Raw genomic sequence first — 119,215 nt, 5'->3', positions numbered from 1 at the left:
TTTCTGCCAGAAAGTGATTACTCACTCGGTGTCGAGGCTATAACCTGGCAACTACTCCCCAATTGATCCATTTGTTGCCAGTACAGGACCGAATTTGATTTTGAAGAGTTTGGCCATAGTGGAACAGCTCATAGTAGATGATGGTCAATCCAAACACATAACAAACCTTTCTGAACGTCAATTTCGGTTTTTCCACCGTTTCCACGGCACACTTTTCAGCACCAGTAACCATCCGCATATGAAATAGATTGATTTTATTGCAATTCGGCAGCAGTTCGCAGATGAAAATTGGTGTAGTTCTAAAATTTATAAAAACCGATTGTAAAAAGCTGATTTTACAGAGCTTTGTTTACATCCAAACATGTACAAGTGACCTATAAAGCAGATTCACTGAGCGAGGTGCTCACTTAAATTGGCTAATTTTAAATAAATAATACTCTTCTAAAGTAATTGATTTCGTTCTTATCAGTCCAAATAGAGTCATTGACCATGTGAAATTAATTACATAATACTAAATAGTTGTTGGAAGATATTGTTTTAAACATTTTCCAATTTCTTGAATCTGCTTGTTTAAAGCCTAACGATAAGTAATAAAATCTTAAATCTATTTAAAACTAAATAAGCTTAAGGTTGTGGTTGAGCCTTTTTGCTAATACGTGGTTTTTTAGTAGGCTGAACCAGTCTTTGCTCTAAGAATTTTTGGGGCATCTGTATTATGTCAATGTTAGTTGCACAGATCGTACGCCATAGTTGAATACTATACATCCAAATCGGCCTTCGTACTGCATTGTATAACAGAACTTTGTTGTCAACTAAGTTTTGAGTTTTTGTTTAAAAGCCAGTTTAAATTTGCTGCTCTTATTTTGTTTTTTCCATTTTAGCTTCCTATCCAATATATCATATGTTACATCAATTGCTTTAAGATACTATACATTTTAATCGGCTGATACATTTTTGGTCTTAGTGAAAATGTGACATGGTTAAATTTTTGTTGATTTAGGTTTATTTGCCAGTTGGTTAGCCATTCTTCGATTAAAGCTAAGTGCTCTTCTAGCACTCTTGACGCTCTGATACCAAATTTTTCGGTTATATCGTCCACAAAAGTGGATGCCAATATTGTTTATATAAGATACATAGAGTTGGGTCGAGCACACTTCCCTGAGGATACCAGCCTTTATCGATCGTTGATCAAATATGAAATTAGCTACAGTAGTACAGTAAATTTCCTTTTTTTAAATAAGATTCCAATATTTTATGAAACTCAAAAGGTAATAAAGTTTCAATTGTATATAAAAGGCCGTTGTGCCATACCTGAACTAATGCCTGGGCTATTATTTTATTTACTTACCCTACAGTGCCATGTTTAGCACGAATACTGAATTGGTGAAATTTTTGAGAGCAACACTTTTTCGAATATTTTGAAGATATAAAGGACTGATAAGCCAATAAGTTGCAGCTTTAACTTAAAAGAAAACAATAGATATATGAACAACACTTAAATATAATTACTTATATATGTCAATAGTATTATATAAAACTTTTGTTTGGTTAAAGGTTTGAAAAATATGTAGACTGAAATGATTAAATATAATTTAGCTTGTCTATATATTATTATACCGAAAGCAGACTTAAATATTATAATTCAAGCGCCTAAAAGTAGACAATAGGCAAATGTGAGTCCTACTCGCATGATTTAACATAAAATTAGGAGCTCATTAGCGCAGACATTCTATTAGAATACGTTTGACTTTCGTTTTCTTCAGCATAATTTTCAATATATGTAACAGATATGCCTTAAAGTAAAGTAGTAATGCAATAATATGTATTGAAGTCAGATAGTATGAGCTAGCGATCGATGCAATTACCAATGGAACAAAAAGGGAAACAGAGATAAGAGCATGGTTCTTCTGTGAAAATGCTTACGCATATTGAAGTTTCAAATCCAATGACTAATCTTTATATTTCCGCTCGAAAGTTTGGATCTAATAACTATTTTAGCCGGAGGGTCTATCAGCTTTTTAAATTGATAGTCAAGAATTAATAAAAGTGATATATTGCACAATTCCATACTTAGTCGCACTCCATACGAATGTGGAAATATGTTATAGAAAGACTTTTGATAAGGAACATCTCAAAGCTAGTTCGGATGTCCAATTTGGGAAATTTTCTAAAATTTCACGGTCGGGAACTAGGTAGGGTTTAAGAAATATGGCGAAAGGTTTAGAACCTTATCTCTGCGACTGCCCAGTTGGACGTGTAACAAGCTCTGGTCGCCGTCGAACGTTTTCGTTACAGAAATAGACTTTAAAAGATAAAAGTCTAATATGGAAAAAGGCTTTTTAATGGTGGAATAGTGAAACAGATTGCCGTTATTCGAAGATGAAAAAGTGTTCAAAAATTATACTTTAGAAATGAAAATCTGATAAAATATTTTTCTATATATACTTTGAGATTTTGGACAATACTGTACCACCGCTCCAAGCTAGTTGAATGTATGAAAGACACTCAACACGAGTCTTACTTCGATGATATCGAAATCCTGCTCTATCCTGACTAATCGAATAGTAACAAGCCGAACTTTGGTTCGTGGTCTAACTTTTTAAATATCCTTCGAATATGTCCCTTAACTGAAGACATTTATCATGCAACTAATTGAGAAATTGCGAGTTTAATCACTGCCAAACTGTTATACTGCTCGCTGGGTGTGTCAGGAAAATATGATAATCGAAATTATGGGTCAGTCTTGGCAATCTGCGAAGTAATTAAAGGTCCGAAGCAGCAATTAGCAACAGCAATACACAACACAACGCGAAACTTCAACACCATTGCATTATCCGTTTCCAATATAATAACAAAACAATCACCGATTACAAGGATATCAAGCAATCAATAAATTAGAAGCAGCAACAGCTGGTAGAATAGCAATTTAACAGTACAACAAACAAATTGAGAAAAAGCTTTCAAGAACTTAAAAGGCAGCAGACGCTTTGGGTAAGGACTGCTTTTCAATTTGCCAAATTGAAATATTGTGCAATTGGATATGGAGAATTATGAATAAGGTCTTTCTGTTAATTGAAACTATTAAATGAATAAATATCTCTAGTAACGTCTGCAGAATTAATTGTTTTCTCAGGCTCTTGGAAGGCTCTTGAGTTACGAAAACAAAGGAAATTTACACCGATTCGAGTTTTGCCAAACTGTGGTTGGAAATGCTCATGGCTTGTGTTTGATAGAAAACTCATGAACTGATTTACCAAATTTGATATCTACCAATGAACCGCCGTAGACCATAATGTGAGCTCTCACACATCAACTGCAAAAACTGCATTTTTGAGCACTCAAAACGTCTTGACTTTGCGCCGAATTACTTCTTTTTATCACCGTATGTAAAAAATAAACTAAGAGTTCAACGTTTTTCGACACCTAAATAGGCGGTTGATGGGTTCAGAACGAAAAGTTTTGGAAATACCTCAATCAAAGTGGCAAAGTACTTCTAAAATTGGTTTAAACGTATGCATAAGGGTATAGATCTTAATGGAGAATATTTTGAAAAACAATGAACCGATTTTTGCTGTAAAATATTTTTTTTTGTTCTTCAATCGCGAAATGTAAAAGGCAACCATCGTATAATGAATTTAACTCCAACCAAAAGCGAATATCTTTGCATAAATATTTTCAGATCATAATCCGTTGTATGTTGGAAAATATAAATAATTTTCGAGTCCATTTGCCACCAAGGGTCTCGCCCAACCCACTAAGCCAATATACCAACCAATTTAATGCCTTTGACACAAAAAATTGATAAATGTCGATTGTGAGCGGTTATGTGCAAATTTCTTCCTTTTTATCAATGCATCTGTCAGTCATTTCCTTGTTTTCCTTTTTTTTCATCAAAATTAATTGCTTCCGCTATGTTTTATTTGCGATGGTTACTAAATTGAATTTAGGACACTTGCTAGTCGCACATAAGTGCAGAAGAGCTAGTAAGGCTTCTATAAAATAGGTAAACGATTTCGATTAACTTTGCTATAAATGGTTTTGAAGCCTGACAATATGCAAGTGCGTACTTTCTGCTTTATTTACAGAGATTCTTTGATTACTTTGATCATGACTAGCGAATGACTTTCTATCACTGTTGATGGCAAAATCGTTCAGATCAGGTATATTATTTGGAGCAGTTGGCCAGTTTGGAATGTGCCTTGAAGAAACCAAGTCAAGATGGTTTGGACTACATGCACCTAATTGTGTTATATAATTGTCGACCTTTTGGGTTAATAAGACAGGAACCTCAGTAAGTATGTTTAGCAGTGTAATCGCCTGCTGAAATAAATCTTGCCTAGAGTACTAAAAAAATCAATAAATTGCTTGTCTGTTATAGAGAAGTGTGGTGTGCAATAAAAGGCATATTGTTTTCTCGATTTTTGAGACAAACTGAAGTTGCTTGCGTATAAGGTCTTTTATCTATCTATTAATTAAAACATAATTTCGATCGTTTAATTTTCGACGTCGGAATTGAAATTTTTGGTGCCAAAATATATTCGAAATAGTAAATTATTGTGGTATGTGTGAAGTATGCTGTAACAAAGAAGGAGCACCTGATAAGTGGGTAAAAAAAAACCTATAGGTGCTCAGTGCAATAAGTACGGTACATCTACTAGGAAGTATTTCGCTTGTCAGAGCTTTGAACCTGAACGAAATAGAGAATTAGGCTTATTTCTTCACAAGCCCAGGCACATGGTTGCTCGTGCCTAATTGTAATTATTACCTTCAACGAAACAGTTATTCCCGACTATAAGTAATATTCTGGTAGCTACATAAAAGCTGATATGATTAATTTTTTGCTTTTTATCGATACTTTTTTTTTGATGGTGGAATCAGTTATTTTATTATAAAATTTATGAAAAAAAATTAGCACAGTAGTAGTTTTTAGAGCTTGCTGCGTGAACATCGATTACCTTATCAAAGAATAATTTTTAACTGTCAACGATTGCTCCTTTTATTGTTGAAACTTCCGTGCAATATTGTTGCTGTTGTTTGTTACTTCTATTGTATTCCCATAGCTTAACTGCCACTAGGCAAACTCAGTGCTGTCTTTTCCCCATTGCCGCAAACAAATAAGAGCGTCGAGTCTACAACAATCTGGACATTCAGCGGTTTAGCTTGGCACTTTTGCCCGGCGGAGATGCTAAGACAGCCATTGTTGTGCGCCATTGTCACCATGCTGCCGTTGTATGACCGCCAGTACTAGTGGTACACAGCGTCGTCGTCGTCGATGTTGTCGCTTGCCACTTGAGCAATATCTCATTTTAATACGCATATTTTCTAGGCAACATTATACAACAAAAACGATGACAGTAATTCGCTTTATCTTTGAAGCTGTTTCGAGGCATTAAATGTTTAACTGCAGCTCCGTTGCCGTCGGCCATAAGCAGTTCGGGCTTTCAGTGCAGCGTTATTTCGCAATCGCGCAACCAGTAAAGTTATGATGATCCATGAGTGCGGCGATATTCCAATGGGCTTATACGAAAACATTAGAGTGGGTGTGTGTCGACGAATTATGAGCGCAAGTAAACTTCTGAACACTTGTATATATCGAAATATATTTCTCTGTACAAATCGACTTATAGTAGCGTCCGTCGACGTTGAAAGCAAAAATATACATACACATATATTCCATATATTCCTTTCTTCTTTTGTGTTATTAACTACAAAGCGTGGTGTTATAGTTACAAAGATACATATCCGTTTCCGTGCCTCACAATATCATTCATGTTTGTCACAAAAATATTAAAAAAACAGGTTTTTTCAATTCTTGAACTTCAGCTTTCCCTACGGACGTTCAAGGTTTAAGTCTTCAACTTTGTACGAACAACTTCCTTCAAGTCACACTTGCTATTTCATAAAAATTAGTTGGTTTCGTTATGTTTTATTTTCGTTGTCAATTAGTAAGCTTGTTGAAAATCGGTGGTATATTTTATCATAATATAGCCAATTGAATCTGAGTATCCTTTTCTGCTGCGACGATGCTACTGTTCTTGTGACATGCCAGAGATAGAGCAGTTCTAATTAGAGACAATTTTCGTTAAGGTTTTAGAGGCAGTTAGAGGTGCGATAGGTGAAAGAGGTACCTAAACGAAAAGTTCAAAGATAGTATTAAACGGTGTATGCTTATCGATGGCTCCTCTGTTGAATAATAACACAGAATCCTTTGATAAAAATATGTTTTCTTTAAAAAATAAATTGAATTTACTTTGTGTCCAAATGAAATAGTGATACAAAATGGTGAAAAAGCTGAGAAAATTTTATTATGACTTGTGATTAATAATTTCACCTATGTAATAATTTTAGTGAAGTTCTTAAAGGTTGTTTGAATTTTAAAAGCTTTAAATTTTTTTATAGGCTTGTGTCATTCCCTTAAAATATTTCCTATGAAACATTGTTTTTAGGAAACTAATTAAATCAACATTCGGTAAAAATTTTAAAGTATAATATAAAGTGTGTTCCATCAAAAATGCAAAAAGTTACAAACATTATTTCATTTCACAATTTTCAAATAATCATAGATATACATACATAAACGTGTATGCTTATTTGAATGCAGCGTTGTTACTAATTTTACCGAAATATTTGTTGCCAATTTAATTCGTTACCGCTCATAAACAAATTGAAATTATAACTTTTAAAAGTAGCGGTTAGCTGAATTGCGGTCAGAATTACAACAAAATAGTTAGCTTGTGAACGACAGCATTTAATGTAGAAATCAGACAGTTGTATGCTTATTAAATGCATAATTATGAAAAAAAAGTTCAACAACTGCACTTACAGTCTGCGTGAAAAGTATCTGGACTTTGACTGCAATAATTTGTCATATAGCAAAGTAGCTTAATTAGATTTAAAACTTTCAAAAGAAATATATATTTTTCTCATGTAGGGGAGTTTTTCAATAGCCAGAACAAAAAACTGAAATTTGATTCTCGAATGTCATGCTAAAATTGGTCATATTTCATATTTGAGTAATACTCCTTTTCCAAAATCGCTTTAAAATCCATTTTAAGAAAAAGGTAAGAATAAGCTGTAGTTAGTTCGTCGATACAACTGAAACAAAGAAGGATTTACATAAATCCAGTTAAGGAATGGACTCAACATATCTCAATACTTTTTAATGTCGGTACAACAATACTACACTAAGAGTACGAGATCTCATGAAACTAGAATTTTCATTATGCCATGTTAGTTTTATATAATGGCCATACCACGGAACTTACCATGTATTTATGCGCCATGTCCCAGGCCTTTTAAAAAAATGCATATGTACAGGGGGGATGCGATACCTACTAGGCTTAGCCGTTCGACGGCGCCGCAATCGCAAATGATTCCCATAAACTGCTGCAATCAATCAGATTCGCAGGTTTGTAGAGGACATGCCCGTGAATTTTAAGCAGAAATCAAAGAGCGTTTGGAGCCCAAGCTCTGGTGAATTGCTGGCGTTCTAACGTTTACCAAAGAAACAGTACTGATTTTTTCAGGAAAATAAGGGAACAGGTTTACATTGCAGTAGGTATGAATATGTGAGAGGTTCGAGCAAACGCTCCGACTGCTATTTTTTCATATTCCTTTTTCATTGAGGCAAAAGATTAAAATTGAATGAAGCAAACATTCGTGCATATACAATACAATACATACATACGCGTTGTTAAACGATACATTACCGCCACTTTAAGACACCTCGACTTTGTGTGTTTAGGTGAACAAACTATTATAGTCTGTAGCAACATGTTGCAAAAGTATAATGATTCATTTAAAAATGGAATTAAAATTAAAATTGAGTGATACTTTTACAGCAGCGTATGTGGTAAGCTAACCAATTCTTTAAAAGTCAAATTTGTTGTTGTTAGTTCAGAATTTGCTCTACATAAAAATACCACATAAATATGAATATAATTAGTGCATCAGTTTGGTATAGTATATTTTTGAATTTTATAGTTGTTTACATTGTAAAACTATGCACAAAATAAATATCTAGAACTAAATTTTGACTATTTATTGCACTCAAACTACTAATTGTTAAGGCATATTCGGACATCATATTTACCCCTGTAAACCGATTTCTATGTCAGTGATACTACGAAGTACATAAATCAATATTGGTCAAGTAATTTCAAAGAAGTGAAATTTCGTATTTTTGAATCTATACGGGTGAGAAATGGTTCCATTTCACTTAGAAACAAAGATTTAAAGATGAAATATAATAAAAAAAGTTATAGGAACAATAAGAGACTTTCAATGTTGAATAGTTTTTTCTGTACTTTTATTTAGTACGTTATAGGTACGACTGCTACATCCGCCGAATAAAATAAATCTGAGCAATAAAAAATTGTCTGTTATAATTTTAAGCCACTAGATTGCTTTAATCATCCTCCGTATAAAAGTGATTTTAAAATTCTCTTCGACTTATAGCTTATTTGAGTTGGAGTGTTAAGTGGAATCTTAATGAATTAATCAACTGACGTCACTTAGCGAAGCATTTTATATTAGTGTAGTTCTTTTACTAATATTATATATGGTTAGCATTTGTGCCTAACTGGATCATAAATAGGAGTTTTGGTAACAATTCAATCCTTGTAATATCTACAGATATTTGTTATCCCTAAAAGTGCATCTTCTTTGAATCAACATAATTCCAGTTTAAAACAACTGCAAGGCCAATGTTTACAACAATTTTAAAGTCGCTTCTATATTCGTACGGCTTTAAGCAATTAACTCAGTTGTAAATATGTAGCATGAAAAATCGTTTTCATCACCCTGCTTGAGTAGTTGAAACAACTCTCATACTCAATATGCCTTTTAATCAAAATTTAAAAAGTGAAAACACTTATATACATACAAACAGGCACACATAGCTATACTTTTACTTGCTTTCCCATTTAAAAATATCTCCAGCTTTTCACAGACGGAACACAAATACTACTTAAGCGCCATCGAAGCGAGTTTATTTCAGTTAATTAAATAATTATACGCTTCATTTGTGGTTTTCTCCTGCTTTACTTATTGTCTTCCGCAGTATCCTTGTCCTACTTATACTGCTCTGTTGCAGCCGGCACAGCCATTTGAAATTGAACTTGTATAAATGAAAACGAAAATAAGCTAACCAATTACGAATTTCTAAGCCAAAACGAGAATCTGCCTTTTCAATTTAATTTTGAAGCGAAGCTCTGTAATCTCGTGGGCGAGTAATATGCTTTAATTCATTCACAGCAGTGTACTCGTATAGTAGCAAGTTGTTGAATATATTTGCAATATCAATGCTTATTATATTGAAAGTAATGGTAATAAAAAGCTGCAACACCGATAATTATTTATTCGAATTAAAAAAATACTGAGATCTACAAAATTTATAAAATAAACGGTGTGGTTGCAAGGGGACTTCTGTAAAGTCCAAGTGTTCTTCTATACTCCGAAAACCTCAGCCTACTATAAATGACAAAAATGTTGGCAACAGACTGGGGCAGAGTGACATCGGTATGGTTTTTTATGAGTCTTTACAGATGGAAGGCATGCGAATACAACTACGTCTCAGATAAGTGTATTCTCACAGTCTTTGTGTAATTCTGAATGGAAAGGATGCCAATCGGATTAGTATCAAAATCCTTAATGAAAGTCGTGGAATAACTATCCTCTTTTCACACATATTCTTCAACAGCGGTGATAAGTAAATCGATATACAATAAATAAGTATTAGATCACTTTTTTCGCATTTAACCAGTCCAGAAGAACCACAGCGGAAAAGGGATGAGGTTTCACATAATGGTCGAGTTTTTTTGGGAAATAGGGAAAACAACTGCACGGATACACGATTGAAACAAGTAAGGCAGCACTACGTTTGGGCGTAACTGAACATTCCATACTCTTGCAACTTGCAAAGATCAAAGCCGGGGAAATTTAGTCAGGTGTGGTTTAACCGAAGAGGCTAAATAATGAACGATGAATTTGATACAATGTGTTGATGTGAAAACGTCAACCAGAACATCGGCATTCCTTATGTTAGGGATATAAGATTTAGACTAAAGTTTAGACCAATTACATTCTTGTTCAACGATAAACCACATAATTTTTAAGAAAACTTGTCAATTTAATTTTACTAAAGTATTACAAATTTCGCAGAACATGACCGACTTAAAGTCAGGTGTAAGGTCGGAAATCATTAAATATGTATATATATAATTTTGACATTGTTGTGGTATACTTGAGAACATATTTTCAAGAAATTTTTTATATATAAATATAACTCACACACTGAACGATATATTCGTCATAGGACTTGTTAGAAAGGCGAAAATCATTATATGTACCATATAAGAATAAAGACCAACCGGAAATTTTAAAATTATATATTAGGTATATGGGGTGCAAGAGACGTATTGTTCCATTTTAAATACTCTTACTCTTACCATTATCCATAAATGGTATATGAAGTAAAGTCAGTTGGATGTTCGAAAATCGTGATACTCGTTCTATGGGGGCCAGGAAAAGTTTTCACCCGATTTTAACATTTTTAGGCACAAATATTTAGTAAACCCGAAGTACGATGTTTGTCTGTAGGTATGTGTGTGTGTACAACGATGTTCAACACAATCCGCACGCGCTTCACACCTATTTGTGGACAAGTAAACGCGTGTACACACGCTTAACGGGCTATGTAATGGGATTAAAATTGCTTATGTACACAAGCTCATTTGTAATATATAATATATACTTGTATGTGTGTATGTGAGACTACAAGTACTTATGAATTTGTTACGCAACACAATATCACCAGTACGTGGCGCTGAATTAAATCATCACGCTATTCCACCGTAAGCAAAAGGAAAACAATATCTAACTGTAGCAAAGTGAGCACGTTCGCATCAATATGTGGGGCTTGCAGAGTAAAGCACTCCTACAAGTTGCAACTTTTTATGTTTTTCAAAGTTAACATTCAAATAGATTGCACGCACTTACGCACCAATTTTTACACATTTATATTTATATACGTGTGTACATTCTCACATATGCACATGCAGCTACTCGATGGATTTCGCAGACTCACTTGCTGTGAACTCCAATGAACCACACGGTGCTAAATGTTTGCCTTCGTTGTCTAGCGGTATTGTTGCGAATGCCTTTGTTCAACTACTTTTACACAAGCTACTGCTTGTATTGCTGTTGAACCATGAAAAACAATTGTGAATGCGCTAGCTGGAGAATGAGCACACATACAGTAATAAACACTTACTCACAGACACACACGCACACGTCTATATTTTGCATCGAAACAAAAGCGAAATATTCTTGGGATGATAAGGACAGCTGCAACGTAGAATATGTTGAAGAAACTGTATTCGAGTATTATGAGTAAAAAATATGGGGCGCTCTCAGTTTGCCACGCAGATGATTTAAAATAAAAATTCTTGTAATGAAATGCACGCAGTGTCACTTAAATTTAAAACCAACATTTCATGAGCAGATTTCTTTATAACTTGAAGCGAACTGAAACTTATGATTTACATAAATTTAAAGTATACCCCAAGGGGCAGAACGTCCCAAGGCTATACAAATAATAGGTTGCTATAAGTATATGAATCTTCAGATTGTACTCCGACTCGATTTTTATGTATGTATATAAAATACCTACAACAGTAATACTCGCTCTTTCAACGAGCTCATAACACACAATCGTGCCAAAATCTTGAATATACCGCCCAAAGTGCTCAAAAAAAAAGTATAATGCTTGATCTCCTTTAAAAAATAAATCCAGGCAAGTTCTAAAGAGTCAAACTATGTTGTTCAGAGAGTCACACATTTATTACATTGCTACAAAACAGTTCCACGATTTTAAGCCACAAATTTATTTCTCTTCACAATTGCATAATTTCTAAGACTAGTTCTATTTCATAGCACAGTTTATTGTGCATTCGAGTAAATGAACATCTCAATTGCGGTTCAATCGGTTTTATAATGCTGCAGCCGCCGTAGAAGTCGGTCATATGGCAAACGAGACTAATGACACGTTGCAGACAATTTTTGTCACGAAATGGCATAAATGAATAATACTTGTATGAACAGAAAATAAAATGAAAATTACATCAAACAGGAAAATAAATAAAGTAAGAACGTAAAAGGTAAAAAAATGTGTTTTTTATTAATATTGATTTGAGACTGTTTGCCATGTATTTATGCGCCATGTCCCAGGCCTTTTATTCAAATTTTTTGCTTGATCCACTTTTCTGCGTTACTTTTGCTTCTACAAAAGTGCATATGTACAGGAGAGATGTGATACCTACCAGGATTAGCCGTTCGACGGCGCCGCAATCGCAAATGATTTCCATAAACTGCTGCAATCAATCAGACTCGCAGGTTTGTAGAGGACATGCCCGTGAATTTTGGGCAGAAATCAAAGAGAAATTTGATTTAACGAGTATCAACGTGGACGTGCGTTAGTTTTTGAAGAGGCACTCAGGTGTCTCGAAAATGGCACAGACGTTAACGCGATAAAAGTCAACTACGACATCACAATAGTCTGAGCGTGGAAGACTATTTTGGAGACCTCCAACTTTCTGACGGGTTAAAGAATATGGTTTATCGCTGAGTGGATACATAAGTCACTATTTTTCAAAATTTTCATTTGTCTAAATATAAGTCAAAATCTATTTGCTAAGACGACCTTCATTCCAAAAAAACATATTTCGTTTTCTCTGCAAAAAAAAAAGAAAAGCACAAAATGAACTGTGTAAATACAAGAATTTTAAATCTTTATCAAATATTCATTAGATAGCAATTATTATATTGCCATGATATAGGTGTGTGTGATACATATATATAAACAGGACATAAAATGATACCCTGTGCTTGTGTGCATAGCTATCACGCAGTGGTCTTGTGGCAAAGGAAGTGCTTCACCGCATATTTATGGTAGCCCAAGCTCTGGTGAATTGCTGGCGTTTGAACGTTCACCAAAGAAACAGTACCGATTTTTTTAGGAAAATAAGGGAACAGGTTTACATTGCAGTAGGTATGAATATGTGAGAGGTTTGAGGAAACGTTCCGCCTGCTATTTTGTCATATTCCTTTTTCATTGAGGCAGAAGATAAAAATTTAATGAAGCAAACATACGTGCATATACAATACAATACATACATACACGTTGTTAAACGATACATTACCGCCACTTTAAGTCACCTCGACTTTGTGTTTCTTCTTACTGGCTTTTTATCGTCTTCATATTCAGTCAATGCGCTGCACCTGTGACTTTAAAAGATATCCTCTTGTTAAAACTTCAATTGTACCTACGTTGGGGGCGTGCTACGGGGCGTATGAGTACTGCAGCATTATTGGCGCTTGTGTGCATATGTATTTACATAGTATTTTAACAGCGTCTCTATGAATTTTCGATATAAATTGTGATGCACAAAATCCCTTTATTGTTATTTCTTTGAAATATATCGCAGAATTACATTACTGTTAACCGTTTGTATGTATGGTAACTTGTACACGGAGAGCAGCAGAGAGATAAAGACCGAAACCACATTAAATCCTTATTTTAATTCGAAGTCCGCATGTGGGCTCAAAGATGCTTTGTTTAAGATTACAGTAAAATAGTTTTCTTGCATTTGTCTTTTAAATCCCGTTATGCTTACTTTTCAATAGCGGTGTTCCATATTGCAACCTAAATTCGCTAATAGTCGGTCTCGAGGTAAAAAAAATCTATTTGCTTTTTGCTATCGTTGGCACATCTGACACACAGTGCTTATCGATTTGCCAATTGTTGCACATGGCAGTTCGAAAATGGAAGAAATAAATACACCCACATACATACATGCATATCTATGTAAAAGTGCGCTGTACTATGAAGGCAAGCTCATGGAATGCAAAGAAAGTCTGCACACAAGAGGAAGTGTAGTGCGTTTTGCAGACTTCCTTGGTACGAGACATGCAACGCGCAGTTCCAGCACACTTACCGTGGCAACAATTGAATTTACGCAACTAGTACAACCAAGTTGACCACATACATATATATATATATAGATATGTACCGTTAGTCAATTGTGTGTAAACAAATACAGTCAAGCGTTTGCGAAAGCAACAAGCGCAAATCGTTGTGGCGAGAAAAAACACCATCAACAATTTAGTGAGTTGTATTTGCAAACGCTTTGTAACAACAACAACAATAATACAAGGCGCATGACATATGCCACTAACAGGAGAAAAAAGAAGCGAGGCACATTAGAAATAAAAGGGTAACAATTAGCGCTTGCATAAGATATATGAATGTATATGTATGTGTATATGTCTGCCAGCACGACAGGATACGCCGACGCTGAGCAAGTTGCACTTACGTAGAGATACAGATAAACAGGCACACATAGAAAGAAACGCAGAAGCCTGCTTGCTTCCAACAACAAGCGTGTGTTGCATTAACAACAACAGCTACAATGAATATCTTTCAACAGAGCACGTGCGTATACAATCAAAACATAACCCATACCAACACGTTGTTGGGTCTCGATATTGGTGGCAGCGTTTTCGAAATGAACGTCAAGCCTCCAGTAGCACAAAACACACACACGTATGTACAACGACTCGGCTACCGAATGCGCATATTGAGCGCTTGCGCATTGCATTCTCGAAGTTGTGAGTTTACGATATTAGCTGAGACACATACACGCGCAGCGGACAAAGGTAAACAGCAGCAGCAGGCAATAACACACACACAGAGTGAAACTGCGAAAGAAAGCGCTTTGGTCTGCACAGACAGCAGTCTGGCTCTTGACTTGTTGTGTCCACTTTTCGCACAATCCATTCCTTCGAGGCAGCGCGGCAGCTGGTTGGGTGTCTACGCGTTCACAGCAAAAGTGCTCTTTAGGTGCTAGCAGCTAGAACAGTTCACATGCGTCCGTTGAGCTGAACGCACGTGCTCGCGTCTGCAGCGCTTCTGGTGTGATTTAGTTTTGGCAAAAAACACGAACAAAAAATTGAATCGAATCTTAAAATACCAAAGCAAACGCGCGCTCGTGTAACGGCATTGGAGTTAATGGGCCCCTAATAAACGAGGGATTTGAAGTAATCTACGCTTATGGATTTTTAACAAAATAGCTATTCAAAAAAAAAATTTGTATAATACGCAAGCAAAATCATGCGTTGTTTCTTTAATACTAATTAAAAAAATAACGGAAAAAAATGAATTTTCATGAAATTTATTGGTTTACAAGACGTCTATAATGCTGGCTCTATTTCATCAAACATCACTGTACAAGTATATTCTGTTCTCTGTCCTACTTTTGGATTATTCAAATTTGCTTTAATCCTGTATTTATATGCTTGGAAGTTTTGTGCGATAAATATGATGTTAACTCTTGATAAAATTGATTTTGTTTTCATTTTGTCTAATAACCTTAATTTTTATTTGAACTCCAATCAAGTAGGAATTGTTTACTTATTTATTTATTATTACTAATTTTGTTTTTTTAATTCAATACCTTGAAAATAACAACAAACAAACTTTTAGTAACAATCCTAAACAATTTCTATATTATTTTTTAATAGTTAGAATACATTTTAAACTAAAGTGAGTCTCTCATATAAATATTTCGGTTACTAAGACAGTGACTTGTCTTTATTAGCTGAATTTCGTCTGTGTAGACCGTTTGACCGCAATTAGTTTCCAATTTGAATTTCACTCGAATTAAATTGTATTCTTACGCCATTAAGACATCATCGATTGTGTTAGTGTGTTTGCGTGTGTGTGCGCTGTGCTTGCTTCCTGGCTTGGTGCAACGGCTGTGTCGTGGTGGAAATCAGTGCGGCGTGGCGGCAAACGAGTATCTGAAACGAAGCGACTACACACAGCTGCAAAAATAACAACAAATAACAGCAAATTGTTGGAATTTTACGAACTCAGTAGACACTCAATACCCAGCTAGCAGCTGACATAAGTGTTCATGTTTCTTTGGCTTACCTATGTGAGCGTGTCCGTGAATGTGTGTCGGTTGCGCGGAAATTGTATCCGATTTGACAGTAAGCAGCTGCTGTGCGCCGCGCCAACAAATGAGCTAGACAACCAGACCCAATCACACAACGCACAACTACAACAACCGAAGCAACATGTGGAGAAGTAGATGTGGAAATATTTATGGAAATTCATTGCTTGCGAGAAAAACGGATGAAAAAAGCTGAAAAATTAATAGAATAACAATGCTTCAAATTCAAATTATGCCACTAACTTTGGAAGCAACATGTTTCAGTTTGTAATGCGGGTAAGTGAATAAAGTGTATAAAGTAGCTGCATCCGCTGTTGGTAATTTCATTGTAGCGGAAGTAGGCGCTTAGCCCTAATTGATTGCTACTAGCAAATGGAATGTAAACAGAATGAAGATGTAATATGGTTGAGTGGTGGCGTGTGATTCACATCGTTCCCATCTAAGTGTCGCCTCACAGTAGAGCTTAGTATAAGCTCTTGTTCCATTAGAAATTAATAACTAGTTAGTATGACTTGTACGCACAGATGACGTGGAAAAGTCTGTTAAAATATTGTATTTCAAACTGTAAGAGCAATCGTTAGTTTTCCTATTTCTATAATTTTCAGATTTTGCAAATACATTTCATAGAGAATATATGCTTAAAACTATACTTAAATATCTTATAAGATAAATATGAGAAGCACATCTAGAGTTCGTATTAATGAAAAAATTCTTAATGGTACTATATTATTGCTATTAAGTAGCCTAAAGTGTTTGTTTAGCTAAGAAAAAAAACAACTTTGCGATGTTTTGAGTCTCAAGCCAGCGTAGCTACTTAATTACACTATATGTTATCTATGTAAATGGCAACAAACAAAGGCGAAATACAATTTAAAAAATTCAACATATTATATTCCGCGTGATTTCATCATATCTACGAGTATATTGTATGTGGAACATGGCGTATGAGTAACTTTTTTTTATTAATTAAATAAAAGCGGTAGTAATTCGAAAAGAAACTTCTTTAAAAGAACTTTTAAAAACTTAATTGCCTAGTGTATTAAATTTTATTATTTCCTTCCCAAAACCATTTATTATAACGACCTCCCTACCAGGTTTTTGAAACATATAGACGTTTACTTCAAAAAGCCTCGGCCGTTACCGCGCATTATCACAAAATTTTTTGCCAACAAACATACCGTATCATTAGGACTTTATGAACGGGAAAGTTGCTGGAGTAAGAACCATAGGAAATGGTGGCCCCGAAAGCACTTCACCAATAATTCAACTATGATTCTTTAATTTACTGGTGCGGAAATCGTTGAATATGTAGATGTGTTTATTATTTAGCAAAATGGCTGGCAACAACCGAAGCAACATGTGGAAATATTTATGGAAATTCATTGCTTGCGAAAAAACGGATGAAAAAAGCAGGAAAATTAATAGAATAACAATGCTTCAAACTCAAATTATGCCACTAACTTTGGAAGCAACATTTTCCAGTTTGTAATGCGGGTAAGTGTATAAAGTAGCTGCATCCGCTGTTGGTAATTTCATAGTAGCGGAAGTAGGCGCTTAGCGCTAATTGATTGCTAATAGCAAATGGAATGTAAACAGAATGAAGATGTAATATGGTTGAGTGTTGGTGTGTGATTCACATCGTTCCCATCTAAGTGTCGCCTCACAGTAGAGCTTAGTATAAGGTCTTGTTCCATTAAACATTAATAACTAGTTAGTATGACTTGTACGCACAGATGACGTGGGAAAAGTCTGTTAAAATATTTCTATGATAGTTCGAACTGTAAGAGCAAACGTTAGTTTTCTTATTTCTATAATTTTCAGATTTTGTAAATACATTTCATAGAGTATATGTGCTTAAAACTATACTTAAATATCTTATAAGAAAAATATGAAAAGCACATCTGGAGTTCATATTAATAAAAAAATGCTACTATATTATTACTATTAAGTAGCCTAAAGTGTTTGTTTGAAAGTCTCAGGCTAGCGTAGCTACTTAATTACACTATATGTTATCTGTGTAAATGACAGAAAAAAAATAAAGGCAAAATAAAATTAAAAAAATTTGACATATTACATTCCTCGTGATTTCATCATATCTATGAGTGTATTGTATGTGGAACATGGCGTATTAGTAACTTTTTTCATTAATTAAATTTTATTATTTCCTTCCCAAAACCATTTATTATAACGACCTCCCTACCAGTTTTTTGATACATTTAGACTTCAAAGAGCCTCGGCCGTTACCGCGCATTATCACAAAATTGTTTGCCAACAAACATACCGTATCATTAGGACTTTATGAACAGGAAAGTTGCTGGAGTAAGAACCATAGGTAATGGTGGCCTCGAAAGCACTTCACCAATAATTCAAATATGATTCTTTAATTTACTGGTGCGGAAAACGTTGAGTATGTAGATGCGTCTATTATTTAGCAAAATGGCTGGCATCCATATCCCATATCAGGAAAACATTTATATAGCTTTTAAAACTTGGAAATATTTCGATTTTACTTGCTTTCAGTAACAGTTTCTAAGCCGATACGCAGCACGAGTTTATTCAAGAAAAAATTAAGAACATAGCTGTTTTAATTGGTCATTTTGTCTGTATTAGCCGCTAGGGTTAGGCGTGTTTTATGAGCTTGGTGAATTTGGGTGGTTAAATAACACTTCTATATACGCCAGAAATGGCACCGTGTTTCTTCATTTCCGAAACTAGCATGAATCTTAAAGGATCGTTTAATATTTAAAGCGCATCGCTGAAAGAGCTAAAAGCTATCACAAAAATCGACTTTAAGAAGTGTTTCGACGATTGGAAAAAGCCTGGAACAAGTGTATATTATTGAATGGAGACTATTTTAAAGACAACAACACACCTCATATTCATTTCACACAAAAGTGTTTTTAATTTTAGTATTCGGCGGCGATAATCTTCTCCACAGTCAATTCTCTTTGACCATACAGTTTAGTTCACCTGCAATGGTTTGTATTCTAAATATTTTTTGTTTTGTATATTTCATACTTTGAAAGTTTTCAACTTTTCCACCTCCGCTATTATCTGTTGTTGTTAGAGCTTACGTGTATTCTACTGGTGGTTTAATCTTTTCAGTGTCTGCGGACTTGAGTGGAATACTTGAGGCTGCTATGCCTTTTAATCAAAGCTTAATTAACTTCAAATTAGGAACGGAAATTTATGCCTTTCAACAATGAGCCCCATACATAAAGACACAAAAAAGTTCGAAAGAGAATGAGGGAGACCACATCAAGAACGAGTTTTCTTTGACCACAAAGTTTTCATTTGAAGAGATGACCACAAGAAATCCACAAAAATAAATGAAAAGAGAGTAAGGATAAGACATAAACGTGAAAGCCTTCTTAAAAGAAATTATGGTTATTATATTAAATGACGTTGAATGATAAGCAGACTGTTGCTAATGACCTGAATATCCACCGCTTATATGCATTATATATATATATATTATATGAAATCTGCTGACCTTGTACTGTCAGTACAAACTATTATTGCGCCTTATGCATATATACTAGTATATTTATGCATATAAAGTGTAAACCCACCTGCTAGTGGGGTGTATCAAGCTTGTTTTTCTATTGGATTTTATTTTTGTTATTTTGGCAGTGCAAAAGCTAATGTAAAGCTTTTGCTACGTGCACTCGACTCAATGCACCGGAAAATTTTGAACAAAAACTACAGGCATCGATTGTGACATCGTAGCGCACATATGCATAGCTAAATGCAAGTAGCAAAAGTAAATATGGAAATGGAAAAATGAGTTTCAGATATTTGGAGTGAGCAACGCTTGTCTACTTAGCACATACCAGAGTACGCATTATAATATCAATTATGTTATTGTATAAGTTAAATAAAACTACTTTAAAATATACTTTAAAATATTGTTATTAATTATTGTTATTATTAGTCACATATTCATAGAATTATCAAAACAATAATTTTTTATGAAAAATTGAAATTTAATATTTAATATTATATACAAGTATTATTTGAAATTTGTTTTTTTTTAAATAGTTTTACTAAAAAGTTTCAAAAATATATTAAATTCCGTAATTAGTAAATATAATGAACTTTTATACTAATAAATCAGAATTTATTTTTACAAAAATTAGTTTTATTCAAATCAAGAAGAAACGTTAAATTCGGTTGCATCGAAGGTATAGTAGCCTTTACAAATTCAACAGATTCACTTTTAGAGATATCGATCTGAAATTTTGCTCATTTCTCGGGACGACCGATAGCATTAAGCTGCCATACAAACTAGTCGATCAAAATCAAGTCAATTTAGCAATGTGCGTCTGTCAGTCCGTACGTCTGTATATATACGAACTAGTACCTCAGTTTTTGGGATATCTCATGTGAATTTTGCACTCATCATTTTCTCACAAAGGAGCTGCTCGTTTGTCGGAACGGCCGATATCTGCCATACAATCTGAGCGATCAAAATCAAGCTCTTTCAGTATTCTTTTGCATTCGTTTATTGCCACACGTAACGTGTACGTACGTATGCATATTGTACGGCATGTACACAGTTAATTTGAGTCTGGTCCATGAGCGCTCAATTTCGTAAAGGAGATAATCAATAAATGTGAATCGAAATAAAATCGATATCGATGAATATATCATAAAACAAGTAAGGAAGGGCTAAGTTCGGATGTAACCGAACATTTTATACTCTCGCAAAGGTTGTAGTCCGATTTTGCCCATTTTCGCACTATAATATAGAGCCAAAAAGATTCGACATGATCAGCAAGAGTCAAAATGACAGCACTCTATTACACTACCGCCTAGAACTTGCAACAATGCAAGAAATGCAATAAACATGTACATAGGTATATGCATAAAATGCTTTGGTTTTTGGCAACTGGGTTTGCTTCAGTTTGTGTTGGTCGCTATAATAACTACAAATCTGCAGGCTCCGATACCCGAAATTACCAGCAGTACGCAGCAGCAAACGCTGTGGAAAATGCAAATGTGAAAATAAAGCAGTAAATTTGTAATACTGATAAGCAAGCGCTCACTGGCCTTGGAACCTATTAAATTAAAGTCCGTTTGGGATCTTACCACAGGGGAGGCAATATATATGGGAGGAATGGAAAATGAGTGGCCGTAAAGAAAACAAGTTTCAAAGAAAAATATTCCTTTTTTAAAGCGCTGCTACCTTACGCTTACATGAAGTGAGCAGTGAATATATAAGAATCAGAATAACAAGCCATTTCGTCTGCATGCACACTCTTAGACAGGCATGCTCAGGCCCAAAATACATTGCGCCTAAAAGCAGACATCATATCCAAGAAGTAGCAATAAAGCAATTGTGCTTTTGGCTGGATTGTTTGGCAAGCCTACATTTCAATTCGCTCCCTCAATAATCCATTAGTCTAACGAGACCTACGAGCGACTGCAGCTACAAGCCGTCTAATTCAACTGCTTGCCACACGAAGACTTTGCAAGTCGTATGCAGACAGCCGAAAATCTATTCTGCTAAGGTATTTACGTTAAGCGTAATTTTTTGTTCGTTTTTTTCCTTAAATGTTGCGTGTAAATATTTAACAACAAATCGCTAACCGCTCTCTGTACACCACCGAACTATTTTCGAGGACCACATGCAACTCAATGGTGGGTGCAAATGCTTCGCAGCGCACAATCGCTGCCAGATTTTCGCCGCAAACACTTTCGGCATCGGCAGCCACATGGTGCATGCCACTTACTTTGCCTGGCAGCGTTGACTGCGTATCACACCCTTCAGATGGCTGTGGCATGCAGCAAATATAAACCAAGGGCGGTGACGGCATGCCACATACAAATCCAAAATGTATGTGGGCGTATATGTAACCACACTTAACAGCTGGGGCACAAGCTACTAGGACTACCGCTGGGCATTAGTGCGGGTACAGTTAGAGTTGCGTGTGTTTGCCTTAATATTATCATCAATGGCATTGAGCATAACGACGTAATACAAGGGTGCCTATAGAGCAATTTTATCGTGTGGGGTTTTAAAAGTTATATTCATTCTTCTCGAACAAGCTAGCAATATTAACAATAAAATCATAAAATATTTAATATATTATGTTATTCTGAAGCTAGGTTTAAAACTTCGTGGTCTTGGAGTGCCATTAGACACGTAAAGATTTTTTCACCATTTTATCAATTCAAGAACTTGTTAGACCTTAACAACGTTTTTTTTTTAACCAGCTCAACTCCTTTAAAATGTAACCAGAAGGCTTAATTTTTTCTTCACTTTTATTTAGTTTTTACAAGGTGCGTTCCAAAGTAAACAGGACATTTAAAAAAACAGAACAAATTGTTTTATCGTCAAAATCAATTAATTTTATTCAAAATAGTATCCTTCTGCTTTAATACAGCTTTTCGCACGGTACAAAAGCATGTCGAACGAGTGTTTTAGCTCGTTGCCCGGTATGGCCGCCAGTACAAGTATACCCGTGCAAGCCTTTTAAATGGCCTCCACGTCTGCATAACGCTTTCCTTTCATCGGCAAATGCATTTTTCCGAAAAGGTAGACGTCGCACGGTGCCATGTCAGGTGAATACGGGGAGTGGTTGATTGTTAAAATGTGATTTGGTCAAATAATCGGCCACAAGCGTCGATCGATGAGATGGCGCATTATCGTGCAACAAACGCCAACTTCCATCTTCGCGATATTCGGGCCGAACACGTCAAATACGGCGCACCAAACGCTTCAAAACTCCCAGGTAGAATACCGCATTAACGTTTTGGTTGGGTGCAACAAATTCTTTGTAGACAATACCCTTGGAATTATAAAAACAAATCAGCATTGTCTTCACTATTGACTTCTCCAGGCGCGATTTTTTGAGTTTTGGCTCGTCCGGCGCCTTCCATTCAGCACTCAGGAGTTTCGTTTCGGGATCATATTGATTATTATAGTATATTACAAAACACCTTCAACCATCGCATTCATGCATAACCGGTATTTAGAAATATCAAGGAGAACGCAATAACCTATAAATAGTAGACTCTTGATGCCATTCTCAGCGACTACTAACACCGCCAACCATTTAATAATAAAATGTATTTGGATTTAATATCTAATTTACGATATGTTTTATCGTTTGTCAGATCGCCCATGACAGATATTAATTTTTCTATAATGATATATAATATGATAAGAACTAAGTTACTGCTTTTGTTCAATTTTTCGAGTGGATCAGCTTTTCATACAAATTTGCTAAAATTAGACGTTTCCTTCCTTCAACAGATTTTACATTCAGTTTCCTAAAAACAATAAGGGAATGCACTTATATAATTGTTTTGCTTGCTATTGTTTATTTGTATGTTTATGAAATCTCAGTCAGTATAGTAATTATCGGCCTTCGACTAATTCGAACTAACTGGTCGCAATCAAACAATTTCGTATGTAATTTTTCTTGAGCGGTTTTGCTCAACAACTTCTAATCTGCTGATTAATTATTACTATTACTTATTATTCCACAAGAAATATTAATTTTATAACTGTTATATAAAAAGTGGAGAATGAAGTAATCGAGATAGTGATATTGTTAGTTGTAATGGCATTTATTTGGCTACGCATGCATTAAAGTGAATCTTGTCGACAAAGTATTTAACTATGAAAACGATTCTTGAATTACCGTTATAAAGGCTCGAAGTCTCGGTCGTTTTTCTTCATAGCTGACATGTTGTTCTGAATAAAAAAGTAACAAAATGACTCACAGCAGATACTCTTTCTAACTCAGAAGCATCCAAAATTGTATAAATGATTATAAGTTCGCTTGTTATATACTTATGTGATGTTTTATACTTTATTAGATTAGTCTAAACTGGCCTCACACTTCGTAACTTTAATTCAATTTAACTTTTGTATATCGAGGTCTTATATTAAAAGCACATCTTCATTTACTTACACCGATCTCCATTGTTGTTCTCTCGTTGCATATTTATTGTAGCTTAATTTATATTTCTCTCTGATTTTATCGCACAGCTAGTTTACACTTGATATTCGTAGCTTTTCTGTTTGCTTTGGCTTGGTCCTCGTTGCGTCGGATACCTTCGGTTTGGTTAACGTAGTTATTTTCACATGTGATCAATTACACAAATAAAGTTTATGAAGGAAATAGAGGATACTTCTTTAAAGTGGCATAATAACCTAGCACTGTTGCTGCTGTTGGTGCTGTTTCTATTTTTGTTGTCGTTGGCGTTCTTAATGAATTCCTGTAGCGGAAGCATTTAACAATTTTTCAAGTGTCCCAGCTCGATTGCTATAGAGAGCGGTAAGTGAAAAGGAAGAATGACTCAAAAAATGTTGGAAAGTAAGTGCCGAAGCGTTTGCTCCCAAAGCTGCTTTAATGCACCACCAAGCAACAAAGGGATGATTTTTGAAATTTCTCCAACTTTCGCGCCACTTTCTCTTTCGCTTTCACTCTTACTTTTAATTTCATTTCAGCTGGGCTTTCCCGCATTGACTAACTTTTGCAGTTCTCTATCCAAATGGCTTTTTACGCCACAATTGTGTGTCAAAGCAGGGAATATTTCTTGATGAAAAATGCTGGGAAATATTACACTTTTACTCAATCGAATTTGGTAATACGCGTACATCTCTACAGTTAAAGGTGGGTATGTGATGGTTGGCTGATAATAATTTATAATTTTATATTGTAAGTTTTGGGAGCTTACCTTATCAGTTGTGTAACCTTTATCAATTTATTTAAAAATTGTTAAAATTATATCGAAAGTTCCATATTTAAATAATCTTCTCATAAGTTCGAGGAGGCAATTAGCAGAACTAGTCCCTTTTCTAAAGTTTAAGGTTATTTACTGTAGTAGTGATTGTGAACGGATCGAAACAACCAACTTAGTATTATAATTTTCTTTGTTCTTTCATTTCTTTGTTTTCAAAAATAAGCAAGTTATCGAAGATACACAAAAATTTTCTTACCAACAACTCTCTGATTTAGCTATCTAGAGTTAAAACGTTTAAATTGTCTATTCCAAGCCCGATTGTACAATAAAAGATTTTTTGCCATATTTGCCAACAGTGGAGATATCGGCATTGGTCCAGCTTTACTCTTCGCTGAAAAAATTATGAGACTATCACATTTTTACCACAAACTTTGTGATCGTTCGAAAATTTATAGAAAAATCTTTAGAAATTAAGTCTGAAAACTGCTACGCTTAGGTACTCGACAATGATTTTTTCTAAAATGTTAGCTAATGACAGTTTTCAGGATGTTACATAGATAAATGCCTACAATTTGAATACATCAGAGTCATTATATGAACAATCTTGGACTTATATATTAATTTTATCATAACTTCCACTCTAAAACCAGCTTGCAGTTTAATACTTTGGAAATAGAGATTGGAGGTAGATCTATATCTCTGTCTAATATATTTCTAGTATGTATATGACAAATCTGGTCATAAAAGTGACTTTGCGCTTTACAATCGTCTAAAATAATTACCGGTGATAAAAGTTAATATTATATTTTTACATCTCTTGTCTAGTTGAAATATTAATTTGTATGTGAAGTCATCAGAGAAGGCTAAGATTGTCTTTGGCTAAGCCATAAATCACAAAAATTACTCAAGTGCAGAAAGTCGCTTGCCTAAATACACTATTAAAGCAGTTATTTCCAAATAATAATAAAATGCAAATTAATTTCACTCACTGAGCTTTCACATTACAGTTTACGAAATGGACTTAAACGCAATAGCAAAACTATGTCATTAATTATCTCCTTTTCGTGTATTCAACAATATTTTTACTTTACAAAAACACAACCGCATACAAACGCACTTTTGTATATAATGGTTTCAGTTTAACATAAGAAACTATGTAAGTACATATATTAAATAAGTAGCTATACTCTAAAATACATATATTTGTATAATGTAAAATTTAATTGTATATATGTATGTGCAACTCAGACGTGCTTCTTTACTCCATTTTCATTATTAAACTTTATTACTTTCATTATCCTGCCACTTTTTTCTTGCATTTTATATTGCCAATTATTTTCCTCATTATGAACACCCAGCATACAACTAGTTACATGCGGGAGCAGGGGAATATGTAATAGGAAGAAATGGAATATTTTGAAAAAAAAAAGAAAGTATTGCCTTGCCCAAGTGGTGTTGCCGGGCGATAATGTGCTGTTAGCATTTGCAATACATTCGCCTTTCATTTGAGTCCATTGGGAGCTGACTTTGAGTAAGTCGGTGTGGATGTGGCTGAGGAAGCTTGTATGGAACGAAAGTAAGCCCAACTTGAAATCGTCAAGTGAAATCAACGCCGAAAACAAACAAAACACATATATATGGTACACACATACAGTTACGCAGAAGACGTCGACACCAATAGTGGCAAGCAAGCAGTTGAGCAGCAATACAGCCTAACATATCGGCAAATAGAGCCATGCGCAGGAAGGCACTTTCTGACAATTCCTGCCAATAGAACAAGTACACTTACAATAATAGTCCTTTGGTGTCGATAGTAATCACTACAAAAACAAACAACAAAACTTTAATGATAATAATAGTAATTGTAGCAGATAGTGCAAAGAGCTTGACTAACGTGTACGGCTGCTACGCCAGATTGGCAGCAAAAGAATTTAATACTAATATGGATCGTGCCGCCGAGCTGTTCGACGCGTGTCCACTCTTGTTGGGCTCATTTTGCTGCTCAAACAATTGCAATATCTCATTAAAGCTTCGTTGTTGTTGCCTTTGTATTGGATTAGTTCTTTTGCGCAATTGGGGGTTTTAAATTTAAAAATATCAGCGTGGGAAGAGGCACAAACACTCAAAGCTTTAATTTTCTTAATAAAAGAAGCAACTTTGTGCAAGTGTGCTTCTTCTACTGCTGGTAGTAAGGCAGTTTGTAATTAACAGGCTGCGGCATTCGTGCAATCAACTGCACGTAAACGCACTTTTGGGAAGTAGTTTAACATCTATTTGGGGAGGAGTATATCAATACTACTATTGTGACTCACGCCTATATTTTATAAGATCAGAGGAGTGTAGAAAATTTGTTAATTTAGCATGATAAAAATATTTCAATGATATAAACAGCGGGACTAAGAAGACAGTCTTCTTAAAGCAAGACATAGAGCGTTGGAAATTTGAAGAAAAAGAAAAATAGAAGAGAATTATTGACAGCAGATTTTTACTTCGAATGGATTTATATGGTAAGTAGGAAGGAGTTTTCTTACTCTCTGTAAGGGAACTTAGGACCTCACTTCATATCATGCTTGTATTTAAGACAACATGTAGTAGATATAGATGTAAAGCAACAAGTCTGGTATCTGAGAAGAGCACCTCCTCTTAGGCTAGGAAAATGTTGTTATGATAACATGTTGTTAAGAAAACCCAGCATATCTAGGTAGTCAAGAAGAATTTCTTACATATTCTTAAGTAATCACCATTCAATAAAAACGAGAGTCATTCAATTAAAGTGAGAGCAATTTTAGTTCCACTTGTTTCTATTTATGATATTGCATTTACATAACGTAATCCATGCTGCCTTGTATTTAATCACGCTTGCTTTTAAGGCAAAATAATTGTCCTTCCGCCGAGCATTTCACGAAGCACCGCAAATGCATTAAAATCTAAATTGAATAAATCTCGTAAAGCTTAAAAGGAGCATAAGGCAACAACAATCACAACTTATGTGACAACAGCAACGCCTCTCGCAGATAGGACAAAAGCAAAAAAAAAAAAAAAAGAAAGAAACTGACTTGGTAAACCTTACGTTTTAATTAAAAACGCTGAAAAACAAAAGTAATAAAAAGGACCGAGTAGCTAGGAGAGATGGCAATGACATACATTTTTTCGCTGCTTTTTCCCGCACGTAAAAAACATTCTGCCACACGCAGCTAGCGTTCTAGGTTCTTGTATGAGGCGAATGGTAACACGACATGCGACACGAGTGTTGATGGCTTGGTGCTGTTTTTGGTTGCAGCGCCACAAGAGTGACTCACTACACCAGCGACCGTTGATTTTTGCAACTCAAATATACACACATATACAGACGCATATTTGTGTGTGTTTGTTGCTAGTAGCTACATAGATATAACGTTTCAGCAGCATAATGATAATCATGGGTGTTAAAACTGACAATAAACTAATTATAAAACACGTTAGGAAGGGCTAAGTTCGTGTGTAACCGAACATTTAATACTCTCACAATTTGTCAAGCTCAAAGCTGGTGAAATACACTCCGATGTTGCAAAACGTTATATTAAACAAGAAATGCTGTCTTCAAAAAAATATTCTCCCAGAATTTAAATACTAACCCTCACAGATTTATCGATATGTTCGGTAAAAAATCAGCCTTATACACTGGGGTTCACATATTTGGTGTTTGGGTCTTTGCAAAGTTATGATTCAATTTCGACAATTTTTGGGCATAAGAAGAAATATGCAAAAATCCGCAAATGATTAAAAACGTTTATATCATTCAAGCAAGAGCTGTTGGTCTCCGCGCAGTGAAAGAGAAGAGCGCTGGTAACGGAGGGAACATTTTATATTTCCGCGTTAGTAATAGTAATTAATATTACTTAACTCTTCGCGAAGTCAATAATTTATTATTTACCGTTATTCTTAAATTTATTTCTAATAATATATGTTAATGAAATTTTTTTTGATAAACTTCCGTATGTATTAAATATGATATTTTGTCAGATAAAAAGTTATTTTTTATTTTTTAAATTTGTATGGTAACTTATATGCTATAATGGCCCGAGGACAACAGAAACAATCGAATACTCTCTCGTACAGTATACTTTTGCGACAATATTTTAATGCATCCAAGGAGAGAATTATCTTCAGTTTTCTTGTCTTGTTGTCATACATATATTGTTGGTTTCAACTTAATTTGAAATCAATAAAACTAAAGTATAATTATGAATTGCTGATCATTTTAAACTGAAGCAGTAATTTTCCTTAAAACCAAATTTGTAGCACTTAATAACACATCGCCTACGGAGTTCTAATTAAATTATGCAATTTAAACATATGTCATAAAATAATGCCAATACTGAGGTTCAAATGTACAAAAAGCGAATGAATAAGCTGATGATATGAATCTGAAATATGGGCATTTCGAAACGGCCAGTGTTTATGTTGTACTTGTTGCATATTTATAAAAAAACTTAATACTTTGAAGAAAATGTAGGTATTATTTAAAAAAATGTAAAACTTTTAGTTTAACAATGGCTTAACTAATATTTGCCTGTGAAAATGTAAAATATAATACGAATATGCAGCCTCCATCCATCAAACTCATTTGAAATCGTTTTGCTTTCTCACATATGTATTGTATATACCTAAATCCATAAATATATATTTGCATGCGATTGCATATGTTGTAAATGAATGCAATTCTGTGTATTTCATATATGTATGTATATAGCTCTGTGGTTAATTAATATCAAATTTCGCTCGACTGACTGAATGTTGCGATACGCACACATTAACACAAGCAACATTGCAACTGTTTACAATATGAAATATTTACACATTATATACATACGTATAAACTTTTCAACTTTGCATAATTAATATCAATTAAACCGAGCAACAGCTACGACGACCACTGATTTAACGGTTCTCTGTAAAAAGGCAAAAGCTGACAATAAAAACTATCTTGATAGTTGTGTGCCTAAAAAGTCAGAAGAAATTTATACCATACTTTGTATGCACCAATATTTAAATTTTTAACCATACTGTCAGTAAGTTATTTGTCAAAACTAATGTTGTTTCTTTATTGAAGTTTTAAAATGAAAGCAAACAAGTAAGGAAGGGCTAAGTTCGGATGTAACCGAACACTTTATACTCTCGTAAAGTCAAAGGGCATACTCGTTTTAGATTATTGAGTGATCCGCGAGTTCCATATTTACTTATGAGTATATGTACATTAGACTGCTTTTTTTTTTTGAACTATTTTTTTTTTCGATCTCATGGTGAAATTTTGTTGGAAATACCAAAAATAAAATTCCCTAAAAATTTGGGACTTTAATTTTAATATTAAGTACTAGACCTAGGCCTGCAAAGATTTCCCATATAAAATACACGTAAAACTTGATTTTTTTTCTTTTTAATTTTATAACTCAGCGGCAGTTGATGGGATTATCTCACCCGTCATTAGGCATTCCTCAGGATTGAACACTCTACAAAATCTCCATTGCGGTAAAGTTATAACTGGCACCTGCGGGGTAGTACGGGCCCCCAAACCTAATTTTTCCATGAAATTCGCGTTTTTTTGGAATTATCTCGTAAACAACACTAGCTACAGAAAAATTGTAAATAACAAAATTGTTGTTAATTTCCTACAAAAAAGTCTTTGGCACCAAATTGATAATATTAATACTCTTTGAGATACAGAGATTTTAAGTTGAAGTGGTATGGAATTTTGTAATATTGAGTGATCCGCGAGTTCCATATTTACTTATGAATATATGTACATATATTCAGCCTTTAGCCTTTATTTGAGCGCTCTTGCGTTTTGTAAGACTTCACGTCTGCTTGCTCACTTGATAGTAAATAGCGACAAACGTACATTTGGCAGACTGATAAGATAACGAATTGAGTATTTTGTGTGCGCAATGTACATCGTATTGTTTCTCTACAATTTGATTCGACTGTTCATAAGTTGGTGGTATGGATCAGTACAAGGTGTCGCTGTTTTCATATTTTTTTGAATATTTGTCGATGTGGGGTAATTGTGAGCGAACTCTAGTTTTGCGGCCAAGAAATGTTTCGTCCCTGAAATTTGCATTTGATCTTCAGAGAGGGTATAATGACAAATTTCTTCAAATCGATTATGAGCGTGAGATTAAGGGCTCTCTCGACTCAACTCATTCCCAGCTCTTTCGGTTATGCAACCCAAATGAATGTGAATGGCTAAAGTCCAAGTCCTATACTAGTGAAGATGTGTTGATTCCTCACTTAGGAAGGTGACGAAGCAGAAAACGGAATATGTCAGGAAGAAGCCTCGTAAACCATACTCTTTCCACTGGAAATGAACCGGATAGAATTAAAATAGAGCTTTATAAAAAAGCGATGCTTTTAAATGAATGGTAGGCAATAGTCCCCTTGCGTATTTTTGGCCAAAATATGTGCTTTGGGAACTCGCATAACTTCCTTATAACCTCATTTGCTAGTTTACTGTTACATTAATTAGAGTACAGGGAGGTAAGGGAATAAGCAAAGTTTTCGGTTTAAGGTGTAAGTAAGTAAATTCTTTTTAATTTGAATCAAATTTTGAGCCGTCGTTAGAGGTGTAGGCACATCAATCGCCGAAACTTCGGCTTTTCCATAGTTATAATAAATTGTATGCTTATGTGTTCTAGATAAGTGTGTGCCAAATAGTAATATGGTTAGATAATATACCAATCATTGTCAAATAATTTAGTGTCCCCTCATCATATTTGCATATGTAGTCATGTACAGTTATGTGGGCTACTTAATTTTTTATTTTCTAATCTGATATACACAACAAACCATGATAAGAAGTGACGCATTGATGACGCATTTGAAATTCTACAAAAAAAATTATAATATTTTGTTAGATTTAGTAGTTCCAGCAATAGATATGGCGGCTGTTCAACTGGTACTGAAGAAATTGATTTGAAAATGACTAGTTTAATTTGTAATGCTAGAAAAGACATATATATATAGGTACATTATAGATGTAGAGTCCAAACAGGTACGAAATCTCATCGATTTGAGTATTGTATAAATATTGTATTGTTAAATAATGCTGGATAGAAGTATAGGAGGTATAACAGCATCTCTCTCATACGCACCTTCCTACACTCACTTTTTGCATGTATCGTTGGTACTTATGCCTATCCGGCTCGCATGTGATGCCAGTAGTTTGTGCTTTCCTTCGGGGATTGATTTTGGCAATGCTGCATGTCCTTAAGGCGTTCTATATTGTCCTGATCAGTTAGTCAGTCATTTCGGAAATTTCATTGTAACTGTTTGCTGTCCAAAATCACTCCCAGTTACTTGGTATGCTCTTTAGTTGTTAATTCAACCACGCTGAGCCTCGGGGGGTACCTCCTTGTAAAGAGTATAATATCCGTTTACATAGGCTATCAGCTTTCCTTTCAAAATTTTCCAAAAGTTCATTAGCTACAACTTACCATAGGAGAGAGTTTTCCCTCAGGATTTTCTGTTTGCCCTAACCTGAGCAATTTGTGCTGAGCAATCAGTGCTCCTTCTACATTTAGGGCTAGCGAAAGAGGTGCAGTCTCCGTGCATCTACTCTTCGTATAGGCGTGCTGTGCTTTCGACATGTTGGCTAACAAAAGCTTGTCTCCAATATAGGCGTCTAGAATTTTTTCAAATGTCTTCAGAAGGAATGAGGTTAGAGTTATTGGCCTACATATATTTATTCGGAAAAAGGCGGACTCCTTTGCCCGCCTTCGGTATGACTGGAGGGTACGCGATTCCAATCTTCCTGTATGGATCTCAGTTAGTACTCTTAGGATTTCTGAAGATTGTACTTTTATTGAGGACACATACACATGGTTAGAAAACGAGGGTGTACGAAGCACTTCCCAATCTTCGACAGTGTTTATTTTGCTAGTATGCATTGTTACATCATGAACCTTCTTCGCGGTTGGGTCAATATATGTTGGTTCCTCCTCTTGGTTAGCTATAGCTATATTATTTATCATTATAAGTGCGCATTGGCGCCTGCGCCTGTCACTAGAGGTCTCTTAGCTTTATTCGCCAGCCTCCAAAGTTCTAACGGTGGCGTTTCGCCACCAGGAGGCATATAAGATGATGCGAGAGTCCCTACAGTCAAGTCATCTAAAGAGAAGTTTATATCTATGCATATATGTCTGCATACTTTTCTTTACCAGTACGGCTGCTCTTACCTTGTTTGTTGCAGGTTCTATAAGCATGTTAAGTTTTTAGCATATCACTTCAAGGGCTGGAAGAATTGAAAGTAACTAGTAACTAGTCGGCGTTTAATACATAATGATATTATTTTCAACAGCTCATTGCTAGTAGAACAACTTGGTAAAAATATTATTACCGTCATTCTCCACATAGAGTTTAAAAATGCACTATCACATTGATACGATTTTTTTTTATTAGGGAGGGTTAATGTTGAAAATTAAATAATTACGATAAGTAATTTATTTTTATTTTAATTAAATGTGTGCTACGTAAATCTTGCCAGTTTCTCCACTATCGTCCAGCTTTTGCCACTGAGATAGAAATACCTCGGCAGACGCATCTTTTCGAATCTAGCGAAGTAGCTGGGATTGATATTAATCACCTAAATAAGTTTGTGCATTGTGTGCTCAAAACGCCTCGTTGACCTAAGAGAATCTGATGAACCAATTTTAGGAGTTTATAATCCAGGTAGTATTCATCGAATAGGATTAACGCTGATTAGTGATACAAGGAGAATTGGTTTAACTATTCTAAATATTTTTATTTTGATTTTTAAACTCTATTAACTCGTTTATTTGATCAATTTTATCGCATTAACTTTCCAAATTAGGGCGGAATTTCTTAAACACTTTCAATTTGTATTATTTCTCTGTATGTGATTTTTTACTTCAAATTTTGAAAACGGATTACATCAAACATGTTCATATATTCGTAAATAAATAAATCCTTCACTATAATGTTCTGTTTACCTCGAGTGAGACACAATTTTTTTTATAACCTGCAAAACTTTGAATTAAAAAATAAATTGAAACACGCTCATTTTGTTTTTGTTAAAATTGTGTGTTTTTTTGGCAAATGTTTCATCATAATTCCCGTAAATCCCGCAGTCTGACATTGCCGTTGTTTACAATTTATTAGTCAATAAATTCTCGGTTTAACAAAAAACAAAAGAAAAAACAATATCTACTACAATTTATTTTTATTTTGGTGTTTTTGCTTTCTGTTTAATCGCTTCTCTAGACTGAGATTAAGTTGTGCACATATGTACATACATAGATACATTATAAAAAATATATGTGTCTCCATATATGTATTTATGTAGTAAAAAAGCGTAAAATTCTATGTGAAGTTCGAAAAAGTAAGCAAAACATAGTTTTAACTATATGTTTTGTATTAAAACTCTGATTTGTTTGGATTTGAATTGCCAATTGAATAAATAGTTGTTAGTATATAATATAATTTTTAAAGAATATTTTGTGAGGTCTCGTTAAAAAATTTAAATTTTTTCTTTGAATGACTTGTTTGACATCCACCAACGTCAAGCATTACTAACTAATTTTTCGCTCGCTGTCCCCCTGAACAGGGTATATTAAATTTGCCACGAAGTTGTCAACATCAAGGAAGAAGCGTCGGAGACCCTAAAGTATATATGTATATATACCAGCGATTTAGCCATGTCTGTCCCTCTGTCTAGATCCCTCCATACACGAACTAGTTCTCAGTTTTTGAGATATCAATATGAAGTTTTACAAGAAAATGCTCACGAATATGCTCATTTGTTGAAACCGCCAACATACAAACTAACCGATTAAGCTTTAGACTTTTGGTGGCTATTTAAAATTCATTTAATATACTGCTCAGTTTGACGTGATCTGCTTGCAGCTCATGGCAGTGACACACAGATAATATACTAAATAATGCCAATAAACTCGTTACAGAAATGATACTGATTTGGTCCAGAAGTTGCTTATACAAATTGGGTCTATTGAGTAAGCTTTTCATTTACACGTAACCACTTGATATTTTTACTGTAACTGTGTGGTAACATAGCCTACTTACCCTTGCGATGGTTTTGCTATTACAAGTATTGCAACATTTTTATTTATAAACAATTTATTGTTTTTTTGTGGTTAAAAATTAACCTTTTTTTTACAATACCGCCATTTTCCGCAACATTAATGTAAAGCCAAAATCGGTCGTACTTTACGAGAAAGTATTATGTGATCCCGTTTTTTATTTTGGTTTAGCCAGCACAAGTTTGTAGAATCATTGTGGGCCGTCGAGGCTTTATGGACAAAGGTGATCCTGAAAATTAGCCTTATATCCGACAATTTTTTAAAAATGAACATATAAACAATTTTCTATAAACTCAAGCAAATGTTAAAAAAACTTCGATTCCTTTTCAATAACTCTCAGAAAAAATTCTGAACTTGACCAGCTCTCGAATCAATAAGTGGTAGACATATTTTCTTCGTATTTAGCTTCTCCGGCCAAATCTTTCAAGTATACTCCACAGTCAGTTGAAAGTCATGCGGCAACTCTGGTTGCAGTTACAGCTAAGCGCCACGGTAACTTAAGCTGAGCTGCTTACTTGCTGCATCAGTTGAATGCCGGCTTTACAACAGTAAACATGTTTAATATGAGCGATTCAGTGAAGTTTCTTTTCTTTGTTGTTTTGTGTTTGGTGATTTGTGATAACACCTTGGGAGCGCAAAGAAAATGCGCCGAATACAATGAATATGTAAGTAAAAACTCACATTAAGTGAACTTTAAAGAGCATTTACAACAACAATTACTAACAAATGTTATTTTAGTGTCAAGAGCATTGGGAATGCTGTTCGAATACTTGTTTAACTTACTCTTACCGTTGCATTGGCAAGCGGCGCCCCGGTCCACTTTACGAGCGTCCCAGCATGACATTCGACGAGCTGCTAGGAAGTATAGCTGAGGTCAACATGGTGCATGATAATGCTCTCACGCAACCGCAAAATGGCAGTGGCAATGCAGGAAAAGCTAAGCTAGCACTGAAAAGTTTGCTCAACGTTAGGCGCGGGTGGGGCGTTGAAACGGTGGAGCCAGTTTTGCAGGAACGTTTCGCCGCGGTTCAAACGCGCAGCGACATTGCAGACACTTCAAATGGGCCAGATTACATATTCTTTGTTTTGCAACCGCAAAATATGCCGCGAAACCCGAAGCCGAAACAGTTGGAACAGCAAACAGAAATAGCACAAGACGCGCCAACAGAACCTCAGCCAACTGAGGCTTTACCAAATGTGAAAGCAGAAGTTGAGAAAGCTGCTACAGCTGATGGTGAGTCGCCGGCAACAACACCGACTCAGTGCAGAGCAATTGGCGAGAAGGTAATACAAGATCAGCGCACACACAAATACATACTAATTTTGCTTTTTCGTTGATTTTTTTTTACTTTGCCTTTGCTTTCAGTGTTATCGCCATGAAGAGTGCTGCACCCAACGCTGTCATGGCTTCTTACACCAGTGCGTTACATAGGAGCCCCCTTGAAGCGCTGCCAATTATCATATGCACATTTTTATTTATTTTAAGAAACGAATTAATCTTTTTTATGGCGTAAATGTTTTTAGTATGAATAAGCAAAATATCAATTAATTATTATTGCTGTTGAGCAACTGCATAACAAAAGCAGAAATAATAAATTTTGGTTTTTCTCATTTACACTCTCGTAAATATTGCTAGGCCGAAACACGACGATCCAATTAACCAATTATTTTTATACTCTTGCTACATGTAACGGTTGTTTGTAATACTTAAAACTGACTGAGATATATAAAGTTACAGTTTGTCAATTAATTGTGTGCAAAATGGAAATCTACACGCAAATTCAGTTTTAGGCTGATTTTTTTCAAGATTTTGCCCGATTTTGCAACTCATTGTAGATTATTTCCTGCCAATACCACCAAACAGTGTAAAACTTTCCGGACCGTCAACCATTCAACCACGACTGTGTTTACAAGGTATTGTTCTAAGATACTCAATTTTTATCACCAGTAACCATCCGCTCCAGAAATGGATTGATTTTGTTGCTTTTCTGTAGCGATTGGCAAATAGAAATTTGGTTCACGGTTTTGTTTTTTACATTAATTCGTGTAGCCTCTGACATTCAGAATCTTTCTGTATCCAACCTTATTTAAACGGTTTCAAACTTTGTTTGTGCAATTTTCAGCTCCGAGGAAATTAAAAGACTGTTTACATGATTTTCAGAATAGATGATATTTATCGATACTTTCGTCAATCTTGTTTATAAGCGCTTGTAGAGCCTGTACGTATCCTTTGTATCAAAATCATCGTCAAAACGGAATGGATCAACTGGAACGGAATCGATGAAACCAAAATGATGTGTGATAGGCCCACATGAAATGACTGATTAGGTCTAATAATGACTAATTTTTAAAGACTTCTACCCCAGCCATCGTTTTGATTCCCCCATGGAGTTGGTGTCTCTTTTTGATTCTCGGATGTCCGTGGCAGAAGAAATATAAAAAGTAGTTATGACTAGAAATATAATTTTTCTTGGATGAAAGTCATGGAACTAGATGTCTGCGAAAATATTCTCTTCCCAGTACCAGTTTTTCTTGATATTTGGTGTACAAGGTCGGCTTCGTCAAACTTTAGCTCTTGTCTATAAGCTCCGATCAAATTATTTAAAATATATTTTTCAGCAACTACGAAATACTGTTTGCTGTGTCTGTTCAGCTATCGGTTTATTCTACAAATTCTGAAAAGTTGGCGCGACACCCTTCTTTAAAAAATTGAATAAACGTTTCTAATAAATTGTTAGAGCTCTGCTTGGTCGAAACTTTGTAGGTCGCAGTCTTTTTTACGGAGCTGTTAATAACCACAACAATGACTCAAATAATAGTTGTGGTGTAAATCCTAACAAATTACAGTTGTTTATACAATAGAATAACAACAACAATTAAAACCCCCCAACGAAATTGACATATAGAGTGTGCCGTTTGTGGCTTTTAAGACTTGGCTTAAAAATTAATAGAAGTCAAACACACGCTTTGCCGACTTCTCATAGAACGTCGTTCTGATCCCATCAGTCCTTCCTAACTCACTCGCTTTCTTCAATCAATGTATGGTAAACCCTGTAAAAACTTCATTTTAAAGTTAGGCACTTCAGTATGATTCTTGAAGCAAGTCAGATTTATTGACAACGTAGTTCAGTACTTTTTATGATATAGCACATGGAAAGTAAAAAAAAACACAAAATTTCAAGTGGCACCAAAAAAGATACAAGTAAGTAGGTGAACAAGTAAGAAATTTCGCAAGTTTGTTGATAATAAAAAATCTGGAAAATGTGTCATAGCGATAAAATTGTGCGTCGCCTTCTTATATCGACGATATTACTATGGGTATGTGGTATATGGTGATAAAGTATGTTGACATCGTCTGCAGAATTAAACTTTTTTTATTTACATATGTAAAGATTAAGTGAAAGTTTTTGCCAGCGAATATATAATAAGCACTAAATGGGCCATTATCGACACAGTTCAGAAACTGAAAGTGACAAGAGTGTACACATACTTGTGATTGACTTAAAACAAGTTGTAATTACAAAGAAAGTTTATACGAGTAAATTAACTTGAAGTGAAGTGTTGGCCAAGATAATGATCACAATGAAAATAACGTTGTTGCAATTGTTGTTGGTATCGTTGTGTATTATGGTAGGGTCTTAAAGAAATATACGTGATTTCATGCTCATATATTCGTATAGTACTATTAGTAGTTTTAGTTTCGCTCAAACTTGCTGAGTGGCGAATCGAACGCACGGCCGGCATAAATCCAATACGTCACCATAAATAAATAAAAAAGTAGTTAAACTATTATCCAGAATTATTGTGGGACATGTAGCTAGATTATCTTGTCGTTCCGAGAGCAAGTCTCAAACATAGAGAGTAGAGTTCGAAAATATAAAGCTAATCGAAAACGACTAAATTATCGGAGTATAATCTTTTTATTCATAAATAATTATTGAAGTAACGAAGTAAAATATTTTATTTGGTTGGCATATGATAATTGATCTCCACTTAAAAGATTTTCACGTTTTAATAAAGAAATATTATAATTCATAAAAAAGTATCCTATTTAATTATTACAAACTCTTTTCACAAATATTTAAAAGTATTTTCTTTATAGAATCTCCTGTGAAGTGACTATAATTCCAGATATTTCATAAATCATAGGTTATAAGATCTTTGTTGGATTGCTTTGATTACTAAAAATCTGATCAGAATTTTCTAATTTCGTGAACGCAGTACAGGATTGAAACAATCTTTAAGTAAGTAAGTGGAGTAAGAAATCTACCTATAGTAGCAATGCAGCCCACTCTACTGAGGATTTTTTCTCCTGCCTAGAAATCAAACTATTAGAACAGTGAAGTGCTTGCCAAATTATTCATTGAGTTCCAGCAAAGTGATAAAAATAATCAAATTTCAAAGGGAAAATTCAAAATACTCGAAGCAAACAACAAACTTCGGTAAAATGTAACAGGCTGACAACAAATGCTGTAAGCTACTAAGAGTACTTTGGCGAAATAAGAGTTACATAATTATTGTTGCTATTTTGTACTTCCCCAGTGCTTAGCTTAAAATCCTTTAAAACTTATATCAACACCCAATTGTCACTCCACTTATCTAGTCGCTGCTTGTAATTTCCTCTGTGTATGTATGCGTATGTGTGGGTGAGTGTGTGTTTATGTATACTAGTAGTTGCTTCAATATCGCAAATTTACAACAAAAATTTTTAAATTACTGAGCATAAATTATATTAATATGCTCTCTTGTTTTTTCGCCCACATCACCTCCACGGCGCTTGCACTGACATTTAATAAATGTTGTTATTAAATTGCAACAACGGGCGTGTACATGCTACAAAAACAACATCAAACCGCAATGTGCCAATAAAATTACGTTTGTGCAACTTGCAGCATGCAACAAGTTTGCCGAGGGCATCGGTGACAATGCCACAAGCGGTGGAGTCGCCAAGCCAGCCGGCAGCGGTTACGGTGGCGGCGGAGTTGGAGTCGGGCGTGAACGAAGTCAACAAGGCGATGCCGAGTTCTGTTGTGTCGGGCGATGAAGTTTCGGCTGCTGCGGCGCAGTTGATGCAGTTATTGCCAGCGGATGAGGTAAAGTTGATTGCCAATTTGTGTGGATTTTATTTAATTATAGCTAAAAATTACTTTAGTTGAGCTGTCCTGAGTTTGTCTTGCCTTTTTTATTACATTTTGCGCGCTTTCTGTCATATGTTGTTGTTTTTGATTATTGCTGCAGCATTTCAATGTTTATTTTTCGTTTTCGTTCCGAAAGTTTTGTTTAATTTTAACGCTTTATTGAATCGTCCGATTGCTTAATGATATTTTCAACTATTTTTCAGCTTCCGTCGGGCAGCGCAGAATGTGGGAAAGTTGGCGAATTCTGCAATTTGGCCGATGATTGTTGTACTAAGCGTTGCCTTAGTTATGCTAAAAGATGTGTGACCTAGAAAGAAATTTATTTATTTAGTCAACGATTTATCTATGTACTTATAAAAATTAATTTTTATGAAATAAATATATTTTATGAGAAAAAAGTCTGTGTTTGGATGTAGTGGTAGCAAAGAATTATCTGGAATTATCCAATGATTGATTTCATTCCACTTCGAAGTGAACTGATATGCAGCCCGAAGTTCTCGAAATGAATTATAAATTATCTTTTTGTCTTCAGCATAAAACTATCAGGATAGCGATGTTAAATTTTCTGGTATGCTATATTGTTTTTTATTAGAAATACTTTCTGCCAGAAAGTGATTACTCACTCGTTGTCGGGGCTATAAGGTGGATGTATAAGACCCAACCAAGCTTCCGGAGCTTGTAGTGAGTCACCATCGTTATATGTGACCGCCTGGTCTACCTGGCAACTACTCCCCAATTGATCTATTTGTTGCCAGTACAGGACCAAATTTGATTTCGAAGAGTTTGGCCATAGTGGAACAGCTCATGGTAGATGATGGTCAATCCAAACACATAGCAAACCTTTCGGAACGTCAATTTCGGTTTTTCCACCGTTTCCACGGCTCACTATTCAGCACCAGTAACCATCCGCATATGAAATAGATTGATTTTATTGCAATTCGGCAGCAGTTCGCAGATGAAAATTGGTGTAGTTCTGAAATTTATAAAAACCGATTGTAAAAAGCTGACTTTACAGATCTTTGTTTACATCCAAACATGTACAAGTAACCTATAAAGCAGATTCACTGAGCGAGGTGCTCACTTAAATTGGCTAATTTTAAATAAATAATACTCTTGTTAAGTAATTGCTTTCGTTCTTATCAGTCCAAATAGAGTCATCCACCATGTGCAATTAATGACATAATACAATATAATTGTTGGAAGATATTGTTTTAAACATTTCATAATTCATTGAATCTGCTTGTTTAATGCCTAACAATAAGTAATAAAATCTTAAATCTATTTAAAACTAAATGAGCTTAAGGTTGTGGTTGAGCCTTTTTGCTAATACGTGGTTTTTCAGAATTTTGGTAGATCTCTTCTTTTCAAGTGGGTTTGATTACAAGATTGTAGCAAGTCATTAGCTAATGGATTCGGATATTCCCCGGTGCTTAAGCTCGTATTTCTTTCTGCTATCCTCTACTTCTTTCTTTACCATATTTTAGGAATACCAATATCTTTGTGATTCTTTCATTTCTAATGTACCATGGTGAGCCCGTCATTGGTGTAAGAATTTTTGGGACATCTATATTATGTCAATGTTAGTTGCACAGATCGTACGCCATAGTTGAATACTATACATCCAAATCGGCCTTATTACTGCATTATATAGCAGAACTTTGTTGTCAAGGCTTTGAGTTTTTATTTAAAAGCCAGTTTAAATTTGCTGCTCTTATTTTGTTTTGTCCATTTTAGCTTTCTATCCAAGACATCATATGTTACATCAATTGCTTTAAATTAAAATAAATAAATTTTTGTTGATTTAGGTTTATTTGCCAGTTGGTTAGCCATTCTTCGATTGAAGCTAAGTGCTCTTCTAGCACTCTTGACGCTCTGATACCAAATTTTCGGTTGTACTACAAAAGTGGACGCCAATATTGTTTTTTTTTTTTTTGTTTAAATATATGCTGTATATTAGAGACATAGAGTTGTGTCGAGCACACTTCCCTGCGAATACCAGCCTTTATCGATCGTTGATCAAATATGAAATTAGCTACTTGAACAGTAAATTTCCTTTTTTTAAATAAGATTCCAATATTTTATGTAACTCAAAAGGTAATATAGTTTCAATTGTATATAAAAGGCCGTTGTGCCACACCTGAACTAATGCCGGGGCTACATCATGAAATATTGCTGAACAGTACTCTCTGCGCTCGAATGCTTTTCTGATTTCGTTAGTTATTTTATTTACTTACCCTACAGTGCCATGTTTTGCACGAATACTGAATAGGTGAAATTTTTGATAGCAACACTTTTTCAAATATTTTGAAGATATAAAGGACTGATAAGCCAATAAGTTGCAGCTTTAAGTTAAAAGAAAACAATAGATATATGAACAACACTAAAATATAATTACTTATACAAGTATATGTCAATAATATATTATAAAACTCTTGTTTGGTTAAAGGTTTGAAAAAGGTGTAGACTGAAATTAATAAACATAATTTAGCTTCTCTATTATATTTTAAAATAAGTGAGGAAAGTGGACTTAAATATTATAATTCAAGCGCCTAAAAGTAGACAATATGCAAATGTGAGTCCTACTCGCATGATTTAACATAAAATTCTTCAGCATAATTTTCAATATATGTAACAGATATGCCTTAAAGTAAAGTAGTAATGCAATAATATGTATTCAAGTCAGATAGTATGAGCTAGCGATCGATGCAATTATCAATGGAACAAAAAGGGAAACAGAGATAAGAGCATGGTTCTTCCGTGAAAATGCTTACGGATATTGAAGTTTCAAATCCAATGACTAATCTCTATATTTCCACTCGAAAGTTTGGATCTAATAACTATTTTAGCCGGAGGGTCTATCAGCTTTTTAAATTGATAGCATGAATGATGGGCAACCGCATTGTGCTCTCTGGTTGAAGGCATCCAATGGTACAATAAAAAGTGAGATAAAAAATTTTTCATTCTTGTTTGTAAACCAAGAATAGAATAGAATTCGATGATGAAGCTATGTAGCAAAAGTTATCCGATTATCTTTTATCAATTAGCAGCAGACGCTTTGGGCAACTATTGAATGGTTTTTAATAAATATCTCTACTAACGTCTTCAGAATTAATTGTATTCCAAGAGGCTGAAATTGAGTTACGGAAACAGAGGAAATTTACACGGATTCGGGTTTTGCCAACTGTGATTGGTAATGCTCATGGCTTCTGTTTGATAGAAAATTCATGAACTGATTTACTAAATTTTACTAACCAACTGTTTCATGAACGCATTTTTAAATGGACAAGTAAGATTTTTGATGCTGGTTGGGATCTACGGAACGAAGTCGGAGCCAAAGAAATCATGATTATGCGGGAAGACGAAAATAATTACTTTAAATTTCCTCGACTGTATAATTTTTTCCAGATGAGACGAATTCAACAAAATTTGTTCCCGTACGAAGCAGTCAGTACAATGAACCGCCGTAGACCATAATGTGAGCTCTCACACATCGACTGCAAAAACTGCATTTTTGAACACTCAAAACGTCTTGACTTTGCGCCGAGTTACTTCTTTTTATTACCGTACGTAAAAAATAAACTAAGAGTTTTATGGTTTTCGACACCTGAAAAGGCGGTTGATGGGTTCAGAATGAAAGCTTTTGGAAATACCTCAATCAGAGTGGCAAAGTACTTCGAGAATTGGTTTAAACGTATGCATAAGGGTATAGATCTTAATGGGGAATATTTTGAAAAACAATGAAGCGAAAAATATTTTTTTTTGTTCTTCCCGAAATCCCGAAATGTAAAAGGCAGCCCTCGTATAATAAATTTAACACCAACCAAAAGTCTATATCTTTACCTTAATATTTTCAGATCAAAATTATCTGTTGTATGTTTGAAAATATAAATAATTTTCGAATCCATTTGCCACCAAAGGTCTCGCCCAACCCACTAAGCCAATATACCAACCAATTTAATGCCTTTGACACAACAAATTGATAAATGTCGATTGTGAGCGGTTATGTGCAAATTTCTTCCTTTTTATCAATGCATCTGTCAGTCATTTCCTTGTTTTCTTTTTTTTTCATCAAAATTAATTGCTTCCGCTATGTTTTATTTGCGATGGTTACTAAATTGAATTTAGAACACTAGTTAGTCGCACATAAGTACAGAAGAGCAAGTAATGCTTCTTCAAAATAGGTAAACGCAATTTCGATTAACTTTGCTATAAATGGTTTTGAAGCCTGACAATATGCAAGTGCGTACTTTCTGCTTTATTTACAGAGATTGTTTGATTACTTTGATCATGACTAGCGAAAGACTTTCTATCACTGTTGATGGCAAAATCGATCAGATCAGGTATATTATTTGGAGCAGTTGGCCAGTTTGGAATGTGCCTTGAAGAAACCAAGTCAAGATGGTTTGGACTACATGCATCTAATTGTATTATATAATAGTCGACCTTTTGGGTTAATAAGACAGGAACCTCAGTAAGTATGTTTAGCATTGTAATCGCCTGCTAAAATAAATCTTGCCTAGAGTACTAAAACAATCAATAAATTGCTTGTCTATTATAGAGAAGCATGGTGTGCAATAAAAGGCATATCGTTTTCTCGATTTTTGAGACAAACTGAAGTTGCTTGCGTATAAGGTCTTTTATCTATCTATTAATTAAAACATAATTTCGATCGTTTAATTTTCGACGTCGGAATTGAAATTTTTTGTGCCAAAATATATTCGAAATAGTAAATTATTGTGGTATGTGTGAAGTATGCTGAAACAAAGATGGAGCACCTGATAAGTGGGTAAAAAAAACCTATAGGTGCTCAGTGCAATTTTTTGCTTTTTATCGATACTTTTTTTTTGATAGTGGAATCAGTTACTTTGTTATAAAATTTATGTAAAAACAAATTTTATTATTGCATATACATGAAGCGCTTCAATGCACAGTAGTAGTTTTTAGAGCTTGCTGCGTGAACATCGATTACCTTATCAAAGAATAATTTTTAACTGTCAACGATTGCTCCTGTTATTGTTGAAACTTCCGTGCAATATTGTTGCTGTTGTTTGTTACTTCTATTGTATTTGCATAGCTTAACTGCCACTAGGCAATCTCAGTGCTGTATTTTCCCCATTGCCGCAAACAAATAAGAGCGTCGAGTCTACAACAATCTGGACATTCCACGGTTTAGCTTGGCACTTTTGCCCGGCGGAGATGCTGAGACAGCCATTGTTGTGCGCCATTGTCACCATGCTGCCGTTGTATGACCGCCAGTACTAGTGGTACACAGCGTCGTCGTCGTCGATGTTGTCGCTTGCCACTTGAGCAATATCTCATTTTAATACGCATATTTTCTAGGCAACATTATACAACAAAAACGATGACAGTAATTCGCTTTATCTTTGAAGCTGTTTCGAGGCATTAAATGTTTAACTGCAGCTCCGTTGCCGTCGGCCATAAGCAGTTCGGGCTTTCAGTGCAGCGTTATTTCGCAATCGCGCAACCAGTAAAGTTATGATGATCCATGAGTGCGGCGATATTCCAATGGGCTTATACGAAAACATTAGAGTGGGTGTGTGTCGACGAATTATGAGCGCAAGTAAACTTCTGAACACTTGTATATATCGAAATATATTTCTCTGTACAAATCGACTTATAGTAGCGTCCGTCGACGTTGAAAGCAAAAATATACATACACATATATTCCATATATTCCTTTCTTCTTTTGTGTTATTAACTACAAAGCGTGGTGTTATAGTTACAAAGATACATATCCGTTTCCGTGCCTCACAATATCATTCATGTTTGTCACAAAAATATTAAAAAAACAGGTTTTTTCAATTCTTGAACTTCAGCTTTCCCTACGGACGTTCAAGGTTTAAGTCTTCAACTTTGTACGAACAACTTCCTTCAAGTCACACTTGCTATTTCATAAAAATTAGTTGGTTTCGTTATGTTTTATTTTCGTTGTCAATTAGTAAGCTTGTTGAAAATCGGTGGTATATTTTATCATAATATAGCCAATTGAATCTGAGTATCCTTTTCTGCTGCGACGATGCTACTGTTCTTGTGACATGCCAGAGATAGAGCAGTTCTAATTAGAGACAATTTTCGTTAAGGTTTTAGAGGCAGTTAGAGGTGCGATAGGTGAAAGAGGTACCTAAACGAAAAGTTCAAAGATAGTATTAAACGGTGTATGCTTATCGATGGCTCCTCTGTTGAATAATAACACAGAATCCTTTGATAAAAATATGTTTTCTTTAAAAAATAAATTGAATTTACTTTGTGTCCAAATGAAATAGTGATACAAAATGGTGAAAAAGCTGAGAAAATTTTATTATGACTTGTGATTAATAATTTCACCTATGTAATAATTTTAGTGAAGTTCTTAAAGGTTGTTTGAATTTTAAAAGCTTTAAATTTTTTTATAGGCTTGTGTCATTCCCTTAAAATATTTCCTATGAAACATTGTTTTTAGGAAACTAATTAAATCAACATTCGGTAAAAATTTTAAAGTATAATATAAAGTGTGTTCCATCAAAAATGCAAAAAGTTACAAACATTATTTCATTTCACAATTTTCAAATAATCATAGATATACATACATAAACGTGTATGCTTATTTGAATGCAGCGTTGTTACTAATTTTACCGAAATATTTGTTGCCAATTTAATTCGTTACCGCTCATAAACAAATTGAAATTATAACTTTTAAAAGTAGCGGTTAGCTGAATTGCGGTCAGAATTACAACAAAATAGTTAGCTTGTGAACGACAGCATTTAATGTAGAAATCAGACAGTTGTATGCTTATTAAATGCATAATTATGAAAAAAAAGTTCAACAACTGTACTTACAGTCTGCGTGAAAAGTATCTGGACTTTGACTGCAATAATTTGTCATATAGCAAAGTAGCTTAATTAGATTTAAAACTTTCAAAAGAAATATATATTTTTCTCATGTAGGGGAGTTTTTCAATAGCCAGAACAAAAAACTGAAATTTGATTCTCGAATGTCATGCTAAAATTGGTCATATTTCATATTTGAGTAATACTCCTTTTCCAAAATCGCTTTAAAATCCATTTTAAGAAAAAGGTAAGAATAAGCTGTAGTTAGTTCGTCGATACAACTGAAACAAAGAAGGATTTACATAAATCCAGTTAAGGAATGGACTCAACATATCTCAATACTTTTTAATGTCGGTACAACAATACTACACTAAGAGTACGAGATCTCATGAAACTAGAATTTTCATTATGCCATGTTAGTTTTATATAATGGCCATACCACGGAACTTACCATGTATTTATGCGCCATGTCCCAGGCCTTTTAAAAAAATGCATATGTACAGGGGGGATGCGATACCTACTAGGCTTAGCCGTTCGACGGCGCCGCAATCGCAAATGATTCCCATAAACTGCTGCAATCAATCAGATTCGCAGGTTTGTAGAGGACATGCCCGTGAATTTTAAGCAGAAATCAAAGAGCGTTTGGAGCCCAAGCTCTGGTGAATTGCTGGCGTTCTAACGTTTACCAAAGAAACAGTACTGATTTTTTCAGGAAAATAAGGGAACAGGTTTACATTGCAGTAGGTATGAATATGTGAGAGGTTCGAGCAAACGCTCCGACTGCTATTTTGTCATATTCCTTTTTCATTGAGGCAAAAGATTAAAATTGAATGAAGCAAACATTCGTGCATATACAATACAATACATACATACGCGTTGTTAAACGATACATTACCGCCACTTTAAGACACCTCGACTTTGTGTGTTTAGGTGAACAAACTATTATAGTCTGTAGCAACATGTTGCAAAAGTATAATGATTCATTTAAAAATGGAATTAAAATTAAAATTGAGTGATACTTTTACAGCAGCGTATGTGGTAAGCTAACCAATTCTTTAAAAGTCAAATTTGTTGTTGTTAGTTCAGAATTTGCTCTACATAAAAATACCACATAAATATGAATATAATTAGTGCATCAGTTTGGTATAGTATATTTTTGAATTTTATAGTTGTTTACATTGTAAAACTATGCACAAAATAAATATCTAGAACTAAATTTTGACTATTTATTGCACTCAAACTACTAATTGTGAAGGCATATTCGGACATCATATTTACCCCTGTAAACCGATTTCTATGTCAGTGATACTACGAAGTACATAAATCAATATTGGTCAAGTAATTTCAAAGAAGTGAAATTTCGTATTTTTGAATCTATACGGGTGAGAAATGGTTCCATTTCACTTAGAAACAAAGATTTAAAGATGAAATATAATAAAAAAAGTTATAGGAACAATAAGAGACTTTCAATGTTGAATAGTTTTTTCTGTACTTTTATTTAGTACGTTATAGGTACGACTGCTACATCCGCCGAATAAAATAAATCTGAGCAATAAAAAATTGTCTGTTATAATTTTAAGCCACTAGATTGCTTTAATCATCCTCCGTATAAAAGTGATTTTAAAATTCTCTTCGACTTATAGCTTATTTGAGTTGGAGTGTTAAGTGGAATCTTAATGAATTAATCAACTGACGTCACTTAGCGAAGCATTTTATATTAGTGTAGTTCTTTTACTAATATTATATATGGTTAGCATTTGTGCCTAACTGGATCATAAATAGGAGTTTTGGTAACAATTCAATCCTTGTAATATCTACAGATATTTGTTATCCCTAAAAGTGCATCTTCTTTGAATCAACATAATTCCAGTTTAAAACAACTGCAAGGCCAATGTTTACAACAATTTTAAAGTCGCTTCTATATTCGTACGGCTTTAAGCAATTAACTCAGTTGTAAATATGTAGCATGAAAAATCGTTTTCATCACCCTGCTTGAGTAGTTGAAACAACTCTCATACTCAATATGCCTTTTAATCAAAATTTAAAAAGTGAAAACACTTATATACATACAAACAGGCACACATAGCTATACTTTTACTTGCTTTCCCATTTAAAAATATCTCCAGCTTTTCACAGACGGAACACAAATACTACTTAAGCGCCATCGAAGCGAGTTTATTTCAGTTAATTAAATAATTATACGCTTCATTTGTGGTTTTCTCCTGCTTTACTTATTGTCTTCCGCAGTATCCTTGTCCTACTTATACTGCTCTGTTGCAGCCGGCACAGCCATTTGAAATTGAACTTGTATAAATGAAAACGAAAATAAGCTAACCAATTACGAATTTCTAAGCCAAAACGAGAATCTGCCTTTTCAATTTAATTTTGAAGCGAAGCTCTGTAATCTCGTGGGCGAGTAATATGCTTTAATTCATTCACAGCAGTGTACTCGTATAGTAGCAAGTTGTTGAATATATTTGCAATATCAATGCTTATTATATTGAAAGTAATGGTAATAAAAAGCTGCAACACCGATAATTATTTATTCGAATTAAAAAAATACTGAGATCTACAAAATTTATAAAATAAACGGTGTGGTTGCAAGGGGACTTCTGTAAAGTCCAAGTGTTCTTCTATACTCCGAAAACCTCAGCCTACTATAAATGACAAAAATGTTGGCAACAGACTGGGGCAGAGTGACATCGGTATGGTTTTTTATGAGTCTTTACAGATGGAAGGCATGCGAATACAACTACGTCTCAGATAAGTGTATTCTCACAGTCTTTGTGTAATTCTGAATGGAAAGGATGCCAATCGGATTAGTATCAAAATCCTTAATGAAAGTCGTGGAATAACTATCCTCTTTTCACACATATTCTTCAACAGCGGTGATAAGTAAATCGATATACAATAAATAAGTATTAGATCACTTTTTTCGCATTTAACCAGTCCAGAAGAACCACAGCGGAAAAGGGATGAGGTTTCACATAATGGTCGAGTTTTTTTGGGAAATAGGGAAAACAACTGCACGGATACACGATTGAAACAAGTAAGGCAGCACTACGTTTGGGCGTAACTGAACATTCCATACTCTTGCAACTTGCAAAGATCAAAGCCGGGGAAATTTAGTCAGGTGTGGTTTAACCGAAGAGGCTAAATAATGAACGATGAATTTGATACAATGTGTTGATGTGAAAACGTCAACCAGAACATCGGCATTCCTTATGTTAGGGATATAAGATTTAGACTAAAGTTTAGACCAATTACATTCTTGTTCAACGATAAACCACATAATTTTTAAGAAAACTTGTCAATTTAATTTTACTAAAGTATTACAAATTTCGCAGAACATGACCGACTTAAAGTCAGGTGTAAGGTCGGAAATCATTAAATATGTATATATATAATTTTGACATTGTTGTGGTATACTTGAGAACATATTTTCAAGAAATTTTTTATATATAAATATAACTCACACACTGAACGATATATTCGTCATAGGGCTTGTTAGAAAGACGAAAATCATTATATATTGTATAACATATAAGAATAAAGACCAACCGGAAATTTTAAAATTGTATATTAGGTATATGGGGTGCAAGAGACGTATTGTTCCATTTTAAATACTCTTACTCTTACCATTATCCATAAATGGTATATGAAGTAAAGTCAGTTGGATGTTCGAAAATCGTGATACTCGTTCTATGGGGGCCAGGAAAAGTTTTCACCCGATTTTAACATTTTTAGGCACAAATATTTAGTAAACCCGAAGTACGATGTTTGTCTGTAGGTATGTGTGTGTGTACAACGATGTTCAACACAATCCGCACGCGCTTCACACCTATTTGTGGACAAGTAAACGCGTGTACACACGCTTAACGGGCTATGTAATGGGATTAAAATTGCTTATGTACACAAGCTCATTTGTAATATATAATATATACTTGTATGTGTGTATGTGAGACTACAAGTACTTATGAATTTGTTACGCAACACAATATCACCAGTACGTGGCGCTGAATTAAATCATCACGCTATTCCACCGTAAGCAAAAGGAAAACAATATCTAACTGTAGCAAAGTGAGCACGTTCGCATCAATATGTGGGGCTTGCAGAGTAAAGCACTCCTACAAGTTGCAACTTTTTATGTTTTTCAAAGTTAACATTCAAATAGATTGCACGCACTTACGCACCAATTTTTACACATTTATATTTATATACGTGTGTACATTCTCACATATGCACATGCAGCTACTCGATGGATTTCGCAGACTCACTTGCTGTGAACTCCAATGAACCACACGGTGCTAAATGTTTGCCTTCGTTGTCTAGCGGTATTGTTGCGAATGCCTTTGTTCAACTACTTTTACACAAGCTACTGCTTGTATTGCTGTTGAACCATGAAAAACAATTGTGAATGCGCTAGCTGGAGAATGAGCACACATACAGTAATAAACACTTACTCACAGACACACACGCACACGTCTATATTTTGCATCGAAACAAAAGCGAAATATTCTTGGGATGATAAGGACAGCTGCAACGTAGAATATGTTGAAGAAACTGTATTCGAGTATTATGAGTAAAAAATATGGGGCGCTCTCAGTTTGCCACGCAGATGATTTAAAATAAAAATTCTTGTAATGAAATGCACGCAGTGTCACTTAAATTTAAAACCAACATTTCATGAGCAGATTTCTTTATAACTTGAAGCGAACTGAAACTTATGATTTACATAAATTTAAAGTATACCCCAAGGGGCAGCACATCCCAAGGCCATTCAAATAATAGGTTGCTATAAGTATATGCATAATCAGATTTTACTCCGACTCGATTTTTATGTATGTATATAAAATACCTACAACAGTAATACTCGCTCTTTCAACGAGCTCATAACACACAATCGTGCCAAAATCTTGAATATACCGCCCAAAGTGCTCAAAAAAAAAGTATAATGCTTGATCTCCTTTAAAAAATAAATCCAGGCAAGTTCTAAAGAGTCAAACTATGTTGTTCAGAGAGTCACACATTTATTACATTGCTACAAAACAGTTCCACGATTTTAAGCCACAAATTTATTTCTCTTCACAATTGCATAATTTCTAAGACTAATTCTATTTCATAGCACAGTTTATTGTGCATTCGAGTAAATGAACATCTCAATTGCGGTTCAATCGGTTTTATAATGCTGCAGCCGCCGTAGAAGTCGGTCATATGGCAAACGAGACTAATGACACGTTGCAGACAATTTTTGTCACGAAATGGCATAAATGAATAATACTTGTATGAACAGAAAATAAAATGAAAATTACATCAAACAGGAAAATAAATAAAGTAAGAACGTAAAAGGTAAAAAAATGTGTTTTTTATTAATATTGATTTGAGACTGTTTGCCATGTATTTATGCGCCATGTCCCAGGCCTTTTATTCAAATTTTTTGCTTGATCCACTTTTCTGCGTTACTTTTGCTTCTACAAAAGTGCATATGTACAGGAGAGATGTGATACCTACCAGGATTAGCCGTTCGACGGCGCCGCAATCGCAAATGATTTCCATAAACTGCTGCAATCAATCAGACTCGCAGGTTTGTAGAGGACATGCCCGTGAATTTTGGGCAGAAATCAAAGAGAAATTTGATTTAACGAGTATCAACGTGGACGTGCGTTAGTTTTTGAAGAGGCACTCAGGTGTCTCGAAAATGGCACAGACGTTAACGCGATAAAAGTCAACTACGACATCACAATAGTCTGAGCGTGGAAGACTATTTTGGAGACCTCCAACTTTCTGACGGGTTAAAGAATATGGTTTATCGCTGAGTGGATACATAAGTCACTATTTTTCAAAATTTTCATTTGTCTAAATATAAGTCAAAATCTATTTGCTAAGACGACCTTCATTCCAAAAAAACATATTTCGTTTTCTCTGCAAAAAAAAAAGAAAAGCACAAAATGAACTGTGTAAATACAAGAATTTTAAATCTTTATCAAATATTCATTAGATAGCAATTATTATATTGCCATGATATAGGTGTGTGTGATACATATATATAAACAGGACATAAAATGATACCCTGTGCTTGTGTGCATAGCTATCACGCAGTGGTCTTGTGGCAAAGGAAGTGCTTCACCGCATATTTATGGTAGCCCAAGCTCTGGTGAATTGCTGGCGTTTGAACGTTCACCAAAGAAACAGTACCGATTTTTTTAGGAAAATAAGGGAACAGGTTTACATTGCAGTAGGTATGAATATGTGAGAGGTTTGAGGAAACGTTCCGCCTGCTATTTTGTCATATTCCTTTTTCATTGAGGCAGAAGATAAAAATTTAATGAAGCAAACATACGTGCATATACAATACAATACATACATACACGTTGTTAAACGATACATTACCGCCACTTTAAGTCACCTCGACTTTGTGTTTCTTCTTACTGGCTTTTTATCGTCTTCATATTCAGTCAATGCGCTGCACCTGTGACTTTAAAAGATATCCTCTTGTTAAAACTTCAATTGTACCTACGTTGGGGGCGTGCTACGGGGCGTATGAGTACTGCAGCATTATTGGCGCTTGTGTGCATATGTATTTACATAGTATTTTAACAGCGTCTCTATGAATTTTCGATATAAATTGTGATGCACAAAATCCCTTTATTGTTATTTCTTTGAAATATATCGCAGAATTACATTACTGTTAACCGTTTGTATGTATGGTAACTTGTACACGGAGAGCAGCAGAGAGATAAAGACCGAAACCACATTAAATCCTTATTTTAATTCGAAGTCCGCATGTGGGCTCAAAGATGCTTTGTTTAAGATTACAGTAAAATAGTTTTCTTGCATTTGTCTTTTAAATCCCGTTATGCTTACTTTTCAATAGCGGTGTTCCATATTGCAACCTAAATTCGCTAATAGTCGGTCTCGAGGTAAAAAAAATCTATTTGCTTTTTGCTATCGTTGGCACATCTGACACACAGTGCTTATCGATTTGCCAATTGTTGCACATGGCAGTTCGAAAATGGAAGAAATAAATACACCCACATACATACATGCATATCTATGTAAAAGTGCGCTGTACTATGAAGGCAAGCTCATGGAATGCAAAGAAAGTCTGCACACAAGAGGAAGTGTAGTGCGTTTTGCAGACTTCCTTGGTACGAGACATGCAACGCGCAGTTCCAGCACACTTACCGTGGCAACAATTGAATTTACGCAACTAGTACAACCAAGTTGACCACATACATATATATATATATAGATATGTACCGTTAGTCAATTGTGTGTAAACAAATACAGTCAAGCGTTTGCGAAAGCAACAAGCGCAAATCGTTGTGGCGAGAAAAAACACCATCAACAATTTAGTGAGTTGTATTTGCAAACGCTTTGTAACAACAACAACAATAATACAAGGCGCATGACATATGCCACTAACAGGAGAAAAAAGAAGCGAGGCACATTAGAAATAAAAGGGTAACAATTAGCGCTTGCATAAGATATATGAATGTATATGTATGTGTATATGTCTGCCAGCACGACAGGATACGCCGACGCTGAGCAAGTTGCACTTACGTAGAGATACAGATAAACAGGCACACATAGAAAGAAACGCAGAAGCCTGCTTGCTTCCAACAACAAGCGTGTGTTGCATTAACAACAACAGCTACAATGAATATCTTTCAACAGAGCACGTGCGTATACAATCAAAACATAACCCATACCAACACGTTGTTGGGTCTCGATATTGGTGGCAGCGTTTTCGAAATGAACGTCAAGCCTCCAGTAGCACAAAACACACACACGTATGTACAACGACTCGGCTACCGAATGCGCATATTGAGCGCTTGCGCATTGCATTCTCGAAGTTGTGAGTTTACGATATTAGCTGAGACACATACACGCGCAGCGGACAAAGGTAAACAGCAGCAGCAGGCAATAACACACACACAGAGTGAAACTGCGAAAGAAAGCGCTTTGGTCTGCACAGACAGCAGTCTGGCTCTTGACTTGTTGTGTCCACTTTTCGCACAATCCATTCCTTCGAGGCAGCGCGGCAGCTGGTTGGGTGTCTACGCGTTCACAGCAAAAGTGCTCTTTAGGTGCTAGCAGCTAGAACAGTTCACATGCGTCCGTTGAGCTGAACGCACGTGCTCGCGTCTGCAGCGCTTCTGGTGTGATTTAGTTTTGGCAAAAAACACGAACAAAAAATTGAATCGAATCTTAAAATACCAAAGCAAACGCGCGCTCGTGTAACGGCATTGGAGTTAATGGGCCCCTAATAAACGAGGGATTTGAAGTAATCTACGCTTATGGATTTTTAACAAAATAGCTATTCAAAAAAAAAATTTGTATAATACGCAAGCAAAATCATGCGTTGTTTCTTTAATACTAATTAAAAAAATAACGGAAAAAAATGAATTTTCATGAAATTTATTGGTTTACAAGACGTCTATAATGCTGGCTCTATTTCATCAAACATCACTGTACAAGTATATTCTGTTCTCTGTCCTACTTTTGGATTATTCAAATTTGCTTTAATCCTGTATTTATATGCTTGGAAGTTTTGTGCGATAAATATGATGTTAACTCTTGATAAAATTGATTTTGTTTTCATTTTGTCTAATAACCTTAATTTTTATTTGAACTCCAATCAAGTAGGAATTGTTTACTTATTTATTTATTATTACTAATTTTGTTTTTTTAATTCAATACCTTGAAAATAACAACAAACAAACTTTTAGTAACAATCCTAAACAATTTCTATATTATTTTTTAATAGTTAGAATACATTTTAAACTAAAGTGAGTCTCTCATATAAATATTTCGATTACTAAGACAGTGACTTGTCTTTATTAGCTGAATTTCGTCTATGTAGACTGTTTGACTGCAATTAGTTTCCAATTTGAATTTCACTCGAATTAAATTGTATTCTTACGCCATTAAGACATCATCGATTGTGTTAGTGTGTTTGCGTGTGTGTGCGCTGTGCTTGCTTCCTGGCTTGGTGCAACGGCTGTGTCGTGGTGGAAATCAGTGCGGCGTGGCGGCAAACGAGTATCTGAAACGAAGCGACTACACACAGCTGCAAAAATAACAACAAATAACAGCAAATTGTTGGAATTTTACGAACTCAGTAGACACTCAATACCCAGCTAGCAGCTGACATAAGTGTTCATGTTTCTTTGGCTTACCTATGTGAGCGTGTCCGTGAATGTGTGTCGGTTGCGCGGAAATTGTATCCGATTTGACAGTAAGCAGCTGCTGTGCGCCGCGCCAACAAATGAGCTAGACAACCAGACCCAATCACACAACGCACAACTACAACAACCGAAGCAACATGTGGAGAAGTAGATGTGGAAATATTTATGGAAATTCATTGCTTGCGAGAAAAACGGATGAAAAAAGCTGAAAAATTAATAGAATAACAATGCTTCAAATTCAAATTATGCCACTAACTTTGGAAGCAACATGTTTCAGTTTGTAATGCGGGTAAGTGAATAAAGTGTATAAAGTAGCTGCATCCGCTGTTGGTAATTTCATTGTAGCGGAAGTAGGCGCTTAGCCCTAATTGATTGCTACTAGCAAATGGAATGTAAACAGAATGAAGATGTAATATGGTTGAGTGGTGGCGTGTGATTCACATCGTTCCCATCTAAGTGTCGCCTCACAGTAGAGCTTAGTATAAGCTCTTGTTCCATTAGAAATTAATAACTAGTTAGTATGACTTGTACGCACAGATGACGTGGAAAAGTCTGTTAAAATATTGTATTTCAAACTGTAAGAGCAATCGTTAGTTTTCCTATTTCTATAATTTTCAGATTTTGCAAATACATTTCATAGAGAATATATGCTTAAAACTATACTTAAATATCTTATAAGATAAATATGAGAAGCACATCTAGAGTTCGTATTAATGAAAAAATTCTTAATGGTACTATATTATTGCTATTAAGTAGCCTAAAGTGTTTGTTTAGCTAAGAAAAAAAACAACTTTGCGATGTTTTGAGTCTCAAGCCAGCGTAGCTACTTAATTACACTATATGTTATCTATGTAAATGGCAACAAACAAAGGCGAAATACAATTTAAAAAATTCAACATATTATATTCCGCGTGATTTCATCATATCTACGAGTATATTGTATGTGGAACATGGCGTATGAGTAACTTTTTTTTATTAATTAAATAAAAGCGGTAGTAATTCGAAAAGAAACTTCTTTAAAAGAACTTTTAAAAACTTAATTGCCTAGTGTATTAAATTTTATTATTTCCTTCCCAAAACCATTTATTATAACGACCTCCCTACCAGGTTTTTGAAACATATAGACGTTTACTTCAAAAAGCCTCGGCCGTTACCGCGCATTATCACAAAATTTTTTGCCAACAAACATACCGTATCATTAGGACTTTATGAACGGGAAAGTTGCTGGAGTAAGAACCATAGGAAATGGTGGCCCCGAAAGCACTTCACCAATAATTCAACTATGATTCTTTAATTTACTGGTGCGGAAATCGTTGAATATGTAGATGTGTTTATTATTTAGCAAAATGGCTGGCAACAACCGAAGCAACATGTGGAAATATTTATGGAAATTCATTGCTTGCGAAAAAACGGATGAAAAAAGCAGGAAAATTAATAGAATAACAATGCTTCAAACTCAAATTATGCCACTAACTTTGGAAGCAACATTTTCCAGTTTGTAATGCGGGTAAGTGTATAAAGTAGCTGCATCCGCTGTTGGTAATTTCATAGTAGCGGAAGTAGGCGCTTAGCGCTAATTGATTGCTAATAGCAAATGGAATGTAAACAGAATGAAGATGTAATATGGTTGAGTGTTGGTGTGTGATTCACATCGTTCCCATCTAAGTGTCGCCTCACAGTAGAGCTTAGTATAAGGTCTTGTTCCATTAAACATTAATAACTAGTTAGTATGACTTGTACGCACAGATGACGTGGGAAAAGTCTGTTAAAATATTTCTATGATAGTTCGAACTGTAAGAGCAAACGTTAGTTTTCTTATTTCTATAATTTTCAGATTTTGTAAATACATTTCATAGAGTATATGTGCTTAAAACTATACTTAAATATCTTATAAGAAAAATATGAAAAGCACATCTGGAGTTCATATTAATAAAAAAATGCTACTATATTATTACTATTAAGTAGCCTAAAGTGTTTGTTTGAAAGTCTCAGGCTAGCGTAGCTACTTAATTACACTATATGTTATCTGTGTAAATGACAGAAAAAAAATAAAGGCAAAATAAAATTAAAAAAATTTGACATATTACATTCCTCGTGATTTCATCATATCTATGAGTGTATTGTATGTGGAACATGGCGTATTAGTAACTTTTTTCATTAATTAAATTTTATTATTTCCTTCCCAAAACCATTTATTATAACGACCTCCCTACCAGTTTTTTGATACATTTAGACTTCAAAGAGCCTCGGCCGTTACCGCGCATTATCACAAAATTGTTTGCCAACAAACATACCGTATCATTAGGACTTTATGAACAGGAAAGTTGCTGGAGTAAGAACCATAGGTAATGGTGGCCTCGAAAGCACTTCACCAATAATTCAAATATGATTCTTTAATTTACTGGTGCGGAAAACGTTGAGTATGTAGATGCGTCTATTATTTAGCAAAATGGCTGGCATCCATATCCCATATCAGGAAAACATTTATATAGCTTTTAAAACTTGGAAATATTTCGATTTTACTTGCTTTCAGTAACAGTTTCTAAGCCGATACGCAGCACGAGTTTATTCAAGAAAAAATTAAGAACATAGCTGTTTTAATTGGTCATTTTGTCTGTATTAGCCGCTAGGGTTAGGCGTGTTTTATGAGCTTGGTGAATTTGGGTGGTTAAATAACACTTCTATATACGCCAGAAATGGCACCGTGTTTCTTCATTTCCGAAACTAGCATGAATCTTAAAGGATCGTTTAATATTTAAAGCGCATCGCTGAAAGAGCTAAAAGCTATCACAAAAATCGACTTTAAGAAGTGTTTCGACGATTGGAAAAAGCCTGGAACAAGTGTATATTATTGAATGGAGACTATTTTAAAGACAACAACACACCTCATATTCATTTCACACAAAAGTGTTTTTAATTTTAGTATTCGGCGGCGATAATCTTCTCCACAGTCAATTCTCTTTGACCATACAGTTTAGTTCACCTGCAATGGTTTGTATTCTAAATATTTTTTGTTTTGTATATTTCATACTTTGAAAGTTTTCAACTTTTCCACCTCCGCTATTATCTGTTGTTGTTAGAGCTTACGTGTATTCTACTGGTGGTTTAATCTTTTCAGTGTCTGCGGACTTGAGTGGAATACTTGAGGCTGCTATGCCTTTTAATCAAAGCTTAATTAACTTCAAATTAGGAACGGAAATTTATGCCTTTCAACAATGAGCCCCATACATAAAGACACAAAAAAGTTCGAAAGAGAATGAGGGAGACCACATCAAGAACGAGTTTTCTTTGACCACAAAGTTTTCATTTGAAGAGATGACCACAAGAAATCCACAAAAATAAATGAAAAGAGAGTAAGGATAAGACATAAACGTGAAAGCCTTCTTAAAAGAAATTATGGTTATTATATTAAATGACGTTGAATGATAAGCAGACTGTTGCTAATGACCTGAATATCCACCGCTTATATGCATTATATATATATATATTATATGAAATCTGCTGACCTTGTACTGTCAGTACAAACTATTATTGCGCCTTATGCATATATACTAGTATATTTATGCATATAAAGTGTAAACCCACCTGCTAGTGGGGTGTATCAAGCTTGTTTTTCTATTGGATTTTATTTTTGTTATTTTGGCAGTGCAAAAGCTAATGTAAAGCTTTTGCTACGTGCACTCGACTCAATGCACCGGAAAATTTTGAACAAAAGCTACAGGCATCGATTGTGACATCGTAGCGCACATATGCATAGCTAAATGCAAGTAGCAAAAGTAAATATGGAAATGGAAAAATGAGTTTCAGATATTTGGAGTGAGCAACGCTTGTCTACTTAGCACATACCAGAGTACGCATTATAATATCAATTATGTTATTGTATAAGTTAAATAAAACTACTTTAAAATATACTTTAAAATATTGTTATTAATTATTGTTATTATTAGTCACATATTCATAGAATTATCAAAACAATAATTTTTTATGAAAAATTGAAATTTAATATTTAATATTATATACAAGTATTATTTGAAATTTGTTTTTTTTTAAATAGTTTTACTAAAAAGTTTCAAAAATATATTAAATTCCGTAATTAGTAAATATAATGAACTTTTATACTAATAAATCAGAATTTATTTTTACAAAAATTAGTTTTATTCAAATCAAGAAGAAACGTTAAATTCGGTTGCATCGAAGGTATAGTAGCCTTTACAAATTCAACAGATTCACTTTTAGAGATATCGATCTGAAATTTTGCTCATTTCTCGGGACGACCGATAGCATTAAGCTGCCATACAAACTAGTCGATCAAAATCAAGTCAATTTAGCAATGTGCGTCTGTCAGTCCGTACGTCTGTATATATACGAACTAGTACCTCAGTTTTTGGGATATCTCATGTGAATTTTGCACTCATCATTTTCTCACAAAGGAGCTGCTCGTTTGTCGGAACGGCCGATATCTGCCATACAATCTGAGCGATCAAAATCAAGCTCTTTCAGTATTCTTTTGCATTCGTTTATTGCCACACGTAACGTGTACGTACGTATGCATATTGTACGGCATGTACACAGTTAATTTGAGTCTGGTCCATGAGCGCTCAATTTCGTAAAGGAGATAATCAATAAATGTGAATCGAAATAAAATCGATATCGATGAATATATCATAAAACAAGTAAGGAAGGGCTAAGTTCGGATGTAACCGAACATTTTATACTCTCGCAAAGGTTGTAGTCCGATTTTGCCCATTTTCGCACTATAATATAGAGCCAAAAAGATTCGACATGATCAGCAAGAGTCAAAATGACAGCACTCTATTACACTACCGCCTAGAACTTGCAACAATGCAAGAAATGCAATAAACATGTATATAGGTATATGCATAAAATGCTTTGGTTTTTGGCAACTGGGTTTGCTTCAGTTTGTGTTGGTCGCTATAATAACTACAAATCTGCAGGCTCCGATACCCGAAATTACCAGCAGTACGCAGCTGCAAACGCTGTGGAAAAAGCAAATGTGAAAATCAAGCAGTAAATTTTTAATACTGATAAGCAAGCGCTCACTGGCCTTGGAACCTATTAAATTAAAGTCCGTTTGGGATCTTACCACAGGGGAGGCAATATATATGGGAAGAATGGAAAATGAGTGGCCGTAAAGAAAACAAGTTTCAAAGAAAAATATTCCTTTTTTAAAGCGCTGCTACCTTACGCTTACATGAAGTGAGCAGTGAATATATAAGAATCAGAATAACGAGGCATTTCGCCTACACGCACACTCTTAGACAGCGAACAGGCACGCTCAGGCCCGAAATACATTGCGCCTAAAAGCAGACATCATATCCAAGAAGTAGCAATAAAGCAATTGTGCTTTTGGCTGGATTGTTTGGCAAGCCTACATTTCAATTCGCTCCCTCAATAACCCATTAGTCTAACGAGACCTACGAGCGACTGCAGCTACAAGCCGTCTAATTCAACTGCTTGCCACACGAAGACTTTGCAAGTCGTATGCAGACAGACGAAAATCTATTCTGCTAAGGTATTTACGTTAAGCGTAATTTTTTGTTCGTCTTGTTTCCTCGAATGTTGCGTGCAAATATTTAACAACAAATCGCTAACCGCTCTCTGTACACCACCGAACTATTTTCGAGGATCACATGCAACTCAATGGTGGGTGCAAATGCCTCGAAGCGCACAATCGCAGCCACATGGTGCATGCCACTTACTTTGCCTGGCGGCGTTGACTGCGTATCACACCCTTCAGATGGCTGTGGCATGCAACAAATATAAACCAACGGCGGTGACGGCATGCCACATACAAATCCAAAATGTATGTGGGCGTATATGTAACCACACTTAACAGCTGAGCAGCAACTGCGGAGTTTGGGGCAGAAGCTACTAGGACTACCACTGGGCATTAGTTCGGGTACAGTTAGAGTTGCGTGTGTTTGCCTTAATATTATCATCAATGGCATTGTGCATAATGACGTAATACAAGGGTGTCGACAGAGCAATTTCATCGTGTGGGGTGTTAAAAGTTGCATTCATGAATGCTAAAATCGCCGAAGTGGCAATAAGCAAGCATTCAAATATTAATCGATGTGTGAAAGCAAGGACGTCGCAATGGATAAAAGACAGCAAAACAAACAACAACAAATTCAAAGGAGAGAAGGAGTTAATTTGTGAAAATCCTGAATTCTTTCCTATCCGTTTGTGAATCTTGATCTTTTGGTTTGCTATTGCAAATTGTACTCCGTGATTCATTGTGGCAGCAATTCATACTCTGGTACTTTAGATAAGCTCAGTGTTTAGAAGGCAAGATTAATATATTAGTTTTTTGTTTATAATTTATGAAGGAATATTGCTATTTACTATTAGTACAGAAATTTGTTTATACTGAAAAATATTTACCCGTAAGAAGTAAACTATTCAAAAATCTTTTGTAGTAGCAGTAAACTACATTTAATGAAAAGGTGGAAATTGTAAAATTTGAGATTAGAAGTGTTCAGTCAGTCCACAGCCCTCAAAAAACTATGACAATTTTCTCTGGTGGTATGAAAAATAAGTACAACATCTCTCGCCACACTATGTGTATAAAAAAGTTGTAATGATATTTTGAGACTAATGGGAAGATATGGCTAATCTCAGTTTTTTCAAATAAATGTAATTTTTTATCAAACAAGCTAGCAATATTAACAATAAAATCAAAAAATATTTAATATATTATGTTATTCTGAAGAAAGATGTTTTCACCATTTTATCAATTCAAGAACTTGTTAGACCTTAACAACGTTTTTTTTTAAACCAGCTCAACTCCTTAAAAAAATTTAACCAGAAGGCTTCAAAACTCCAAGGTAGAATACCACATTAACGTTTTGGTCGGGCGGAACAAATTCTTTGTGGACAATACCCTTGGAATCATAAAAACAAATCAGCATTGTCTTCACATTTGACTTCTCCAGGCGCGATTTTTTGGGTTTCGGCTCGTCCGGCGCCTTCTATTCAGCACTCTGGCGTTTCGTTTCGGGATCATATTGATTATTATATTATATAGTATATTACAAAACACCTTCAACCATCTCATTCATCTATAACCGGTATTTAGAAATATCAAGGAGAACGCAATAACCTATAAATAGTAGACTCTTGATGTCATTTACAGTGAAATCTCAGTCAGTATAGTAATTATCGGCCTTCGACTAATTTAAAATAGTTTATTCCAAAATATCTGACAGTTCCTCTAACTGGTCGCAATCAAGCAATTTCGTATGTAATTTTTCTCAAGCGGTGAAGATGTCGACAAAGTATTTAACTACGAAAACGATTCTTAAATGACCGTTATAAAGGCTCGAAGTCTCGGCCTTTTTCTTTATAGCTGACATGTTGTTCTGAATAAAAAAGTAACAAAATGACTCACAGCAGATATTCTTTCTAACTCAGAAGCATCCAAAATTTTATAAATGATTATAAGTTCGCTTGTTATATATTTATGTGATATTTTATACTTTATTAGATTGAGTTAAACTGGCATCACACTTCGTAACTTTAATTCAATTTAACTTTTGTATATCGAGGTCTTATATTAAAACCACATCTTCATTTACCTACACCGATCTCCAATGTTGTTCTCTCGTTGCATAATCATTGTCGCTTTATTTATATTTCTCTCTGATTTTTTCGCACAGACACTTTACACTTAATGTCCATAGCTTGGTTTGAGGTTCTGTTTTTATTTGAACTCTGTTCTGTGATCAATAAACGGGCATAAAGATTTATACCAGTTGCCTGATCGATTCGCTACCCTTCAAATCGAAGAGAAATAAATATATGTATACATTTTTGTTGTCCTGCTATCCCTGACTTTTCACGCCCATTTACCAAAAGCCTACCACTGTCGGTGCTGTTGGTGCTGTTTCTATTTTTGTTGTCGTTGGCGTTTTTAATGAATCCCTGTAGCGGAAGCATTTAACAATTTTTCAAGTACCCCAGCTCGATTGCTATAGAGAGCGGTAAGTGAAAAGGAAGAATGACTCAAAAAATGTTGGAAAGTAAGTGCCGAAGCGTTTGCTCCCAAAGCTGCTTTAATGCACCACCAAGCAACAAAGGGATGATTTTTGAAATTTCTCCAACTATCGCGCCATTTTCTCTTTCGCTTTCGCTTTCGCTTTCACTCTTACTTTTAATTTCATTTCAGCTGGGCTTTCCCGCATTGACTAACTTTTGCAGTTCTCTATCCAAATGGCTTTTTACGCCACAATTGTGTGTCATTTCTTTATGAAAAATGCTGGGAAATATTACACTTTTGCTCAATCGAATTTGGTATTACGCGCACATCTCTATAATTAAAAGTGGGTATGTGATTGTTATTGTAAGCTTTGCGAGCTTAACTTATCAGTTGTGTAACCTTTATCTATTTATTTAAAAATTGTTAAAATTATATCGAAAGTTCCATATTTAAATAATCTTCCCATGAGTTCGAGGAGGCAATTAGCAGAACTAGTCCCTTTTCTAAAGTTTAAGGTTATTTACTGTAGTAGTGATTGTGAACGAATCGAAACAACCAACTTAGTATGACATTTTTCTTTGTTCTTTCATTTCCTTGTTTTCAAAAATAAGCAAGATACACAAAATTTTCTTACCAACAACTCTCTGATTTAGCTATCTAGAGTTAAAACGTTTAAATTGTCTATTCCAAGCCCGATTGTAAAAGATTTTTTGCCATATTTGCCAACAGTGGAGACATCGGCATTGGTCCAGCGGTACTCTTCGCTGAAAAAATTATGTGATTATCACATGTTTACCAAAAGTTTTGTGATCGTTCGAAAATTTGGTGATAAAAGTTAAGATTATATTTTTGCATCTCTGCTCTAGTTGTAATATTAATTTGTATGTGGAGTCATCAGAGAAGGCTAAGATTGTTTTTGGCTAAGCCATAAATCACAAAAATTACAGAAGTGCAGAAATTCGCTTGCCTAAATACACGGTTATTTTCAAATAATAATAATAAGCAAATTAATTTAACTCACTGATCTTTCACATAACAGTTTCCGAAATGGAATTAAACGCAACAGCAAAACTATGTCATTAATTAAGATCTTTTTTTCGTGTTTATCAACAATATTTTTACTTTACAAAAACACAACCGCATACAAACGCACTTTTGTATAGAATGGCTTCAGTTTAACATAAGAAACTATGTAAGTACATATATATTATATAAGTAGCTATACTATAAAATATATATATTGTAAAATTTAATTGTATATATGTATGTGCAGCTCAGACGTGCTTCTCTACTCCATTTTCATTATTAAACTTTATTACTTTCTTTTTCCTGGCACTTTTTTCTTGCATTTTATATTGCCAATTATTTTCCTCATTATGAACACCCAACATACAACTAGTTACATGCGGGAGCAGGGGAATATGTAATAGACAGAAATGAAATATTTAGAAATAAAGAAGAAAGTATTGCCTTGCCCAAGTGGTGTTGCCGGGCGATAATGTGCTGTTAGCATTTGCAATACATTCGCCTTTCATTTGAGTCCATTGGGAGCTGACTTTGAGTAAGTCGGTGTGGATGTGGCTGAGGACGCTAGCTAAGCTTGTATGGAATGAAAGTGAGCCCAACATGAAATCGTCAAGTGAAATCAACGCCTTAAACAAACAAAACACATATATATGGTACACACATACAGTTACGCAAAAGACGTCGACACCAGTAGTGGCAAGCAAGCAGTTGAGCAGCAATACAGCCTAACATATCGGCAAATAGAGCCATGCGCATTAAAGGTCATTGTCAAGCACTTCCTGAAAAAATTTTCACACCACAAACAATGCCTGCCAATAAAAACAACTACACTTGCAATAATAATCCTTTGGTGTCGATAGTAATCACTACAAAAACAAACAGCAAAACTTTAATGATAATAATAGTAATTGTAGCAGATAGTGCAAAGAGCTTGACTAACGGTGTCCACGCTTGTTGAGCTCATTTTGCTGCTCAAACAACTGCAATAGCTCATTAAAGCTTCGTTGTTGTTGCCTTTGTGTTGGATTAGTTCTTTTGCGCAATTGGGGGTTTTAAATTTAAAAATATCAGCGTGGGACGAGACACAAACACTCAAAGCTTTCATTTGCTTAATAAAAGAAGCAACTTTGTGCAAGTGTGCTTCTTCTACTGCTGGTAGTAAGGCAGTTTGTAATTAACAGGCTGTGGCATTCGTGCAATCAACTGCACGTAAACGCACTTTTGGGAAGAAGTTTAACATCTCTTTGGGGAGGAGTATATACTACTATTGTGACTCACGCCTATATTTTATAAGATCAGAGGAGTTTTCTTACTCTCTGTAAGTGAACTTAGGACCTCACTTCATATCATGTTTGTATTTAAGACAACATGTAGTAGATATAGATGTAAAGCAACAAGTCTGGTATCTGAGAAGAGCACCTCATCTTAGGCGAGGAAAATGTTGCTATGATAACATTATTTAAAAGAAAACCCAGCATATCTAGGTAGTCAAGAAGAGTTTCATACATATTCTTAAGTATTCCTTTTACAGCATGAAATCGCCCACCCGGGAGCGAAATGAGTAGAAAGTTCTGACAAAAGCTTTCCGCGAGTCCATTATATAGACAGATATCGTATACGTATGCTACTACCATTCAATAAAAACGAGCTTCATTCAATTAAAGTGAGAGCAATTTTAGTTCCACTTGTTTCTATTTATGATATTGCATTTACATAACGTAATCCATGCTGCCTTGTATTTAATCACGCTTGCTTTTAAGGCAAAATAATTGTTCTTCCGCCGCGCATTTCACGAAGCACCGCAAATGCATTAAAATCTAAATTGAATAGATCTCGTAAAGCTTAAAAGGAACATAAGACAACAACAATCACAACTTATGTGACAACAGCAACGCCTTTCGCAGATAGGACAAAAGCAAAAAAAAAATAAAGAAAGAAACTGACTTGGCAAACCTTACGTTTTAATTAAAAACGCTGAAAAACAAAAGTAATAAAAAGGACTGAGTAGTTAGGAGAGATGGCAATGACATACATTTTTTCGCTGCTTTTTCTCGCACGTAAAAAACATTCTGCAGCACGCAGCTAGCGTTCTAGGTTCTTGTATGAGGCGAATGGTAACATGACATGCGACACGAGTGTTGATGGCTTGGTGCTGTTTTTGGTTGCAACGCCACAAGAGTGACTCACTACACCAGCGACAATTGATTTTTGCAACTCAAATATACACACATATACAGACGTATATTTGTGTGTGTTTGTTGCTAGTAGCTACATAGATATAACGTTTCAGCAGCATAATGATAATCATGGGTATTAAAACTGACAATAAACTAATTATAAAACAAGTTAGGAAGGGCTAAGTTCGTGTGTAACCGAACATTTTATACTCTCACAATTTGTCAAGCTCAAAGCTGCTGAAATACATTCCGGTGTTGCAAAACTTTATTCTCCCAGAATTTCAATAATATTTATATCAATCAATTGCGGGCTGGGAGCTGTTGGTCTCCGCGTATTTATTCTTTGCCGTTATCCTTACGTTTATTGCTAAAAATATATGTAAGTGAAATTCTTTCTGATAAACTTTTTCTGTATGTATTAAAAATTAACGTTTTCGCGAGATCATTAATTAAACCTGGAGAGACTTATCTTCAGTTTTCTTGTCTGATTGTCATACATATATTGTTGGTTTCAACTTAATTTGAAACCAATAAAACTAAAGTATAATTATGAATTGCTGATCATTTTAAACTGAAGCAGAAATTTTCCTTAAAACCAAATTTGTAGAACTTAAAAACACATCGCCTACGGAGCTCTAATTAAATTATGGAATTTAAACATATGTCATAAAATAATGCCAATGCTGAGATTCAAATATACTAAAAGCCAATAAATAATCTGATGATATGAATCAGAAATATGATAAATAAAACTCATTTGAAATCGTTTTGCTTTCTCACATATGTATTGTATATACCTAAATTCATAAATATATATTTGCATGCGATTGCATATTTTGTAAATGAATGCAATTCTGTGTATTTCATATATGTATGTATATAGCTCTGTGGTTAACTAGTATCAAATTTCGCTCGACTGACTGAATGTTGCGATACGCACACATTAACACAAGCAGCATTGCAACTGTTTACAATATGAAATATTTACACATTATATACATACGTATAAACTTTTCAACTTTGCATAATTAATATCAATTAAACCGAGCAACAGCTACGGCGAATACTGATTTAAAGGTTCTCTGTAATTATAACGGCTTATTGACCATAAATCTTAATATTGGGAATGAAGCTTGATTACTATGTACATTTTTAAGGCAAAAGCAGACAGTAAAAACAATATTGATATTTGTGTTCCAAATAAAATCAGAAGAAATTTATACTTTGGATGCACCAATAATTCGCTATAAATTTTTAATCATACTGTCAGTAAGTTATTTGTCAAAACTAATGTTGTTTCTTTATTGAAGTTTTAAAATGAAAGCAAAAAATAAATAGCCAAGACTTACGTTGGGGCACAACCGAACATTAGTTCAATTTGTTAAATAAATTTTCGACGGTTGCCATCGAAGGTGAAAAGTCATCGTATACAGCATTGGTTTCCACAATATCAGTTTTAAATTTAACTCAATCTACTTAGAGAAATCAGCTTATTTATCTCGTTAGTACTGGATTAGTTATGTATCCATATTAAACATCTCTTAGTTTATTGAGACATCTCGTTAACTAACCAAGATAAAAGCAGTCGAGGAGTCTACCAAGATGTTCATTATATGATATATAAAAAATGATATAGAGAGATTTAATACATTTTTGGTACAGACGTGGTCTATCAGAAAATTAAGTATTCTTTTTTGTAAATCGCTAGAATGCTATCCTCACTGGATTTCGTTAACATCTCTGACATATAGAACGATGTATTAAGTGTAATGTAAATATGATCAATATGTAAGACACAGGAAGGCTGGATATGTTCACATTTTGTATTTGGAGGCGCTGGTAAAGTACGGATGAAGGCCTTAGTAAAGTACGCATGGATTTAAACTATTTGCAGAGGAATTCGCACCAAGAAACCCACTTGTGCTATATTTTATTTTTATGCCTTTATTGATGATTGAGTTAAAAGTAAATTGAAGTAGTACTGAGGAGCACTAGAAAGCCGTCTATATACATATATATTACTGATTCTATCAAACATTTCGTATCCGGAAATACGTTAATTTAAATTTGTATTATTTACTTGGCCTAAGGTAAACCAAATTCGCTTACATTGGCCAACAATTTGATTACTAAGATAGTTTTTTGCCGTGGCGTATTATTAATGTAGGGAGATGTGAAATTTGTCCTTCTAGGTGCCTACCTTAAATTAAAAAAATTTCTATCCAAAAAGGAGAAAGTTATCCAACAGGGGAACCAGCATTAAGCTAGCTTATAAATGAAGTCTATCTTCTTTCTTTCTACACATGTTAATTTGATTGCAGGTATTTTTCTTATCTTCTCCTGTTATCCACAGTTTTTTCTCTGTATATAATATAATATATACGAAGTTTGTGTTATGACATTGTCATTTTTGCTACTATCAGCTCTAAGATAATAACCTAATCTTAGCAATTTTATTGCTTAACTATTGTTTATTATACTATTTATAGTTTTAACCACAAACAAAATCTGTGAATCTATTTAACACTGTTGACCCCTAGTGGCCTAAAATGCGCACTCGTTTTCCTAGAAATATGAGTTGCTCAACTGTGAAGGCGTATTGGTTTTGCTGATCGTTGTTAGAAAATCAAGCGAAATCTAATTAAATACTATCGACAGTTGTTAACATAAGTCTTTATAGAAATATTCTTGCGTGTGTAGCGAATACAGAACATTATACCAACATACGAATATTCGTATTTAATTATGCGCGTATATGTGCTAATGTATGTATGTATGTGATTTGGTTTGCTGAGGTGCGTGTAAAAAGCATACTTATCGCTGCTAATGGTTTTAATCACTAAATCCACGTGACCAGCAAGTAATTCATTGGAGTGCAACCTTCTAGTTGGTTGTGTTGCTTTTCAATCTCTTCCACGCATGCAAATCACTTGCCAGTTTATGAGACAGATGGCGTGTTTGTTTTTTGATCACAGTAATTAAGTCACTTTGCTCACCGAAGCTCATCACCGTTGTCTATTGCTTGCGTTGCGTTGCTATTATAAATATTGATGACACACGCGCACAAGCAAAGTATGTTGATTTCAATGTGTAACAACAAAATGATTAGTTTTTAACATGACTTCTGTAATATTTAAAAAGATAATCTTTTGCATTAGGACATCGATAAATATAATTTATGAATTATAACATACCATGACCATAAGTACTTATCACCTATCGCAAGAGAATTTTACTGACGTGTAGTATATTTTCGTAGAAAGTTAGACGTGGTCGTGTGTGGAAGGGGGAATGTGAGAAGATCTAAATAATGAAATAAATTATGCGGTTTCAAGTGGTATATACTTGTACATATTAATCATTCAAAGAACAAATTTAGTACTATTATTAATATATGTTTTTACAATCTATGAACAAACACACGCTTAAAAATCAAATGCTGTCATCATATGATTTGAATTTGATCATTTGACTCTGAAAAATCTACCATGACTTATCAGTGAGAAACCAGCATAGGGAAATTCATTAGCAATAGTCTAACAGGTGGTACGATATCGGACATTCTTCACACTAAACTGCGCTAAGAGAATGGACATTAAAGTACATTTTTATGAGTTGGTAATTTATTTGACACACAATTATTAAATATATGCAATAAATATTGACACCTATGAGGATTTGAAAACTCACTTTCAAACTAAGCAGTGAAACTATCAATTTTAAGAATTTATGTTCATTTTTATATATTTTTCAAGTAAATATAACTTTTTTTTAGATTTATCACACAGCACACAATCCACTGGAATTTCATTATGGTGCCGTTATGTGCTACCACATGAACATATGTGATTAGAAATAAATATGTATATGCCATAAAAAATATTGGCATATGCTTATGCTCATATGTATGGGCTAGTACATTCTGTAAAACGCTAATAAACTGCGCGAGTCGCTGAATAATTAAACAGCCAACAAATTTGAAGTCTGGCAATAACACAAGAAGCTGTTGTATGTGTGCTTTTGTGAACATGAAAAATCGAGTGAAATTCTCAGTGAAAATCATTGTTGGCACCAAAAGCAAATAAATGTGCATATAATTTTCCTTTTGTGCGAAATAGGTCCTCAAAGGGTCCTTATGAGTAGCAATAAGTATATGAAAGTGCCGAAGGCCATTGAATTACTCATTCGAAGCAAACACACACGAAAGCAATTCAAAATGCGAGGTCCGACTGAAATTTGGATGAATATAAATTATAGTGATTTAGCAGTTGTGTTTTTATCTGCAAAAGTTTGCCAGTTGCTTAACACATAAGTAAGTTAGATGGAAAATTTTCCTGAGTAACTTTTTTTTACGAATATTTAAGGAGAATATGCTCCAAAAGATACATCGATTTTAAGAATTTCAGTTAGCGCTTTAAAAATATTCTCTAGAAAAAGTTCAAGAAAATTAATAGATATGTCAAGAGGCGTTATTAGGGGTGGTTATTATAGTGTGTTTGTACTCTGGCTACATTTTTACAGGTTTCGCGCTTGATTGTAACATCAAAACCTAGGAGAAAGATACAGAGTAATGTAGTTATTTCCAATTTGCTGGGGATGACGAAGGAAATTGATGTTTGGTTGGCTGTTCGTTAGTCCATCCGTGTACCCATTCTAGCGCTGACTTGAGTTAAAATGTACATATATAATATTTTTTGAAGAGCCTTGCTATTACAGAGGGGCAAAATTGAAAACTGCCACTCCAGTAAAGCAGTTTTATAAAAAACTTGAAGTTCAATAACTTGTTCAATGCTTGGGTACATAACAAAACTCAAATTAAAGTTTGCAAAATAGGCCTGATTCACTAGGTAATGAATATATCTTAAAAATTGCTGTAAATATTATCATCCAACTAGATAGTTAGGAGATTTCACTTCATATTACAGTGCGTAAATGCGAAATAACTAAGTGCAGTTACCAATTATAGGTTACCACAAATGGTCGGGATCGGACCTTACCTTCCCAGCCGCATTTAACCGGATGAGGGCACTGAAACTTTGAATAATATGAAGACGCTTCTCCATTTACGTAGGGAATGCCTGTCTTTTGGCTTAAACTTATATTATCTAAGTTTTCGGCAGGAGTTTATCATAAAGCGATTTCCAGTAGTGAAAATTCCATCTTTATTCTAATGTGAAAGCAAAAAATATAATCGGATCAAAAAATTTATTTACTCAATGATTTACATCCTTCTGCTCTCAATCCGAAATCCCGCGTAGTTGCGCCGCTTTTAAATACAACTTATGGACAACATGAACTCACGAATGCACAAAAGAAAATCCCGATTGGCAGCGACTGACACAAATCGGTAGTTAATACAGTTAATTGCCCTGACATGTCAGCACCGCACAGACACGAACGCCACATAAAACCACCTGCCAACGATGACAACGTAACGGACACATCAACAAGGAACTCTTACTTAAGAATCACATAAAGTAACCATGGCATTTTATCTGTACGAAAGTTGTTCTTGCAGTCAGTGTGGTGCACGCTTTTAGCCGAGTTGATAGATCCGTAGTATTTATGGCGAACTCTATAACGGTATTATTGCCTGTGGTGAAAGATTTCATTCCAATGACTGCTTTCATTTGTGTCATGTGCACCATCAATCGGTGTACTTACTTGTTGTGTCTCCATCTGCTTTGTTGTTGGTTGTATTAAGACTCTATCTGTTGCTTCACATTTGTATTCGCATTGGTTTAGCATTGTTTGTACTGTGGCAAATGACGGTTTAATGCCTCTATAGATATACATACTTTAACGATATTTTGATTGTGATCGTCGTGAAAATGTAAGGATGTACGGAAAGCTTGTATTATAAAATAATTTCTTAATTTTTTATAAATCTTTCTATAAATTTCTTAATGGTAAATTTTGGATTTTATCCTGTTGTGGTTTCTTTTCTTTTGCCTAACTTTAATGCAATTTTTTGACGAATATTTATATACTATATATTACTTTAATAACGGATTTTCTTCCAACAATACTTTAAGATAGTTTTAAGGCCACAAACCTGTTTTGTAGCTTCTTTACCGGCTTAAACGAGTTTATTATTTTGCAGAACTTTTTGAATAAAAGAAGCTTCAAGTGAGACAATATGTAGTATGTTATTGTTACTGTTTTGGTGATTTCTATTAAAGTAAGATATTTGGTTAAATTGAGCTTTTGCAGAGTCAAAGTGATAAAAGTATTAGTATTATTAATAAAATTTCCACAAATTATATTATTTTTACAAAAGATAACTTTTACATCACCATTATCTTATTAGCAGAATGTCATACTCCTTAATCCTGATCTATACTAAAAATACACATAACTTTATACGTACTCATCAAAGATTTGAACTATTAATTTTTACTACATATGTACATACGTCTATATCTATTCCACAGCGGATATGTAGTTGCTTTGATAGAGTATGATTATATCAATTATATGCAGATAAAATCGGTTCGATAGTTTCTCTGTGAAATGACAGTAAAAGCAAAGGTTTATTTTTACTACGCTATTTTGAAAATTTATTTCCGCTTCTTACCTGTATGAGTGCATACTTATATGTAGTAAGCATAAGTGTCCATACACTTATGTGGTATTTATTACAAGCGGATTCAATCCTATAATGAATATACAACACATAAGTGTGTACCATATTAGGGTGGGTCAAAAAAAATGAATGCTGTGTTTTTCGCTTGGTACTCCGAAATATAAGTTCTTAGACAACACGAAGAAATTCTCTCCAAGTATGAGCTCTTAATTCTATCGGGAAGGTTCTACGCTTTACAGTTATCTATTTTTGGCTTATTATCAGTTGAAAAAATTAATATCTCTCTTCCAACTTCTTGAGAAAATATTTCGTATATGGATTTTGTAGGAAATTGAATGACTCAACAAAATGGTCTATCATGATTTCTTCGGAAACGTAACCATTTAAAAGATATGAACGGTTAAGTTTGACTATTTTGAGGCAAAATTGTTTTTTTCTTTTGAATTTTATAACTCAATGAAAAAAATATAATTTTAAATTGCAAAACTGATAGTTTTGTAGGAATTCTGCTGTTCTACAAAAATGGTCTGTTACTTTAATTTTTTTATTTTTTATGTTGACTGCTTTGTTGAGCACTTAATTTCCTACAAAACCTATACACTAGATATTTTTTCAAGTAGTAGTCAAGTAAGTATTCAAGAGAGATATGCATTTTTCTAACTAATGATAAGAAAAAAACAAAAGATAATTGTAAGGCGAAGACCTTCCCGTTACAATTAAGAGCTAATATTTGGAGAGGCTTTCTTCAACCGAAAAAAAATATTCGTTGTTTTAAATCACCCTAGTGTGCATACGTATGTGTATTCTGTAGTTAAATATTTAGTAATAGTAAAAAGTATAAAATATATGACTTCGTATGCTTCAGAAGAGCAGCAAGGTCGATATTCTCGACCTGCAATCAATATGTGCTAACATACCTATTCATATATAGATACTTATATAGCAATAAGAAGCTGTGAACTGCACAGTATTTAATAAAACGCATGTTACTGGCGTTGTAAATATTAGTTAAGTCAGCACTTCGGCTTACAAACTTTCTTAAAAGATATTAAATTATACAAATATATAAATTTTTTTATAATTTTTGTAGAAAAAGTCATACTCTGTTCTAATTTTGCAAAATTATAATTCATTTAGTTAAGTAAGAATTATAAAAATAAATAAAAACGAAATAACTACCTATTTTTTGTTAAAACTATTTTGTTCAATCGTATTTCATCAGTATAAAAAATTCAAAACCTTGTGAGAGTTATTTTTGCATTTCAATTCGTACGTTTATTTTTGTAGAGCACTGTACGTAGGCAAAAGCAAACGATTTTGGAGCACTTTTCAGTAGTCGGTTCAATCCTCCATATATTCCATATTTTGCATATTTCAACGATGACCAAGTGAGCTTTCTATTTCCGTCAATCCAACCAACTTACGTTTAATGCTAGTGGAAGTCTCTAATACAGAGTGAGACTAGCTAATTTATGACTCCCACGATATACGTGTCATTGCTTGCAATAAGTAAAGTTAAACGCTATGTAAAAACACGTTGCTTTTGTGCATCCTGCCGGTGCCTCATGTGCTCGGAACGATAACGCAGTCAGACATTCAGAATGTATTATTTGCTTTTAAACTTCTAGTTTCTATGTCAATAGTCATTATTCGTGTGCTAGACGAATATAATTATATGTAACATATGCATATATATATATATACTAGGCGCCCTCCGCTGCGCTCCGGGACGCCCTTTTATATATAATAGAGAGATATATATTATATATACGAGTATTAACAAGAAAAACTCAATGCTTCAGTAGCGCTTCAAATGAACAAAATATTGATTCATACAACGTTCTTTAAATATGAAGATCTTGTTAGCGGGGGTTCAGTGTGTTATCAGTCGGGATTTTTAGTATATTTTTTGTATCTTGAGCTTTAATATAAAACCCCTAAATCGAAAAACTTTACAAATATAAAATGTATATACTTCTCACAATAAGGTAGAATAATAAAGATATTTATGGGGTTTTAAAGCTGGTTAAAGTCGGTTTTTATGATTTTTGCAATTTTGAAACGTAGTCGTTCGATTCCAGAGCAGCAAAAGAAATTTTAGAAGAGTTTATAGCGTTAACGTTCAGGTTTTTGCTAAGTATCCAAGTATTTTATAATGAAGACCGTCGGATCAGAAAGCACGAAAAGTATACGATATTGTATGCTCTCAATATACTTTCTTTAATTCAATTATTCAATTGAACATATAAGAGGTCAGTGAGACGAAGACCGTCTGCCATTGACCACAGAGTGAAAGAAAATCAATTCAAAGAGCAACCGATTATCTGGTCAGCGGTTAGTTGTACCAGAGCCAGTAAGCTAAAAGGTTGAGATGTTAAGCGACTTAAACACTTTTCTCGCGATACAATTACAACTGCAACTGAGCGCTGGACAGAGAGTAAAAGACAAATGCAATAAGCGCATAACAATATAACGGTATTCACTGCAATTACATAGCAAGAGAAATGAACTAGTTGATTTTTTTAGGGTGTTGAGACTAGGCAGTAGATCAAGGATGTGAATAAAGCATTGAAGAACACAATATTCAATAACCGTCTACATAAACACACAGAGGAAAGCGGGGAGACACTGTTGGTACATGGAACATTTCCGAAAGATAGGAATAAACAAAGGAAGAGCAAATTGAAAAATGGGACATCGAGCTAGGTGAGTGTGTGTCTAATCTTCACACATTTTCTTTTGTTGTGTTTGGTTTTAGTGTGTTGTGGACATGTCGACCGCGTGCGATGGAATATGAAAGAGTGAGAGTTGACCAAGCGTTGTTTTTCTACTAATTATAATGAATCGGTAAATTTTGTTAAGCTCAGTAATGGATATTGTGAATGAGTTGGTTGGAATTGTTTCGTTTATCATGCAAAAAATGGAATATATATATTTTATTAGGGTGCTCTTTAAATTTACTCATACAATTTTATCCAAAAATATTAATCTAAAACCATCTCCAGTTACTTCAGAATTTGAATAGTATGCCTTTGACTAACATGAGCATAGATTTGCGAATTCTTATTCAAGAATATCTTCGAATATTTAAGAGCTACCTTACTGCATATTCACGATCGAATAAAAATTAAGATATCGTTAATATTTGTTATTGCTTCATTGCACTGTGGGGGGCCATGTACAATATATAATATAATATAATACATGTACCAAAATCTAACTGCATCTGCAGCGAACAATATTGAATGCGGAAATGTACTGTTGACTTGCCACCGCCCCTCGGCAATAAACGTAAAATGCGAAATAATATTATATGTAAATGTATGTAGCGATTTCAATTTTCTGATATAGAAAGTTATGCCTGCTACAAGGAAATGAAGCGACGGCAGCAAAAATAACAAAAATATATCAAGAGTCTGCTTGAAATTATGGCGTCGAATTTTCATGCAGTGCAAATTTACGAAAAGGAAATGTCAACTGCCGCTGTTTTGAGAAGTGTTAAACTGCACGCCAGGCAAACCCACTTAGACCGTGTATTGCGTTGAAGTTTCTAAATTTTTAGTGACTTTGAAAACCTGTAATTTCATGTGGTTTCACTTATGAAATATTTTTTTGCCCCATGAGTATGATCACATTATGTCATGTCATTGAATTTTAAGGAATAAGAACGTTAGTAGTAGAAAATTTGTATTTTTATACTAACGATAAATTCGTTCAGGCAAGCACAGAGTTACACGAAGAAATATTTTTTTATTTGAGGGTGGGCGGATGAGTATTATATGTAAACGTAAAATTTTTAATTACTTTTATTATAACCATTTTATTTGATTTAAACTTTTGTCCAACGTGTGACTTCCTAAAGTTTGAAAATACAAAAAATCTCATGGAACCACCTTAAATTCGTAGTTCGCAGCCTAATTTGAACAATTCGACAGTCATCGTATATAGTTAATTCAGGTAATTATTATTAGATTTTACTGGGCTATAATTTTTCAAAAACAGCCAGCGCCAATGGCTTACAGGTTCGCCCTCGTATAATGTATATTTTTTGATAAATGTGCTCAGAAATACTTTGTACAAAAATATGCGCTTTTAATTTGACTTATCACGAAAATAATAAGCTCACTCTACGAAATCGGCATGTAATGGTTTCATAATGACTTCAACATGTTAACACGCGCCTATAAAACGAACTATAGTGTACTCATACATTCTTTCATATTCATAAGGACTGCAAGCATGCAAAGTTGATCCTGCCGCTTTAGCTAGTTTTGGTCACGTTTTTATTCAAATTACCAGCGCTTAAGTGACATCAATTAAATTACAATTGTGCAAGTATTGTTGCAAACACAAGTAATTTAGCTCAGTGCTAAAGCTATATGGCTTTTCATATGAAATTAGCAGGATGAAATTTTAATTTTAATGATAATCCAACATGTGTCTATAGGCTATCACAACTTTCGAATACATACAAACTTACCTCAAAATACATACAAATATTCATACAAACTTATACTCATACATATGAATACATGCATAATAAATATAATTTCATAATATACTTGTATATAGGGTGACAGAGTACAGATTTGTTGTGCACAGTTGCGTTCAATATCATCATGTCAAGCTGGCGAATAGAACTTTTCAAGCCAAAAGAGCTTCCTATAACAAATGATACAAATTATATAAATTAAAGAAGGTAACCCAAAAGTGGAGGTATAAAGTTAAGAATCGACGATATACATATGATACAAAATATAACCGAAAAGTTAGCTTACATTAATACTGAACAATAAGCTCATAGAAATCACTGTGTTCATTATTTTTGGGATAACCGAAATTGAGGACTGATCACAGCCAATTTTAATAATTAATTACATTTCGGGCATGCTTCCTTAGTATTCTTAAAATATCACATTATATAATTAATCAGAAAGACAGAAATCAGAATTGACGAATAAATGAACCGATCTAACTTTCTTTATCTTTTTTTTAAGATTTTATAGTCAAAAAGCAATGAATTCGATTTATGAATTAAATATAAAATTCTTAAACCACTTTTATCAATTTTTGATATAGAATAAATGGAATTTTAATAACATAGCCATAGAGGCGTTTTATGTTGAGTTCTTACCTTATCCATATAGTTTCTCTAAAATGTAAAAGTTTTTGCTTGATTTTAAGCTCAAATTTTTAGCTAATGGTTAGCTATACATATAACAAATATTCTGAATTATGCCAATAAATACTTCTAATTTCTTTCTCCACCCAAAGTTATTCCAATCTTACTTGAGTATTTGAACTTTGATAAAAGAAAGCAAGCTATAAAATACTGAGCAAAGAAAGCCGTTTTTGTGGTCATGGTTACAAAAGTTGATAAATACCGTTTCCATTCATATGCACACCCCTGTATAAGCAGTGTCAGTAACTTGATTGATTTAGAATTCATATGCCCTTTAATTACAAGTCAGCCATACTCAGGTGATACAAATGGCACTTGGGAAAGCAAACACTTCCCTACACAAACGAGGGCGAATTTGCATATAAATATGTTTGGATGTACAATATATATGTGTATTTGAATTATATAACTAAAATATGGTAACCACAAAAGCAATTAATGTCACATGAACATTCAGCCGGTTAAATATGTTATATTCATAAAAGTTAAATCACATATTTTTTAAGAAGTTTTTACTCCCACGCCTATAACTCGGAATGGTACTAATTCTTCTCATTTACTTCCTTAGAGCTTTCATTACTATCGTTCTGTTAAGTATAACTATCCTTTTTTGGACTCCGATTTTTTAACTGGGGTTTCGAAAGACCCAAAATCCGCATATCCTCCACCCTATAAAAATCCTCGAGTTCTGATGATACGACGTTTGTAAACTCCTTGTTGTTTTATTGTAAAACATATCTGATGCTTTGGCATGAAGACATGAAGAGAACACGGGATTACTTAGAAATATATAATAGAAAAATATCTCAAAACTACTGAATCAAAAATATTTGATAGTGTCAAAAGTAAATACCTTCAAGTACCCCATACAAATATTTATATTAATTTCGTAAGCTAATGGTATAACTTACAAGAGTTAACGCCCTCAACATTTCCAGCTGACATTCTCTTGAGCTTTAAAAGACTTTAGTAAATGCTTGCTGAATCAAGTGCATACCTGAGGGCATATTCAGTTTATGTCCAACTTGGCGACACACTCACAAGCATTACGCATATGCGTGCCACTAAAAGAGCAGCTAATATGTGTATTATGCTTGTTAGTTTCGAAGTGTCATTCCTTGAAGTGTCGGAAACTTGTGGCTGAGCACACTCGGCCCTTTTAGTGAACTAAATGAATGTATGTGTGAACAAACTTCTAGCTCTGTTCAGCAAACAAAAGGACATATTCTGCATATGTAGAATTGTTGAAATGGTTTTGGGTTTAAATATATATAAGCTCAAATGTGAAGTTTATTTATAAAGTATGCATATAGAAGTCGTGTGGACTTAATATACATACATATGTTGAAAACAATAATTAAATATAATATATTGAAGTGTATGTTCAAATATTTGGTCACTACTTTTTACCCTTTAAACTAAATATCTGAGCAAATATAATTAATGTCAATTTATGTTAATACCCAAATTTATTTCGAGGACCACAGTGAACCAAAATTACTTCGAAACTAAATTTATACTGACGTTGAGTATTCACGAACTAGATATGAAACTTAGAAGAGCTAATTGAATAGTAATTGCGGTTAAACTGGTTCAACAATGAATCGACTACTATCCCGAACAGTAGTATACCTACTCGAGTCCATCTCAGTATCTAAAATATACCCAGAAAATCTATAAACGCATTCTGCAGTGCAGATAACTTTGTTTGGATCCTAAAAAAAAGGCTTTCATAAAAAGTAGTCAGAGTAAAACTTCTAAGAACTTTCATTTGCCAATTTCTATAAGCATGTTCGGCCAATCATCGGAACAGAACAATCAAAAGAACCTCTTTGCTCTTACGCTAAAAATGTTATACTTTACATCTTACATTTTGTTAGTTAATTATTTGCATCTATGAATATTATAACTAATAAACTAGAGTGTTCTTTTTTCAGACTTTATCAATAGAGTAAATGTGGGAGGATGGTTCGATAAGTACCTTGGCTTCGCACAATCGTTAAATCATTTCAAAGTAGTAATTGATGCTGTTTAAGCGAAGTGTGAATGAGTCAAATTAATGATCCACTGGTAAAAATTGATTCAAACCGAATTGCAGTAAAGATTGGCTACGACATTATTTTTTGTAAAAAAACGTTTTCAAGATGGCAACACACCAGCTTATATCCCTGATTTCGGCAAAATTAATTTTTCTACTTGTGAGTTATTAAAGCTTTCATTTAAATTACTTCAAACTATATTACAGTGTCGTCGTTAAGTTAAGATAGTAATTGCTGAATATAAATGGCATAATAAGGACTCGTACTTTATAAAGTATATTAAAGAAACGACCTAGTTTGGTTGCTTCAAAAATCATTTCGAAAGTCTACGAACTCTGCCTCAACTTCTAGTCTCTATCTTTTTTTCGTCGCAATGAGGGACTTCCGTTAAGCCATTTATATATGGTTATTCCGAATTAATTCAAATAAGTAAGCTTACACGTCTACGCATGTATGTATATCCAAATGTATAACCGAATTTAGTTATGTTATGCTAGCAAGTAAGCATTGCAAATTAATATTTCAGTAGCAGTCTACATTTTCGAGAAACACGCCCAACAGCTCAGCCTCCGCCAAGTCATGCTAACTACCGTTAATTTACACATCTCGTCAGCCACAAATGTTATCTGCGATTTTGTCGAAGCTCTCGCTTCACATATATTACCACCATTATGTTGTTGTTGTCCCAGTTTGAAATGGAATTGTTGAGATAATAGTAAAAGACTAGTTTTCATATTGTGTGTTCGCGGAGTTTTAGCACGCTCGCAGTGTATGGAACGCCTCCATAGTGAATTCTAAAATTATTCGTTTTTTTTTTGTGAATGTTCAAATCGTTTCCAAAAAAGAAGGTTGCCAATAAACTCAATTCCTCACATCATTTGACGAACTGTATACATTTTTTTCAAATTTTTAAATCACTCCTCTCCAACATCACCACTCAAATTCTTACCACTGGGTGCCTACAAATTTCAGTCCTTATTACGATTGCCCTACTCTGTAATATTTGTGGTATGCGAGTGAATGAAGACGTGATTGCGGCTAGTCATATGAAAACGAGCAATATGTGTGGTAACGGATGACAGCAGCAATTTATTAAATTTACACAACTCAGCTAAGTTGAAATATTTTTCATGTCTTGCTGCTGTTACTGCTAATTTCGATTTTGGGAAGTGCTTTACGTCTGTCTGCTGAAGTTGCAGAGTTTTCGCTGAGTCGCCTCATCGTGGAGTCACTGCCAACTAAATTTTATCAATGCACGAAGAATACGCGTGACACAAGTAAAGCTAAAAAGTTTTAGCTTAAGTATGTATGTAAATATTTTAAAATATTTAATATTGTAATTCCAAAAGGGGAATGCTAGGACGTTTATCAAAATAAATCGTTTCGCAAATCGAAAGATATACGCTGGAAAGCTATTTAAGGTAACGAAAACCAGTTTAGTTCAAAAAAACAAAAAACTCACCGTATGTTTTCCTACTTAGACCTTACAAAAAATATACGAATAATAGATCTGAACTTATATTCAGAAAGAATATCCGAAACGAGTCTGCTACGCCAACCTCATCAAGTATTACTATTGCCGTATTGAAAGTGTGTGTTTTTATATCCAAACCTATAAAGCCATTACCAGTGGATCCCTAATGATTTACCGATTGCTTAGTTTTACTGTACGAAGCTGATAAGCTAATATAAGTACTACGAAACAGGCATGATTAATTAGCACTGATAATCAACTTTCTATTACTTTATAGATATGCCTAGTAAGAGGCTTTGTGTAGGTTTCGAAAGAAAAGAGAGTCAATGGCAATTAGTAATAACAAATATTAAAACTTTATTCATAAATATGCGAGGTGATATGAATTACGTATGAGAAAACTACACTCCTTAACTTTTTGAAAACAAAATTATTTTTCTATTTCCTTCAGGACTCAAAAAAGGGTAAAAAACCACCACTCTTCAGAGACTTCGCTGTCAAAGGTTCTGGAAGGGATTATAGCCAGCAATGCTGATCTACAGATGCTCTATGCGTAATTTGTATTAATGAAGGCACTGTGCCACAGCAGGCCGAGTGTTAATTCAGTTTTAATATCTCACCAAGTGCCAGCAGAACTGTTGAGAACGAGTTTTCTCGCAAACAAGATGATCATATTGTTACTCACGATATTCATGACAACATTAGGGTAAGTTCGTTTTTTGTAATGTGCGTAAATGACAAATGGTAAAGAAGCTGCAATTTGTACTAGTTATTTTCGATTCGCCATTTCTCATTGCGATATTTCTGAGTTCTGCTTTCTCGTACAAAACTTTACATGTGGTAGTAATAATGGATTCATCCGGTTGAGTTCAATATGAGAGCATATGTGTAAATCATCAGAATCACTGATTGCTTGATTTTCTATCTCATTTGATAATGAGAGTTTATGTTGTTCATAAGAGCTATTGTATAGTTCAACCTTATAGACTAGAAACATTGAACTAAAAAACCGATTTTTCTTCAAGACATTAGAAAAAACCAATTTCTCTCGATATACTGAGTCATAAGAAAATAATAGGATTCTTCATTTTTCGAAATTGGCCATCAAAATTGAAGTATTTGGCTTTGAATTTTGAATTGCAGCATATTGAAAAAAAAAACATTATTATAGCACTTTTCGTTAAATATACTACAATGTTTCAAGTTTTATCATAGGTCCATATTCCATAGGTGTTGAAAAGAGATATATGGAGTGTTGAAAACATAAATATAATATATTGAATTCTATTGAATGTCCATTCTTCTGACTCATTTTTCTGACTATGCACTCTCAGATCATTTGGTTTTCTCGCCTACCCTAATGCGTGTAGATAAAGCTTTGTCTATCCAACTTACCATGGTTATCTATTGCGTAGCGGGTAGGTATTGCAGTGACACAATGATTGTGGTCTAAACAAACGGTCTGCAGTATGGTATGCCCAGCACATTACCTAGCTGTCCTATGCCTGCGGATGATGTGCGGTTTTGTAATGATTCAGCTTTGTGGCCTATTAACAAGCAAAGCCGTTCGGAGGTGGTAAATATGCTCATAGTTCGGCACAGGGCGGTTACAAACGAATGAATGAATATATGCACAGACCTCTCACACACACACACACACATATACAATTAAATATTTGGCAAATAGGTGGCAAACAAAATCCCATTCACTCAGACGTATAGATGTTGAACCACTTAAGCTGATGAGTGTGGGGGTTTTCTGTGGAAATATAAAATTTATGCCTGAAAATGCGAGAAAATTATGGAGACTACCGAAAAAGAAAGTTCAATTGCTTGGAAAAGTGTTACTTTTTCATGAGTCCATTTAAAAGTTGTAGGCAGCCAAGTTCATGGAAATTTACAAATACTATTGCGTTTATTATTTGTGTTATATCACCAGAGTTAGGGAAACAAATAGACCGATTTGATGAATTTTGAGTACCCAACCACATTATTTCTAAGAAAACATGAAAATATTATATATATTAGCGATATATTGGATATAGAATAAATTGAGGGGAGAAAACCTTAAAACTATGTAGGTATATATATGGGGTCTAGAACAAGGTATGTACCGTTATCATGTATATAACCGTAAACGCAGTATAACCAAGAAAACATTTCCGGTTATTTTCATTAGAATAAGGAATATATTAGCCAATGTAAAGTCAAACAGACGATTTAAATTTCCTATTTTGGGTAAGTTGGAACTATGATTAATCGGGATCGACTTAACTTGGTTTGATTATTAAACTAAGGCACACTTGGACAAACATTTGCAGCTTATTTTATTAAAATAACCCATACATAACGACCAATTTATACGTTGGTGTGAACATTATATTAGATTATAGAAAACCACCCCACGGTGGTAAATTTGGGTAAATTGCCAACCGATTTTATTAAAGTAAGCCGGAAGTTCAAAAATTATTATAATAGGTAGGATATTTTAATTGGTTGATGTTTGTGGTTGCGATTTTGTTTGCAAAGTCCAATATTGGTTGCAGTATTAAATTCTGTTACAATTACATTTTAATGCACATTAAATTTCAAGAATTATTTGTGAAAAAGAGTACATTGAAGTGGAAATAACCTTTGATATCATTCGTTTTATTTTGGTGAATAAAATTTTTTCTCGTTTTCTTTGCAAGTAGTTGGTTTATTGCAACTTTTCACGAAAATTTAATTGACCACGTTCATTTTATTTTGGAGAGTTAGAAATGTTTAGATAAATTTCAAGCGCATTGTTGGATAATTAAATTTTTTACCATTTTTTTCCAAGGTTAATTAGTTGGTTGAAGCGACATCAACAGAGTTTATGTTTTTCTTTACTTTCAATTTGTAAACAAAGTTGCGGAAATAATTCTATGTTTAGTAGGCGATATTTATTGCTAACCTGTTATTCATTTAATGAATTATATTTTTTTTTTGGAAGTGTAGTGTCGTCGATGCCCACATACATCTATTTCATCATGCCTTACAGTAAATCGCTTACAGGAAGAGTACAGCGACAAAGAAATAGAGAAAATATGCAAAAATATGCAATTGAGTAGAACAATAAATGTAATAAATACTACATATTTAAGTTTGTTTGAAGTTGTTGATAATGTTCATAATAATTCAGTTCCTTTGCGAAATTCGTTTAAATGTGCATTGGTTGCAATACCGTCTAATTTTGATCACTTTCATATTGGTTCTATGAACTTGGTTTGTAGGTTTTTAGAGTACCCAGTAAAAAAACAATTGTTTTTTTTGACCCACTTTAATATATTGTCCTTTACTATATGCATCGTACTTTCGATAAAAAAAATATCTGGAACTATTTAATTTCAAGAAACACCATTAATATACTTGTCTTCATCTTTATCATTGTACTGAAAAACTAGGCAAACATCTTACATTCTGCGCTTGTCATGTATAGTATATGTATATAAGATACTGTGTTCATAGTGGACCTTTTAGAAGGATTAAGCTCATTATATTTAAATATCTTTTCTTTAAGTTACCATATTTTGAGAGATTCGTTGGTTTTTTTAAATATTCTGCGCAGAATGTTTCGATTAAGGGTCTTACCAAAAACATTCTGATACCAATAGTAAAGATCTAATAACAGTAAAATCTGTGGTTATATACCATTTAATTCTTGCTTTCATGCCCAAAATTCATACTGACATCTCAACATTTCTTGCACTAAATCATTTCATAAATTCTATACGGCCGAGTAGAACAATTTCAGTTGGGACCATTGATTTGAAATCTTAATTTGTAGTCATTTGAAAATTTTGCTTCCATTATAAATCAACAAAATTTTAAACTCATAATTTTTTGAACCAAATCTCATGACACACTTTTTTAAGATTAAATTCGAAAATCTCTGGTATCCAAATATTATCAAAAGAATGTTAGTATACTTGTATACTTATGTTACGTCTGAGATACAGCATTTCAATAATCACTTCACCTTTAAACTTTATCGATAATCAATTTAATGATAGTTTGTGAAACCACAGAGAGAGCTAAGTTTTACCATTTTCAACGCATAAAAGCCATATGCACAATATTTAGCCTTATTATGAGATTTGATCATAACTCGAATCGAGCCCACCTAGTGGGTATTTTCACGACCGTAGTTTTCCATTCTTATGCCAAAAAAAGTCTCAAATTGGCACCACGATTTTGCCAAAAATTGGTCATACTAATTCGAATTTTATACGAACCATCTTTTTAAGCCACATATGAAGGGATCCTCAAGTTTTAAATCGCTCCGAATGACGAAGGTATTTTATGAGTACTGATTTTATGAATAAAATACGCTGAGAGGCTTACTAATATTTTATTAGTGTTAATCGCTGTTTAACAACACTTGCGATACTAACCAGAAGTTGGAATCGAACTAAAGTAGTCCTGCGTAGTGGTGGTGTGAATATTTAACGACTACTCAACTAATTATACCTCCAAAACTTAATCTCCGATAAGTTGTTAATTAAAATAAGTTTTGTAGTTAAAATTCTACTTTCTCAGAAACGAAGGACCTTCTATACTGCATCCATCCGCACTCTTAAAGAGAAGATGGCGACAGAAAAAACGCAAACAAAATTAAGAGAGTAAAAACGGACTTTTTGATGAGGTAAATTGGCAACTACGCAAATTAATTTAGTCGCTGCAACGTCAAGCGTTGTGAAGATGCCACTTTGCTTCAATATTGACGAACTGTAGGGTATTTGCTATTGTCGCCATTATCTTAATGAAATGAAGTTTAGAAACTTTAATTCACGCTTTCCCAGAAACAAGCAAAACGGTATATTTACGATAACAGCAGCTAAAACAATAACAACACAAAATAACTGTAACAACCAATGAGAAAATTCACGTTAATAAAAAGTGACAAATCTGTGTAACGTCCTTGCAGTGTTGTAAGCAATGCGGGTGATGATAGGACTAGAAGAAGTTACAAGAGACAGAAGAGTCTGACCCTAACGAATGCAGTAGTGTTTCTACGACGGCAATGCTGCCTTTCGTTATCGCCAGGACACAATATGTTTATTGCTTTCACAATTTTTATCACTCTATACTTATTTTTCTAGTTTTTAGTACTCTCATTTGCAATGTCACGCTTTCGCTAATAATGTCACACTTCAATCTGTTAGCTGTGAATAAAATTGGAAATTATTCTTTTGTCCATTGGGTGGGGATATTTGAAGGACAGCTGTGGAAAACAGTCGATGAAATTAGCATGGAAAAAAGAGAGCGCGAAAAAAAGTTTGTTGCGATTTTTCTCTGATATTTTTCTTAAGGAGTGAAATAACAGTTGGAATGCTAACTAAGTTAACTTAGTCTGCGAAATTCCTGACAAGTTGCTTCTATGCATTTCGTTTGCATACTTTAACATAAATAAACTTTAATGAAGCCAGAAAGTAACTGTTACAATTGTTACTAAATATATAAAGCTTTTTAAAGATTTCTACTTGAATAAAAACTGACAAATATTATTTAATATAAATTTAAGCTAATAATATAATGGTGTGTTGTTAGGCATACACTTTAGTGGTTTGCGAATTTTAAATAATTTAGTTTCTGAACAGATTTTTAGACACATGGCCAACGCGACTGTGTTCCATGAAGACCACCCTATCAGCTTAAGTTTTCACCTTTCCAATTTGGCAAATGTTATCTTCTCACAATCGCGCCGAATGTTTGTTTTTAACTAGTTTTAACAGTTGTAATAGGTTCATCTTGACCATTGTTTTGAAGTGCCCTTATCGTTAATTTTAAAGTTTTTAATTTCATTTGTTATATGGTTAATTCACTTTAAGTCTGGACTAGGATAGATAGTCCTCCTATCTTTTAAGGAAGCTTTAAATCCCAATGTGAGTTTCGTTACTTATTTGGCGAAATAGTCTCATTAATCAAACCATCTAATTTTGACGCAAGTTATCACTGGTATGGAAAAACCAAAAATCTATTCGGGTCAGAATGCTGATCATTTTGATATTACGTACATATCTATCAAGACTAGCTTTAGATGTTAAGTTTGGTCACGGTGCTGATGCCCGGACAAATGTCATTTAAACACTTGAGATAGCTGTTATTTGTAGTGATGCTTTGGGTATTCTGAGCAACCGTTAGATTAATCAAACTACTTTACTCGTTTCTATATATTGCTAAAGGAAAAACCAAAATTATACTCGAGAGTTTTTTGGTTAATCAAGTTCAAAGAAGGAGGGTCTAACAGGACCACACATAGGTACATATAAACCTATATTATATTCTAAAATATATTATATATCAGCATAATACAGTTGGAAGCCATATGCAATGCAACTCAGCTGCGATTGCTTGAAAAGGAGTTCACTCTGCTAGTTACAGTTATATTAAATACGAGTAAGAATTGACGAAGGAAGGACCACTTGTGGTTTCATAATCACTTCTGCTGCAGCTGTTAAGGTGGTCTCGTTAGGTGCAAATTTTTCAACCGACAAACTATTTCGCTATCCTCCTCAATTGAGTGCTTAGTTTTGTTTCTTTGGCGATTTTATTTCTGCATGGTTTTGTTACAATTTCCACTGGCTGCAATTTTCGATTTTCATGGAAATTCTTGCTGCAGACTCTTTTCGTTTTAATTAACCACTCTTGCTTGGCATCGTGATTTTCGCAGGAAGTTTAATTTTCGCTCTACTATTGCGAGAAAATGGAAATCATGGGTAAAATCGTGGAATCACAATAAGGCTGCGGATGAAAGCTTGCTTTCGATTTGAAACTACGAAGGTCGTGTGATATGTCAGTGAAGCTATAGTCTCTTAGAGCTTTCATTAACTTTCACCATAAGAACTTTTGAATAAATATTCAATTTTAAGAGCCTTGTTAACAAAGAAAACATTTTAACACCAATTTCTAGAACCAGTTTAATTTGACAAGTCTAATATATTGAATACTTTACAGAATTTCTTATTTAATACAACTAGAACTAACCGTTTTTAAAAGATCTTTAGCTTGATTTGGTGGGTGACTCTAAATGGCAACAAAATGCTGTATTAGTCTGTTGTGAATAATATATTCGAAGGTTATAGCGTTGGATAATAACTCATGCCGAATTGCGTGAAAATAATTTCTTAAATAAAAAAGTTTCGAATACTGAGACCAAAATGTAATTGTAACCCTTTCCAAGTTGAGCCTACCTTCCTGGTATATACGAAATTGTGAGCAAAAATATGTCACATTCAATGTTTTCGTAATCATAATGACTCAGCTAGTTGAAAACATACTTTCCGAAACGCGATGAACAAAACTAAAATGCAATAATAAAAAATTAAATCAAAAACAGCAATTTTAACAACGCTAGCAATATCAATAAAACAACATTAATCACATTAATTAATCTCGTTCAATATGCACCGTCATTTAGCTGCTTTACTACTAACTAACACTTATTTGTATGATGAAAACTTTAATTATGCTTTTCAGTAAATATCGCAAGTCGATTCATTTATGCATGTATGTGTGTGTGTGTATTTGTGCGCGTGTTTGTGTTCCTTCCGTTTTGCGTTTTTGCGCGTGCACACTTGATGACATTGGCGAGCTACTTTAGTCTCAACTTTCAAGCGTGTACAAGTATACTGTAAGTTGTCATGTAAGTACAAGTATGACAACAGCCATGCCATACCAGGCAGTAAAGTTGCCCCTCGAGTTGCGAATGCTTAGAACTCGAGATTCAAAACTTAAGATTGTTGCTTCTGATGTGGCGTCTTGCTTACTTTTTGCTTCGCTCTCGTTGCATTTTTAATAACCTCTCAAGTGCTGGTATGTTGTTATAGTGACAATTATTATTGTTGTTATATTAGTGAATTTTCCACATTCAACTCCCGCTCCATGTTCGGATCGCTCAGCAACATACTTGAGCACATATTTTCGGATCGTTCTTTGAACAACTTGTGCCTCTCTGATTTCCTTCGACTCGTTATCACATTTTACGGCTTTTGTGTTGAGGATTTTGTGGTTTTGCATTCTATTACTTTTTCCGATTACCGTTACTTTGCGCATCACTTTTATTCTTGTATATATGCCTTATATATAACGGCATTATTGTCTGCTCTTTTTCTTTATGCAAAGTCTCTTTAGTCTTTTATTTTATCTTGACTTTTCCTTGGTATTTTTATGACTTATATTAATTGCTAAATACTTTGTTCGTTTACGGTGCGTCTATCAGTTTTTGGTTCTATGGCGTTCCATTGAAGTTAGCGGTCTAATGTTCGCAGAGCACGGTAATATGCATTATACGAAATTGATTAAGAAATCCAAGTTAGTAGCTTATTGAAATCATTTTTGAGTGCAAGGAAAGTCAGTGGTGTTAATTTTCTTAAGCAAGTATTTTTGTTGTTTCTCGACAGTTTTGTGTTATGTAGCTAATTAAAATTGTTGTTCGAAATTATTGCTGTTTATTCTTGTTTACTTTTATATCGACTGTTACAAATACAATACTTAGTATGTTTTATTTAGAGAACATTTAGTTGCAATATTATTGAGTGTGATGCCTTAAAAGTGAGTCATATAGCGAATTAATATAACCTATGTGTATTGTCTAGGATTTTATTTGAAATTTCTATATTTGAATATTAGTTCTCTTCATACGCGCATCTGTTTTTTAACAGGTGATGTTTTTTTGCTGACGCTCTTAAAATTAAACATACGTTAAATTTTTTATCTAATACCACTCTCAAAACAGATTATTTTAAAACAATATACGTTTTTTATGTTTGCTTGTTCAGGTATATTAATATAATGTTAAAAATTTTGGGGCCTAAAGCATTCCTTTAAAAGTTATACACAGCTGAACTTATACATTAAACGTTCGGAGCCTTCATATGAGTACAAGTGTCTGCTAAATTGTGTGTTGCTTATACGACATGGTGTACGAAAGCAGAATAATATTTTCAAGTACTTGCAGAGGTAAGAAGTTTCATATAAATTTAGAGGTTTCCATAGCCTCGTCCACGCATTGAACTTAAGTCATAAGATTGCTGTATCACGATCACAATTAAATTTGGTGTTCATGAAGTTATTCGTTAAGTAGTTGTAGCATCTTTATTTATTGTTGATATCATAGCTTTAGAAAAAAGTACAGGAATTGTGCCGAGTTGACTTGTTTTGGTCGGTTTCAAATTCGAGTACGATGCGGTTAGTTAGAGTTAAGTAGTTAAGAAATAAATCAGTTCGTTGATTACTCCTTTACTCGTACATCTGAAAGTTCGATTAGCATTATTGATGCCTTGAGGAATAACTCTCTACCAAGAGAGAAACAGTGTTAGAGAATTACACAGTTTATTAGCTATGTTCAACTAAAATCCTGTATAGTTAGTAACTGATAAAGATGACTGACAAAAAAATAAGGCAATATTCAACTATTTATCGACCATATGTTTCATTACCAAATTCAGAAATATACCAAAATTTTAGTTTAAGCATCAAATTGGTAACCAGATATGGAAATTATGTCAACAAATAATGGCTAATCCTAGAAATAAAAGTAAGACTTTACATAATCTAACTATTATCGATTAGAAAAGTATGTACGAAAATATATATATAATATACGTGCTAAACAATACTTTAGCAAAACTGTTTCCCCTTTGGTTTACCACAAAGTTTGCTCCTAAATAGTTGGCATATTTGTTTTCCATATAATGATTAAGTTGCAGTGTGCAAGCATGGGCATACAAGTACACAAACACACTTACACATGTTTGTAAACATATGCTCATACACTAGTTTCCTGCAACATTTCTGCTTTCACTTTCATTTGCTCACACACACTCATACTACTCATTTAATATACCTTTTGTTTTTGATTTTTCTTGTTTGCACCGCTCTGCAGCATTTTAGAATTAACGTCATCACCCTTGTGACATTCACCTTTCAACTTCTTCATTCACGTCTTCACCTTCACATCAGCCTTCAGCTGTAACATTTCCTTTCAGAGGAAGCCGTTCATGCCACATTACCACAAACTGGTGCTCTGCAACCACCTTAAACACCGAGGTACATTTTGTACTGTGTTCTTACGTTCGGTGCACTCACTTTACTTGTATTTAAAGTTTTCCATTTGCCATATAGTAAACCAATTATTTCCGATAAATTTGTTTACACTGTGAGAAATTATTGCTCAGATCTTGATGATTTTTGAGTCTTGAAGTCTTAACAGAAAAATGTGATCTGTATTTATTGAAACTTCAGAATAGAAATATACTGTTACTTAAATTTTATACCAGAAGAAGTCATATGTTAATTAGTTACCGGTGGGATTATTCGTTATACAGAACGGCATAACATGTTACATAGCTGTTTATTTTAATACCTGCACCATACTTGTAATAAGATTCCCCAAACCGACATTAAAAACTACTTTGTTTGAATTTGTTCGGTGATCTAATTTTAAATACCAGTGCTCAGATTAACTTTCTTTGGACGGCAGTCAAGTCTTCAACAGTATTTCACGAAAATTTATGTCATGAAAAATTTAATATTAAATAATAAAACAATTAAGAAATAAGATGCATTACCCAGCATAAAAACTGGGAATCATTAAATTTGCCTCTCGCTTTGTTTTTTGAAATTTGTATTGATTTATCGATTTATGATTATAATTGATTTTTTGTTACTCTCTAGTATGTAAAAATTTTAAATGAATTGATTCTAAAAATTAAAAAATTGCAAAAAACAGTCGATGTTGATTTCTTCACTTTTACTATTCATCAATTAATGTTAATAGCAAATCAATCACAAGAGCAGAGAATGCCAAAGAATATTGAATTACGTTCTCTGGTTATTGTTTTATTATTTTTAATAACACAAAATTGCAAAACCATATGTATTCATTTTAAAAAATATCATTTGTTGTATGGATGTTGAGGGCAAATACAGGTTGGTTGAAAAGTTTCTGCCCTCAAATGAACAAATACTATTTTTGGTACGAAATAAATAATTTTATTCAATATAATTTCTCTTAACTTCAATACACTTATTCCAATGATCCTCTAATAATTTTATGCTACCCCTATAATGACTTTCCGGAAGCTCTGCAAAATACCCATCTACGGCTGTAAAAGCTTCTTCGTTCGACGAAAAACGCTTTCCACGAAGGAATTGTTTCAGGTTAATGAAGAGGTAGTAGTCGCTGGGAGCCAACTATGGTGAACACGGTGAATGCTCAAGCAATTCGTATTTTAATTCGTTGAATTTTGTCATTGTTAAAACACCTTTGTGAGCAAGCGCATTATCTTGATGAAAAATTATTTTTGTGTGCTGTAAACCAAGCCTTTTCCCACGAATTTTTTCATCTAGCTGATCCAAAAAGCTGCAATAATATTCAGAGTTGATTGTTTTACGTTTCTGCAGATAAGCAGTCAACAAAATTCCTTTTGCAAACCTGATGGTATAACCTTCTTTGCTGATCGTTGTGACTGCAGCTGTTTTGGAGCTGAACAACAAGCTTCAGGTCACTGTAAACGTTCTTGTTTTAATTTAGGATTATGGTGGTAGATTCAAGTCTCATCCATAGTTATAGAACGACACAAGAGATCTGTTGTTTTCTGGTTAAAATGCTCCAAATTGTGCTGAGAAATTTGGTTTCGATCCAGTTTTTGTTGAATTAAAACTTGAATCTTCACTAACAATATTATGAACTTGCTCAATGACTTCTGATGTGGTTGCGGTTTTTGATCGTTCTTCGCGTGGATCGTCTTAAAAATCTAATCACTGCGCAATATAAAATGTTTTGAACAACTTGAGATAAAAGAAATTTGGAGCTGGAAGTGCTATTCATTTTGTTCAAAAATAATTTAAAGCATACATTTTGAAATATTGTGCGAGACTTCATTATTAAACAAGTAAAAAGGGCTAAGTGTGGACGTAACATAACCGAACATGTATTACTCTCGTAATGATCAAAGCTGGGGAAATACCTTCATTTGGTATATTATTAAATTTTTAAGTGGTTGTGGTCCGATTTCGCACCGTGAAATAGAAATGGCAGGGTAATGTTAAGTCCCGAATTTGGTTGAAATTGGTAAAGCAGGCCTTGAGATATGGCGTTTCAACTAAAAACTCGCGATGCCACTCTCACTGTCCAATTCTGATACCGGCTCCTATGAAGCTCAAACCCAGTATGGGTGTAAAATGTAATGTTTCTCACGCATTTATTTAGTAAGTTATCGCACTTTTTGCAGTTTTTAACTAAACCGTTATATGTGGAGTCGGCGTCGTGTTTTTTTTTATCCATTTCTATACCGAAAATATTTGTCCTGAGAAGCTTTGTTGATTTGTGAGATATATGTATACATTAAACCTATTAATGAGCGGGCCACACTCACTTTTCCAAAATATTTCACGCCACAGATGCCCCTATATACGCCATAGAGCCTATAGTGTACGAAATAAAAGTTTTTTAACACATTGTGGAGCTTAGTTATGGAATTTTGTAGGCGGGGCCCTTGTGTGCCAAGGAACATGTATACCAAGTTATACGATAAACGATATCTTAAATTATATATACTTACATAACCCGTTTAGTTTAAGGTGGTAAGAACAGCCATTAGGTAAACAAAACTATTCTACTCTTTTTTGCAACATGTTGGAACAGTATAAAAAGATTTTTTTCTGAGTATTTTAACGCACCAATTTGAATTCTGCAATGGTAGTTTTAGATGTACACACATATATACATATCAGTTTACATATGGTACATATATATATCTACATAAAATATTCAGAACACTACATATGTGCGCTATATGCACGAGTAAACTCGTGCGTGTGCTCGAAGTTTGCGAAATTAATTAAAAAGGTACCAGTGCAATTGCAGTTGGAGTGGCAAAAACAAATGGCAAAGACAATGTTAACAACCGCAAAGAAATTGCAAAGCAAAAACAATAATTTTGTTGTGGTTTGAGTGAAACCTACAAAAAATGCTGCAAAGAAAACAAGCAACAACAAAAGAAAAAGAGAAATAACAAAGCAAAAACAACAATGGCAGCGTTAATAGGAAAAGGGTGATATTGTCTGTAGGCGTTTGAATTTGTATTCGCTGGTAGCTTAACAGTTTACATAATGATTCCACAAAGCTTTTAATGACATGAATTTGGTGCCTACACGTTCGATCACACGTTATTTTCAGCAATTGTTTGGCAGAGATTCTTCTCAACAATATCATATTGCGCTGAGAAATCTATAAACTACTTTGTATTTTTCGAGGAAGTAAATATATACTTCCACCTGCTTTAACTATATATAATATTATATAATATATAAACTTATAATAGCCGTCATCGATTCGCAAAATTTTCACTCGCTCTCTTTTATAAAAAAAAAAAAAATTACATATAATTTATATACCATTATAATATATATTTATAAAAATAGCGAGCCAAATTTAATACAAAATAGCACCAGGATACCCCATTAAAATGGTATAACCGCATATTTTAATGTTACCAATTTGTGTTTATAGATTTTAGACCACTTTACGCTTGTAAAATTAACACCAGAGATGAGAATAGGATTCTTTTTATTGATTTTAAAAACTTCAAACCTGAAATAAACTGTAATTGCTTATAGAAAATCTAAGGTATGGCGCAGCTCGACACCAAGTGATTACTGAATAGCTTGTGCAAAAAGAAGTACTTCTCCATTCAATAAAGAAATTGTGCTTGGGTCAGAAGACATTAGATGACTGCACCGTAAGTGCTCCGATTCGCCACTCTCAGTCAGTTTGTATGGCAGCTATATGCTATGGTCACCCGATCTGAAAACCGTTCACATTTAGTGATGAGATCTTTTTGGGTGTTACAAACTTGGTGGAAAACTTAATATACCCTGCTCAGGGTATAAATGTGTTAAAGATTTATATGATTTATTTATATCACAGTAGTGGTAAAAGAGCTTAGCTTTGTAACGGTCACTTTAAACTGATATTAAAACAAACCCTTTTAAGATTGGAATAGTGGTATAGAATTAATCAAATTAAGAAGAGTTGTTTCAGAAATAAACATTTAAGCCATTGTCATCTGATGAAAACTTATACATACTTATGTAGTATACACGATATTCATACATATGCTCTACTATAGCACATTATTCTACAATACATTCTTCTTCATAAGATATTTATTGCATGTCTTCTAATTAAACACCTACAAACTAAGTTAAGATACAATGGATGCAAGGGTGCAAGTCTATGCATAAACAGCCTCCAAAAACTTGGTTTTCGTTTAGAAACTCATGAAGTAGTTGTTAACATTATTTATTCATATTTCCGAGATTTTTAGTATACCTCGATGTACACATATATAGAGTATATAAACTTGTATATAGAAATATATATGCGCGTATATGTTCACCTCCAGGTTAATTTTCACTCTGATTATGTTGACACAATTTGCTCTCTGTTTACAATAAAGAGTTTTGCCACTGCTCAGTCTCATTCTCAATCTTCAACTCAACTTAACTTAAACAAAAGGTAACCTTCTGAGATTGTTGGCTGGTGGCATTAAGTCCTACAGTCTAGGCAGTTTCTGCATTTCTTAAGCAAATATACAAGCGCCAAGTATTGGTTTCATATCTGCATTAGGTATTTATTCCACTAAAAAAAGGAACGATTTGTATAGCAGCTAACAGGTAAAGTTCTAAATAAACTTTTCTTGGTAAGGTCTTTGTAAATACATATGTATGTCAGCATACCTACATATAAGAACACCACTTCAATCATAGGTGAGCACGTGCGTATTCAGCCTCTAATTGCACCGTACTCACTCCCATTGCTGTTATTACTGTTGTTCACATATGTTTTGTATGTTTTTTTGAAAAGCAAGCCGCAGAAGCACGCGATAATGTGCGTCGGAAAAACCACACCGATTTCAGCTGCTTCACGGGTTTTGAGTTCTCGCCTTTCGTTAGCGCCCCACACATGCTTGTTTTCTTATTTATATTTATTTTTATAACAATGTTATTATTGGTGCTCTATGTGGTCTATCATTTATTTCGAAGCTAAGCAAACATACACACGCACATAGCTTTTATGTTGTGCGTAAAAATGTGTGTGTTTACGCAAATACTTATTCTAGTCCATATAATAATAGAGTAATCAAATGATTATTTGCATGTTGTTAAACCTATATTGCCCGCATATGGGCTTGGAAAAATTGAGCATTATTCAGCACTTAATAAATTGCTAATACGATAATAAAGCTTAACTCCTCAACTCGTTTAAAGCAAATTTATTCGCACGCAATTTTTAATGCTTACTCGCTCGCATGTCAAATGAAGTGTATGTAGATGCGGTGGTAGCGCAGTGGAATGAACAAACTAATTCTACGAAATAACGAAATTTTTGGAATTGCACTGTCTAGGATTGTAAGGCGGATAGTTCCCAGAAGAGCTTTTGGTTTTATTATATAATTTTTGCTCAAAAATTAGTGCTATTCTTCCTATTGTATTAATAACTTACTTCATTGTTTCAATACCCGGTCGTTGAAGAGAAAATTGAGTGACACGGCAATATAAAATTTAATTGATGAATAATCTCGTTCTAAGCTGGTTTAAAAATCTAATCTAAGGTGATTATCAGCTGTCAAATGTGTTGTATTTGTTTTCTTCTTGGTAAAGATATTATCATTTAAATATTAATAAAAACGTTGAAACCAATAAAAAAAAAAAAGAATACGTTTTAAAGATATGGAAGAAAAAAAAATACGATTGTATACTTAATTGCGCAGATTGCTGCCAGAAATAAAAAGTTGGCAGATATCAATAGCTCTATTTCTATGTAAGTTTTATTTATTTTATCAGTTAAATTTGTCATTTTTCAGTTCATTTTTACTTATTTTATTATTTACAGTAATTCAATTTTATCACAACAGCGAAACAAAATGAATTCATTAAGAAAAAGATAATTCATTAACAAAACAAAGTACTTAAACTAAAAAACTTAAAACTTTGTTATCATAACAAAATGCTAATATTAATTTTTATATAATTAATTATTTTATCAGGAAGAAGTTGAACTTCTCTTGGACTTGAGAGAAGAAAAATTGCCGTAGCTGCGTAGTGTTAATCGCAAATCGCAAATCGCAAATCATGTTTTTAAGGATATGTCGGTGAAAAAAGCTACAAAAGACTATATATGTATATCCCGAAAATGAAATTCGTGATTACATTCTTTGCTTAAAGGCTTCCAGACAATTTTCGGGGATAGCATTTCTTTCTCTTTCAATTAACAGGGCCTCACTGCCATCCTCTTTAATTGCTTCAATTTCTGTCGCTATTCTCCTACTTGCCGCCCGAAATTCCTTCAAAAACTCATTTTGAATGTTCACTGATACATTTATTTTTTTCGTTTTCTTTGCAGGTTCCTCGTCTGCATCCTTTTGAAGCGGCAATTCTTCGTGGGAATCTAATCCAATCAGCGAAGAGCCATGATTCATAATCTTCTACAACTTCGTGAATTGTAATAGTTTAGTTTATAAAAATAAATACAAACTTTTCAACTTTCTGTTTTCTTTTACTAACTTGCTCTCTCCTCCTCCAAGGTTTCCAAATTAAAGCTTTTATAGCTGCTGAGAATACAATTTATTTTCCTATAGTATTCCCAAGTCGACGGGCTGCCACCAGAGGGACCAACTGTTTTCTAATAATAAAATTTAATTGATGAATTCTATGGTGATTTTTTTGGACTATTAAAAAATATTTTTTAAGTAGATTTAAAATTAAAATTTGAATTTCGGTTGTACGGATGCAATATTTTCCATCACAAGTTTGTATGGCAGCTACATATATGCAACAATTTTTTATTACATTATTGCCTTAGGCAACAATCCACGCCAAATTCGGTGAAGATACAAGTATCTTGTAAAATGAAAAAGTTTTTTCGATATCTGAAAAACTGAAGGACTAGGTTGCATGTATACAGACAGACAGACATGGCTAAGTCGACTCAGCCCAATATGCTGATCATTTATACATATTTTTAGTTTAGCTTAGTTTTAAAAAAAAGTTATCAAAACGAATATTAAAAGTTGTATTGTTGTAAGAATGTAATGTTGCTCAATTTATTAAATATCTGAACCAGTTTTAGTTCGAAAGAAGTCTCTTTTTCTTATGATTTTACTACTGTGGAAAATTCTTTTAATTTTTTTGCAAGAATGTATATACTTGTATCAAAAAACCGTAATTATTTGCTAACAGTATGAAAAGTTCAGTACCTTGAAGCTTTTTAGATATATATAATATTAATGCTCAACGAGAGAACCTATACTTAAGAACGTAATATTTTAATATGTAACATAAAATCTGTTTATAAACTGTATTTCTATCACAAATGCTTGGAAATAGTTTCGTTAAGTAATCTGTACTCTGATATTTCTCATACGTCATGACAGCGCTTTAATAGCACATGGATAAGTCAAGCTTTTTTTATATTAGTAAAGTCTCGCGTTTGTGCACAGAAAATAATTGCTTAGCACAAAAAACAAACAAAACAATCACATTTAATATATAAAACGAAGAAAGAAGAAATGCGTTGCAACAAGCAACTTACAAGTATAAAAGTTGCAAGCATGACTCAAGCGACGACATGCCTACAGCAAGCGTGACTGTTGCTCATTGTATGCAAACACAAATGCAAGAAAAAAAATAAAACAACAAATATTTATATTCTGGTTTATACACTCGAACGACGGCAACAATAACTGAAAACAGAATAACTGTTAATGAGGCACTCACCTGTGCGCTTAACGGAACTGAAATCGAAACAAAAGTATATAGAAATAAGGCAAAAGATAAATATGTAGCAAATGCAGTAAAGTAAAGAGTATGTATGATAGACGGCATGGCAAAGTGACAAGGCAACAGACAGCAGATCGCCTCAGTAAGTAAAGGCACTGAAGATGACCTGCCGTCAGAGTAAGGAATGGGTCTATTACGAACAATTTCAGAGAATATAAAAGTTATTTAAGAATTGCTGTCATTGATAAGCAAACGAAGGTAGAATTTAATGCCGCATGAACATGCTATATGTGCGTAACGGTTGTTGTATGATGTGGGAAATATTATATTTAAATGAAGTAACTTTCATCTATCATGGATTCATAAACACCAATTTTCCATTTTTAATCGTGTTTCAAGTAATTGTTAATGTATGCTGTCTTAATATCCGACGAAGGTGTCTTAAAGTGGACTAACTGTTCATTGGTTCACTTGTAGGTGTCCAAGGGAATCCAACTTTGTATGAAATTGCTTCAAAATTTTCCTCTCGTTATCCCTATTACATTTATACAGTATTGAATTAAATTATTAATATAATATGCATCGCCTTTCTTTGAAATATGTTTTCCCATTATTTGGTTTGTTTTTCACTTTTCAGCTTCTGCAATTTTAAAATTCCTCGAATATTCGGCCTCCGTGAAATCACCACCAAATGTCCGATTTGACTAACAGTCTGATTTATAAGTACGAGTTTCAATGAAATACCCACTCGTAAGGCGGATATCAGTTTATTCTTTACAAGGCCAGTAAGTGAATTTATACCAGATTATCCTTTTTCAACCGAATATTTTTCACACATTTTTTTCATCCTAGTAATGCTCCGATTCCACCAATATGATATAACACTTTACACAAAGTGAAAAAAAAATAAAAGATATATCCTGATAATTTTGATATACTTCACTCTATATATTAGATATTAATAAGAACCGTTAAGTGAACAAAGGTATTGAACTCATGGAAAAACGTTGGAAGAGTATAAAATCAACAGTACAAAAATTGTAGGAGAGAGAAAGCACATAGTTCGAGAGATCACCATTACTTATTGACCTTGAGATGTGAAAAATATTTAGAGATAACTGAAAAAAAAAACGAAAGCTCAAAAGAGGTGATTTACTCCTTTGTCACAGTCAAATTGAAAGAATTCTCCAAAAAATAACAAAGTCGACATAAAAATAAAAAAACTAATTTTCTCCAAACAATAACAAAGTCGACAAAAAAAAAAATTCATTAACACAAAAACACGCTCAATCACAAACTCTTATCGCGCGCACATGCTGCTTCGGCACGTTTGCGCCAACCGCAGGCTATAACCAACTCCCGCCATTCCACACAGCTGACTCAAATGAGAACAAAAACTGTGGAACATTATATCTGAAGTGGTTGTTGCAGGCTGCACAAAATCGAGCGAGTAAGAAAAAATTCATTAAAGCGAATGACACATACTTTGTTTGGACTTATGCAAACAATGCCACACGCTAAAAACCAGAAACATTTGCATAACAACAATTACACGGCATACAAACGTTGTCACTCATGAGGTTTAGAACCCTAAAAAAGCAAAAAGCATGTTTACTTTTGATCTAACAACGTTGAACCCATCAATCTCGACTGTGGCATCAATAACAGCGGAAAGGCGAACAGCATTGGTTAGCTATTTTGACTAGCAATGGCGGAACTAACCGCCAAATGGATCTGAACCGTGGCAGCTGTTGTACTCATGTGAAGTCATGAATTCGAAAAAAAATACTGTGAAAATATGTATCAGCTACAACCATTTCCGGAGACGGGTAGAAAAAAGTACGTTAAGTAGGTGAAATGGGAGAGATGAAGTACTCTACACTTTTTTTTTATTCGATCAGATTAAAAATGGGCCCGAAGTAAAATTTGAAATTATAGCAACTGTTTTCAATAATGGTCTTCCCGGAATTCAAAGTTTAATTGCGAAGAAACTGCCTTTCACAAAATTGTTCAGTTCTTAGAAAGATTTTGGACCGGAACTCGCGGAATTAAAGGTTTGTATCTATTTTAAAAAAATTTTGTATTTTTGTGTAAGTGATTATTGACAATTATTTGGGATAAAGAAGGCAGAAGACAATGAGTTTTATAGCACTAAATTCCCATTAAAACTATTTTTTAGTTTTTTTCTGATGATTTTTTGGTATACTATAATCTTATGCTTGTTTAATTTAGGGTAAAAATCAGCCCTTTCGAAATTGAAACAAAAAAATATCTAGAACGAATATAATTGTGACCTTTACTAACAACTAATTTAGTTCATTACATAATTTTTTTTTAAAATCTATAAAAATTATTAAAGTATTTATAATCAAATAAAACCCAGTATTTGAAAAATATTGCTACTTATAAAACCTAATATAATAAATAAACACCTCATTTACTGTAGTGCTTTGCGTAAATTTACAAAAGAACCAAATTTCTTCCATAAAAAAAATAACGGCATATTTCCAACGCCTAATGGTGTGTATTTGGCGTCACCCTTTATTGGACTTGTTCGTGTTAATATACAAAGATATATATGCAATATTATAATATAGCCGCCATATGTGCTTTGTCATACGTTTTAACATGTTATAAATCTGCACGCATGTGTCTCTGTGAAATAACACAAAATTTATTGTATATAAGTACAACCACATTGTAGTCCTATTTATGTAATGAACGTGGCTATCACAATACACTGATTGTGCCTCACTTTCGGTTAGCCGCAGCTCCACTTTATCCTAATTTTTTGGGGTTTCCATATATTAATTACGCCACTCATTGACTGCGCTTTTGGCTTATCATCGCTTTTTATTAAAGCGCGCGTAAACAACGAAAGTGTGTATGTATGTGTTTGTACATATTCATGCGAATGACCACACTTGAAGCATTGCTCGGCTATGTAAGCCGAATTCAACAACACACTCACCACCCACAAGCCTTTTTGGCTATGAACAGAAGCCAAATGAACCTCAAGCTGTCCGTATTGCAACCGAAATAGCAACAACACACTAACATTAACAACCAGCGGTATGTGTTGCGCATAAGCCAAAGCAAAGAAAAACATTTTTTTGCCACTTTTTTCCAGGTTTTTTCGCCTCTTTCATTACAATCTTTCGCTATTCTTGCTGCCTTTTTTCCAACGCAATACTCATATATGTGTAAATGACGTTTCTTTTTTGTTGCAAATGACAGCAGCATGTTGCAAAGTTTTATTTTCGTGCTTTTTTCTGCAATTTTTACTCCACTAACTCTAACGGTGTGTTGTTGGAATTTTTCCGCAAGACCTTAATGAATTCTTTCGCACTGATTGCAAACACTTTACTTGTGCGAATTCATTATATAAATTCGTTGGCGTTTCAACATATTTATCATACATACCTGACCGTACTTTAGTTGATATGATGTACTTACGTAAGTTTTGAACATTAATCAGGTTGTATATATGATATGCAAATGTATATAGATATATACATATATCTGCTTTGTCACATTAATGATTGGGCGATAAGTAAAATAGTCAGTCGTAAAAGAAAAGTGAAATTTTGAAAAAAGTAAATAGTAAAGTATCTGAAAATAAAAGAAACAATATGTTCACAAATAGAGCAAAAATTAAGAATAATGCAAACGAATCCTCACAAGAACTTGATTTTGATCAGCCAGTTTGTATGACAGCTATATGCTATAGAAATCTAATCTGAACATTCCCATCGGAGATTACACCGATGTCTTGATCCGTGCCAAATTTCGTGAAGATATCTCTTCAAATGAAAAGTTTTCCAAACAAGCACTTGATTCCGATTGTTCAGTTTTTATGGCAGCTATATGCTATAGTGGTCCGATTAGGATGCCTCCGACAAATAAGCAAATTCTTGGTAATTGGGTATGCCCGAATTTTTGCCTTGTGAACATCGAGAATTTTCGACAACTATTTTAGAAAAGGAAAAATCATTAAATGCTATTGTACCTATACCATTTTGGAAACGTTTGAAGTATGAAATAACTGTTAATTGAAGAGGATGTGCTGATTCATAAATAAATTTTTTTTTAGAATTGCTTCTGCCTCCACAGTATCCTCCAGATATGGCTCCCAGTGAGATTTTCAACAAAAGCCCTCCAGCTAATTACCTCTAGAATTGTTATTGAAAAAGTGGAAGATGATTGGCTAACATATTTAAAATATATGTATATATGTTTATATATCATAGTATATAGTTGGAACATAAAGCAATAATGAAGTGGAATCGTGGTAGAACAGACCAGATCTCCCGTTTTGTACTTTTTCGCTTCATCCTAATTGGTAAGAGCAGGGTTGTTTCCGTTTGTTTGGTTTCAAAAATTCAGCCAGCGAACGTTCAAATATTCGCGAACACATATCAGGCATATTTTCTTCTGCAGCATAGAGTAGAGTAGCACATGTGAGTATCTTTGTATCTAAGTTCATACACGGACATTTTTATATATTTTCTCACAACAGAGCGCATTACCATTTTTTGCTTTAGAGTTTCCACGTAATTCGCTTCGATGCTGTACAAATCGTGTGGAAAATTATATTTATGCAATTTTTTCCTGATTTGTAAGCCCTTTCAATTGACTTTTGCATAGTTTCTTTTCACCAAATCTTTATCTATGGAATTGCCAATTTCAATGCTTTTGGTTATTGCATAAATAAAGTTTTCGTGCGTTGAGGTCGAAGCCAATGTAAGAGAGCTCGATGGGGCTCTTGTTGAAAATATTTTTTTATTCAATTTAGAAAGTTGTGTCGAAAAAATAAATATATTATGTTATCTTCGAATTGGATGTTTCAATTCAATTATCTTCCTTTTTCGTAGTGAAATAAGGCTAGTACTAGTTATATATTTTAAGCACTGATTTTACCTCGTGCTCTCACTTTTTTGGCATACACAGTTGTTTTATTCACCTTAAGCTTGAGTTAAGTAATTAATGTTCATTGAATACAGTTTCAACCAGGGATATACGTGCCCTTTTTATATTAATATATCAATTGAGTTGGTAGCTTGTTTTCTTAGCAATAAGGCGAATAAAGCGACACAGACACAATAACAATGAAATTATTTGACAACACTTGTAATACCACAACTGTCAAACATGTATTGTTTGTATTGATTTTTTAACGCATTTTGACTTAACAATAATTTTTTTCTTTGCAATACGAATACGCTCACTTAGGGGAGAACAGGGCCATAATCGATACCTGGAATTAAGTCTGATGATTATAAAATATTCTTTCATTCAGAAAAATATTATGGACCAATCCTAAGCTTAAAAATTACAGGAAATGTCGCTTATAGGTGAAATTTGCTAAAAATCACATCTGCTTTCCAGATATTTGATAATTTTATTTAAAGGACTACTTATCATCCCAAAATCAAAAGGTGGGCAAAAACAGAAAAAAAGTCAGTATATTCGCTACGTGTGAACTAAAGGAAATTGTGTACCGATTTGTATTCATGTTTTCAGCCAAATTCTATTATTTTGTTATGCTCACACAATTTTATTAATCTATCTCCTTTTCAAGCGCTAAATACATAATAAAGTCAACTAAAGAGATGGAAATCAATATATTTGGTAACTGAAACCCAGAAAATATAGACTAATTATATCTATCTGTAATCCATCATCATATTACACTTAGCGAAAGAACGTACTGATCGGTATAAATGGTATAAACTTAACCGTTAAAACCGAAATTTTTATATGCGGTATATCAGGGCTAGCGGAAGATATCAAACGATTTCTGTGTGTTGAACAGTTAAAGTATTTAATGTTTACATTTTTCTAAAACATCTGGCTCAATCGGAATGGGAAACCATATTTCGAGCAGTCACGAAATCTATCAAATCATAATTCGATTTCCAACAATAAATTAAATTCGACTATTGCCAATGGTTCTGACTGACCCCAAAAACATCGAGGCTACAATACTTGTCGAATGCAAATTATTAGGAGAAGGATAAAGTGGAATCATCTATACACTTTCTTCGTAACTGTACATCTGTTGTCAGATCGTGTTTCAAGCATCTCAGTAGACATACTTTCGACGAACCTGGCGAAGTCATTGCGATAAATATTAGCCGCCTTAATAAATTTGAGGTAGACTTAAAACACTTCGTCGATCTTTATGGGTCTGATAATCAATATCTAATAGTTTTGAGAATAACAAAACACCATAAGTAGTTCCGCTGCTACGCTACTGAGAGAGCAAATTTCCACTTTATGATCAAACATTTCCTTTCACTATAATTTCGTGGACGTTATAAATAGAGTGCCGTACAGCAAGCTTTAAATAAACAACTCATTTAGTTTGGCCGTAGATCGCCAAGTGGGAATATGGCAAAAAAGTATTGAAAATACTTTTAATGGCAAATAGATACCAAAAAGATACTTGACAATGAAAATACGATCAGATACAAATAGAAAAGGCAAAGTACAGTTTGCTCGCTGAGTTTAATAAGTATTTACCTTGCTTTTTCATCTCAGAGGCCTTAAATCCCAAGCGATTGAAGATAGTTACACAAAACCGCATAATGTTTTCTAACAGAAGTTCAGTAGGATGTTTGGGATTTTTGAAATAAAGGCATTTTTAAAATTTTGCGTGAAAATATCACAATAAACCTCTTTGATAGCTTAAGGAAGTGCATTGAGGGTTTGGTATTATCCTTTCGGATAGTAATAGCATCCAATATTTTAAGGCAGTTTCTCTAAGGATTCCTCGTTTACGATCGTAACTAAAAGTTTCAATTGAATCCAGAACCGTTATGTGCAAATGGTTAGCGTGAGAAAACTCAATCATAAGAAATTTGCTATAACACAAAACCAAAATTGTATCTCAATATAATAAAAATACTTGTATAAAATATTGTAATGCAATGTTAGTTAAATTATATCATATTATCAAGATTACAAAGTAACAAATATATTGCAAGAAGGTATACAAATTGACAGAATCTATTGTAAATCACAATATTCAATTATCATAGCTCATATATGTAAAGCAATTAAATCAGCTTTTTTTGAAATATTAGAGTAAACAGTTAATAACGCTAATCTCATTATTTGAAACTTTTAAAAGCTTAGCTATTCGTTTCCGCAAGTCTTTTATGAAAACCTGAAAATCTTTAATCAACTCACAAATGTGTTAGCTGATTGAAAAAGGGTTTCACTCACCTGAGTAAATAATTTTAATTACCTTGTAAATTTATTCAACTTAATAAGGATACAATTTATTATGTTTGCCCAATAATAAACACCCACACACGCATACTCGTATATATACAGACAAACACTGTGAGTAAACCCTCAGTTTAAAATGCACAACACACCCAAAATATCCGCAATACCTTGCGCAATTATGCAAAACACCATCAACTTTTTGTGTGGAATCTAAATAAGATGGAGTAATATCGACTCAATACAATCATGTATGAGTTCAGTCTCGACAATCACTCAAACACAATTACGTATATACGCTACTGATGCGAATATAGGTATATACATATATACGAGTATCTAGGTAGTGTGTATGTAAAAGAACCTGTATAGAACAAAAATATATACCACACATACATATACCTATATACCCACTTCACTCCCTAAAGTGACACAATTACCACTCTTTCTGACTTCTATCCATCTTTCATCCTTATCTGTCATACTAAGCTGTCACATTTGCTATACTTTGTCAAATTGTGGATTTTGTGGTAATAATAAGAAAGTGACCATCCTTTCAAATAAAGCAGCTGTAAGGCACTACAAACAAAAGCCGGAAAAGGTACGAGTCAATAAACAAATTCGATGACATAAGCTTGAAGCGCGTATGCTCATTTTGTTTTTAGTTGTGCAGGTGTGGAAAGGGATATCAAGTGGTGTTTTGTGTTAAATTTGTGTGCTCGTTTGTGGTTTTCCGACAAATTTTTCAATCCTTATTAAAGTTAAACTATCTCTTTTTGTGTAGCACTTTGTTTAAGACCTTTAGAGTTTTTTTTCTTTAATTCTACTTATAAATTTAATTTAATTTTATTCATAAATTTCCTCTAACTTATGATTTTATATAATTTTTTGTTGAATAAAAGTGTTGCTTTAATGTTTTGTAAATCAAATTATTTTTAATGAAACTTATATATTTTTTTGATTGCTGAAAATATAGATGTTATTCAGTTTCTTTTTCTTGTGCTTCTATTTAAAATGGGAAACTTTTGGTTTCCACTCAAATTTGTTGGTCATTGTTGCCTTAAGACTCATGAAACAACGGCTGCTTTGTTAAACCGATTATACCTTTTTAATACTGTTGCATAATTTTGTTTTTATTTATCTTAAATTATAGGTCATATGTTTATATGGATCTAGTAGTGATCTAGCGATTTCCACAACGAAATAAGTTTTCCATTAAAATGTTGTGTTTCCAGTTAAATAATCACTCAAAAATCATTTTAAATGTTGTACAAGTCTTTTGGAGTATCTGCCTAATCGTCGATGCAAATTTTTGGATGACAAGAACTATTCAGTGAGCGAGATGAAAGTACGTTTACATATGAAAATAATCTCGTTCTAAGCTGGTTCAACGATCTAACCGTTTACAAAGCCAAAGGAGATTATCAGCTGTCAAATGTATTGAATTTATTTTCTTCTTGGTAAAGTTGTTATTTTTTAAATATTAATAAAAACGTTGAAACCAATAAAAAAAATTAAAAAAATACGTTTTAAAGATATGGAAGAAAAAAAAAAGACGATTGTATACTTAATTGCGCAGATTGCTGCCAGAAATAAAAAGTTGGCAGATATAAATAGCTCTATTTCTATGTAATTTTATTTATTTTATAAGTTCAATTTTTCGTTTACATTCAGTTCATTTTTAGTTATTTTATTATTTACAGTAAATCAATTTTATCACAACAGTGAAACAAAATGAATTCATTAACAAAAAAATAGTTCATTAACAAAACAAAGTACTTAAACTAAAAAACTTAAAACTTTGTAATCATAACAAAATGCTAATATTAAATTTTATATAATTAATTATTTTATCAGGAAGAAGTTGAACTTTTCTTGGACTTGAGAGAAGAAAAATTGCCGTAGCTGCGTGGTGTTAATCGCAAATCGCATGTTTTTAAAGATATGTCGGTGAAAAAAGTTACAAAAGACTATATATGTATATCCCGAAAATGAAATTCGTGATTACATGCTTTGCTTAAAGGCTTCCAGACAATTTTCGTGGATGGCATTTCTTTCTCTTTCAATTAACAGAGCCTCAGTGCCATCCTCTTTAATTGCTTCAATTTCTGTCGCTATTCTCCTACTTGCCGCCCGAAATTCCTTCAAAAACTCATTTTGAATGTTCACTGATACATTTATTTTTTTCGTTTTCTTTGCAGGTTCCTCGTCTGCATCCTTTTGAAGCGGCAATTCTTCGTGGGAATCTAATCCAATCAGCGAAGAGCCATGATTCATAATCTTCTACAACTTCGTGAATTGTAATAGTTTAGTTTATAAAAATAAATACAAACTTTTCAACTTTCTGTTTTCTTTTACTAACTTGCGCTCTCCTCCACCAAGGTTTCCAAATTAAAGCTTTTATAGCTGCCGAGGATACAATTTATTTTCCTGTAGTATTCCCAAGACGACGGGCTGCCACCAGAGGGGCCAACTGATTTCTTTTCGTCTCTGTAAATAGGCTAATTTTTTGAAAACTTTTATATGTATAAATACATATGCATATCAAATGAACTTTTCTGTATTTATTGGTCAAATTATGTATCTTTTCTCGAATTTTATTTGCGGAATAAACATATCCTCTTGTAGCCATTTCCACCAGCATATCTTGAAACACATGGGAATTGAGTTTAACGACACGAAGCTGCGGCAATTTCTTCTTTCACAAACCCAGGAGAAGTTCGACTTCTTCCCTGTTTCTATTTGACCTCTTTTTCCTGATAAATTAGCTAACTTAAGTATATTTTAAATAAGTGTGTTATTGAAAATATATTTAAAAAACCATTTCCCTTGTTGTCGGCTATTTTTGATTACTTTGTCATTTGACATTTCACCGCTCCTTCGCAAAAGTTATCGATAAAACTAGGAAGAACACCGCAAATCTAGTTGCATAATCGGAGATTAAAAATTAGTCTCGGATTTAAAAGAGGAAAATTTTGTATGGTAAATCTCGTTTCTTAATTACAGATTATTGACCTAAACTCGTTATAATACTAAATGTGAATAAAATTCCGAAACTCAACATAAATTTATTAGAGAGATGCAAAAGAACTCAAAATTTCTTATACTAAAAGGTTGTATAGAAATCATTAAAATTATGCCTAACAACAAATACATAACCGAGATTCATTGCTCAGTCATCTTATTAGAAATTAGTGGATTATTGTGACCGTTTCTGCGTTTAATGCTCATATAACCGAAGCTTAATTGGCCGATTTTAATCAGAAAATTAAAAGTAAGTCTTGCAAGAACTTGATTTTGATCGGTCAGTTTGTATGGCAGCTATATGCTATAGTGGTCTGTTATCGACAGTTCCGACAAATGAACATTGCGGAGAAAAGGACGGGTGTAAAACTTGAGAACAATATCTCAAAAAAATGAAGGATTAGGACTTCGATTCGGCCACAACCGGTTTTAGTTGACTTTGTTGTTAGTGTTCCACTTTTCATCGCCAGTAGCCATCCAGAAATAAATCGATTTTGTTGCGATTTAGCAGCGATTCGTAGATGCAAATTCGGATGAAATTTCTTTTTTGCGTTAAGTAGTGTGGCGCCCATACATCGAGCAGCTCTTTGTATCAGCGCGCTTTCTGAGGAAGTACTTGTATATAGTGTTAGAACATAGTAATAAGCGAATCTTAATGAAGTGATATAAATTATACACACATGGCACTGATAATACTGATAAATATACATTTGTAAAAAAGACCATTGATTTGGTTGGCAGTAAAGAGCTCTAGCGGAATAATTTAAATCCAAATAACAACAATAACAACGTATAAATAACTCTTTTTTCATATTCTTTGTCACACAAAACGGAGATTATTTCTGTAGCAAGGATTAGGGTTGTGTCTATTGAACCAGCGAGCGCTCAACAACAAAACAGATAAATATATATGTATGTATATAGGTATGTTTATATAAAAGTTTCGTTTTCACACGCCATTAAAATATCCGCAGCCATTCCCAATAAATCATAAGTAGATTTTGTTTTCGAATTTTTTTTGTTTTTTAAGTTATGTACGAAAATATAATATGTATGTATGACCCGAGTTCGCCATCAACAGCGATGGCATGTGAGAGTTAACGCTAGCATTGTTGTTGTGGTATTGACTTTGATTTTATGGAGATGTAAATCAGTTTTTTTCTCGTTATTCCGATGACATCATGATATATTTTGATTGAGTTTTTAAAATTTTTTTACTTTTCCCTCTCTAATGTTCAAATCAGAGCTTAGGCATATGCATTCTCATACTCTTTATATGTATACAAAAATTCAAATATTTTTGCAAAATTCTTTCATTCGTATTTCCTTGCTATGATATTAAAGCAAATATACCGTTACACAGCATTGCGTAAACTTTTTTATGTGCGTAAAAGTTTTGTCGTGTAAATAAGTTGGTGCGTGAATTTATTTCATTTTACATTTTATTTAGCATAGAAATTGAAGAAATGTCAATATTGTTCAACTAAAGGATTTTCCCGCCTTTTTTGCGCGCCATTACAGTGAGAAGGTGTGAAAATCCGTTTTTAATTGAATTTTCACTTTTCAACACTTTCGTTCGATTTAGTATTATTTCAAATAATTTTTTATGCTTTACCGATAACTTTATCAGTCATTATTGTGCGGTTTTTATCGATGTGGCTAACCATTATTTGCACGAAATGGTGACGAATATATGTTGAAACTTTTAATGTTTTAATTGACTACTTTATTATGAAATATGAGTCGAAGTGACTGACAAGTAAACAAATTGTGAATTTTAATTAAGTTTTACCTCGAATTTTGAATATGCCATTTACAGTCTCAAGTTCACCATGGCAAGGGAGGGTATTTCTTTCGACTAAAAGGAGATATTCGCAGTCTTTTCTTTTCGAGATTATTTAAAGTGGCTACAGTTTAAGTGTTGGCAACTTTTTGGAGGTTGGTAAATGTTTGTCATATTACAAAATTCAAAATGAATTTAGAGCATTTCTTTCTCGAACTTTTTGATACCAAGTTAACTTGCTTGCTGTATATCATAGAAATAGTTAATATTTCTTAAATTCATACCTTAAAGCGGATACAAAAATTACAAACACAACTTAATCCCAATCTTCATACACTTTTATTGAAAATATTCACGAAAATTTGATTGGAGATTTAAAAACTTGGGAGAGTAAGTACATCTTAAAATAAGTTTAATTTGGTATCTGCAATTTTTTTACATAGTAATAGATGCTAATAGCAAATAATTCAATATGAAAAAATGTTATCAAAAGTTTACAAAAAAAAGCTCTATCAATAACTTTTATATTTCGCTTTTTCACCCACAAAATGTACCCCAGAGAGAATACGCACACCAACAATTGTTACCCAAAATATTAACAAATATTATATATTTAAGAGTAAATACAAAGTACGAAAGTGCTAAATTCGAGTGTAACCGAATATTTCATACTCCTGCCACTTGGTGTTGGCAAAACTTTATTTTAAAGACCATTTCATTCAACCCATTTTTGGCACTCGGGCATATGGCATTGTTTTCAGATGTGAATTTTCTCCAAGTTTCTTCATTATATCTCACATATTGACCGATATTTTAGACAAAAAGTTCGCCATAGGAACTGGGGTGCATATATTCGGTATATAAGGGCTTGAAGGGTGCGATTTGTATAATTTTTGGTCATAAGCTGGCACACTTTATACGCAGTATTCGTACAGACTTTTATTCCGATACATTGATTGGTTCAATGAAAGCATCAGATGGAATTTAAAATGTGTTATAGGGGAAGTAGGCGTGGTTTTTGTCTGATTGCGCCTAAAATTTGGTTGAAAATGGTCGAGCAAATCCGGAGAAATGGGTTTTCACTTCAGGTTCGTGGTAGGTGCCACGGCCCTGGCTTGCAAATAAATCCTGAAAGGAAGTCATTAAAAATACAAGAACCAGAAAAGTATAGTTAAATTCCTAGGAACTTAAATAATTTAATGCAGTAAATTATCTTGAAACTTACTTTTTAATTTGAGAAGGTCTAGTTTTAGCATGAATACTAAACATTTGGTCCCCAATCAGAATTATAGCATCATATCAAATATATCGTTTTGTAGATAATTGCTACATTACCACACTTGGTTTCCGGGCAAAAACTTACAATTACCTTTGAAATTTTTTTATATTTCGGCTACTTTTAACAAGGTAAACAAAAATACCACCAGATCCCATCTACAAACTTGGAAGAAATTAGCGCTAAAAGCATATATTTTTACACAGTCTTGTAAGAATAGCACTTCAAGATATATCGCTGCTTTGAAACATCTTAGTATTCCTTTCAGTTTTAATTATACCTCATACACGTGTTTTGGAGACCAATCGACGAATTAATATTTATTTTTGCTGTGGCATGACCTTTACGACCTAGCAAATTTAACATAATTTCTACTCAGTGTCGGTCCCTTTTGTAAAATACTACCTAGAAACAATTTTCGAAAATATGCTTTGTACTGTAAAAGTGGGTATCAAAATTTATGCATAAACTATCTTTATGACTTATGGAATCCAAGTATTCTCTCGAAACCGAAAATAAGGCTTGAAAATTAAAAGAAAGTATTCGACTTCGGTAGTTAATATATGCGTTGCATTCACTACATGTATATCAGATGTCTTCAATCAGTCGAAAGTATGAAGCGGCGAATCGAACATACTCCCATTTGTTTTGTATAACAATTCTTTCTTTTTCTCATAAAAATTTGACAAGAGAGAAGAGCAAAGAAGTAACTAATTCAAGATGATGATTATTTTATTATCTCATTGATACTGTTTAACAAGATTCAAGTTATGGATATAATATCTGAAATAAATTGAAGTAAACGTTGAAATACTCCCAACATCTATGTCCCAAACCAAAAGGCAACAGTAGAGAGCTATGTATATAAAAACTATGAATTCTTCTTTCCTCGCCAATGCGAACGACAAATTCCACAAAGCGATTATTCTGTTTTGGTTAGTTAGTAGGAAGCGGAGTGTATAAAATACAATTGATTTTTCCTGACTTAACCTTCATTTCAATAAGAACTCGAAAGCAAAGTGAAGGTTAGTGGAACAGCGAATAAGGTAAATAGCAACTGAGCGGTAACCGCAAAGAGAATTTCACTGCAATATTTTTCAGAGAAAACAAAATTAGATTTTCTCAAACAAAATTGAATTTCAAAGTAAATATTTATTCTCACACTTATGTATGTATTTGTGGATGTATGGTATATGAAATTATTGCTCACTTCCACGAACATTTATTGGTTTTGCACCACAGAGCATTGTAATTTCCTTTCAAACTGCATTAGCTGCATACTAGAGTGAGGCACAAGTGATGCCTCAGATTAGCCCATCAACCGATAACGCCAATCGTCAACTTAGCCAATATTGAATTGCAATGTTTCTAGTACTTTTGCACAACAACATATACTGATGGTACATCAATCCTATTACCTTCGTGCGGGAATTTGATGTGCAAAGTAATTCAACAAACACCTTCATTGAGAGGTGGCAGAATTAAGGTGTAACTTCATTTATCACGCTTGCCGCGATAAGCTACAAATCAGCTTGCAACTTTTGCCGGTAATGCACTGAGGAGCAATTGTTTTTAAACGCTTGTGGGGTTGGCACTAACTATGTTCTCTCCACGACCGGCTAAATATTTGTGTATGTATTGCATGTATCGAATTTTGTGCACAGTGTGTCATTTTATACAGAATTCGTTTAAAAGGTATTTTTTTAGGATTAAATGCGGATCAAAAAAATGTGTTATACAGTTGAAATCTTTCTTCCTGAAATTTCCAGTTATATGAAAACATCGTGTCAATAAATTATAGTAGTATTCAATGCGCTAAGTGTTAGGGAGTAGCAAGTCGAGCACATTAAATGAACTGCTTAAATAATTTTGGCACTTTGAAAGGGAAGTCTCGAAAATTATATATAATATATTTGGTTGCACTGAAGCAGGGAAGTTTCTTGGCAATTTTTAATGGAAAATAGGCTCAAGTCTTCTTCACTAAACTTTATTAAAAATTATCAAAAAATATAATGTAGGACAAGTGGCGAAAAATAAAAGCCTAAAATATTTTGATTGTATTGCTGAGGGTTTCCTCATTTTGTTCACCATACACAAGAAGTGTTAAACTGTTATATAAAAAGTATCCGATCATGATTATTAATCCCAATTCCCCTACAAACTTTTATAACAAAATCATCATATTACTGGTCAATCCTCAGAATCTTACCGAAAAACGCAGTTATTTTTCCGTTAATTTTTATAAAACCCTCCCAATTCTCCAAATAGTTCCCGAAAGCCTAGTGTAAACTTAACCACAAGCCAAATATGTCCCACTTTTCACCATGTCTCAAAAGACCATCATCTGACACAGTGAAAACCTGCAAATTGCATTATAACTGAACCACAACTCAAAACATCTGCTTGCGAGTGCATACTCGTAGGTGTATGTGTTATACTGGCTAGTGCATTTTGTCGTAATTCACACTTTTGCAACAAATCATAGATGAAAGTGGTTGCTGTAACTGAATTGCGACTGTCGATGGCTGTCGACTTGTGGCAGCAACTATTCGTGCACAACAAATTGATTGCCCTGAGCGAGTTAGAAATTAACTGCAATTGTATGTGTATAACTATGTATATAGGTATGTATGTGTGTGCATATATGTATATAGTACGATGCATGTTAACATGAACTCTGAGGTAAATTAAAACACCTGGGAATTGCCGTTAATGAGTAACGATTTTACGTGGAAACCTAGAAAGCAGTTATTGGTTTTTGAATAATATCATAAACAACAGATAAATGAGTTGACCGACAATCTTACGATACAGATGGCGCTCTGATTGAAATATATATTGTATGTTCTATGATGAGATTATAAAATTGTATAGCTTCGATTCGATCTTGCATTTTCCTTAACACTGTGATCTAGATAAGGTTGGATGTCGTTTATTAACATTGATTTTCAGAAAGTCGGTCGATGCCATTGCGCGTTTTAGGTATTAAATGGATAACATATCTAAATCTCTACAAGAGTATGATTGCATACGTTTCAAGCAAACTTTGCAACGCTGACGTTTTTCTTGTGACAAATACACTCGGAGTTTTGAAGGGTCTATCATAATACTAAAACGTTTTTCAGCATTCATTTGAATTCAGAATAAATCAGGTGGTAGTGAAACACAATTTTCGACTACTTTTTTTCACAAGGAGACATTTTATAAAAATACAAAAGTACTTCGGCAGTTTCGAGGTTCATGATATATGCTTACAGTATAACGATTTAGTATGTGACTGAATATTTAGACACATACAGATATAACGTGCCTCAGCAGAAAATGAACATGCTGTTGTCGCTTACCTGGTGCATCGTACCTGCAAACCAAATTTAATTTTATTATACTTGTATTATTCCATATTGGCAACACAATTTGTGAGTCAACTTACAACATAGTATAATATAATTTTCCCAAGCAAAGGGTAGCACCCATATTTTCGGCTAATACACAAGTTAGGCAGAAATTTTGACACACACACAACAACGTAAGAGTAGCTGAGTAGTAAAATTCATCGATGTTTCTTTTGTATTGCAGTTTTCTAAACCATAATGCCGATGTAGATGTCATTGCTGACCAGCACTTTGCGGTGGCACTGCTAATAATAATAATAATAATAATAAACAGTATTAGTACAGATTTTGGCAAACATCAAAAGGGATTGGAGTATAAACACCGAACATACAACGATCACACTGGTCACAATCTGTCGGCTTATAACACTTGGTCGGTGAAGATTGCGTCAAATATCGTTGTTGGCGCACCTGAAGACCTATAACCTATACCATAACCGGAGAATGTGCTATGCAGTTTCCTAACGATCAAATTATCAATATGACGTTTATTATTGGCTACTATTGGACGACGTTCGTAATATTGTTTGTTTTTCAAGGTATTTACCGTAACGTACCGTCTACGCGCTGCAGAAAGGTAATGCCAGAGGCCAGCTGTTTACTGAAAGAAACAAAAACTAACTTTATTTTTATTCATTTATTTACAAAAATCTAACTAATGTACTCAAGACAATAAAATTGAAGATATTTCACTGACAAAATAAAGGATTACAGTGTTTTTCATTAATGTATTTTGGTAAATAAAAAATAATTAGCTTATTTCTTAATTCTACAAAAAACATTTAATATTTCAATCATCTTAATAATCAAATTTGTATATAAAAATATTTTTAAAGTTATATAATTCATATCTACAAGACTCTGAATGATTCTCCATTTATTAGCTGAATTATATTTAGCGCCACCATTTTCTCAATATGACGTCTTTCGTGCGCTTATTTTTTCTCTGCGCCTTTCCATATTCACGTCTGGTGGTGACAATTTGTCCGTCGGTGCCTTAGATAATTCAGTACGATTTAAGAAATCGTGATAAAACTTTCTTTGGGGACACTATGGGGAGGTTGGTGTTGCATATGGGCGTAACAGAACTAATACCATGCTCCAACATGGTTTTAAGCGAACACTTATAAAGTGCTATAACTACGCTTCGCATTAAGATGCAAAACTATGATATGTTAGAGGACATCGAAGAGTGCAGAAGCATTTCGAGTTTGAAAAAGTGATCGTGACCCGCTCTTTAATAGGTTTAACGTACCTATATAAGAAACGTCTGAAGCTATATCAATCCAACTTGCTGAGGACAAAACCTTTTGATACCTTCACGGATAATAACGGTTATGTTAGAAACTACTAAATGCGATAACTCGTTATATAACGACATCGATAGCCTTAAATTTCACTGACAAGATGGTACGGAAGGGCTCAAAGGAATCGGTGCAGAAATGGGATAATGGGCTTACCAACACCAGTATTTTCCCCATTGTGTCCAGCCTGCTTAATAGCCGGTACTAGCCTGGATCCACGGCTTGTTTATTTAGTTTTTAAGTGAGCACAAGACGCACATGATTTTAGGAACAACTTTTTTTCGTAGGCACTGCGTATAAAACTTCGTGAACGGGACAGTGTTCAGTTTAATATCAAGCTCTAGAACCGTATTTAGAACTCCATTCACAACTAATGTTTTGGTGTTGGCGCATCTTTCCGCTGCTTTCATAGCTTTTTTGTCAGGGACAAATGTTACGGTGACATACATATTTGCATAATTTGCATTGTCGTCCTCTTTCACACATGTGTCTGACTTTCTGGCATTCGCTACTCAGAGCTTCAGTGTATGTATGTGTATGAGTGTACTTGTAATTACTTCAACGTCGCAAATTGACGTCAATTCAAATTGCTGAGCATAAACGCCCCTCCACCTACGCGGCGCATTATTGGCTGCAACGCGCATTTAATGAATGTTGTTATTAAATTCCCACAATGGGTGTGTATATGCTACAAAAACAACAGTAATGACAACATCAAACCGCAATGTGCCCATAAAATGAGGTTCGTGCAACGTGCAGCATGCAACAAGTTTGCCGAGGGCGTCGGTGACAATGCCACAAATGGCGGAGTGGCATAGTCAGCACCGACGGACTTAAAAGAACGAAGTCAACAAACCGATGGTGAGTGCAGTGGTGTTGGGATCTGAAGTTGTGATTATTGCGTCACGGTTGCTGCCGTTATTGTCAGTGGATGGTAAATTTGATTGCCAA

General features: G+C 33.9%; 2 protein-coding genes and 1 long non-coding RNA gene across 6 annotated transcripts; all 3 read left to right on the top strand.

The window, feature by feature from the left end:
* Positions 1–17,483: 17,483 nt before the first annotated feature.
* On the top strand, positions 17,484–40,340 carry LOC138855695 (uncharacterized). 4 transcript variants are annotated; one of them, XM_070105978.1, is made up of 4 exons: positions 38,193–38,434; positions 39,697–39,771; positions 39,841–39,897; positions 40,146–40,340. In XM_070105978.1, the coding sequence occupies exons 1-4, from the start codon at positions 38,378–38,380 to the stop codon at positions 40,251–40,253; spliced, it is 297 nt and encodes a 98-aa protein (XP_069962079.1). In that variant the 5' UTR covers positions 38,193–38,377; the 3' UTR covers positions 40,254–40,340. The 4 variants fall into 4 exon arrangements, with proteins under 4 accessions (XP_069962078.1, XP_069962079.1, XP_069962076.1 ...); XM_070105977.1 differs by lacking the exon at positions 38,193–38,434 and adding an exon at positions 17,484–17,507 and having other exon boundaries at positions 39,697–39,897; XM_070105975.1 differs by having other exon boundaries at positions 38,242–38,434; positions 39,697–39,897.
* On the top strand, positions 35,318–36,400 carry LOC106623411 (uncharacterized). The gene is made up of 3 exons (XM_014242924.3): positions 35,318–35,469; positions 35,543–36,088; positions 36,171–36,400. The coding sequence occupies exons 1-3, from the start codon at positions 35,359–35,361 to the stop codon at positions 36,234–36,236; spliced, it is 723 nt and encodes a 240-aa protein (XP_014098399.2). The 5' UTR covers positions 35,318–35,358; the 3' UTR covers positions 36,237–36,400.
* A 16,593-nt stretch (positions 40,341–56,933) lies between the features above and the next one.
* On the top strand, positions 56,934–108,658 carry LOC118679840 (uncharacterized). Its single transcript, XR_011394961.1, has 6 exons — positions 56,934–57,468; positions 82,896–83,150; positions 98,877–101,037; positions 101,105–102,091; positions 102,154–102,306; positions 108,639–108,658. It is a non-coding gene; the product is annotated as an uncharacterized lncRNA (long non-coding RNA).
* Positions 108,659–119,215: the final 10,557 nt, after the last annotated feature.

This window comes from Bactrocera oleae, chromosome 2 (assembly GCF_042242935.1).
Source record: "Bactrocera oleae isolate idBacOlea1 chromosome 2, idBacOlea1, whole genome shotgun sequence".
NCBI classification, from domain to species: Eukaryota; Metazoa; Arthropoda; class Insecta; order Diptera; family Tephritidae; genus Bactrocera; species Bactrocera oleae.
Note: the sequence above shows the minus strand (reverse complement) of the source record. Positions and strands in the feature narration are given on the sequence as shown.

Coding starts and splice junctions, on each gene's coding strand:
- LOC106623411 (XM_014242924.3), top strand. CDS start 35,359: ATGTTTAATATGAGCGATTCAGTGAAGTTTCTTTTCTTTGTTGTTTTG. Junction 35,470..35,542: donor GCGCCGAATACAATGAATAT/GTAAGTAAAAAC, acceptor ATGTTATTTTAG/TGTCAAGAGCATTGGGAATG. Junction 36,089..36,170: donor GCAGAGCAATTGGCGAGAAG/GTAATACAAGAT, acceptor CTTTGCTTTCAG/TGTTATCGCCATGAAGAGTG.
- LOC138855695 (XM_070105975.1), top strand. CDS start 38,378: ATGATCACAATGAAAATAACGTTGTTGCAATTGTTGTTGGTATCGTTG. Junction 38,435..39,696: donor TGGTATCGTTGTGTATTATG/GTAGGGTCTTAA, acceptor TGCAACTTGCAG/CATGCAACAAGTTTGCCGAG. Junction 39,898..40,145: donor AGTTATTGCCAGCGGATGAG/GTAAAGTTGATT, acceptor ACTATTTTTCAG/CTTCCGTCGGGCAGCGCAGA.